The sequence below is a fragment of the Telopea speciosissima genome, chromosome 11, assembly GCF_018873765.1.
Source record: "Telopea speciosissima isolate NSW1024214 ecotype Mountain lineage chromosome 11, Tspe_v1, whole genome shotgun sequence".
Lineage (NCBI taxonomy): Eukaryota > Viridiplantae > Streptophyta > Magnoliopsida > Proteales > Proteaceae > Telopea > Telopea speciosissima.
Window position 1 is genome coordinate 19,279,350 of NC_057926.1, and position 140,828 is coordinate 19,420,177.

At 41.6% G+C, this 140,828-nt stretch overlaps 1 protein-coding gene, 1 non-coding gene and 1 pseudogene across 2 annotated transcripts; 1 reads left to right on the forward strand and 2 right to left on the reverse strand.

Annotated features, from left to right (window-relative positions):
* Window positions 1–23,399: 23,399 nt before the first annotated feature.
* Window positions 23,400–30,025, reverse strand: LOC122644851 (uncharacterized mitochondrial protein AtMg00810-like). The gene is made up of 4 exons (XM_043838225.1): window positions 29,736–30,025; window positions 25,408–25,549; window positions 24,604–25,301; window positions 23,400–23,403 (listed from the first exon to the last, which is right to left on the reverse strand). The coding sequence occupies exons 1-4, from the start codon at window positions 30,023–30,025 to the stop codon at window positions 23,400–23,402; spliced, it is 1,134 nt and encodes a 377-aa protein (XP_043694160.1).
* Window positions 30,026–50,802: 20,777 nt separating this feature from the next.
* Window positions 50,803–94,700, forward strand: LOC122646854 (annotated as a pseudogene).
* A 5,478-nt stretch (window positions 94,701–100,178) lies between these two features.
* LOC122646941 lies at window positions 100,179–100,285 on the reverse strand. The gene has a single exon (XR_006330742.1). It is a non-coding gene; the product is annotated as a small nucleolar RNA R71 (small nucleolar RNA).
* Between the last annotated feature and the right edge of the window lie 40,543 nt (window positions 100,286–140,828).

Sequence of the window (140,828 nt, forward strand, 5' to 3'; positions counted from 1 at the left end):
TGGACCATTTAACATACACGCAGTGGTCTTCTTCAATCATTTCAAAACCTATAGAGGTAATGGCATGATGAAATCTAATATACACTACCTGGATGATTGCTTAAGGCCATAAATGGAACGTTTGAGATGACATACTTTGCACTCTTGTCCCTTTATCTCAAAACCCATGGGTTGAGCCATAAAGATCACCTCGTCCAGTTCTCCATTGAGAAAAGCAGTTTTAACATCCATTTGGTAGAGTTCCAAATCCAACTTTGTGACAATGGCTAGAATGAGGTGTATAGGAGAACGTCTCATTGTAGTCTACACCATCTCTTTGGGTATATCCCTTCGCCACAAGGCATGCTTTATACTTGTTAATTGAACCATCTACCTTACTCTTGACCTTCGGGACCCATTTGTTCCCGATGGCTTTGCGTCCAGGCAGAAGGTCAACTAACTCCCAGACTTGGTTCTTACTCATAGAACTCAATTCATCTTCCATAGTAACTTGCCACATTTCCTTAGCTGGAGAGGAGAGTGCCTCACTTATTGAGGTCGGCTCATCCTCATCCCTTGGAATGCAAATAAGGACATCCCCTTCAATCTCAAAATGACGACAGGGAACATATCCACGTGCACTCCTACGCGTAAAGGGATCTTGACTTTTGGGTTGTACGATTTCACTAAGTGGTGCACTCCCACTGGGCTGATGATCACTCTTACCCTCTCTGGAAATCTAATCATAAGTTATTAATTCCTCACCCTCGCCAAGAGTAGGTGAAACATTTTCATCAGTGTCTATTTCAAAGAGATCAAGATCTCTGCTAGAGTCACTAATACTAGGGAAATTGGTCTCAAGAAAATCAACATGCGAGACTCAGTCTCGGTTATTCCTCCATCTTGATGTCCACCGTATATTATATAGCCTTTTGAGCTATTGGAATATCTTATAGAGATACTCTTTTTAGTTCTAGGGCCAAGTTTCCCAAACTTATGGGAGGTTCTATGAACATATCCCCATGGTCGCATATGCCCCAAAGTGGGTTTTACGCCTTTCCATAATTCATAGAGAGTGGAAGGAACTAACTTTGAGGGCACACGATTAAGGATGTAGGCAGTGGTCAATAGAGCATCCCCCCAGAAGGATATTGGGAGGTTGGCCTGCGCCATCATCGATCTAACCATATCTAGAAGTTTCCTATTCCTTCGCTCTGCTACACCATTTTGTTGTAGAGTGTAAGGAATAGTTAATTGTCTGGTGATTCCTTTTTCCTCACATAGTGCTTTGAACTAATTTGACAGATATTCGCATCCTCGGTCAGTGTGTAGAGTTTTTAAGCTCTTGCCTTGTTGATTCTCAATCTCTGCTATAAAACGTTTGAAGCAATCTAATGCTTCATAGTGGTGAGCGATAAAAAAGACATAACCATATCGCGAATTGTCATCTATGAAGGTAAGGAAATAAGAAGCACCATGATGTGCCTTCACATTCATTGGTCTGCAGATGTCCGAATGGACAAGCTTGAGGGTCTGGGTTGCTAGAATTACCTTTCCAAAAGGCTTTCTGTGGGCCTTACCAGCTAAACAGGGCTCACATGTCGGTAGGTTGATTTTAGTAAGTTGGTCAAGAAGGCCTTCTCTAGCTAACTGTCCCCCTATCTTGACCTATGTGTCCTAGTCTAGCATACCATGTAATTGATTCTGAATAAACATCAGTATTAATTACAAAAGATGAAGAAGCAACCACAGGAGTTATAAAGTCTAATTTAATAAAACCATTCTCAAATTTTGTCCAAAAGAACTATCATCCAAAAGTATCTCAAATGTATCACCATAAAAAATAAATAAATAACCTAAAGTCAAAAGTACAGTAACAAAAAGTAGATTATGTTGGATTTTCGATGCATATAGCACATTATGAAGAAGCAAGATGCGCCTAGTGTGCAAGGTGAGCTGATAGGTACCAACTTCTCAAACTGCTTCATTCATGCCATTTCCCATATAGACATTCTGGGCACCATTTAAAATCTTTCTATAATCTACGAACCCCCCTCAATCACGCGCTATGTGTCTTGTTGCTCCTGTCGACAATCCAGTCAGATTGGTTTTGGACAACCAAAACATGTGTACACACAAAAGTACAGGGAGAGAGGGATAGAGATGGTACCTTCTTTGCTTCAATGCAATTACTAGCAAAGTGCCCCATCTTTTGGTAGTTATAGCACTTAATCTTGGTGATGTCTCTCTTTCCACCTCGCTTGCCCAATTTGCGCTTGGCGGATTTACCTCTACTTGGTGCAGCGTTCTGAGCTTGCCCCTGATTCCCTATGTTCCTTTGTCTCTTGAGCTTAGACCTAGTCTTGCGCTGCCCCGCTTGGGCGACAAGGGCTTGTGTTTAGGTCACCTCTAGTTCCACATGAGCGACAATGTCATTGAAAGTTTAACACTGTCGTTATGTGTGAGAAATATCTTCATATGGGCCCAGGAATTAGGTAACTTCCTAATGACGGCTTGAACTTGCTGCTCATCGGTAAGATGTACCCCAACATTATCTAATTTTCAGATCATGTCTTTCATAACCCTAAGGTGTTCAACCTGTTGTGCTTAGGGTCCTTACGATGCTTCTCAAACTTCAAGGTCATGGCCCGTAGCCTCGTAGTTGATGTACCGCCACATTCTAGCTTAACTAGGTCCCACATGGACTTAGCAGTTTTACATTTCTCATACTAGCTGATGAGATCATCGTGCATCGAGCTTAACATAATAAAGCGAGCACTACGGTCTCTCTTAAACCAAGCCTCATAGGCTTTCTTTTCTTGACGGTGACAGGCGGTAGTACCCTCATCGGGTTTAACCATCTCAGAGGTCAGGTGTTCAAGGTAATCTTGTTCATTAAGTAAGAACTTCATCTTACGATGCCACATGTCATAGTTGGTTCCATCCAATTTGTTGCCTTGGTTAAGGTCAACAACAACATTCTTGGTGGTCATCACTACAATGTGTAAGGGAGGACATTTAGTATACATGCAAACAAAAAAATAATTTTTGTTCAAGAAACCCTAATTAAAATTAATGGTTCCCTCTTCCACACGGTGAGACCAAAAATTTTTCTAGGCTCATAATCAAATCTCACAGTGTGTGGGTTTGGGAGCGTATAATTTAATTGATTTCGAACTAAAATCGGAGGAAAGGGCATCTCCAAACCACAATTTAATGTGCCATACATCGGGTGCACAAGGAACTCACACAAGAGACCCAGATTGGTACTTGAAGTGATATGTCGAGTCGATACAAGGTCATGATACGCAGTGCAATAGCCCCCCTTTACATGACTTCTCAAAAATAAAATATTAAAAATTACAACCAGCTCTTTACATTCAAGAATCCTACTACATCACTACTAGGGAGCGCTGCACTTTGTATCATATCCAGGTACCAACTCTATCGCACGTACGTTCAAAAACATATCCCTTACACAAGCACCAATATTCCATACCATAGAATACAAAATGAACATAGGTTGCATGGGATGGGGTTTGATCTCTTACCCATATGGTGCGAGTCAAATAAAGTTAATACCGCCACGGGAGGGTAAAATTGTCAATTTAAATTTGCAAACATATTAAAACAAAAATAAAATACTAAAGTGAAATTATAAAAAATTTAGGCATACAAACACAATTATAGCCCAATAGGGAAAAAGAAAGGGCATGGGTGAAGGGATTCCCACTTCACCCATCTCCTTCCCAAAAACCCTAAAATCAAATCCTTTAAAAAAAACTCAAATCTGTCCCTTTTTTTTTTATTTATTTAAATCAAAACAACCTGCATATTCAAAGTGTAATAAACAGTAGTGCTTTGGCATGTAGGTCACTAGTCGTGCGAGAGGAAAACAAAAGTGCAGGCCACGAGCGCAGATAATCGTGCGAGTGCAGCAATAGAGCGTAGCCGTGCATAGGAAATAAAGGCCAGTAGGGTTGACAAGCACATGCAAGGGGCCAGCATGCGCGACAGCCAGCTGTGGTGCACACGTGCTGCCATGGCAGTGTGCACCGCCGCTGGTTGCGGATCTCAAGAAACTTCATCAGAAAAAAATTTCTCTTCTTAAATCAAAAGTGAATCATAAATCAATAGCTCTGATGCCATTGTTAGATCACATAAACTAGATCCAATTAAACTCGGGTTTGGATCATACCTGAATGTGTACGAAAACGCAGCGAAGAAGGATAAAAAGCCAATCTTATGGTTACGAGCACACGAACGAATCTTCGCGATCATGATAGACTTCTCCATAGAGAACCCCACACCACAAATCCCTATGAAGAGATGGAAACCCACAGAGAACACAAAACACTGGAGAGAGGGAAAATTTGGTTTCTCAGATGATTTTGGTCTTAGGGTTACAAGCTTTCTATTTAAAGCCAAAGCCCTAAGACTCCTGCCACTATTTAGACTCCCACTAGGAATCAATCAAAGAGGGGGAAGAGACCCAGCCACTTAAGTGGTTGGTTCTCTCCAAGCGCAGCAGGTCGGGTCGGGTTTGGCCTGCCCCTTGTGGGAAGCTTGGACCGGGCCTGGCCCGTGTTTGATTTCCAGTAAATAAATCATCCCCCATTAGGGTGTTACCTGAATGGAGATGGGAACGCAGTGGAAGAGGATCTCGTATAGGTTTGGTTACTAGCTTCACGAACTCGAATGATCTGCTTCACGATCTTCGAATATCTTGTTAGGCTTCTCCATAGAGAACTCCACACCATAAAACCCTGGGAAGAGATGGAATCCCAAAGAGAACACAAAAAACTAAGAGAGAGGGAGAATTTGGTTTCTCATATATTTGGCCTTAGGGTTAGTGGCTTTCTATTTATAGCCAAAAACCCTGAGGCCCTACCCTTTTTAGATTCATACTAGGAGTCGTACAAGAGGGGGAGAGGGAAGAGTCAGCCACTTAAGTGGCCGGCTCTCTCCTATGCTCGCGGGTTGGTTTGGCCTGCCCCTTGTTGGCGGTTTGGACTAGGCCCGAGGTCCATGTCCGATTAACAATTCTAAAGCTTGTTTATCTTTTGTTCTCCTTTTTACTATTCCTCACTGATTTGCTAGGCCTAGAGTAAGCCCCAGTTCCATGCCTTCAACCTTACCAAAAAGATGACTCATCAATTCTCTTTATTGAAAGACATATTGAAGATAAGCACAACAGTAAAAAGGGGAATAAAAGATAAACAAGCTTTAGAATGATTGACAACATCATTGAATGGCCATCACCCAAAGTGAATTTCATAAAAAAACAAATTAGAAAAGCAGAAGTACTCCAGTTCACGTACTATTATAGAAGCCAATGATTTAAACTTAAACATCATTAATAGAAAGATAATGAAATGGATAAAGAACCTCAAAGAATATTCTATCAAACTGGACTACACCAAGTCCGACATACAGATTATGCTGCTTTTAATTGCATAGAACATAGATTTAGGCTAGGTAAGTTCAAAACATCACCAAATCAAATATGAAGTTGTTAGAAACTATCAAATTTCAACATAAGTATTGATTTGAGATAAGTATGTACCAGAAAATTTCCGTACAAGGGTCTAAGCTCAGCCTCAATTCTCCACTTCCATTGATACACACATTATAATAGGTTATGGCTTGACTAGGGGTCACACAAACCCCTCAACCGGTAAGTTCATATGTGCAGGTCCATAAAAGAAGGTAGTCTAATATTTGGTCCAATCTAGAGGAAGGGTTCCAAATCTTCAAAACTCATAGTAAGTTTGAATCATTTGATGATGGGCAATTCGGTATTGAGGGTCATTACTAGTATGGGTACTTTTTGCTTTAGTTAATTCAATTAATAAGTAACACTGGACTATTGAGTTTATGTTTTTTTGGGGAAATACAATGCAACTGTTGCGTCAAAGAAATCGCCAGGTGGTCCTTCAGGTGCCGCAACCTGCAAAAGGATGTCAGGGATAAGGGAGAACCGGTGTGGTTCCAGCCTAGGACTCTCCGATGCCTAAGTTAAATCTCGCTTAGAAACAGATGAATCGCTGGAATTCAAGATGGGTTAATAGGGGAAGAATACCTGAGTATTTATAGCGGAGTATGGCGGTGTGGAGAGTCCAAGTAGCTAATGATACGCCTCCTTGGTAGTAGAGTCCATCACGTAGTAGATCACCTCCTCTTCGGAGGTTGAGTCTGGATAGGGAAGGTGTTCCCTCGTACATATACATGCGTGTTCCTCAAGTGTTGGATAAGATCCATGAGAGTCATGCACGAGCATGGTGCATCTCCTTTGGGATAAGATCCCTTCGCCGGTGGGATGATGTAAATCCGGTTGGTGGTGCCATTGCCAACTTGTGTAGTGACCTTGGTCCTTGAGTGACCTACTGGGTCTCTTCCTCTTAGGTCTAGCGGATGAGGCTTGATGTAGCCAGGTCTGGGTCCTCCCTTCATGCCATGGCACGTGGCGGATCGGGGTTGGACCCCAGTATTTATGGTTTAGCACGTGCCCCCCACTCTCTTGGAACGGAGTGCTCAAGAGAGTAATGTTCTTGTCTTCATGTTTGTGAGGGGCTTGTTGTAAACAATCCTTCTTAGAAGGAGTTCTATGAGAAACTTTTTGTGAATGTGAGAGGTGAGGGGTTCAATTCCTCTCCACTACACTTTTATTACTTTTCTTTTCCTTTTTTGCTTTTTCTTTTTCTTTCTCCCTTCATTCTTCACTTGGCTTTACTTTTTCTCTCTTGCTTGTCCATCTTCTCTCTCTTGCTTTTCACTTTACTATCCCTTACTTTGAGGTTGGTACCCATACCATTTGCTCCCCAAGTGTTTGCTTTTTGTTCTCTTTGAGTAGAGTGGTCTTCCTCTCCTCTTTGGAGCTAAGTCAATCCTTTTGCCCCCCAAGTGTTTGTCTTTTCTCCCCTTGGGAGGCTATGCCTTTTATCTCTTCTTTGTCTTCCCTATTTGGTCTTGTCCATCTCTTATCTCATGCCCACGATCTTGCTTGGTCTTGTCCACTCGTCTATGTGTTCGCTCGCCCGTGTACTTGCATGCCGTTGTCACCCATCGCCCACGCACCCTACGTCGCCCATGGTCGCCCGTCGCTCGCGTCGCCCGTCGTCCACGGTCGCCCGTCGCCCACGATAGTCCATCGCCCTTTGCCCGTCACTTGCATGCCCTGCGTCATCTGTCACCCGCGTCACCCACACCTATTGCCCGCGTGCCCGTCGCCAGCGTGCCTGTTGCCGGCGTGCCTTTTAGGTATGGCCATTGCCAAAATTTTTTTTTTTTTTTTTGGGTATTGACTTGGGCCGATCTTTTGCCATAGACGTATGTTCGTGCGAACCTCAACCTCGACCCGTCGCGGACTTCAACCTCAGACCTCGAACTTCTTGGTACGTTTCCTTTACTCTGTTGCTATCATTTGTTGTGTGTACCTTTGCAATTAGGCCCTTAAAATTCTTTTCTAGTTGAATGTTCTTGTTGTAGTTCACTGTTGGAGCGCTTAGCTTAGAGTTGAGGGGCGTTACCCAAGTAAGTCCTCCTTTTCCATGGTCATGTCGAGTAATTCTGATCTTGATACTGTACACGAGGGCTATGACATTGGTGGGCCAACTTCAGGCTCATCCTTGTCTGCATCAGACGTGGATACTCTCCCTCCATTGCCTTCTCCCAGGCTTATATTTAGTGATGGGGAGGAGGCCACTAATAGCCCTATTTCAGATGGTAGTTCTAAAAGGGATGGTCCTGGGGTGGCACCCCCGGTCATGGACCCTGATAGTAGGATGGGACGGTACTCGAGTATTATGACCACTTCGGACTTGGCGTCCTTTCGTCAGTCGTACCATGTACCCTCCGAGGTTGTCCTCCGTGTCCCCAAGAGGGGTGATCGCGCCTTCCCCCACCGAGCGGATGAGGTGTGCTTTTACGAGGTTTCTTTTTCTTAAGGCCTCCGCTTTCCCATCCTCCGATTTACCGAGTTGGTCTTGGACCATTGACACCTTACCCTTGGACGGGTGTTGCCCAATCTTAGAGGGTCATCTTGGGCTTCTACGTATTCTTTGCTCGGCTGGGTCGTGCCTCCACCGTTCCTCTATTTTCATATTTCTACATGTTGAGGAAGGGAGATGATGAGTGGTATCACTTTTACCGTCGCCCTCTCAAGGGTCCCTTTGCCAAGTTTGACTTCTTCGAGGGGCTCACCAATTCTGTAAAGCATTGGAAGGATCGATTCTTCATTGCCACGGTCCCCAATGTCTACTGCGGACCCATTGGGAGGCTTTAACCTAAAGAGTGTGAACCATTCTCTCGAGATGAATGACTTTGAGAATGAGTCTCTCGCTCGGTGTTTGGGAGGCAACAAGTTCGATGTTCGCCAGTTGGACTCGGAGGCCTTCCTATTTCTTTGGAAGTTGAGTCTTGGTAAGCTCCTCGCCCTTATCCTTATACCTATGCTTGTATTTTGAATTTCCTTTTCGTCGACTTGATCTCTTCTTCTGTCTATTGTTGTTAGGGAACCTGCGACCTGATCTGGAGCATTTTCTTACCTCCGCCGCTAGGAGGAAGGCGGCTCAGCTTGCAGTTGCCCAGGCCAGGCATTCTAGTCAGGATACCTCTTTTGATAGGGTAGGAGATGTCGGCACACCTCCACTTCCCACCCACCATAGTTTAGGCCGTGGGCACCAAGAGGAAGGTGGGTCCTGGTCCCCCTTGCGTCGGGAGGGAGTCTCTAGTGTTTAAGTGTTCAAGCTTCCTTGGTCGACTCCTGCTGCTCCTTCTCCACCTAGTGCTCCTGGTGCTTCTATTCCTCCCTGCCCCAAGGGTAAGGGGGTGGTCTTTTCTTTGGGCGCTGACGCCGATCCGTCGACCCCGTCTCCCTTGGTCCTTCCCTGGGATATCTAGGAGGGTGCTTCTATTATGGTTGGCTGTGACGTCGCCCGAGAGTGGTTGGACAAGGGTCGGCTTCCCTCAGTTCATGAGGCTCTGCAGGCTATGACCGACTCTGACCTTCTGAGGTCCCTTTATGTGGATACGGCTTCTGTAAGTTTACGCTTCTTTATTTTTCCTTTCTTTATGTTAATATGTTGGAATTTTGCTGACTATGATCCAATTTATAGGTCCAGTACCGTGCTACTGAGGTGATACTTTGCTTTGAGAAGTATGCCTTCCAGAGGGTTCAACATGCCCGACAGTTGCAGAGTTTGGAGAGGGACCTCTTGGAGTGGAAGGCCGTCTGCGAGGAGGGCGCTGTTTGGGAGAGGAGGATGTCGGAGGAGATTAGTGCCTTATCTTCTAGAAGGGTGGCGTTGGAGGCCCAAAGCTCGGACTTGGCGGCCAGGGTCCGGGGACTTGAGGAGGAGCTGCTTGTCTTGAGGTGGGAGCATGAGGCTGACCTAGCCTGGGCTCGTGAGCAGGCCATGGCGGAGTTTTGAAAATCTCGAGCTTTGTTGGACATGTTCTACGAGTACAACGATGAGGTTTATGATATGGGCATAAACGACACAGTGGCGTATGTCCTTAGGGAGACTCCTGGCTATGACTTCTCCAGGTTTTCGAGCTATGTGCTGCAAGTCGCTATGGGTGAGGTTGTTGTCGCTCCTCCTGCTGTTGCTCCTTCGGAGGAGGTCGTGTCTCCCCCTCCCCCTAAGGAGGATGTGGCTCTCCCCCTAAGGAGGATGTGGCTCCCCCCGAGGAGGGCGTGGTTCCCCCTTGACTTCTTACGTCGTACTCCTTTCCTTCTTTTTTTTTTTTCTGAACATTGGAATTTAGTCTTGTAATTATTTTTGGCATCTTCTATGTTATCTCATTCTTTTTATGTCTTTGTGGTTGGATCCTCGCTCCTTTGTATGTTGCTTTTCGTTGTTTGGTGGCCAACAAGCCTTGGTGGCATATCGCCTCGTGGTCAACAGGCCTTGGTGGCATTTCGCCTTGTGGCCAACATGCCTTGGTGGCATAGAGCCTCATGGCTGATGGCCTTGGTTGGCATATAGCCTCGTGGCTGATGGCCTTGGTTGGCATAGAGTCTCATGGCCGACAGGCATTGGTGGCATAGAGCCTCATAGCCGATGGCCTTGGTTGGCATATAGCCTAGTGGCCAATGGACTTGGTTGGCATAGAGCCTCATGGCCGATGGCCTTAGTTGGCATAGAGCCTCATGGCTGATGGGCCTTGGTGTTTGAGGAAGCTCGACCGGTGATGGAGAGATACATAGATGTAGCCAAGAACGAACTTCTATTACTTCAAAATCTTCAAAACTTTAAAAAAGGTACTTTAAATCCAAAAAGAAAATTTAAACGACTACTGTAACTGTAATTGCGGCTGAAAACTATATGTCCTACTGGTAGTACTTCTTCAGGTGCTCTGAGTTCCATGCTCGATCTATCTTCTTGCCCCCCATTTTCAAGCAGTGTATCCCTGGCCGTATCTGCTTGGAAACTATGTAGGGTCCTTCCCAGTTTGTGGACAGCTTGCCTTCTTTCCTTGGCTGTGATGGTGAAGCCCTCCTTAGAACTAGGTCTCCTTGGTGGAACAACCTCTCCTTGACCCTTGCATTGTAGTACTTGGCCATTCGCTGCTGGTATGCCACGTTCCTAAGTAGTACCTTCTTGCGAACCTCGTCCAAGAAATCCAAGTTTGCCCTGAGTCCATCATCATATGTGCGCTTGTTGAAGTGCAAGACTCTGTGGGACATGGCTAAGACTTCCACTGGTGCCAGGGCCTCAGTACCATATGCAAGCCTGAATGGGCTTTCCTCTGTGGGGGTCCTTATTGTTGTTCGGTACTCCCACAGGACACTAGGAAGCTCTTCGACCCACTTCCCTTTTGCTCCCTCTAACCTTTTCTTGATTCCCTCGAGCAGTGTTTTGTTTATCACCTCCACCTGACCATTGGCCTGTGGGTAAGCCACGGAGACAGGCCGATAGTTAATGTTGTATGACTGGCAGAAAACCTTGAACTTGGGATTATTGAATTGTTTCCCATTGTCCGTGATGATGATCTTTGGCACCCTGAACCTATAGATGTCTCGAACAAATTTCTCCATCTCCTTCTCCGTTATCTTTGCCAATGGCTCAGCTTCGACCCACTTGGTGAAGTAGTCGATGGCGACCACCAAATATTTTCTGTTCCCGGACGCCGGGGTGAAGTCACCAAGAATGTCCATGCCCCACATGGCGAATGGTATGGGGTTGAGGATGGAGGTCAACTTGGTGGCCGGCTGGTGTGGCATTGGGGCGAACAATTGACATTGCTCGTAGGCTCTGACGTACTCTATGGCCTCCTCCTGCATCCGCGGCCAATAGAACCCTTGGTGGAGGACCTCATAGGCTAGTGCTCGCCTACCCATGTGACTTTCGCATATTCCTTCGTGAACCTCCACCAAGGCGTATTTGGTTCCCTTGGGTCCTAGGCACCGGAGCAATGGTGTTGTGACCTCCCTCTTATATAGTACACCGTCGAAGACAATGTACTTTGCTGTCCACATCCTTACTTTCCTGGCCTCGACCTTGTCTTCTGGCAGTATGTCATTCTGTAGGTAATTGACAATGGGATCCATCCAGCATGGCCCCTCCTCGATCTCGTTGACCTATTTCTCCTGGTATGTTGGTTCATGAAGTATCTCGACGTACACGGCACTAGCCAAGTTCTGAAGCTCATTGTTTGCTAGCCTTGATAAGGTGTCTGCAGCGGCGTTCTCGATCCTTAGGACTCGAACCATGTCGAACTTCATGAACTCCGCGATCAACTCTTGAGCACACGTCAAGTATGCTGCCATACGTTCATCCTTTGCCTTGTACTCCTCGTTCACCTGAGTTATGACAAGTTGGGAGTCACTTCGGATGGCTGGGTGAGTGACCTGGATGCCTCTGGCCACTCGCAGTCCGGTAAGTAGTGCCTTGTATTTTGCCTCGTTGTTAGAGCCCTAGAAGGTGAATCGGAGGGTGTACTGAATCCGAAAGCCTTCAGGGCTGGTGAGTATGAACCCACCCCTGCTCCTTGCCGCGTTACTCAAACCGTCCACGAACATCTCCGATGATCCTCGATCATGCTCCTCATGTTCAGTTTCTTCTGTCTCGACCTTCGATAGGGTGCACTCGGCGACAAAGTCCGCTAGGGCCTAACCTTTGATGGTCATCCAGGGTTAGAACTTGATGTCGTGCTCACTCAACTCTACCGCCCAAGTGATCAATTGTCTTGATACATCTGGTTTATGTAACACCTTCTTTAGTGGTAGGTCTGTGAGCACCATGACTGTATGGGCCTAGAAGTATGGCCTTAGCTTTCTTACTGCAATCACTAGTGCATAGGCTACCTTCTCGATCTGGATGTACCAGGTCTCTGCATCGATCAACATGTGACTGACGTAGTAGATAGGTCTTTGCTGTTTACCTTCCTCCTTTAGTAACACCACACTTACCGCGACTGGGGTGACGGCCAAGTAGAGTTGTAACTCCTCGTTAGGCTCTGGTTGTCCAAGCAGTGGTGGACTTTCCAGATACCTTTTCAGTTCCTCGAAGGCTCTTTGGCACTCCTCCGTCCACGTGAAGTCTTTAGGATTTTGGAGGTTCTTCAACGTCTTGAAGAATGGCAGATACTTGTCCCCAACCCGTGACACGAACCTTGATAAGGCCGCGATCCTTCCATTCAGCCTCTGTACCTCCCTGACCGTTCGGGGTGGCGACATCTCCAGGATGGCCCTAATCTTTGATGGATTGGCCTCTATTCCACGTATTGAGACCATACAGCCTAGGAACTTCCCTAACGTCACTCAAAAGGTTCACTTGGCGGGGTTCAGCCTCATCTGGTTTTTCCTCAATACCCCAAACACTTCCTCTAGGTCACCTAGGTGCTGCTCAGCCTTGACACTTTTCACGAGCATGTCATCCACGTACACCTCTATGTTGCGCCCGATCTATTCCTCGAACATCCTGTTGACCATTCTCTGATAGGACGACCCCGCGTTCTTTAGCCCGAACGATATGACTTGATAATAGTAGTTCTTCTTGTCTGTCTGGAATGTAGTGTAGGACTCATCTTTCTCATTCATGAGGATCTGGTTGTAGCCGGAGTACGCATCCATGAAGCTCAGCATCTCATGGCCTACGGTGGCGTCGATCAATAAGTCGATCCTTGGCAGGGGTATGCATCTTTTGTGCATGCCTTGTTCAGATCGGTGTAGTCGACGTACATCCTCCATTTTTCATCTGATTTTGGTACCATCACCACATTAGCGAGCCAGGTTGGGAACTTCTCCTCTCTGATGAACCCCGAGCAACTCAACTTCTTGACTTCCTCTTTGATTGTAGCCTGTCGATCAAGAGCAAAATTCCTCCACTTTTGTTGTACCAGCTTCTTGGTTGGATCCACATGCAGTCTGTGTTCGACTATATGTTGAGGTATGCCTGGCATGTTCGAGACTGACCATGCAAAGACGTTTGAGTTCTCCTTGAGGAATTGCCTAAGCCTATTTTTCTGCCCTTCGCCTAGCAGCGATCCAACCTACACTACCTTGGTGGGATCGTCCTCGCTAAGAGGATATAGGACGAGGTCCTCCACCGGCCTTCCCCTTTGCTCCATTAGCTTGTCTCTATGGTCGCTGATGTGGTTCTCTACACATAGTGCCATCCCTCGAACGTTGCCATTGTTCTTCTTGACAAACATCACGTAGCACTCCCTGGCTCTCTTCTGGTCTCCTCTGATCTCGCCCACTCCATTCTCTGTTGTGAACTTCACCTTCAGGTGGATGGGTGAGACTATTCCCTTGAGAGCGGTTAGGGATGGTCATCCTAGTATGCCATTGAAGGATACCATTAATTGTGAATTCACCTAGAGGGGGGGTGAATAGGTGAAGGTTTGAAAAATAAAAAGATTATGCGGAAATTAACACAAATTATAAAGACAAGCAATAATTAGAGTAAGAAGAAAGATACAAAGATTTATAGTGGTTCGGCCAACACGTGCCTACGTCCACTCCTCTCAACTTAGAGAGAATTTCACTAAAAACAAATCTTGAGTATGAGCAAGAGAACTCGTACAAATCTTGATTGAGAGCAAGAGGACTCAACACTACTCTTGATTCCGAGCAAGAGGACTCAACCAATCTTGATTCCAAGCAAGAGGACTCAAACTACTCTTGATTCCAAACAAGAGGACTCAAACAATCATATAAAATAAAATGGTACTAAGATTAGGATTACCTCAACCTTAGATGTGTATGCTACCTTTCACTTTGAAGCTTGAAGCTAATTGAGGTAGAGTAGTCTTGAGTGTGTGAGCTTGTGATGCTTTGATGCTTATGACCAATGAATGGCACACTTTGGCTTTTGCAATTAGAGCTTGTGATGAAGTCTCTTAATGATGATTATTAGTAGTCATTAGAGCCTTAAACAAGTGTGTATTTATAGGCTAGGAGGCTTGGATTAAATTGGAATCTAGATAAGGATCGGATTCCACAAGCCATTTATAATCCGGTATGCTGGATGAGAATCAGGTATGCCGGATCACCTAATTTCCTTTTTGAACAAGGGAATAACGGTCAATTTACAACAGTCATAAAGTGATTCGGTATGTTGGATTATGATCCGGTATGCCGGTTCATGATCTGGTATGCTGGATTACAATCCGGCGTACTCCGAAAGGCTACTGTGGCCATTTCCCTGAGACCAACACTGATCCGGAATGCTGGATTTTGATTCGGCATGCTGGTTCATCAAATTTCTGCTGCAATTTTAAGTCCTTTATTGGACTTACTTGGGAGATTCCAAAAGGGTTTGGTTTGGGGGGTTGCAAAACCCAATAGTCACATGTTTAAGGGGTCAAAACACCTCCTAAGGATATTCTAAATGGATGAATGCGTGCGTGTGTGCATTACATCAATTGTGACTTTAAATTATGATACAACTAGATATAAGAATAAATAAGTTCTTGAGGTCTTGTATCTCAAAGAGTTGCTTGAATAGAAGTCTTGAAAGTAGTCCTTCACTTCACAACATTCTTTGTAATCTTTGTCTTGGTGCATCAAGCTTTTACATGCTCCCCCTTACTTGATGCTCATCTCTTATGAAGTCTCTCTATACAATAACATAAGTTAGTACAACTAACTTATTTGTTATCATCAAAACCATAATGGGTGATGTGTGGAATTTACCCCAACACTGATCTCACTACCATGAAGTTAACCATGATCGTGATTTGTCAAGGGTGCTCTCCGATAGTGACGGGCAATTCCATTGTTCCTCTAATGGAGGTTGTAATGCCCGAGAACCCGTGGAGATGAGTTAGCTCATGGTTGAGCTAGTCGTCGCTGAACCCAAACTGCCTGTAGGCTTCTAGTGAGAGGACGTCCACAGATGCTCCGGTGTCCACCAGCATCCTGTGCACAGCTCGATTAGCTATGTCCACCTGCACTACTAGGGCATCTTCATGTGGCAGGCTCAATCCTTCTAGTTCGGCGTCTGAGAAGGAGATGACCGTCTCGATCTTGGCTACTTTGCTCGGCATCTCTGCTACTCCCATGAACCTAGCATGAGCTTTGGCCTTTCTTGTGGACTCCTGCCCTGGTCCTCCCAGTATGATAAGGATTGGGGCTCCTCTAGAGTTACTTTGTCCCGCTCTGTCTTTCCTTTCCTCCGGGTGGTCCCTCTCTCAACCCCGATCTGTTCTCCTTTCTTTGCACCATGGCTCCTCTCTTTCTCGATCACGATCTCTGCCTCCCTGGCCCGAATGGCCTTCACGTCCTCCTTTCACATATCTGTTCAGGCTCCCTACTGTTACAAGTTGTTCTATCTCCCTCTTCAGTTGGATGCAATCTTCCGTGTCATGTCCTGTGTCCTTTTGGAAGAGCCAGTACTTGTTTGGATTTCGCTTCTCGGGTCCTGCAAGCATGTGCCGCGGCCAATTGAGCAAGCCACGATCTTGGATCTGCATAAGGATTTACAACGTTGTGGTGTTCAAGGGAGTGTAGTCGGGGCTCCTTGCTCGGTCATTCCTCTCTGGACGACGCTCAGTCTTTTTCGGCTGGCGATCACCTTTCTCCTATCGATGCTCAATCCTCGATCTTTTGCCCTCTTTACAATCATCCAATGTCGATCTCTTGTTCTCCTGGGGTTTGGCCTTGAATACCTTCTTCCGAGCTTGTAGTACCTCAGCCATGTTGGCAAACTCATTGCATCACTCCAGAAGTTCTTTCATCGTCCTGGTCTCATGTCGTGATAGGTCCTTGATCAAGTCCAGGTCTCTAATGCCCCCAGCCAAGGCTGCATGCTGGGTCTGGTCGTCTAGGTCTCGGACCTCCAAGGACTCCTTCGTGAACTTGGTGACATATTCCTTGAGGGATTCCCCAGGGTTTTGTATCACGTTCAACAAATTGACTGTGATCTTCTTCTGCTTGACGCTGCTTTGGAAGTGGGTGACAAACTGCTTGCAGAGTTTTACGAACGAACTTATCGATCGAGGCCTAAGCCTTGAAAACCATGAGGTGGCCGCACCCTTGAGGGATGCTGGGAATGCCTGGCAGGAGACCACGTTTGATCCCCCGTATAGGGTCATCATCCCATTGAAGTAGTTAATGTGGTCATTGGGATCTGTGGTACCGCTGTAGAGCTCGAAGGTAGGTAACCTGAATCTTGAGGGGAGAGATGCGCTCATGATTTCTACTGAGAATGGATGTTGGCCTAGTATGGAGTGTGTTTCGCCTTTCGTCTACTTCTTCAACCCTTCCAACTTCTCGTCCAATTTTTGGAGTCTTTTATCGAGCACCTCATCACGTGACTGTCCGCCATACCTGGTTGCGCATTCACTGCGAACCTGCTCTCGACCCCTCCTTGATGTTTCCTCCCGCCGTGAGTTTTTACGTGTGGTCACGACGGGATGAGCCTTGACGTGAATGTGAGGGGCTTTCTTCACGATAGGTCCGACTCGGCCTTGGTGTGCGACTTCCTCCTAGTCGCCCTTGGAATACTGATCTTCTGATCGAACCATCCTAATTAGGTTCCACCGACTTTTGTGTCGATGACGCCCCACGTTCCAATCTGATTGGCAGATCCGCTATTCTCATGGGATGATGTGAAGAATCTCCTTGCTGATGAGTCAAACTTGCACATCTCATGAGTCTCTCTGATTTTTCACCCCCAAGGGGTGGCCTCCTAGGGTTTTTCTCCTCTCGAGGTATTGGCTTTGTCCTTGGTGGCCTCAGATAGTCTCGAAAGAGTCTTTGGTCCTGGAGGATCTGTCGCTGCAAGTCATTGATTTGACCTACAGTTGCTGGCGCGTTCAGTTCAGGTACTGCCTCCACGACTACTTCGTTATTGAGACTGACTACGTCAACGTGCTCGTTCTCTGGGTTCTCCATCTCTGGGAGTTCATGATTATTGGCTCTCCACCGAGAGCTCTCTGGTAGAGGTGACCCATTCCTCTCCCTCGCAGCATTGGTAGAGGGAGCGGCCTTCTTACCCCGTGGTGCCATTGAATACTTAAGGAAGCGAGCTAGTAGATACATTGGCTAGCGTTGTTCCCATAGACGGTGCCAATCTATTGCGTCAAGAAATCGTCGGGTGGTCCTTCGGGTGCCGCAACCTGCAAAAGGACGTCAGGGACAAGGGAGAACCGGTGTGGTTCCGGCCTAGGACTCTCCGATGCCTAAGTTGGATCTCTCTCAGCAACAGATGAATCACTGGAATTCAAGATGGGTTAATGGGGGAGAATACCTGAGTATTTATAGCAGAGTATGGCGGTGTAGAGAGTCCAAGTAGGTAATGATAGGCCTCCTTAGTAGTAGAGTCCATCACGTAGTAGATCACCTCCTCTTGGGAGATTGAGTCTGGATAGGGATGGTGTTCCCTCGCAGATATACATGCGTGTTCCTCAAGTGTTGGATAAGATCCATGACAGTCGTGCACGAGCATGGTGCATCTCCTTTGGGATAAGATCCCTTCATCGGTGGGATGATGTAAATCCGGTTGGTGGTGCCATTGCCAACTTGTGTAGTGACCTTGGTCCTTGAGTGACCTACTGGGTCTCTTCCTCTTAGGTCTAGCAAATGAGTCTTGGTGTAGCTGGGTCTGGGTTGTCCTCCCTTCATGCTATGCCACATGGCGGATCGGGGTTGGCCCCAAGTATTTGTGGTTTAGCAACAACCAAGAAAAGATGAAGAAGAATGAAAACCAATGCCTTAATAAATTGATAAGAACTTTGTTTTGAACATATAACTCTCTGTAAATACTAAACACCAACAAACATCTTTTTCTTCCCAATGGAGTGGTATAGTTGCTACAATTGTCTCTTTGCATGGAATTCTTCCATTACAGCTCTCCTGAAAGCTTATCTCGGTGCATTACTATGCATCAAACATGCTAATTTGAACTCTATAAATCCTCAAAACTTCAAATTTAACCAAGAAAGAACATATAAAAAATACAAAAGTCTAGTATATGTAGAAAACTGTAAGTACAAGCCCAGTGGTATACCTTAATGGAGGCATGCCCTTTATCCGAAACATTAACAAGCCAGGTGTTGTAGGAATAAAACCAATTCATACTCAAACTCATTGTAGCACTAGAAGTAGACTAAAATGAATATTTCCAATGAAAAGGATTTTTTTTCATTCTTCTTGACTTCGGGTAAGTTAAGGGGCGTTACAGAGGAAATAGCCTTCTCTATCAGTATATCCTTGGTGAAGTTGAGATCCTTTGTAGAGATAACTGTAGAAATAAAGCCCTCTTTAGGGGATTGCAAGTGGGTACTTGCAGGAACGAAGAAGAAGGGCATTAGAAAAGGAACTCATTTAATCATAGGGTAGACAATTAGGGCATTACAGAGGGCAATTAGGTTTCAGATTAGACAAGAAATAAAGGAAGACACAAGAGCGAGAGAGAGAGAGAGAGAGAGAGAGAGAGAGAGAGAGAGAGAGAGAGAGAGAGAGAGAGAGAGAGAGAGAGAGAGAGAGAAAGAGAGAGAGAGAGAGGTGTTCTTTGGTCGCGTCCTTTACTTCTCTGTCTCTCTTTCAGTCCCAGTCTCTCTGTGCTCAGTATGTTTTCAATGACCCAGACTCAAACTTTGAAGTCTTAAGGAAGGAGATGATTCTCCGGCCAACAACCTAGACGTTCCTCGCATTATTCTCTGGTCGATTGAAGGGGACTTTTAGCTCTGGCGAAAACAAGAGAGGGAGGTACGGTTGGAGACGAGAGACATGATGAATAGATTTTGGGGAAGATGGGCTGTGCTCAATTACATTTTAGCCCTTTGTTGTAAAATATAGTTAAAGTTATAGGTTTTCTTTGATTTTTTTTTTTTAATTTTCAGCAGTAAAGGTGATTTTTCTCAATTATCCTCAGAATTTATTTTCATTCACATCCCCAACTAGCTCTAAAAGATTAATTGGTGCCTTGTTATGTTTGGATAAATAACAGACCCTTGTTATGTTAATAATTTCCTTTTATGGGTTTTATTTGTGATATGTTTCGTACATTACTATAATTATTTAGGTATATAGTTATTTAGAGAAGTTATTGGAATTAATTGTTGTTGTTATTGAGTTGTACGTAAAGAGTGGGAGAATAGGAGTTAGTAACTACTTGTTGGGTTTTGCCTATTTAATAGGCTAATAAAAAATGGAAAATAGAAAATTGAATCCCCTATTTTATCTCTTAGAGATGAGGTAGGCTTCCAGCTTCCTCACCCATGCTAGACTCCCTTGCTTCATCCGTAAAGCATCTCTCTCTCTCTCTCTCTCTCTCTCTCTCTCCCTATTATTTATCTTTATCTCTTTCACTTATCCAAGCACGTAACAAATGGTATCAGAGACAGGTTTGAGAAAAAGGGTTGAGAAATTGGAAAATGTCGTGCCTTCACTTCACGTTGGGAAACAACAAATTTTGGGGAAGCTAACCCAAGCCATGGAAAATCTCACCAAGTTGTTTGCCAGAATTGGATTGAGTACATCAACCAACGACCCTGCAATAGAAGCATCTTCAAGTAAGGTAAGGAGACCAAAGGAAGAAAAAATAGCCATAATGGTGTACCCGGCGCAGCCAATGAAGAAGATGAAGAAAATGAAGATGCCGAAGAAGAAGATATCCTTCCAAAAGATTCCATTCTCTACAACAAGATTTGCTCACCATGAGATTATCATTCTGACTTCAATAATTGGGATATTCCATATTAAGATATGGGATCCTAGTGAAATTATTATTTCTTTAATTTCCTTGTCCTTGAGGACAAGGACACTTTCAAGGGAGAAGGAATGTTATGTATTAATTAATAGAAAATTTACACATACCACTCCTGAGGTTTGACGAAAGGATATTTTCACTCCCCAGTTTTGGAAAATTCTACGTACCCCCCTGAGGTTTGCAAACGGTAACAAATAAACCCATTCCGTCAGTTCATGACTAACACTGTTAAAAATTAGACTTGAACTAACGGAATTGCCCTTTTAAGAAGAAACCAAAAATAAAAAAAAGATGAATGGACAAAATTACCCTTACAAAGGAAAACAAACAAAAAAAAAAACCTGCAACTCATCTTCCCCAATCGAATTGGGGAAGATGAGTTGCAGGTTTCAAAACCATAAGGGTTTTTTTTTTTTGAAGGGTGGAAGAAAGGGAGGTTGGGGATCCGAGTTGAGGCGTTTGGTTTAGTGGCGGCAGCGGTGGTGAAGGAAGCACGTTGCTGCTTGTTCTGGTGTTTGCCGGCCAGCCTTCCTTACATCGATTAGGGTTTTGAAAACAACCACAGAGAGAAAGCAAAGCGAAAGACACGGTTGGTCCTTCTTGAGTTACTTCTGACCGTGTTTTTCCGATCTGAAATTTTTTTTTTTTTTTCTTTCACTACTCTGGATGTTGAATGCTTTGATCTCTCTTCTCTGATCCGGAACTTTCGGATTCTCCTGTCCTCTCTTGTGAAGAAGGAGAAAGTAGTTGTTTTGTGACGCCATCATTGATTTCGACGTCAGGTGCTTTTCCTGCATTCTCGATGGGGAGAAAGGGAAGAATTTTTTTTCCTCTTGGGGTTTCTCGCGTACTACATTTTGAGTTTTTCACTGGGGATTCGGTTCAAGTAAATCATTGAGATTGGAATTATCAGTGGATCAGAAATCTATTTTTGGTTGTTGGACCTGCATTTCAGTGATTTGAGTTTATCAAAAAATTTCATTGATTGTGGAAATATCTTTTTCACTTAAAGGATTTCTTGAATAGCGAAAACCCTAACCCTAAACTCTGAGTTACAGGTATCCCATCGATTGCTCCATTCATGGTTGCAGTAACATGTGGAACCAAGCTGGACGTGTGATATCTTCTCTTTGCCCCCTTCGATTCTGGTTTCCCTTCCTCTCCGTAAGCCCTTAGTTTTCCTTTCTATTTCTTTTGTTTCTTCAACTGTCATTCTTTATCTCTCCTTCCCTTCTGGTTTCTTCTTTCTTTCTAACCCTTCCTTGCTTCGAATGACACCTACGACAAGTCACAACTGGTCTTCAATATCTCTCCTCCCTATTCCTTTCAATCTGGTTTTTGGTCGAAGGAAGCCCTCCTCTGTGTGACCAAACCCCAGGAATCTCAACCCCTAATTCCTTCCCAACTGTGAGAATCAAATAAACTTCTGGCTGGTCCTCTTGCTATCGTTGGACCTGAGAATCAAATAAACTTCAACTAGTGATTCCTATAAAAAAATTCCTTCCATCCACGAACAATGTGTCTTCTTCTTCGTGGACCCATGGATACCTAAGCATTCTGAATACCGTTTTTCTTCTCTCTCTATCTCATGTCTAGTTTTTCCAATATCTCTCTAGTAGATTTGACACCATACAAATCCAAGTCCGAAACCTGCAACTCATCCTCCCCAATTCGATTGGGGAAGATGAGTTGCAGGTTTTTTTTTTTTTTTTTTTTTCCTTTGCAAGGGTAATTTTGTCCATGCATCTTTTTTTTTTTTTGGTTTCTTCTTAAAAGGGCAATTCCGTCAGTTCAAGTCTAATTTTTAATAGTGTTAGTCATGAACTGACAGAATGGGCTTATTTGTTACCGTTTGCAAACCTCAGGGGGGTACGCAGAATTTTTCAAAACTAGGGGGTGAAAATATCCTTTCGTCAAACCTCAGGGGTGGTATGTGTAAATTTCCCTTAATTAATTTATTTTATTTATAATATGTTACGTACATTACTATAGTTATTTAGGTAGTTGTATAGTTATTTAGGGAAATTATTGGAATTATTTGTTGTACTTATGGGGTTGTACGTGAGGAGTGGGAGAAGTTTTAGGAGTTAGTAACTACTTATTGGGCTTTCCCTATTTAATAAGCTAATATGAAATGGAAAATAGAAGATTGAATCCCCTAATTTATCTCTTAGAAATGAGGTAGGCTTCCTCACCCAAGCCAGACGCCATTGCTTCGTTCGTAAAACATATTCTCTCTCTCTCTCTCTCTCTCTCTATACCCCTATTATTTATTTTTTCTTTATTTTCTCTTTCACTTATCTGAGCACGTAACATGTTCATGGCATCTTTTCTTCCTGTGGATTATCCCGAAGGATTCGGGCTGTAGGGCCGCTGGGGATTTGAATTGAAGCCCTCCCTAACCCTGGTTTATCATCTGTTGTTCTCTACTTCCTTAATTCCCCCCCATCTTTCATCCCTATGTAGAAATTGGTTTTTTTGCACTTTTATTATTACTTGTTACTTTATATGAGTTCTCAGGAATCGTTGCTTGAAGGGTAAGGGTTTTCCTGATCCTTTGTGGGTGCTTTCAAATGTTTCTATTTGGATTTCAGACTTAAACTTATCTCCCTCCTCCATTGAACCTATCAATTGCTCCCCCCGACAAATTGTCACTACAACAATTTTATCCGTGCCAAGGAGAAGTTAGATTGGGTATGTTAGAGACGGAAATTTTCGTTTGTGTAATAACAATTTTATCTGAGGTAGACTATTTTCGTCCCTATTATAGCAATTTTATTTGAGACGAAAACATTCTGTCTCTATAAAAACAATTTTATTTGGGACAGAAATAATTTTTTCCCTATAATAAACATTTTCTTTGGGGTGGAAAATTATCCATCTCTATTATAAAAATTTTCTTTGGGACAAAAAATATTCCGTCCCTAAATAATGATTTTCTTGGGGACGGATAGTTTCCATCTCTAAGATAACGTTTTCCTTTCACTTGTGATAGCATACTTGCAAATAGGGGTGTCAAACGATTGGTTCGGTCTGGTTTCAGTAAGGCTGAATCGCTTTCGGTCTCGGAATGAGTGAGACCAAAACCAAACTGTTAAGAAACTTCAATTTTCGGTCTAGTGCGATTTCTGTTTATTTCGGTTTTTCAATATCGGGTTAATCCGGTTTAGATCAGTTTAATTTTGGGTTTGAACCACGATGAAATCTTACATTCATAACTTGTAGTGAGGAAATATTCGATAAATACACTTTAATTCACCTGAAAAGGAAAATGGATTTGATGTGTTCATATTATAATCCAAGCAAAGAGGAATAAATTGTTAAGGTAAGATAACTAATATTGAAATCAATGGATAAATAGAGTTTGTAACAAAACCATTGTTACAAGTCATTTCATTATTTATCATTAATTGTAAATTGAAGATAACAAATATTGAAATCAATGAATAACTAGTAACTGAGAAGATAACTATTATTGAAATCACAAAATGAACCTACTATTATCAAATCATTCATTTACTTCCATTCATTTACGATCAATGGAAGCATTGTCACAAATGGGTTTGAGCTACACTATAAGGAAGGGACTTGATAACCATGGTAGGTGGAGATGTGGCAACTATCATCACTTGTCTGACCTCAAATAAAACACCTTATAGATTTTCCCATTTCATAATTACACATTAAATTCCTTGCTTCCCCAGTGAAACTTTTGTTTCACTGGAAGCCAATGACAGATAATGATTACATGTTGGCCAAGCAACATGTGAGATGGTTCAGTTGGAGTAAACAGTCTTTTCCATTGTCTGATTAGCATTGTTCTGTCTTTTTCTCGTTTTCCTCTTTCTGTCTACTTGTAAAATTGTTGTGGACATTGTGGTTCCCAGTAGTGGTTGTTGTAAGTTGCTGGTTTTGAACCTTTTCTACTTTCTTCCTAATAAAATCTTTGTTACTTGTCAAAAAAATAAAGCTGTGTATTTGGAGCCATCTAATAGGATACTTGTTATGTTGGGTGCATTCTACCTCAGCCTCACACATGCAGGCCGGCTTTGCTGTTGGAAGCCCCTCTTAGGGCTAAGCCTGGGATTCTGAGGTGGCTTACCGTCTATGAGGCAGAAGTTATTGTTATAGGCTGTTAATGTGAAATATTTCCTTGAATTAATGATTCCTCAATAGAGGAATATATATACAGATTACAAGATGGCAGATATACAAGGAAACAAATAAGATGAAGATATATGGAATATTGGGTTACATATGAAAGAGATTTGACGGTGAGACTTCCATTCAAAAGTAGGATCCATATCACATGTGATCATAGCTTCTAAGTTGAGAGAGAGGCCATATCGCATGTGATAGAGATTACCAAAAATACAAGATGTGGTTGTACATGGAATGTGCAACCGATGATAGAGATCATATCTTCAATACACCCCCTCAAGGTGGAGAATCGGGTAACCGAATCTTCAGCTTGTCTCGCAAGAAATCAAAACGAGCAGTAGACAGAGCTTTGGTAAATGTGTCAGCCAGTTGATCGTGAGTAGGGATGAACTGAACTTGGAGTTGTTTCTTGGCCACACGATCACAAACAAAGTGACAGTCAACCTCGACGTGCTTGGTGCGTGCATGAAACATCGGGTTGGCGGAGAGATAAGTGGCGCCAATATTATCGCACCATAGCACAGGAGGGCTAGGAAGAGGAAGCCCGAGTTCTTTGAATAGGGATTCCAACCAAATCAATTCGACAGATGCATCAGCCAAGGCCTTGTACTCGGGCTCAGTGGAGGAACATGCAACAGTGCATTGCTTTCGCAATTTCCAAGAAATTAAGTTCGGCCCGAGAAAGATTGCAAAACCACCAGTGGATTTGCGATCACTGCCATCACCCGCCCAATCCGCATCAGAGACGGTCTGTAATCGACGAGAAGGTGACCGCTCTAAGAGAAGACCATGAGAGGAAGTGCTCTTAAGGTAGAGCAAGATCCGTTTCACAACTTGCCAATGATTCTTGGTAGGTGCATGCATGTATTGGTATGCACGATTGATCGAAAAAGCCACGTCAGATAGAGTGAGGGTGACATATTGGAGCGCCCCAACCATAGACCGATATTCTGTGGGATTATCATGCAAAGCCACCCCTTGAATCTGAATCTTTGACTGTGGACATAGGCATTTTGACTGGTTTACAATCAATCATACCAGTGCACCGTAATAAATCTGATATGTAACATGACTAAGAGAGAAGAAGTCCAAGAGAATGTACTTTAGCCTCAATGCCCAAGAAAAAGTGAAGGGGCCCCAAATCTTTAATGGAGAACTCGGTGGACAACTGACGAAGGAGAACAGGAACTGCAGAGGCATCACTGTTGGTCACCAATATATCATCCACATAAATTAAAACATAACTGACATGATAACCACTATGCCAGATAAATAATGAAGTGTCTATTTTGTTAGATTTATGTGTCCATCAAACCCGGTTCGGTCCCGTTCAATCTGGTTTTGCTTTGTATTGAACCTTTATACATTTTGGATTAATATTATCACATGCGATATAAACTTTTTTAGCATTATGTGTCTGTAAGTTTTACTTAAAATGGTAGTCACGACTAGGGTTTGGGCTAGGCACCCTTATCATATGGTCGTCGCATTGGGTATGCCTAGACATGTGATGTCAGGGTACGAATGCGAGTAATCACATGATCGATGTGTGTATTGACGAAGAATCTACTTTGTCGATTCCCTCATGTATTACTGCCAGATGTAGGAAGGGATAGACATGTGTCACTGAGGCCTTGTACATTAGGGGACCCTGTCACTGCAAAGTATGACCGCATTCTTTGGTTCATCAATGAATGAGGCTCAAGTGAGTCAAAGCCAGTGTTCTGGGAATGCGCAAACACTTTGTGAGTGAAGGAGTTACTCAACATGGTCACCACTGCCCGATTGGGGAACACCGAGATTGAAGTTATCTGTGTATGGTCGGATCGGAATCTGGATCCAGTGCCGTTTTGGAAATGGTTTTTTGCAAAACCTATTTTACATAAAATAATAGATTATATGTAGTTATTTGAATAAAGTGTTTTATCGAGTTTTGCGGGACCCGATCAGATACACAGACACTCTTATATGGACATGTACTATGGATGGGGTTTGGCAGTACAAGGTTACATGCCCTAGATTCCATAATGATGGTGTTGATTAGTGGGGGGGGGTTGTACATGATAATTTATTATCATGTAGGGAGTTATTTAGAATTTGCTAAAATAATTGGTTCTTTATTTAATTAATAGATATGGTGCTAATTGTAAGTATCCATAAATTAAAATAATTAATTAATTATAACATTCCCTATTAGATTCTGCTTCTTCACCGATTAGAAGCACTTTGAGTTTAAACAGGACAACCAAACAAAGAGAGAGAGAGAGTCTGACTCTCACTGGGATTTTATTTTTCCCATCTAAGGTTTTAGAAACCCTAGTGTTATATAAACACAAAAAACGCAGAGGGGGGCACCAATGCTCCACATTTTTGGCTGCCCCCCCCCTCTTTGATGGTTTTTGGCTTCCCCTCTCTCTCTTGTGATCTCTTCTTCTCCTTCTTCTTGCTCTCTACTTTGTTTGAGAGTTAGGGTTATGGAAACCCAGATCTATGCTTGAAGGACTGAAAAGCATCTAGGATTGGCTTGAAGAACCTTGGCTGCACCATTGGAGGTTCAGATTTGTTTGCTTGGAGTGCTCATCGGAGGAAGAACCATTGTCTATTGGAGGAGCAACACTTGAGGCTCATCAGGTTAGCAATTTTATGTTAATTCCTGCTGATTTATTATATTGATTATTCATGAGATGTGAAAGTAACCCGAATCGATTATTTTCCGCTGCGCATTCGGGTATGAGGTGGATCCCCTATCCATGAGATGGAATAGGGATGATTATTCTCTATGACATGGATCCCAATAATTTTATAGGACATCAAAGAGATGGACTGGGCATTGGTTTGTCATACCAAACCCCAGTAGGGTTCCAGTAGGGCACCATGGGCGACCATGGATAACCCTAAAATTGAAAATAGGATGCCCAAGCCATGTTAGGGTACCCCTAGGGCAACCCTAGGGTTCCCTAGGGACAACCCTGGAGTTCCCTAAAATAGGGAACTCGATAATATAATTTCATTAGTTTACCAAGGTGAACCACCATGGTCCCATGGACCGTAGGATCGGCCTACATGTTTTGGATCCAATAAAACCAAGTTGAATAAGAAATGTCAAGAGATGATGAAACCATGCCGAGGGGCTTGCTTAAGACCATAGAGAGAACGATGAAGTCTGTATACATGAGATGGATGATTAGAATCAACAAAACCCTGTGGTTGGGTCATATATACCTCTTCTCGTAATAGGCCATGGAGAAAAGCATTATGGACATCCAGTTGCCGAACCGGCCAGCCCTGGGAAACTGCAATGGATAGTACACAGCGGATGGTAGTGGGTTTGACCACGAGACTAAAAGTCTCACTGTAATCAATCCCAAACTATTGGTGGAAGCCTTTGGCTACAAATCGAGCCTTGTAATGCTCAAGGGACCCGCCAGCATTGTGCTTGATGGGATAGACCCATTTGCAACCGACGAGATTTATATCAGGGGTCCTGGGAATGAGAGACCAGGTGCCATTATGAACCAAAGCATTGAACTCTTCAGCCATTGCAGCTCGCCACTCAAGTACCTTGGATGCTTGCGTAAAGGGCTCTACAGGAATAATGTCAGTAGTATGGGCTTGGGGTTTTGTATGGTGGTGAAGTTGCATAGGGGGAGCAGATGGATTGGCCGATTGTGATGGGGGAGGTGCAGTAGGTGGGTAAAAATCACTAAGGGGTGGGGTAAGCAGGGGAGGAGAAGGAGAGACAATGTTTGTAGGGGTTGGGTAGGTAGGCTGGGTAGCGGATTCGGGAGGGGCCAGTGGTAATGGTGAGAGTTGGTTTGGAGCAGCAGGTGGTGAAGATTGGACTGGTGAGACGGGAGGGAAGGTTGGTAAGGGCGTTGGAGGGGTGGTAGGGGGATGAGGAACTTGTAAAGGGACCGAAGCCCAAGGAGACAAGGGGGGAGGGAAGGAGTGGGGGTCCTACGATGGAAGCAGCAAAAGGAAATTTTCCTCATCGATGCGAACATGCTGAGAAATGACAAAATGATTGGTATGCAAATTGAGACATCGGTATCCCATATGAGAAGCACTATAGCCCAAGAAAACACATGGGGAGGAACGATAATCCATTTTATTTCTATTGTATGGACGGAGGTAGGGAAAACATAAGCAACCAAAGACTTTAAGAAATTTATAATCAGGGCGGCTGTGGAAAACAAGTTGAAACAGGGAGACCCCGAGGGAGACAGAAGAAGGCATTCTATTGATTAAATAAATGGTAGTTTCAAAAGCAAAGTGCCAAAAGTGCCTAGGAATAGACCCATGAGCAAGAAGGGACAGGCCAGTCTCAACAATACGGCGATGATGCCATTCAACCGTCCCTTGTTGTTCATGGGTGTGAGGGGCAGATAAACGATGACTAATGCCAATTTTGTGAAAAAAGTCAGGGAGGGTGCAAAATTCACCACCCCAATCAGTTTGTACACATTTAATTTTCCTACCAAATTGTCGTTCAACAAGAGATAGAAAAATAGAGAAAACAGAAAATACTTCAGATTTGTGCACAAGGGGGTAAAACCAAATAAATTTAGTATTATTGTCCACAAAGATTGCATAATACCGATGACCATCCAAAGACGGGGTAGGAGAAGGGCCCCAAACATCACTAAAAATAAGGTCCAATGGAAAAATACTTTTACTAAAATTCTCATGCAAAGTTAACCGACTGGATTTGCCTAACTGGCAAGCAGAACACACATTACTAATACGGGAAGAAGAAGTAGGTAAATCATTGACATTTATTATATGCCTAAGAAGACGCTCATGGGGGTGCCCCAATCGACGATGCCAAAGATTCAAGGAAGTGCGAACAACAACATTAGCAGAAGGGGAGTGGGGGGCTAGAATTCATAGAGGCCCCCTTTACTCGTTCCAGATAGCAGAGTTGACTTGGTGACCTGATCCTTCACAAGAAAGTGAGATGGGTGAAATTCAAAAAATACATGATTATCACGAGCAAATTGCTGAACAGAAGGAAGTTGTTTGTTAATGGTGGGACCATTAAGAACATTATTTAAATGAAAAATTATAGAAGAATAAGAAGGAAGAGAGGTGGAACCAAGATGTGTAATGGGTAAGCCCTTACCATTGCCACCCTGCAATTGATCTGTACCAGTGTACCCATCATATTGGGATAAAGCTTGAAGGTCTAGGGTAACATGGTGAGAAGCACCAGTGTCAGGATACCAGGGTAGGGGTTAGGCATGGTGAGGGGTGGGAAGCAATGGAGGTTGAGGGTTAAACTAAGAATGGACAGCAGTGGGGTAGGTATAGTGGGCCAAAGGGGGATGGGAGTTGTTGTACTATGGAGGCGACTGTTGGTAACCCTATTTCAGGCGAAGAAAGCATCTTTCAATGGAGTGGTTCGTTCGGCCACAATACGTACAGTAGAACCGGCCAGAAGACTGCCCAGGAGGACCACTAGAGAAGGTACCATGCCCCCGACCACCACGAACCCTACCACAAAAACATCTGCCACCACGGTTCGGTTGAGGAGAACCGGAGGCAGAGGATGTGGTGGAGCGTTGCACAGAGTTGGCATTAGGGGAGGTCTTAGTTGCAGAAGACTCTGAAAGTGATAGTTTCTTGAGTGAGGAGCCATAAAGGAATTCATGGTTTAGTAACATGGCGTGAAGATCGTCATAAGGTATAGCATCAATCCGAGTCAAGAGGGAATCAACCATGGAGCAAAAATCAGGTTTGAGGGCACAAAAAACATGGAGATTGAATGCACTGGGGCGCAAGGGGTGATCGGCAGCATTGAGTTCACTAGAGATGGACTTGGCGCGTTGGAGGAATTGAGAGACAGTTTCCTCTGGTTTCTGAGTCAGGTCTTGCATAGCCGTGATGAGAGCCATCAGACGACTCTCAGAGGGAGAAGAGAACGCAGTGCACAAAGATTGCCAGATGTACAGACTCTTGGACTTCCCAATAACAAGGGGAAAAACTTCTTCAGTAAGGGAGAAGATGAGGAGGCTCTGGATCAGAGAGTCCTAGCGACGCCAGGTAGCAGCAGCAGTAGAGTCGGTTGGACAAAGTAGAGTACCATCAAGATAACTGAAGAGGTCCTGGCCGGTCAAAAAGGGCTCAATCTGTGTCTTCCAAAACAGAAATTTGTGGAGGTGAGCTTGATAGAGATGTAGTGGTGAGCATGGTGGAGTGAAGGAGACATACCAATTGGAGGAGTGTCCTGACCAAGGGAAGAGATGGCCATTGAGCTGGAGTTGTCCGGCATGGTGAAGAATGAAAAGAAAATTTTAGAGGAATGAAACTCATTAGAGTGCTAGGGCTCTGTATACCATGTTAATGTGAAATATTTCCTTGAATTAATGATTCCTCAATAGAGGAATATATATACAGATTACAAGATGGCAGATATACAAGGAAACAAATAAGATGGAAGATACATGGAATATTGGGTTACATATGAAAGAGATTTGACGATGAGACTTCCATTCAAAGGTAGGATCCATATCACATGTGATCATAGCTTCCAAGTTGAGAGAGAGGCCATATTGCATGTGATAGAGATTACCAAAAATACAAGATGTGGTTGTACATGGAATGTGCAACCGATGATAGAGATCATATCTTCAATATAGGCTGTCTTGGGAAGCCCCCAACAGTCAGGGTTGAGTGAAGAGGGTGTATACACTTCTGCTGTCCTTGAATCCCACTTGTTCTGTGGTTAGATCCATGTGAATTCTTTTTAAGTATGGCTGAGATCAATCATTGGTAATAGGTCTTAGTTTTTGGTGAAGTATAGAAGTGGAGGTTTGGTCTTTTTGGGGAAGGGATTGGGAGATGGCTTAGAGGAAAAGGGAGTCAATCCATTTTTAATCAAAATTCATTTTACATTGTAACTTCGACCAAATAAAATTTTCATTCCAGGAACTTTTTTGCATAGTATTCATTTTAGATAATGAATGAAAGTGAAGAATGGGGAATGGAAATCTATAACAAACACTTCCTTAGTCCTTCTTAGGTGGATAGCTAGATAGTGGTTGCTGTCTTTTTCTATTGATTTTTTGGTTGTCATAACAGATAGAAGTGGGAGATGTGATATGCGAGATAGAGGCAGACAAAGCCTATAAACATGGTTCCAGATGTGCCGATAAAATTGCCATTTCCGTCTCTATAATATAATACTCCCTCCATCCTACAATCACTGTCCCTTTGAAAAACCTGAAGTTTTCAGATAATTGCTTATTGTAAGATCAATTATTTAATTCTAGTGGTTTGTGTGTGTGAGCACAAGTCCTTATTTGTATTTCTTTTTGGATTGTCTGTTTTCATTTCTTTGATTATATGAATGTCTTTCAGAATGATTATAAATGTATATTCAGAACTTTGTAATTTATCTCTATCACTCACTCACTTCTTATTACTTAATATGACTTACAAAAACTGATGTCAGACAAACTCAAGGAGAAACCTGAGGAAGCACAAAGGGATAAGTTAGTGCATGAGGAGATCTTCACCAATGAAATGGGAGATGATATACATGGTCGAGTGCGCTTACCTGGAGTTGGAGTACGTCCAGAACGGACATCAAATAGAAACATTGCTGCCTTTATGGAGGAAAATGATGAGTTGCGGAGTGAGGTGAGAGATTTGAGAGAGAGGCTTGCAGAACAAAGTGAAGAAATCTCTTTGATGTGGTCCGAATTTAATATGTTAATGTAACTTGTGAGAGGAAACAATTCAGCAAGCATGCAGTCCACAGAGGTTTGTATTTTCATACTGATTCTCTACATCTTATAAAATCTTTAATACAATCAATTTATAAATAAAAGTTTGATAGAATTTTTCTTTTTTAGGCTTCAAATCATAGAGATCGTCTATCACAGATGTAATCATGTGATCTTGTTGATCCAAAGCTTAAGGTGTGTGTGCATTTTATTTGTTTATTTAATTATTATTACTTAAGTTCCAAATATTTGTGTGTTTATCCCATATAAATTGTTTAGGCTCATGTTGCTACTGAATGTCAAGGAAAGAATCTAGTTTATTTTGTAGAAGGAAACAAACCAGTTTGTTTTGGTTGAATGAAAGAAACAAATTTTTTTGGTAGAATGAAAGAAGCTAGTAGGGGGAGAAGAACATTGTATGATTGGACAAAATGCTACAATTTTTTGATGATGTAAATATAAAAATTGGATAGAATCATCTTTTGTTCACAATAGTTTATGATAATTTTAAATTTATGTACTTTTATTTAATTTTATTTCTATTTATCTTTCTTAAATATGTAGATATTAATGTACAATGCATATAAAAGTGCGTTTTAGCGAGGAATATTATTGTCCCTCCTATAAGGTAAATAGGTCTTGTAATTGTAATAAACATAGGGACGGTAAGTAATTGTCCTAATCATGGAACGACGAAAAATATCTGTCCCTAAGATATATTTTAGAAACGAAAAATACCTGTCCCAAAAATTATTTTGCATAGTATAGTTGTCCCTAAATATAATCTTAGAGGCAATGAGAATTGTCTCAAAACATAATATAATAGAGACAGAAAACTTCCGTCCCTAAAAAATCCAGTAATAGCGACGGTAATAATTGCCGAATTGCCGCTAAAATATATATTTTGAGACAGCAAAACTGTCCTGACCTACTGGTGTAGTGACGGAAATTTTCGTCCCTAAACCTATTAAGCCACAGAAACTAACCGTCCCAATAGAAAAATATTTTAAGAGACAGAGTACTCCCGTCTCTAAAACCAATATATTGGGGACAAAAATAATCCGTCTCAATTGAGTTTTATTTAGAGACGGATTAATTAGTGTCCCTAATAAGTTTATTTAGAGACGGATACTTATGTCCGTCGCTAGCTTATGGGACGCTTATTGTAGCGACAACTTAGGGATGGTAATTTCAACCGTCCCAAGATGGTTTTGGCGACGGAAATTATGTTTTTGACAGTTTTTTCCCGTTGCTAAAAAGCCTGTTTGTTGTAGTTTATCCATCTATCCAGCACATCAATTTGCCCACTTTGAACTATCCTATTTTAATTTGTGCATGAATATCTAGTTACCTCTTGAACGCTTCAGGATGGGCATGTAGTGTTTTGCTTCAAGGAAAATTAGTTTTGACAAGTATGGGATTCACAACAACAAGCCATAAGTTTGATACAAAAATCAAATGCATGATTAATGGAGTTCGTCAAGTATCTAGAATGGGATGGAGAATCAAGGAAATTTGGACTAATCAAAATCTGGCTTACCGGTTTTCAGAATGTAATATTTTGTTCCTTCTTTTGGGAGGGTTTTTCTTTGTTCGTGTGTGAGAGTGTGCTGCTCTTTGGGTTGGGGTAAGGTGGGTTTTTCTTCTACATATTTTTAATTAATTAAATCGTAGGGGCCAGCCCGGTCCCAGAGAATATTCGGGTTAAATAAAAGAGGCCTTTCATAGAGCAGCTTCTTGAATGAAAGAAGGATCCTTAGCCTTGGCTTCAGTTCTTCAATTTTTTTAAACTATCATCAATGTCAAACAATATATCTTTCTGTTTTTCATAGTTTGATGTTATTTTTGTTTATCATAAGGGCTTGGATTTCCATGCCCTGGAAGGGTGTATCAAAAAACTCTTTATATTTTTGTTAATAGATTTTAGTGAAAGAGAATGCGACCTGGTCGTGCGGAGCACGCCGCCCCTGAGCCCTGACACAAGGGCGCACGAAATGATCATCGCACCCCCTGGAATCCTAGAGATGACTAAGGGTGCAGTGGTCATTTCGTGCGCCCCTATGTTAGGGCGCTGTGTCTAGTGCAATCGGGTGGCGTTCTTTCTCCCTAGATTTTATTTGTTTCTTAAAAGAAAATGTCTTTGATGTGTTCAACTCACTTTTTTTTCTGTTTTTTTATTGATAAGATGTCCATGTTCATCCTTCACCCTACACTTATGACCCACCCGTCTAATTAATAAAAAAAGTCATTTAAAGGAGATTGGATCATCTCCTTGGCCCCGGAGACTAGGTACTCTATTGCAATGTTATAAAATTGACATATGGAAGAGGTAAGATAGGCAACCTCCTCCTCGGATTGGGCTCCTCTCCCGCGCAGCACAATGTGCAGCGCACATCATGCAGTTGGGGAGGCCTTGATCCACACACCAACATGTTGGGGGTGTGTGTTGGCGTGTGGATCGGAGCTCCCCAACCACACGATGTGCGCTGCACGCCATGGGGTAGGGGTGCAAGTTTGGCCCTGTGGGCCCAAACCCACCTTCGCTTGCCTTGAGCCCGAACAAGTTCCGGGCTGATATTTGGCCCTGAGGACGGGTCAGGGCTGGAAATTTATGGCCCTGAGTCAGGGTCAGGGTTGAGGCCTTGAGCTAAGCCTGCCCGGCCCGACCCTGTTTTAAGTTATACTATAAGATATATATTAATATAAAATATATATTAGAAACTTTAAACATCACCCACATTTTGTTATATAATATATTACACACGAAGATAATAATTAATATTATACATTTTATTATAGTGTTATTTCACATAAAATTGATAATTTTCTCCTCCGTCCATTCCAGCCCATGCATTAGTTGGATTTTGGGTTAAGAAAGAAAGTGAGGAGGAAGAAGAAGAGGTAGAAGGATGAAGGAGACAAGAGAGAAGAAGGAGAACAATATTTCGGTAGAATGTGTTATGTTGGAGAGAGGCTTCCACACATCTATATTATTTTAATGATATTAAGAAAAAATATTACATCCACCTCCCTAGGGAGGTAGTAGGTAAAAAGGATAAGAAAGAGAAAATACATAATAAGACAACTAGAAATAAGTCTAGTTCCTATACTACCATTAGTACATAACTTTTAGCACTCCCCCTCAAGCTGGAGAATAAATGTCGTGCATTCCCAGCTTGCATAAGAGAGTACTAAACTAAAGGGAGGTAAGCCCTTTGGTGAGGATGTCTTCCAGTTGATCACTAGTCTTCATGAAAGGGGTACAAATGCAGTCGGATTCAATCTTCTCCTTGATAAAGTGTCGATCCACTTAAATATACTTTGTTCTGTCATGTTGCACTGGATTGTGAGCAATACTGATGGCTGCCTTGTTATCACAGTAGAGTCTCATAGGCCCTTCAGTGTCAATCCCCAATTCTTGAACTAGTCTCTTGAGCCAAATGAGTTCACACACTCCATGAGCTATAGCTCTAAATTCAGCCTTTGCACTGGATCTGGCTACAACATGATTTTTTTTGCTTCTCCATGTAACTCCCACAAAGGTACAATAGCTTGAGGTAGATCTCTTGTCTGTAATGGATCCAGCCCAATCGACATCAATGAAACCTTCCACTCTCAAGTGATTGTGTCTTGCATACAATAGTCCTTTCCCTGGAGAACACTTCAAATATCTGAGAATGAGATACATAGCATCCAAGTGGCCACTCTTGGGGGCATGCATGAATTGGCTCACCACTCCCACGGCATAAGAGATATTTGGGCGAGTCATAGAGAGGTAGATAAGCTTCCCCACTAGCCTTTGGTACTTTCCTGCATCAATAAGAGAAGGATCACAATCTTCTCCTAATTTGTGATTCTGTTCAATAGGAGAACTTGCTGGTTTCCAGCCTAACATCCCTGTTTCTGTTGGTATATCAAGAACAAACTTTCGTTGACATATGTTGATTCCTCTCTTGGTCCTTGATACTTCAATTCCTAAGAAGTACTTCGAGGGACCCAGGTCTTTGATTTCAAACTATTGAGCCAAGTAGATTTTCAATTTATCTATCTCAGTAGTATCATCCCCCGTGACCACAATATCATCAACATAGACAATGAGGGCTGTGATGGTACCATTGCCCGACTTGGTAAAGAGAGTGTGATCAGCTTGGCTCAGGGAATATCTATTCTTTAGAATGGCATGCCGGAAGTGGTCAAACCATGCCTTTGGTGACTATTTAAGGCCATATAATGCCTTTTTAAGAAGGCACACTTTCCCTTCAGCTGAAGGTATTTTGAAGCTTGGTGGGGTTTGCATGTACACTTCCTCTTCCAAATCACCATGAAGAAAGGCATTGTTCACACCTAACTGATATAATGCCAAATCTTTATTGGCAGCCAATGATAAAAGAACTCATATATAGTTGTGCTTAGCCACAGAAGTAAATGTCTTCTGATAGTCAATTCCATAGACTTGACTATACCCCTTGGCCACCAACATTACTTTATATCTCTCAACAGTACCATCAGATTTATACTTGATTGTGTAGACCCATTTGAATCCAACTGGGACACGTCCCCTGGAAAAGTCCACCAATTGCCAAGTACCATTCTTCTCAAGTGCCATCATCTCCTCTGTCATAGCTTGTCTCCACTTTGGGTCAGACATAACATCTGTAACATTCTTGGGAATAGAAGTAGTAGAGAGAGCAGCAATAAAGGCAAGACCTGTAGGAGAAAGAGCATAATAGGACACAAACTGGGCTATAGGATTAGTACAAGCTCTTTTCCCTTTTCTAACAACAATGGGAAGGTCTAAATCAGATGGAGTAGAAAGGATGTCACCTGATGGTGGAGAATGAATCTCAGGATGTGGATCCAAAAAGGATTCTTGGTAGGTCTTCTTACTACTCTTCAAGCTTTCACCTCTTTTGTACCCAATGTGGTAATCCTTCTCCTTACCCTTCTCATTACCAGAATCACTTTCAACAACCAATTCTGTTTCACCACCTGATTGATCATCAGGTTCAACCACATCCACAGTCCTGTGTTTTCCAATATCAAGCATAGAAGGAGAGATAGGTAGAGGTGAATGAAAGAAATGAAGAAAATGAAGGAAATCCTCAGCAGCCTGTTCACTTCCACCATAATTCTCCCCCTGAAGAGGATGCTGAGAAGGAACAAAGAAAAGGACAGATTCAAGGAAGGTGACACCTTTGGAGACAATGCACCTTCGAGAAGAGGGATGATAGCACTTGTAACCCTTGGTAGTAGAAAAGTACCCAAGAAAGAGAAACTTGAGAGCTTTGGGATCAAGTTTAGTGCGAGTGGATTTGTTAACATGTACATAAAAAACACAGCTAAAGACTATAGGAGGAAGAGAGAAAGTAGAAGCCTGCGGAGATAAGATGTCTAAGGGAGATTTGAAATCAAAAAATTTGGTAGGCATGTGATTGATGAGAAAGGAAGTAGTGAGAAGAGCTACAGACCAGAAGGTCTTGGGAACATGCATGCCAAACAAGAGACTACGAGTGACCTACAAGAAATGGCAATTTTTCCTCTTAGCAACCCCATTTTGTTGGGGTGTATCAAAACACGCTAGCTGATGGATAATGCCATGATTAGTAAAGAAGGTTTGGAGACCACCAAACATGTATTCCCCCCCCCCCCTTTATCAGACCTAACAACTTTGATTCGAGTATCAAACTAAGTAAGAATCATTTGATAAAAATTCTTAAATGCATCACAAACATCACTTTTATGTTTCATAAGAACAGTCCAAGTAGCTCGAGAAAAATCATCAGTGAAGGAAAAAAGTAACGATATCCAAATAAAGAAGTAGTAGGGGAAGGTCCCCACATCAGTATGCATAATATGGAAAGGAGCAGATGTTCTATTACCATCATATGGATAAGAAGAACGACAGTGTTTAGCAAACATGAATGGCTCACAGTGAAAAACATGAGAAGAAGCAATAGAAGAAAATAAGTGAGGTTATTGTTTCCTCATTATAACAAAAGATGAATGGCTAAGACAACGATGCATAACATAATAGACTCCACAGAACTACTATCATTACGTCCACACACATAAGACTGAGCTGTGGGCAAAAAAGGCTAAAAAAGATAAAGGTCTTGCTCCTTACATCCACTACCAATAATCCTCTTCGTCACCAAATCCTGAAAAAGATAATGAGAAGGAAAAAAAGTGACACAACAGTTTAAGGATTTTTTTCAAATGACTCACAGAGAGAAGATTAAGGGTAAGGCTAAGGACATGAAGAATAGATGTAAGAGAAATAGATGATGTAACAGGGATACTGCCCTTACCAGAGATGGAGGAAAGGGAGCCATCGGCTACCCTAACCTTATACTTACCAAAGCAAATGGTATAGGAATTATAATAATGTGATGTCCCCGTCATGTGGTCAGTGGCACCAGATTCAATGACCCAAGACTGAGCTCCAGTAGAAGCTGAGGTGGAGACCTACAAAGCTGATGATATAGAGGAGCTAGCCACTATGGGTGTAGGAGATGTGCTCAGCTGTGACATGATCCTACGAAACACTACATCGGCCAAAGTAGAGTCATCCTGTGTAGCATCTGCCTCAGTCATAACAGAGTGTGCACCTCGAGCTCCCCCTCTACGGCCACCAAGAACACCACTTCGTATACCAAGAGGACGACCACGAAGAGTCCAACACTTATCCTTGGTGTGCCCAGATCTCCCACAATGATCACATTTAAACCTGTTTCTGCCATCTCCACTAGCACCACCTGTCTCTACTGCTCTGTCTTCCCCATGGTTAGGCCCTTAGCCTCTACCACCACCACGGATGTCCTAGAAAGAGGAAGAATTGAGAGCTGATCTCTCAAGAGATGATGCTGGAGCCGGTGCCATAGTAACCCGCCAAGTCTCCTCACTCTGTAAATAGCTACAAACCTCATCAAGAGATGGAAGAGGGGACTCTGGCCTAAAATCTGGAGCCTGATTGGCTCATAATCAGGGTTCAGGCCACCAAGTAAAGACAGGACACGCTCATTTCCAAGAGTACGATACACCTTTGCTTTATCCTCTAGATTGGTCAACTAGAGGTCCTTGTAGTGATCATACTCCTCCAAGGGACTAATATAGGCACTGTAGCACTCAGAAATGGTCATGTCGCCATGCCTCATTGAATTAATCTTTTGGTGGAGCTGATAGACCTTAGCAGAGTCACCTATCTTGTCAAATGTCTGGGAGACACTGTCCCAAATAGCCTTGGCAGTTTCTTTCCTCATAAACCTTCTCCAAATCTCTGGCTTCATGGAGAAGATTAACCATGTTATTACTGTAGAGTTTTCAGTCTCCCATTTCTCATAGGTAGGAGAGCCAACCTCTGGGGCATTAATAGCACCTATAATATATCCATGCTTCCCTTTACTCCTGAGGGATAGCTTCACAGAATGTGACCAGTCCAAGTAATTAGTGTTATCAAGCTTCACAATGGAAATCTGTGGATGTGAGCTCTCATAAACAAACTAAGGGACTGTTGGAGTGGGTTGTGAAGTAGTCAAATCAAGCCCAGAAGTCTCTGAATCAACCATCTTGTAGGGAAAAAGGCACTTGACCATAAATTAGGATACCAATCAAAGTGGGGAGTACACACACAACCCAAAAAGAACCCAACACAAGGAAAAGCACAGAAACAATTTTGATCACACTTCTCTAATACTCTCCAAAGAGTAACATTCACTTTAAACAAGTTTAATAGCTTCACAAAAACTGTGCATAAGCATTACTCAACAAAGGAGGCAAGATATTGCAATCCAAATGCAAGAAAAGCAGAAGTCAGACATTCTCAGCTTTACCTGGACAGAAAACAAAGTTTCACGAAGAAGATTTGTGCTCATACAGGGCCTTGAAGTAGCAAGGAGGAGCACATGGGCCTTAACCAGCACCCTTGGGCGATTCTAATGCACCATTCCAAACCTCAAACCCATGCCGAGAGAGAGATACCAAGATTGCAAGCTGAAGCTAGTGGTAACTCTAGCAGTGGTTAGAAATGTTTCAAATTATCAAGAGAGCTTCAACCAAGCTCAAACAGTAGATGCAAACATATGAATAAGTTGTATCAAACTATTTCATACTCCTTTCAATAAAGTTTTTTACATATGGAGCTTCTCCTTGAAATCCATTGTGCCCTAGATTTCAAAGAGAATAAAAGAATAGGGACAAGAAGTGAATGCGACTCTCAAGACCTATGCTCTGATACCAAGTTGGATTTTAGGTTAAGAAAGTAAGTAAGAGAGGAGAAAGAAGTTGGAGGAGGAAGAAGGAGACAAGAGAGAAGAAGGAGAACAATATTTCGTTAGAATGTTGGAGAGAGCCCTCCACACATCTATATTACTTCAATAATATTAAGGAAAAATATTACATCCAGTAATAGCTAAAAAGGATAAGAAAGAGAAAATACATAATAAGATACTAGAAATAAGTCTAGTTCCTATACTACCCTTATTACATAACTTCTAACAACATTTCCTTCCCCCTCCCCATGATCAGGGCCAATCAGGGTCAGTCCGGCTCGACCCTGAGTGCGAGTCAGGGTTGGGTCAGGCCTGGGCCCAGCTAAGGGGATTCAGGGTTGGGCTAGGGTTCTATAAAGCCCGTCCCAATCCAACCGGTGCACAAGTGCACTGGAGAGGAGTGGGATCCCCTCTTCCTCTTATGCCTTCTTTTTTTTTTTTTTTTTTTTACCCATAACTAAGTAGGACCCACTACTGTTTGAGAAATGAATATTTTATGGATAATTTACACATACCACCCCTGAGGTATGTCGAAAGTATAATAATACCTCCCAGTTTCGGAAAATTATGCGTACCTCCCTGAGGTTCACAACCGTTAACACACGCACCCATTCCGTCAGTTTATGATTAACAGTGTTAAAATCAAGGGGTAAAGTGACAACAATGCCCCTTGAAAAACATAAAAAAAAAAAAACCTACAACTCATCTTCCCCAAAACGTTTAGGGTTTGAAAAAGGGGAAGATGAATTGGGCTAGAGAACAAGAAAAAAAGGGTAAAATCTAAGGGGCTGCTCAAGCCGAGGAGAGCCCTCCTTTTCTTTCTGTTTCTGATCCCGCACACATTACAGAGTGACTGAAAAACCAATAATCGAAATCAGATTGAGAAACGTAACCCAATATTTGAAAGAACCAAAGAATTGAAAAATAATGGGATTTTGTGATCACCTTAGGCCCAGCTGGACCGCCTCTCCACAAAGGGGTTTTCGCAGTCCCGCAATCAGTACAGCTCTTCTTAGGAACGTTCACCTGGCCCTCTTCCGATGAAACCCCATCTCTACATTTCACATTCATCTCCTCACACTCTGTTCCATATATCTGAACCCAGAGAGATAGAGAGAGAAATCAAAAAAAAAAAAAAAAACAAGATCAGTTTTATAAGGATATAAAGCAATGATAACGTAGGTCAGGTAAAATCCAGATAGAAAAATAAGAAAAACTCATGATTACTAACCTTCTCACTCGGATCCATCTCTTTCCTCATGATTCCCGAGAAGAAAGCCCAATTCATCTTACCCTTTTTCAAAGCCTAAACGATATGGGGAAGATGAGTTGGAGGGGTTTTTTTTCGAAGGGGCATTTTGTCATTTTACCCCTTAATCTTCATACCGGTAGTCATAAACTGACGGAATGGGTGCATGTAGTAACGTTTGTGAACCTCAGGGGGATATGCAAAATTTTCCAAAATTGTGGGGTATTAGTATATTTTCGACATACCTCAGGGGTGGTTTGTATAAATTACCCATATTTTATTTGGAAAAGAGAACGCTACTTGGTCACGTGTAGTGCGCAATCCCTATTCCCAGACACAGAGCTGTACGAAATGACCACGCCCACAGGGATTTCTACCTTTTCAAGGAGGCACAACAGTCATTTTAATCGACCTTGTGTCTGGGCATAGAGGCCACCTGTCCCATGCGACTAGGTAGCATTCTTTCTCCCATTTTATTTTGACATTTTTGTTTTTTTTTTTTTTTTTTAATTTTCATTCTCTTCTTCATCTTTTTCGTTTTCTTCTATCGTGTTTGAAGAAGAACCAGGGTTGCAAGGTTGGAAGCGAGTGGGGTTGCAGGGATGGAGCGACGGATATAGAGAAGATAGGAAAGGGCGTTGGGTAGATTACGTTTGAAAAAATAACAAATTGGTGAAAAGAGCAATATACAATATGCAATAGAACATTGAAGGATGAATTAGGCAGGAAAATTTAGACATTTTAATTTCTTTTATTAAAATCTCATCACTACATCCTAAATTAACATTTAAAATTACATTTCTGTCTTTTCACAACATAATCGCTGCCTTAGAATCTCATGACTACATTCTAAATTAACATTTAAAAATACATTTTTGTCATTTCACAACATAATCGCTGCCTTACGCGCCGGAAGCTCTCCTTGAAGTGGCTCTTTGTTGCTAGAGATGGTAGGGTTTTCATATGCTCACATTGAAGCCTCTTCCTCGATGAAAAATATAATAAAGGAATACATATCCGGATTTTAGTCAGCCATATCCATTAGACCAATTTTCTAATCGTTAGTCGTCTAGTCATATCTTTGCCAACTTTTAAATTTTATTTATTTTTGATAAATATCAATTTTTTCTTTTTTCTTTTTTTTTGTAAACGGAAAATTTATTTAAAAGGGGGCAGTTACAAGCCAAAACTTCATCAAAACAGAATTAATGACGCCAAGGAGTAAAGAGCGGTCAAAATGTCCTAAACCGCAGGGACAGGTCTTTCCAGATTAGAGTGTTGGAAATGCCATTAACACATCTAGAAACATGCACAAACGTACAAGCAACAGGAGGAGCCAACAATTGTACCATGTTCACATGCTAACTTTTAATTCACTCTATGTTTTGTTGTTATTTGGCGTACTTTTTTGTTTTACGTTGTTATGGTTCCAACAATTGTACCATAATGTTCACATGCTGGTTGCTATTTTTCTTGTTTGTTTTCTTTTCGGTAAGAATGCTGGTTGGTCCCTTAGTTAGTAAATACGTGTATTATATGTGTTTCCGAATTTTTAAACGTATAATACTCCCGTTTTCATATTTTCTTGTATTTTTTTATAAAAAAACATGTTTTTTAATCGATCGAGTATTATATTTGTATAATACGAGTATTATACTTGTATAATACATATATTATACATATTATACGCTTTTTTTTAAAAAAAAAAAAAAATACCCAAAAGATTAGAATTTAGGGAAACGATTTCACTTTCCCTTTCGTCCCTTTCGATTTGCGTTGAACATCCAACCATAGCAGGCAATAGTAGCCGCCCTCCATCTCCAATCATCCTCCCCATCTCCGTTCAACAAAGCGACACTTAAGTCTTGTACTCTCCTCTTATTTCTCTGGTCTTTGAACTTTGATGGTGGTAGTGAAGCAAATGAATCTGGTGTGATATTGGCGAGAACGGCTCAATCTCTATTCTATTTTATTCTTGTTTTTCTGTCTCTTGTAGCTAATGTGTACAGTGGAGATCCATATCTGGAACTCTCCCTCTTGTCTTGTGTTGGTTAATTCGTTGGAAGTGGGAACTCATCCCCCTTCACAAGAACACATCTGGTTAAAAATATATGGTTATCTCATTGTAGATAATAAGAAATGTAATGTTGGAAGAATGATTTAATGATAAGGTAATCAACTTACTCATCTCATTTTCAGACAATCTACATTCATTTCTTGTAGATTATTGATATTTTGGTATGTTAAATGATAATCTTAGAGATGTTATATAGCATATTATATTATTGTGTTTATTTTAGTTCATAAAATCATGACATTATTTTGTTTATTAGGTGATGAATGCATGTTATATAATGAATATATATTCGTGTTTTTAAAAGTATTATTGCCGTCTATGCCGTATTATACCTGTATTAAATGCGTACAATATTATTACCGTATACGTTTTATGAAGCCGGATTTTTGAAAAGTATTATTACCGTCTAGTCCGTTTAATTGCCGTACGTATCCGTTCCCATTCAATTGCCATTCCCGAACTTACTAACTAAGGTTGGTCCTAATTTACCTTAGTGATCCATCTCTTTCCCACCCTACCTTTTTTTGATGAGTCCCTTATCAAAGTAAAATATTTATTTCATAAGCAATAGTTGGCCCCACTTAGTTGTGCGTTAAAAATACAAAAGACAACAATGAAAAAAAAGGTTCAAGAAGAAGAGGTTACTGGTCTTACCCCTTTCACGTGTCAAATTTATAACGTTTTAGGAGCGTAACTAGTCTTTTGGGCCATGGAGATGATCTGGATTCGGGATTAGGGATTCGGAAGTTATGAACCCAATTTCGCCAACCCAAACATCAAACTGTGGCGGAAATTTATCTCATACTAATTGAGACGTATAAAACTGAAGTGTGCAATAAAGATAAACACGAAAAAGTAGGAAATACAAAGGCATATGATTTATGTGGTTTGGTACTATGATCTACATCCATGGGACAATAACACGGAGCTTACTTCACAAATACAAGAAATATTACAATATACACTTCTCACTTATAACACTGTATGTGGGATTCGCTCAACAAGAAATCTCACAGTCACAGTATAACCTTCACATTCTCTTACAAAATAACTATTACAGAAGGTAATACACACTGAATTCCTTGAGTGAAAAACCCAAACACAAGAACTCACTATACTCCAATAAGATATCCCGCTCTTTGTAGACATTGAATTTTGTCACTTACCAACGATGATGACAACAGGACACAGACAGACATTGGTATCTCTCTCAAGAAGGACTCTTACACCTACATCTAAGTCAAATCACCCTGAAATCCCTAAAAATTACTTGTAAGACCCTTTTATCAAATGCTGAAGAAGGTACTGTTCACCATCCCCGACCACGGCGATCCCGCTATGAAGAGTCAAAAGGGAGAAAAAAAACCCAGAAAAACCTTTGAAAGCCCATAAAAATCCCAAAATCGGAGTGCTGAGGGAATGCCGTAAGCGTGACTTCGCAGAAGATTTCCACGATGCCGCAGAAGATTTCCACGGCGCCACAGAAAGGCTTCCAGGACACCACGTAAAATAAACACGGCGCCATGAAAAAGTACAAACGTCAGCATGGTGATGTCACCCACTGCGCCATGGAGTTTTTTTCCACAGCACCGCGGAAGGCTTCCACGGTGCCGTGGAGGACCAACACAGCGACCCGCTTTATGGGTGCCCCCTATAAATAGTAGGATCCCCCTCCCCAAAAAGAGGAAGAAATAGAGTGAGGGAGAGGGTCCTAGCCCCATTTTCAACCCTTTTTTCCTCTTTGAAACCATTTTTGAGTGATTTTGAGTGTGGATTCTCCTAAGCCATGAGTAGATCCTTCAATTACCCTCCCCAGCTCATTTTTAGAGCATTCTTAGGCCCTTTTTCCCCAGTTTGTCTTTTTCAAGAGTAAGGAATTACTCTGGCAATGGCGATGGGTAGTTCCTTCGATTATCCCGCCTAAGAATTGATTCTACTAATTATCTCTCCCAACCGTTATTCTGTTTGTATACAAATAATGAGGATCCCTTATACAGCCGTTGTTTTACCTGAAGTCTAAGTAACGAAATCCATCTTATATAGTCCTTACTCTGTCCGACAAGAGAGAGGCAAGCCGATCATCCGTCTCCACCTAAGCCGTGGGACATCGCATATTTTGCATTTGGTACATTTTCATTCATTTCTTTTATTGCTTGACAGGTATTTGTCTCTTTCCTTCTTATTATTTTTGGAATAATGTAGATCATTAAAGTAGTTCACTTTAGTGTACATAGTAATTAACTTTTTCCTTTCTTTGTCATGTTTAGTGCATCATAACTTATTCTTGCAAGTTAGTATAAGACGTATTATTAAGGAAGAATTTTTTAAACCTTGCATCTAGTAGAAAAACCAGTTTAATCGGGCAAGATGGGGTGCTAATACCTTCCCACGCTCGTAACCTAAACACTTACCCATAATCTCTGACCAGACCATATGGAATCATGTAGTCCATTTTCGCTCACCCCGGATAAGGCTACACCCATTGGGTTCTAGGCCCTATTCCTAGGTGGCGGCTCCATTTTTCTGAAGCAAGATCCCAATCCCCCATTCTGATGTATCGAAATGATACGCCATAATCCACCAAAGGCAATTTTTGTCGTCATAAAGCCAAGGAAACCCCCATCCCAGGACCACAGTACTTACACTCTTGGTTTATGTTCTATTTCTCAACTCTTCTCCCTTCCTCCATATTTATAGGCGATTCCATGGATTGTTCACCACGTTTTAACAGTGCGCCGATCTCCCCATTTTCTTCAAAGTCAGGCGTGGTCGATATGGACTGTACCGACCTTCTCGATTTCTTTGAATTGTAATTTGCTGACACAAGAGACTAGGGAGAGAGTGAGTTGCATTTGTTTCCTTGTTCATTAGTTGCATTCAAATTGCATTGAATGCAATCTGTAGCCACCGAACCAAATGTCTAGGTGATGGTGAGGTAAGTCTTCATCCATTTTTTTATTTTACAATTCATGCTGACTCATGCTGCCAACAACATTTCTATCACATTCTCCCACTAGAAGACTAGTTTTTGAAAATAGTCTTCACTGCTCCGAATTGCTCAACCATCACCTCTCAGGTAACTACAAGCCCAAGAGAAGTTCTGCACCATATGAACTTCTCCCTCACAATAGACTTCATCAGAATATCTGCAACATTGTCATTGATGTGAATGTTCTGCAAAGAGATTACCCCATCTTCCACCATGTCACGAATAAAATGTTATTTTACACCAATGTGTTGAGTCTGAGAATTAAACATTAGATTTACAACCAAATGTAATGCATTGTGACTATCACAATGAACAATTATCACCTTCTGCTTGATTCTCAGTTCATTAAGCAATCTTCAACTAGATACCTTCTTTACATGCATTCGTAGTTGAGATGTAATCTGCCTCCGTAGTAGATAATGCCACCACAGACTGTAGCATGGAAATCCAACTAATTGCACCATTGGCTAATGAGAAACATCCAGTGGTAGATCTCCGTCTATCATGGTCTCCTGAAAATCTGCATCCACAAAACCAACCAATTGTAAATTTTGGCCACTATAACAAATAACCATGTCAGAAGCACCCTTCAAGTAATGAAGGATCCACTTCACAGCAGTCCAATGATCTCGACCTGGCTTTGCCATGTATTTACTAACTGCTCCCACTACTTATGCAATATCTGGTCTGGTGTACACCATGGCAAACATAAGGCTTCCTACTGCTGATGTACATGGTACTCGAGACATCTCTATATTCTCTGCTTCAATGCAAGGACTCTGATCTAAAGACAGTTTGCAGCCAATAGGAAGTGAGGTGTTAACTGGTTTAGTGTTCTGCAAATTAAAGCAACGTAGAATCTTTTCAATATAACTCTTCTGAGTTATCCAGATCTTCCTATTTTCACGGTCTCTAAGTTCAATCATCTAAAGAATATGATTTACGATACCCAAGTCTTTCATATCAAATTTCCTTCCTAAATAGCTTTTAGGTCTGCAATACCATCTGTATTGGTATCTGCAACCAGCATGTCATCAATATACAACAATGAAACCACCATTGCCATGATTGCGAGCATAGGAACAATGGTGTGCTTCACATCTCTTAAACCCCAAGCTCACAATAAAAGAATCAAATCACTTGTACCAGCATCTTAGCGCCTGCATCAAGCCATAAAGCGATTTGTTCAGCCGATAAACCAAATCCTTCGGGTTGAGTCATATAAATTTCTTCATTGAGATTCCCACGCAAAAAGATAGATTTAACATCCAACTGCTCAAGCTCTAAATCAAGCACAACTGTCATACTCAACACACTACAAATAGTCGTCAGACGAACAACTGCAAAAAATATTTCATTGAAATCAATACCTAACTTCTGTGTATAACCTTTCACTGCTAATCGGGATTTGTATCTTTCAACATTCCTATTAGTGTCTCTTTTCAACTTATAAACCCATCTCCAACCAATAGCTTTGCATCCCATTGGTAACTTGATAAGATCCCAAGTTTTGTTTTTGTGCAGAGCCTCCATTTCCTCTTCCATAGATGCTCTCCATTGAGGAGCGTCGTTGGACTCACAAGCCTCTTGATATGTACAAGGCTCATGCTCTTCAGTGATACATGCGTAAGCCATGATATAATCATTACGACAACTGGGAGGTTTCGAAGCTCTCTTAAGCTATCCATGGTCATCTTGAGTTTCAGTACCTGGTTCTTTTGTATGCTCTTCATCACGCCAATTACATGCCTGGTCTATATCTTGACTTGTACAATTACTTTTATTTTTATGAGATCAACTGCCTTTTGGGTCTTTGGGGTCCAGTGGGGAATGACCATCTCTGGCTTAGGTTTATTTTTGGGTTTCTTTCTGTATAAGGCGACCCATTATTGAAACCTGTGCTCGATGCCCAACTTGCCTGAACTTCTTGGCGGGTTTTCATGTTCTTTATTCATGGTTTGCAAATCCTTGTCCGTTGACTTGCTTGCCATGCCCATATTTGTACTTTGTCTTGTATGCTTGCACCGGTATGGAGGGATTTCTGTGTTTCTGCCCATTGCATCTCCCTTGACTAGGGTGTTATGGTAGTCCCGAGGTTGGATTTTGGTGAACTTTCACTTTTCTTTTGAATTTGGGTTCCACTTGAGAACAATCACCATTTGGATGTAGGTTCATTTTTTGGATTTCTAAATGCGCATGTAGATAACCCATTTTGGAATTGATACATATTATTTGTATTTTGATGCTTGCATTCTTGCCTAAACCATTGGGTTTTTTTTTTTGGTTTGATTCTGATTTTTGAGAGTTGCTTATGTCTTATTGTGCAAGATCCTGTGACCTACCATAAATATGGGTTACACAAGACTGCTCCTAGCTGGTATGGCAAGCTTTGTGGTGTTGTCCAATGACGAGTGGCGGCTGCAGGTTTCAAGGACTTGGCTCTCCTTCAGACCAGGCCCTTCGACAGGTCACTGGTCCAGGCTTTAGTGGAGAGGTGGTGGCCTACCACTCATACCTTCCATTTTTCATGTATTCAGCCTGTACTTTGGCAGTAATACAGTGATTGGTCGCCCTATAGCAAGTGGGAGTTCGTGGAGGTGGACTTGAAGAAGCAACTCGGCTCTTGCCCTCCAGAGTTGAAGGTAGGTATAGTGGTTCCATCACAAGTGGGATGGGAAGACTGTGACTGACTCCTCTAGCCGAGAGGAGATCAACCAGTAGACCAGGTGTTTCCTCTTGTATCTACTGGGGAACACGTTGTTCAGCAGCAACAGTATGAGGGTACGAATCTCCCTAGTGTGGTACCTTCACGATCTGTCAAGGGAGAAGACCTTTGACTGGGCAGGGGTGAGTTATTCCCATATGCTGAGGACTCTGGATTCATTGGTGATGCGACATACCCAATGCGTCGGGGGCACCTGGTTCATACTAGAGCTAATTCTTGTGCTGTTGCTTTCTTCTATTTGCTTTGATTTGATTTGTACCTATGTCTATACTGACATTCTCTTGCCTTGATTGTAATGTTTGTAATATGACCACCTGGGGGTCCCAGTGTCCGTAGTGAGGGAGATGCTGAATCGGCTCCTCCCTCAAGAGGTAATACATTCTCTTTGTCCTTTGTTTCTTTCCCCTTTTTTTTTTGCCTTGTACTTTATCCCTGGTACTAACCTCGATTGTGTTTGCATGGTAGGTGGTGTGGCAACCCTTTTCCACACTCGAGCTGGGAGTCCAAGACCTGCTGGAGGCTGCTAGGAGACTTGTGCTTCGGTGCATGGTTGTTGCTGGTTCTTTTGGGTACGCCTTGTACCTGGGCGATAGGGCCTATAGGTAATGGCCCGATGCCGATTTGGCGATGCAAGAGACTTGGGAGAGAGTGAGTGGCATTTGTTTCCTTGTTCATTAGATGCATTCACAATGCAATTTGTAGCCACCGAACCAAATGTCTAGGTGATGGTGAGGTAAGCCTTCATCCATTTATTATTTTTATTTAGGGTTGTAAGTTTGGTCCTGTCGGCGCTGGCCCGCCCTGAGCCCGAACAGGGCCTGGGCCAGATTTTTCAACTCTAAGTGCGGGTTAGGGTTTAATTTTTCAAGCCCAAAGTCAGGGTCGGGCGGGGCCAGGGTTGAGACCTTGGGCTGAGCCCGGCCCGGCCCAGCCCGACCTTGATTTTACCGCTTTAGGTTTCCACTTTCCATTTTCCTATTTCCCCTTTCGTTTAGGCTGTAATCTCTCTAACATTAAGCACCCTTAGGATTTATGACTATGTAGTTCAATTCCAAGATCATTACATGAAGACTAAGCATAGCTGAAAATAAATTAGTAGGAAAAACTAACATTTTAGCATGGAAAATAGGGTCAAGGTCAGGGTCAGGTTCAGGGCCAACTTGGCCCTGCCGGGCCCAATCAAGGCCAATCAGGGCCAACCTGGGCTGGGTTGGGCTTGGGTCGAGGTTTTTAGACCCTGAGTCAGGGTCAGGGCGGGCTTCAGCTTAGCTAAGGGGATTCAGGGTTTGGGTTAGGGTTTTAAAAAGCCTCCAACCTGGGCCTGTTGCAGCCCTATTTCTATTATTCATGCTGACTCATGGTGCCGACAACATTTCTACCATACAAAATTCCAGACAACATTTCTACAATACAAAATACCAAAATCTCTATCCTTTCTTTTTATCTCCGCAAAAACTTCTTTTCATCTCCGTTACAGGTGAGTTTCCTCAGCTGAAGCTGATCATTCTGTCCTGGGTTCTCATTGAAGCTCAATAATTGGACGACATTCTATTCTATTATTGTGTTTTGCCAAAGAGGCAGAGAATCTGACAATTTTAAGTTCCACAAGAAAAAAAATTATTAATTGATCTTTCTTGCTCTTGTGGGTGCAGTTAGCAAGATGATAATAGTGGTGAAGAAGTCGACTATGGTGCGCCCTGCGCAGTTTACACCACAGAGGGGGCTATGGAACTCCAGCCTCGATCTGCTGGTATCGAGAATGCATACTCCTAGCGTTTATTTCTACAGGACGAACGGTTCTTCAAACTTCTTCGACGCCAATGTCTTGAAGGAGGCATTGAGCAAGGCTCTTGTGCCGTTCTACCCCTTGGCAGGGAGGTTAAGGAGAGATGAGAATGGCCGTGAAGAGATCAACTGTAACGGTGAGGGTGTGTTGTTTGTCGAGGCTGAAACCAGTTCCGATATCGATAATTTTGGAGATTTGCCGGGGACAATGGAGCTCAAACGGCTTATTCCGGCGGTTGATTATTCAGGCGACCTCTCGTCCTATCCTCTCCTTGTGTTGCAGGTTTGAGTTTTAGTAAATCTTAATTAAACGCATTCTTTATTGAAAAAGTAGTAGAGTAGAGAAATTTTTTTTTTGGTAAAGAATTAACATCTATGGTGCGTTTCGTAAGGCCTCCAAACCCCTAACTGACATTGGCCACCCTGTTGCAGACCCTGCTACCTTCCACACCCCTTTACTGACCTGCATATCTTTGTCTCTATATACTGGGGACCACCATCCTTCCCCAATTGTAGAGTGTAGCGCACGGTGCTCTACAATCAGCCTTACTCTGCCCAAGTGCTTGCCCCTTACTAATAAAGGGCACATGGAGGGTCCCTTGGAAATAGCAAGGGAATCTTACTAATGGAACATATAGGAATAGTAAGACCTATTGTTTCTTTTGGTGCTCTTCATAAGCAAAAGGCATAAAAATATACAATCCAGATAGATAACTATCTATCACATACTTTTATCGCCCATTTGATCTAATCCTTACTGTCTCCCGACTTTCCCGGTACTTCCTTTGTTTATCAAAAAAAAAGTGGTACTTCTTTTTAAGAGTCTGTCACCCTCAAACCAACCATTTTCGTTAACAACCGATATCAACAAACTTCTTCTTTATAAAGACTAAAGATTGGTATCTAGGTAAGGGGTGTCGAAACCTAGCCCGAACTGTTAAGATCGATTGAAGCCGATCGAAAAACTTGGACCAGACCGAACCAAACCGAATAATGGATTGATTTTGGACTGGGTTATTGCAAGACCAGTTGAAAATCGGACCGCACCGGACCGACCGATAACAAACCGAAAATCGAACCAAATGAAACCGATAAAACAATCATTGAGTATAAGCTTATGAATAGGTGGATTGATTATCCATTGATATTAGTGAGCAATTTTCTGGTTGTAAGGGGAATTATTACAAATCAATGAGTATGAGGTTATGAAAAAAAAAAAAATTTGATTTGTAACCATGCTTCGTCCATTGAATTGTTTACTATACAAAATTAGTTGATTATCAAAAAATGATTTGATAGTAGGGTTCTTTTTGTGATTTCAATATTAATTATCTTCTTGTGACTATTCATTGATTTCATTTTTAATTATCTTCCCCTTACAATTAATGATAAATAACTATATGATTTGATGTTCTTCCCTATATAATTTATTCTTCTTTGTTTGGATTACAACATGAACATATCAAATCAATTTTCTTATTTTTGGTTTTATATATATATATTTTTTACTTGGGAAGGTGAATTGAAGTGTTTTTACCGAATCTTTCTTCACTACAAATTATGAATTTAAGATTTCATTGTGGCTCAAACTCGAAAGCAAACCAATCTAAACCAATATTAAAAAATCGAAATAAACCGAAACCGACCAAAACGAAGTTTCTTAACGGTTTGGTTTTGGTCTCACAATTCCGAGACCGTAATCCGATTCAGCCCAACTAAAACCAAGCCAACCCGACCGTTTGACACCCCTATATCTAGGCGATACTTTTGATATGATATGGACTCAAGTCACTCAAGTGTCACATGTGATATCATTAACGTCTTATCATAGAACTTATTGTTTTTGTTTTGTTTTTTTTGTGTGGCTCCAAGGAGCTTCACAATCCTCCCTAGTCGGTGCTCTCCACACTTTTTGGGTCCCCCATGCCCCATGGAGGGGTCAGATCTGTCCCCACCCGTCCCCATGTGGGTAGTTGATCCGGATTCATCTCCAATGGCTACCGAGTCTTCACTCCCCTCCACCACCACACCTACAGCTCCATTATCTCCCTCTATTGCCGTCTCACATCCTCCCAATCAAACTAACCCCAACCAATTTTTTGGTTTGGCAACAACAGGTGGCGCCATTCTTATTGTTAATGTATATGGTAGGACCAACTCAATATTAGTGTATATGGTTGTTAGGCATCGACTTTGACTTTTGTATAGAGTTATTTATTATCTCTTATACTGAACTCTTGTATATATACCCTACACTATAATGAATGAACTTCGCTGAGTTTTACACATTCTAACATGGTATCAGAGCCATGGTTACCCTCTGCATGTGGAGAGCTCCAGCCCCACTCTGCGCCTTCTACCTTAGCTATTGTCTCAACCATCTTCAAGCCCCTCACTGCCACTTCCATCTTCGTTGTCGTCTCAACCATTTTCTCTTTCCATGTATGGTCTCGTCCACCAAGCACTTCCCCCATATCACCTGTCACTACCAGCCTTCAACCCATCGTGTATTACCATCGTCCAGCCCATCGACTATCCATTGAGTCCCAATTTGGGATTTGTCTTGTCTTGATGCCATCCCTGTTTGGCATCCGCCCACTGACTGTTTGTCCTTTGAATCCCTGTATGGGATTTTTCTTGATTGGGATTCCGTGTTTGGGATCCGTCTTTCCATCATCGTGTCATCAAAACTCTGCTTTCATAGAGCAGTCTTGCTGCCATCCCTATTTGGGATCATCTTCGTCGTCTTGAATCCTCATCAAAGCTCTGCTTCCATAGAGCAGTCTTACTGCCATCCCTGTTTGGGATCGCCTGTTCGTCTGTTGCCATTATCGGCCATGCTTCTTTAGAGTTGCACCACCATCCTACAGGGATCCGAGTTTTGCATGGTACTAGTCCCTGCCCCTGCACGGATCTCAGTCTTGCACAACTCTATTGCGTTGTTGTCTCCACTGTTGTCATCAGTAGTCTGCCTGATGCTCTATCCTGTCTAAAGCCTTAAATATGGTGATCCAACATCCACTTCTCAAACAACCTAAAACCTGTGTCAAGCCCATCTTTTCTCAGTCGAACCATTATCTTCATTTCAAAAAAAAAGTCGCCACTGGCCTGTCCTTACTGCTGCCCCTCTATGCTTCAAGCCCACATCACTTCTTTAGATACCTCATTTTGTCTTTTCCTCTAGAGGTTTCTCATGACAATGATGAGCACCCTCCAAGGCGTAGAGCCCTTGTATTTTGTGGATGTAGCGTCAGTGTGCACTTTCCAACTCCATTTATCGATCGACAATCCCCTTACCAGAGCCCAAAATTAGAGTCTCTAAGCCCTCCAAGATCCACTAGAAAGGCTAGCCCTGATCCAGACCCCTTAGAACAAGCCTGGCCCAACACAGAATTTGGCCCAAACATCCCAATTTCTTCCTGTCGACACCGAAGTCTAGGTCGACACTCAGAGACCCCGAGTCGACATCAAACCCACCTTCCATCATTAGTTAGACATCTCCTCTCACTGTTGAGCAGAGCATTCCTACTGTCTAACTTACCTCGACATTCAAAAAATTTACACCGACATCCGAGCCATTCCCTTCGATATCTAGTACTGTTCATCGATAGCCACTCGATGTCAACCTAACCCCTCCTTGATGTTGACTCAACCCCAGTTCAATGTCGAATTTGTATAAATTCGAGAAGCCCAAACTTGCCATGTTTAGCTTTGATCTCGATTCCTTTCACGACCAAGCCCAATTTTGGAAACTTGGATGCGTATTTTGGCTTCCTTAGGTCCCAAGAAACCCATATTTTGGTAACAAATAACATGCCCATACCCAATTGGCCATAACCTGGACCAAACATCTACCGTTGATGCAAAGATAACCCTTTTCAACGATCTGGATCAAACCAGCATCATACACGAATTTGGGAGCCACATCCTTCTACATCTATAAATACAACTCCTCTCACGTTGAAAAGGATCCTTGCTGATTTACTCTAGTTGAGGTCCCTACTCAATTGTTCAATTGTTCTTTGTCTTGACCCCTTGGTCTTTGGTCCTCCACTTGGCCTTAGCCCATTGCCTTCATAGCCATTGCCACTTAAGTTCCTACACTTAAAACTTCAAGATCATAACCTAAGAGTCATCTACCCGGTGATTTTGGTGCTTGACAACGAAGTGTTGCTTACAAGGAGACAAGATAAGCCATCAAAAGAGGTGATACTTGCTCCACGTACAAATCTCCCGAGTCACAAAAGGGAAATCCCCACACCTCTATTTTTTTATCTACATCCAACTAGGTAAGCCCCCTTTGCATTTTAATCAAATTTTAATCAAGTTTTTATCATCTCCTTCAATTTTGAATATCCGGTTGAGTGTGATCCCATCTCTTTAGGAGGTGATTACACATCTCCCTCTCTTGTTGTATTCCACATGCATGCATCAATCTATGATCCCCATCCCGTGTAGTCTTAGACTTCCCTTATTTTGACCATGCTATAAGTCTACATGCTTCCATGCATCCTTGGTTTTATTCTTGTATATTTGTCATTGGGCTATGTATATCTAGTCTCTATGTTCCTTTATCTTAATTTAACCCATAGCATGTATGTAGTTCAAGACTTAATTTCCTTAGAGTATTTTCATCATCTCCTTTATTCCACCATGCATCTCATGCTCTTCATGCTCAGTTCCATCTCACCGTTGTCGCTATCAGTATGCTTTCCATATCATAGGTTTTGTTTTACTTTCTTGCATACCAACCCTTGTCTTGCAGCTGAACCTCTAGTTATGTCATCTCACCTTCACTAGTACCTTTAATCTTCATTTTTCTTTAGTTTTATATTTTACAATACCTCCTTAAAAGCATGCTATAACCCTACCCTACCAAGCAATAGAAAGACCAGCAAGTCTGGGCAGATTGGGGTGTCTAATACCTTTCCCGAACTATAACTTGACTCATACCCAAACCAATGGACCATTTATCCCTAGAAGGGCATATTCATGAGAGTCATATATTTACAACTTTAGGTGCTAGACCCTCCTCTAGGTGGCGACTCCTACATGCATTTTCACCCCTCTCTCTTTACCCCTAAAGAGTGATGAGGTTAAGGACACATGGCGATCCCCCACCATGTCATTGTCCTCACATTGCCATGTTTGAAGAGTTTAATGCATTGGTTCACAATGTTACATGGTCCCTAGTACCGCTTCACCCTAGCATAAACCTAGTGAGTTGCAAGTGGGTGTACTATATTAAGCGTAAGGCCGATGGTATTCTTGAGAGCTACAAAGCCTGTCTAGTGGCCAAGAGTTTTCACCAACAGGACAACATTTACTATACTAAGATTTTCAACCCTGTGGCCAAATCGAACACGATTAGAACAATGCTTTCACTTGTTGTTGGTCATGGTTGGACCATTCACCAGCTCAATATCCACAATGCTTTTCTCCATGGTCATCTGATTGAGGAGGACTATATGAATCAGCCCCTGGCTTTAGTGATCTCAATCATCCTCATCATGTGTTCCGATTTCATCATTATTTATATGGTCTTAAGCAAGCGCCTCGCGCAAGGTTTTAACGGCTCACTAACTTCCTGGTTCAAAATGAGTTTCTTACTTCCAGGATCGACCTATCTCTGTTCATTTACAAGAGCAGTGGTGTCTTGATTTATGCTCTCATACATGTTGGCGATATTCTAATTACTGGCTACAACTTTGCTCAGGTGACAGCCTTACTCTCTTCTCTTGCAAAGGAATTTTCGATAAAGGACTTAGGTCCCCTGCATTTCCTTTTAGGCATTGAGGTAGTTCCTCATCCCTAGGGGTTATTATTCTCCTAGTCACGTTACATTAGTGATCTTCTCACTTGGTCGGGTATGGTTGATTGCAAGGCTTTCTTACGTTGATGGCTACCATGACCAAACCCCCTAATTCATAGGGTGCCCTATTCACTAATGCCACTAAGTATCGCTCTATTGTTGGGGCTCTGTTGTATGTAACCCTCACCTGGCCTGATGTTTCCTTCGCTGTTAATCCAGTTTGTTAGTTTATGCATGCCCCTACTAAGGATCATTGGGTGATGGTTAAATCTTACGCTACCTCAAACAGACTTGTGATCACAGTCTCCTCCTACAACGTACTATGGACTTTTGCCTCCAAGCATTTCCGGATGTTGATTCGGCAAGTGATGGCGAAGATTGAAAATCCACCGATGGTTTTGCAATATTTTTGGGTCCGAATCTTGTCTCTTGGGGCTCCAAGAAACCAAAAATTATGGCTTGATCGTACATGGAGTTCGAATACAAGGCCTTGGCGGATGCGGTGGCCGAATGTATCTGACTAGAATCTCTCTTCAATGAAATTGGGTTTCCAGTTAAGGCTCCTACAATCCTCTAGTGTGACAATATTGGGGCCACATATCTCTTAGCCAATCCGGTATTTCACGCTCATACTAAGCATGTAGAAAACAACTTTCCCTTTGTTCGTAATCGTGTGGCCAAGAAGTGCTTATTAGGTCAATTCATCTCTACCATTGATTGGATTGCTGACATCATGACCAAAGCATTATCAACTAATCGTTTCTAGTTCTTGTGGGACAAGTTGAAGATCTGTTGCCACTGACCTTCCACTTGAGGGGGTGTATCAACAGACATTGAGAATCCTCCGATTCATGGACACTCATGATCGCTATCTTCTTACTTAGGCAACACTTTTGATATGATATGGACTCAATTTCCTCAAGTCTCACATGTGATATGGATTACCTTATTTACCAGATCTCTATTCTTTATAATCTCACATGTGATATGGATTACCATATACATCAAAACTCCATCTATTGTAATACTCAAGTCACCGACCAGGGCTTCCCTTATACCTGTATATAACTCTACATTGTAGACAGAATGAATGGACTAAACAGAATATCATTGATGTCTTAACACTTTGGAAACCTCTCTGACCCAAGCCTTTACTAGTTCCCTAAACCTTCCTATTCTCAGCTCTTTGACTTCAAAACCAAATGAAAATTTTGAGCCTTTCCTTTGACCCAGTTGCTTCTAACAAATCTCACCGAGCTTCAAATTTGAGCCTTGCCTCTTCCAATCTTGGCCCATCTCAACATCAGCCTCTTGGAGGCCCATCCTACCGAGACCTTGTTGATGGTCATTGACATTCTTCATTGGGAGACACTAACCCGAGTACCCACATTCAACCTGGTTTGTCCCACAAATAATCAATCAAAAGGCAAGATAATAAGCAAAAAGAAAGGAAAAAAATCCTAAAGTTAGGCAGAAAAAGACATCATTAGATTTATCTCTAGCAGTGGCTATGCCTCTTAGCGCTCTTGTTAGGATTTAAACACCTATCTGGTTATCCTAATGTGTAGCAAAATCGGATCAGGTATTTTACCTCTGCATTCAAGCTTGAGATCTTTTCCCATAACAAAATTAAACAGGAAATAGGTTATTTGAGAACTGCAAGTGTAGTTCCTCCTCCAGATAATAGTTCTTTCATACTTGAGCAATGATAGAATTTGAAGAAGTTCAACTCTTGAACCTCAAAATCAAAACAACGACAACACAATCACTCACAAATGAACTAGAGTTTCAAAAACCCTAACCACACACCAACACTCAAAGAGAGCAAGAGACAAGAGATAAAGATAGAGAAGAGTTTGGCCAAGGGGGGGAAGCTAGAAAATTCGGCCAAGCATGGCTGGCCGATCAACCCCCTCAGTGGTGTGCTTTTATAACTTCTCAATCCCTTAGGGTTGAGATTTGATTCCCTTATTCCCTTTCCTAATGTGAAAAAGAAACCTATGGGTAAAGATAACTTGACTTTTAATCCAACTTGCTTCTAAAGAGGGAAGATGTAGAATCTTCAAGGGAATTTGGTGGTCCCTTTAATTATAGTCAATATTTTATCAAATAAAATACTATAATTAAAATACCAACAACTTATTTTATTTTCTCAATTAAATGTCATGCATAATTAAACTCTTTAATTAGCATATAAACTCACCACTAAACTATATCTCACGATTGACTATAGGGCATGTAATTAAATACTGTTGCACTCCAATCCATCGTACATGATCAGAGATCCCATGATCACAATTGGACAACCAAAAATGACATTAAACATTGTTTGAAATAATATACTAATATATTTAATAAATTGAAAACAAGTTTTTAAACAATTTACAAAATCACCACTGGATCCAAATTCTAGTTCGATTAATCACATCATTCTCTCTTCCTGATATTCCCCAATCAAGGGTATTGGATTTCAAGTTAAGAATCTCTTTCGTTCACGATGTGCCATCACGAATCAACACACCGATATATAGTCCGATTGAAATCAACCATTGGTGCTCCAAAACCCATAATCTAACACCGTAATGATAAGGATCTCATAGGGCAAAGGGTCACTGGTGATAGGTACGCATCTCTCGTTAACACGACAGGCAGTAACACATGTGAGAATTTGTACTAGAATTTTTCTACACACAAATCATGTGTATGTAGACGCTGAATTTTGTCACCCCCGATAATGACGAAAATTAGATGCGAATGACTAACAATGTACCCAAGAACCCATCCCCGATCACTGCAAAAGCAGAAATGTAGACCCCGTACAAACATTCATGACACGCTTATGACCCCTGCAGAGCATGCACCACGTGCACAACACTAGTCTATAGCATCGTGCATGCAACATTATAGCCTGGCACAACACCGCGCATGTAGCGCCGTGCTAGTCTGCAGTGCTGTAACCCCATGCGGCCCCGCCGAGCAGTGCCCTAGCCCAGTGTGGCCCTACGTGCACAATGCCGCGTAGATTTGCATTACCGCCACACAGCGCCGTAGGCCTAGTGTAGCGTTGCCACACAGCGCTACACAAGGCTTGACGTGCCCTGCAGTGCTGCAAAGACAATTTTTCCCTATAAATTGAGGGTCCCCCCCCTCATTTTACACATTCTAGTTTTAAAGAGAGGGGAGCTCCCAAATCCCATTTTTTTACTTTTTTCCTCTCTCTTGTTTGGGGCCTTCTCCCATCCCAGTTTTGAGCCTTCGAGCCTTGTCCCCTTGTCCAAAATCAGGTGACCCGAACCCAATTTTTTGACCCATTTCTGCCCGATCCTTGGAAACTCCTCTTGGCGTAGCCATTTCGTCCGAGAATTGGGTATTCAACTCCTAAAATCTCATGACACCCATATTTTGTCAAAGTTGTTCTGATTTGATTTTGCATGCCGTTACTCTGTCCGACAGAGGATAAAGTCAGTCGTTTGTATCCATTTGAGCCGGGGGACGTCCTGTATCTTGCATTTTTCGTAATCGCATTAATTTAACATACAAATATATATTTCTATTGTTAACCATTAATTTTGGCACGATGTAGACTCTTAAGTATTTCTGTGTAGCGTACATAGTAGTTAATATAACATAGTTTAATTTATTTAAATAGTTTGTGCATCATTATATAGCCGTGCATGTGGGTATAGGATATTTATAAAGGGAGAATATTCAAAAGCAAGCATCTAGTAGAAAGACTGGTTTACCTGGGCGAGGTGGGTGCCTAATACCTTCCCACTCTCGTAACCTGACCACTTATCCTGAATCTCTGACCAAACCAAACGGAATCGTATAGCCCTCTACAGGGCTACACCAATTGGGTCCTAGGCCCTAACCCTATGTGGCGACTCCACTTCATATGATTGCATGACCCCCATCCCCTGATAATTGACATTGAGAAGACTCTTTACTTCTCTCTCCATCGAGGAGGATAATAATACCTTCCACACATTACGGCATGGCGGGAACGAATCCTCATAGTGGCGACTCCACTGGGGTCTATGATGGTCAAGCTTTTAATACTAGATGCTACCGTTAAACATAAGAATTTTCTCCCTTGTGAATAATTTGAATGATAACATATTTGGATAACCCCTTTTCTTGTACTAACTGCATCATGCATCGTATTCAAAGTGAAATCAAACAATAAGGGTATTTCCTGTTGTGCCTCTACCCCCGGGGATGTGGGGCACATCATACTAAGTAGTCTAAGATTGGATGATAGCCACTTCCTGCACCACTATCATGCACACACACACGACATGGGAACACATTTAGCTCCATGGTTAGTCATTGGTCCCCATGTGTAGTTATGGGTAATTCGCAGTGAAGCCACAACCCTTGATATTTACTTTACGGGTTTAGCATTACCAGCGAGGGTATTCACTAGTATGCCGTGGGGTACTTTTGATACTCAAAAAGGGCACTAGTTTGATTGCTCTAAGATCATGTGACCTATTCCCTAGGTATATCAAAAGAACCATGTACCCACGACTCGCGTAAAGCGATAGGTATATCGGTCTTGTCAAGGGTGACCTTGTTCTGTCCTAGTAGCCTACCTATTGCATGCATCACGTAGGAAATTAGACCGTATATGACTAGGATATGCCATAAACTAACCTTATAACCTTTCGAGACCGAAAGCCAGATTCTCAGTAGTGTACCCCTCCTAATGTAGATTATCGATCAGGGAAAGAGCTCTATTCGTCCTTCGGATGTCCCTTAATAAACGTCATATATTTGTTTGGACCAATGTATCAAAAAATGTGGCCTCGCTTGTCCCTTAAAGAGAGATACACTGTCTAATATGATACGACAATGATGGAGCTCTAATCATCCCCCAATGGAAGATACTCTCTATGGATAGACCGCTGAGAGATCCTCAATTAGGCCTCTCTATGGTAATTTGAATTTAATCTCCAAGAACCGTTGAACGACGAAGAATCTATGGCAAGATTACATCAATTCGCAAGATCATAAGGGTTGCCCTTGAATAATCTTGAATGTTGATGCGAATCCCACCATCGGTTACCTGAGTAAAATGGAATTGAGAGGTTAGAGGTGAATTGTCATGCTAACCAATTATGCTTGTATATATATATGTGTATATTTGATTGTGTAAATAAAAATATATAAAAAATTAAAAAAAAAACTGTCTCCCTCTTTGAGTCCTAAAGTTTTTTTTCCCTTTTGCGTTTGCAAGACACAATTCCGCGACAAAGAAGATCCCCATTACCTGCATGGAACAGTCATGGTGGCAGGTTGACTCGGGCCGACCTTCGTCAGACTCCACCTTCTTTGTCCAATAGAAATTCCAGTCCACCTTCCCTAACTTCTAGCCCCTGAGGTAAAGTCCAATAAGGTCATCCCCCGTTACAAGCACCATGGATCCGTCAAAAGCCAACCCATCGGAAGAGGCATGGAGTCAACAAATGGATAGCATGCGGACAGGGATGAAAGAGATGAAGTAGTTAGTCACATAGATGGTTCAGGCAATAAAAGGCCAATCCCGAGGGGATACACCACCAACTCTTTGAGAGCCTAGGATAACCCCGACAATATCTAGAGCGCAACCCAGGATCATGATAGAAGAAGAGTATTTCCATCAATGCTCCCTAAAACCCACCCGAAACTGAAAGAAAAAACAGATGAGGGAAAAGGTTGAGAAGCTTGAAATGGCAATGAAAGGCAAGTCTATTGAGAAACTAGAAGATGACTTGGTTTTCTTTACGGGAGAAAGAATACCTGAAGATTTCAAATGGAAGCTTGATAAGTTCGACGGGACTGGGAATCCTAAAGCTCACTTAAAGATCTTTATTACTGTGGCCAAAGCATGGGATCTTACAGAGAATCAAATGGGTCATGCATTCCTTTATTCATTGGCAGGGTCCGCTCTGAGATGGCTCACTCAACTGGACCAAACTCAAACTCAAAATTGGTTGATAATTATGAAGGCGTTCACCAAGCAATACTCCTAGACATTACCCGGCGTGAGTTGGAAACCCTAAGGCAAGGACCCAATGAGGCATTTTCTAACTTCATCATGAGATTCCATGAAAAGGCATCCAGGATGTGGAACCGTCCGAATGAATCAGAGCAGCAAGAAATGATACTGGAAAATCTATATGGAGAATACCATAATCGTATCTATTGCCAGCACATCAAGACCTTTGAAGCGCTCATAACTATAGGAAAGTGCATTAAGGACAAGCTATTCAAGGGGAAGCAAGCCCAGACTTTGACTAAAGAGGCTTCCGGATCTTATTCTGGCAAGAATAATAAGTGAGGAAGAGGGAAAGGCCCTGAAGTGAATGCGTCACCATAGTCCAGTACACTGAAAAGCAAGTTTCATGAACAACTACTCCACCTTTAGTGATCCAGACTGAACAGTAAGCCCTTCTCATGTAATTCATTTTTGGTAACATGACGCCCACTCATCACTTCTTTAAGCTAAAGAGAGAGGGGATGTTGGATGTCGTGCTACCATGACACATAGATGTGGCTAACCCACCTCCAGAGTACAAGCCAGAGTTGTATTATTATTATCATAATAAAAAAGGCCATCAGACTGACAGGTGTATACATATCAAGCAATGTATACAAGATCTAATCGATGCAAGGAAAATTGAATTGAAGACGGGTCAACAACCCAACGTGACCACTAACTCTTTGCCACCTATGGGGTGAACAAGTTACAAGAGGATGCTCTTTATAAGGATCCAACTATTCTGGTTCAACCCAATGAGGCAGAAACGAAAGTCGATGAATGCTCGAGTCTATAGGGCTACCCTGGCAGCCCGAATAGAAAAAGAAGAGAAGAAGAAAGAAGAAGGTAACAAACCTCCAATGATAGAGGCACATTCAAAAGGGTTCTCTCAAGAATTGGACAGACCTGACTCACCATTCTACCATCCCAGGACATATGAAGAAAATAGCCCTGTAATCTTCTACAAGCCGTCCGAGGAAGACGAACCTCACTCCCTAAGATCGTCCACTAGGTCTGTGAATGCTTTGGAAGAAGGGACAATGGGTTTAGACCCTACCTCTCTGATCTAACCCATAAAGGCTCCTTTGAGAGAGTTAAGAAGGGTATGGAGGGATAGAGTGCATCTCATGTGGTAGATGGATCTTCCTGCAGAAGCAAGAACAAACATTAGCAACTTCTTGAAAGAAATGTATAAAGAAGAAATGATAAAGAGTCAGCTAAAACCATTTCATGGCAGGAGCCGATACGCTTGAAAGGGAAGAGCAAGAAGGACGATGGTGTGTGCTTATTATGCATGGACAAACTACAATGGAAAGTTCAGAGAAGGAGGAAAATGGTGCGGCCGAGGAGAAGGCCTAGCCTCCGACACTTGGATGATAAAACTCGAGTTCCTAGAAAATAAGTTAGACAAACCTCGGGCCCGATGCACAATTGAGGAAATATGGGTTTATAGATTATGATATGAGTCACATGGCTTATGTCAGAGACTCAGAAGGAGAAGGAGACCTCACTGACCCAATAGTTCACATTCAACCTATTGATGAAGAGCCACCTAAAGGCAGCGTTAGAATCATTGAAGAGGTTACACCGAGTCTGGTCCGAACCTTATTTGCATTAGCCATTGGTCATATCCTATCTGGAGATACTTTCCTAATCCAAATAGATGGAGGTACTGATGACAGTGGAGAAGAAGATGTTGAGCCACATTTTGAAGATAAGTTCTTCGTTGAATCTACAATAAGAACTTTAGAGTGGATAAACAACATTGGAGTGGATGATGATGAAGAAGACCCAACTGGTCTCATCCGGCCTATCACTCAAGAAGACGAAGAGAGAAGCAAAAACGAGGAAGTAGGATCTCTGGTAAATCCAAGAGGAGTATGGTTTGTCAAAAGGATAAGTGGAGCATCTTCTATCAAGTGCAAGACATCCTTGAGCTAATATCTACAACTCATGACATCTTATACAAAGTTACTTCTAATTTCCCAAACATGGTGTACAGTCACTTCGCGACACAATATGAAGAGATAGAATTACCAGCAGAAGATGAATTTCTCCAAAGAACATTGCATGAGCTGAGGAACATGGCCTGGTTTGGGAATCCTACTCAAGACCCCATGTTATACTTAGATAGCTGGCCATATTTTGGTCCCCAGAAGATGGTGGAAGAATGGGAGACCTGGATCGGCAATATTAACATTGGAGATCCATACTTCGACCCGACAGAGGGAATCCACCCTGTTGACAGCAGCGGAGAAGGAGATGATTTGAGTGATGAGGCCCTCGGTGAACATTCAGATGAGGAAGCATCCAGCGAAAGTCTAAACAATGAAGCAATAAGTAAAGACACTGGTGGTGAAGTATCTAATGAAGTATTTGAAATAGAGCCTCTTATCAACAAGTATGAAGAAATCTGTGGATCGGGAGCTTGGTCCCTTCCATTCAAAGCAAGACGAATCCTCTGAGTGTGGACAAGATTCATCAAATGCTTTTTGAAGTAACCCCTACGAATGCAAGATATCAGAAGGCGTTGCAATGACAACACCCACCAGTTGATGAGTGGCCATTGCCTTGAGTCATGGCAAAATTAGAAGACTCAGTCACATTGGTGTTCGCCTTAGAAAAAGATTTGTATGAGAGTCCTCCGGCATCCCCGGACTGAGGAAGTGGGGAATATCACGAGTGGATTCAAGCACACGACTAGTTCCACCTCAACAATATCAATATGGATGAACAAGTGAGAGACCCCATGGAGAAAATTCATCCGGTAATCTCCAGTGATGAAGAGACGTTAGAAGATGCTCAAGAGGAAGGACATTTTGGATCTCTATCTGAAGTAATAAGTTTGCAAAAATTAGCCAACGAGACCTTTGAGGTGATCCAACAGATGATGCTAACCGGTCGACAGAAGCCGGAATAGTCTCAGTTTATCAGGTAACTCAATGAGAAACAAGAAGCCTTATCCAAGATCCTGCAAAATACCAGAAAAATGATAGTTGTTTTGAAAGCAAAAGGCGAGGCTGCTAATCTAAGAAGGAGGAGTCCTATGGTAGGTGCCCTCGTGATAACTGAAAGTGATCTAGAAGATGAAGAGTTGTGTTGTGTGGAGCTCATCATAAAAGGAAAGGAGTCTGAGGTGTCAAAGACCTGGAGTGGGAAAAATTTCAAGGATAAGGGATTGGTTGTCAAAAAGCCCTATGCACCCGCTCTACTCAAGAACCAGATCAAGTGTGAACCAGAAAATCAGGTATTGAATCAATTGAAGAAAGTACCTCCCCGCTACATCAGGTAGCAGTTTTGAAGGCACCCAACAAGGTCCAGGTGCCGATAGAAATGGATTCGGAGGAACTCTCACACATTGTGGGGGCTACCTACATAATACAATCTCTCTCTTTCTTCGAGGATGATCTACCACCTGGAGGAAAGGATCATAATCAGGCTTTACACATCACAATAGAGTGCAATGGGAATCAAGTCCCTCAAGTTTTAATTGACAATGGGTTGACCCTCAATGTCATATCTCTCAAAGCTGCAAATTGCATAGGACTGGATCTTACCCAAATGAAGCCTTCTACTCAGACGATCCAAGTATATCATAATACAAGAAGGAAAATTTTGAGAACTTTGACTACTAACATCCGAATTGGGCCCGCTCAATTCACTGTAGATTGTCAAGTGATCGACATTCAAGCATTGTTCAATATGCTATTGGGATGACTGTGGTTGCATTCTGTATGGGTAATAGACTAAAGCCTGCATCAAAAGCTGAAATTCATCTATGAAGGAAAGATGATTACTATCTTTGGCGACCCAGAGATGGTCCACATCTTGGCAAACATTAAAGTAGATGGGGAAGCCCTGGCAGATGTCCAGCTAGGAGGATTTGAGATTGGGCAATTAGTGTTGTGACCTCCGGAACAAAGGAGATAATTCCATCTGGATATCAGTCAGTATGGAACAAAACAATCCTAAAGATGATGAACAATATATATGGGATATTTCACTAGGCTCGGATTAGGAAAAAATCAACAAGAAATTCTAGAATTCCCTGACTTTTCGGCCTATGGCAACCATCGTGGGTTGGGGTATAAAGCGCCAGAGAAAGGAAGCAAGCCTGAGGGGATAAGCCAAGAGTGTCAGAAGGCGAACACTTCCAAGATAAAGAGGCCGTCTCCATATTTCAAGACCTTAAACAGATACTTCATCAAGGAAGGGGGAAGTTTCCCTTACTTTGGAAACATTAAACCTTGGTTCGATCATGAAGTTGGAAGTTTCCAGCAAGGATTGAAGTCTTCTTTCAGGATGACATCGACTGGGTCGCCCTCAAAATAGAATAGATGAAGTTGAAAGCTACTAGAGAGGAACTGGAGAGGAACTGGACATCGGGGAATGTTCAAGATAGCCATGATTTTTGCGGGGGATGAAAAAGGGCCAAAACCTCATCTGTTGATTCACCCCCCCAAGAACCAATTGTAAACTGGATCAGTGTCTTTGAAAGATTTAGGGAGATAGAGTCTCAGGGAGTGGTCAGCTCCAAATTAGTCACGTATGTTAATGAGTCTGTTGTAATCAAGGAAGGAAATATAAGTCTGCTTGTTCTCCTACTTTTATCATAAATGAAATTAATGATTCCAAGTATGTCTCTTCTTCTGATGATGATGATATCCTTGAACATCATCATTTAATAAAACAATTGAGGCAAAGGAAAGCTCAATCTGTCCGGGAAGACGTATGCCCCATAACTTTAGGAACAGAACAATGCCCCCGAATGGTTAAAATTGGTTCCTCGCTCAATGAAGAGGAAGTTGGTCAAATGATAGCCCTGTTAAAAGAGTTCCAAGAAGTGTTCGCTTGGTCTTATGAGGATATGCCCAGTATAGATCCAGAGACAGTGTAACATCAACTGCCTACTTATCCAGATGCATGACCCGTCAAGCGAAAATCCAAAAGGATGTGACCTGAATGGAACGAGAAGATCGGGGAAGAAGTCATAAAGCAATGGAATGCGGGATTCTTACAAGTGACACAATAACCTCAATGGTTGTCCAATATTGTCCCTGCACCCAAAAAAAGATGAGAAAGTAAGAACATGTGTTGATTTTCGGGACCTCAATAAAGTCAGCCCCAAGGACGATTTTCTCTTGCCACACATTGACATATTGGTCGACAACACAGTAAGAATGCCCTATGATCATTCGTGGACAGATTCTCTAGTTACAATCAGATCAGCATATGTCTGAAGGACAGAGAGAAGACAACATTTACCACAATATGGGGAACTTATTGTTACAAGGTAATGCCCTTTGGCTTAAAAAATGCCAGGGCAACATATCAAAGATCAGCAACGGCTATTCTCCATGACATGATACATAAAGAGGTAGAGGTGTACATGGATGACATGATTGTCAAGTCGGTTACTCAATAGGAGCACTTTGTGGCATTAAGAAAGTTCTTCGAAAGAATCAAAGAGTATAGGTTGAAGTTGAATCCTCAGAAGTGTGTGTTTGGAGCAACAATAAGGAAACTCCTAGAATTTCTTGTTAGCGAAAGACGGATAGAAGCAAACCCAAACAAAATAACAACCATCAGGGAGATGAAAACACCAAGAACAAAGAAAGAGGTTTGAGGCTTCTTGGGCCGGATCCAGTACATAAGATGGTTCATAGCCTGCCTAATCGCAGTATGTGAAGCCATCTTTAAGCTCCTGAAGAAAGAAGAACCAAAAGAATGGAATGACAAATGCAAAGAGGCATTTGTGAAAATAAAAGAGTACCTGATGAATCCACCTATCCTTGTTCTACCGGTATCGGCCAAACCCTTGTTATTATATCTATTTGTTGGGGAAACATCAATAAGATCAATGATGGCGCAACAAGATCAGAAAAGTGGGGATGAACACGCAGTTTACTACTTAAGCAAAAATCTGCTGGAGTATGAAACTCGCTATACCCCATTGGAAAAGACATGTATGGCATTGGTTTGGACAACCAAGAGGCTGAGAAAATACATGATTTTACAACCAATCCGACTCATTTCAAAGATGGATCCAATCAAGTACCTCTTTGAGAAGCCAACACTAACAGGAAGAATGGCCAAGTGGTTGCTGCTTTTGTCAGTATTTGACATAACCTATGTCAACCAAAAATCTATAAAAGGGTGAGCAGTCTCAGACTATATAGTTGCACACCCAACCGAGGTAGATTCCCGACCATTAGAGGATTCATTCCCAGATGAAGATTTTGCATGTGTAGAAGAAGAAGGTTGTAAAGACTGGTGGCAATTGTACTTTGATGGCACAACCAACCAGAGAGGATACGGGGCAGGAATATTATTGATAACCCCAGATGATCTCTATCTATCATTTGCATTTCGGCTAGAATTCCTATACACTAACAACATTGTAAAATATGAAGCATGTGTGATCAGCCTTAAAACTGCCATGACATTAGAAATCAAGAAGTTAAAGGTTTAAGGGGATTCGTTGATTGTGATTTTTCAAACCCAAGGGAGGTGGAAGACGAAGGATGAGAAGCTAAAACCCTAATAGGAACACTTGGGAGGGTTGATCAAGAGTTTTGAAGAAATCACCTTCATATACTTGCCAAGACTCAACAATAGATTTGATGACACCTTAGCCACTTAGGCTTCAATGGTCGAATGTAGACCAGATACCCAGATCCGTCCATTCCTGTAGACAGGAGATGAGGACTAGCATATGAAAAGTCAGTGAATGCTCTGATTGCCGATGGCAGGATATGGTTTGCACCCATCATCAATTTTATGAGAGAAAGAAAATATCCTTTGGACTCCACAATGGATGAAAAGAAGCAGTTGTGGAAGAATGCCACACAATTTATGCTCCAAGGGGATGTACTATATAAAAGGTCTTATGATGGCATACAATTGTTGTATATAGATGAAGAACAAGCCCAAGTGACTATGGAGGAGATACACTAGGGGATCTACGGACCACACATGAATGCTAGGATGCTCGCCCAGAAAATTCTAAGGATGGGATATTATTGGACAACAATGGAAGCAGATTGTACATCATTTGTCAGGAGGTGTCACAAATGTCAGATATTTGCCAATATCATCCATATTCCTCCGATGGAGCTCCATTCATTAAATGCTCCCTGACCATTTTCAATGTGGGATATTGACATAATAGGGAAAGTGATGCCAACGTTATCCAATGGACATGAATTCATCCTTATTGCCATAGACTATTTCACCAAATGGGTGGAGGCACAGTCTTATGCTGTCCTGACAGCTATAAAGGTAGTAAAGTTCGTCAAGGAAAATATTTTATGTAGATATGGAGTACCACTATCCTCATATCTGATCAAGAAGCATATTTCTTGGGAAAGGCGGATAAATTCTGCACCAAGTTTGGTATCCAAAGGCACCAGTCTCCGACTTACAGACCACAAACCAACAGAGCAGTAGAAGCGGTCAACAAGAATATCAAAGTTCTATTGCAAAAAATGGCCGATACTCACAAGGATTGGGTGGATAAGCTTCCATATGCATTATGGGCCTATCAAACGTCGATTCGAACTTCTACTAGGGAAACCCCCTTTTCCTTGGTCTACAGAATGGAGGTAGTATTACTAGTAGAAATTCAAGTACCATCTCTCAGAGCACTCATGGATAGCAAATTACCTGAAGGAGAATGGATGCAGACAAGGCACGATGAACTCAACCTGTTAGATGAAAAGAGGATGAAAGCCATGGACCATCTCAAGAAATAACAACTCAGGATGGCGAGGGCATTCAACAAAGGAGTTCGTCTTTGCAATATTGAAGTGGGAGATTTGGTTCTTCGAGAGCAAAGAGCACCTATCCATGACCCAAGGGGAAAGTTCAGGCCCAATTGGAGCGAACCTTACTGGGTGAAGGAAATTCTGACTAGAAAGCAGTTCGTCTCACAAATTTGGATGGAGAGGATCTAAAGGGCCTTGTCAATATGGACCAACTCAAAAAATATTATGTATAGACATCTGGCCTACATGAACTATGTTTGTCCTGATTCCTTTTTAAAGGATATGTAGGCAACTTGGCATGCTCAAGTGCGGTCTCAATAACTGATCTCCATAAAGGGTATGTTTTCAATTTTGCCACCCGGCACCTCCATCATATAAAAAAAGAATCCACCATTTGGCACTTTCCTGTGTGTATCACTAATAGGAGTTTACTACTCCCTAAAAAATTGAAAAAAAGAGAGAGAGAGGAAGGAGACCTTTTTCAGTTTATTAAAAAGTTTTTTGATTGAGTAAAAGCAACATGCATCCCCTGAAGAAGTCAACCCTCAATGAGATTCTATGCAAATGGACCATTAGCATGAATTCCGATGATCTGACTATTTTGGAAGATGTCCCTCTACCGGTAATAGGAAGGATTATGTGTGTGGAGATTCATCATGATCTGCTTCGATAAGCGCAACAATGTTGGGATCTGGAGCTATATGTTTTCAGATGCGGAGAAGTGAAGACAACACCCACAATTGAAGAATTCTGAGATTACATGCTCTCACCATCCCTAGGAAGACTCTTCTGTCTGCCCTTGCGTGGCGACTACGAAGAAGCGTTACAAGAATCCTTCGGATGGACCAAGAAGGAGGTCAAAGGAATCATGTACTATGGCAAAGAGGATATCTTGAAAGTAGCAAGGGTTTTCTCAAAACAAAAAGGCATTTAAGGAACCCAACAGAAGAACAGGAGGAAGGCATACCTCTTTTGCATGATCGGGAGATATTTATTGCGAACTCTAAAGAAGGGTGTTCCCCTTGTATTAGCAGAAACTTTCAAAGGCCTAGATGGAATGAACTTCCCAAAAATACGGACAAATTATTGCATAGGGTCACTCGCAATTTTGCAGATGTGGTTGATGAAGAGATTACAGTTGGTCAAACTCATATCTAGTGCCAAGCTTCAACTAAACCACTTCCAAATCCGAAGAGACAAAGAAGAGTTGCGTATGATTAAAGACTGGAGGAAGTATTTGGTAGAAAGGACAGATGAGAAGATTCAATGGGAATGCCATTGGTGGAATACAGATACCCCAATCCTCAAGATTCAAGGTTACAATTACATAAGGTTAATGGGTCTGACCCATACTTCCTTCTATTTACCCAATCAAGTGCTTGCACAATACCAGTCGCTTCCAAGAGCATTAGAGGCAGAGGTTCGATCGCCAAAAGAGTTAATGCCAAAAGTCGTAAGATTGTTGGATGAACTATGGATGAAATATGCAATTGCAGAGTGACAATATTGGACTATATGCCAGTTCCATCCCTTTTCTCTTGTTTTTTCCATGTATGTGATGATCAGGAATTAAATGAAAGTGTCTAGAATTGTGCATTGCAAAGGAAAGAGTAAGTGTCATAAGTGTTTAACATTTTTTTTGTTCCAAAGCATAATAATAAAACCATCATCTGGCAATTCTTTCTTTAAAAACCATAAAACAAAAACAAACAAACAAAAACAATAAACAAAGAAAAGAGCCAAAGGAAAAGAAGAAAAGTGTCTAATTTTCATCCACAGAGGATAAAGCATCATCATCATCATCATCGTCATCAACATGCCCATCATCAACATGCAACATAAACGGACCAAGGTCAAGTCCTGCAGACACCAGTTGTGTCCAACGTCGTCCTATCTCCTCTGCGTAAGTCCCACTGCGATCCTCTAGAAGATCTCAAGCTTCTCTCATGTCACCAAACTTGACACCCAAGCAAAGACGGGTGTAAGTTTGTTTCAGGGAAATGAGTTCTCAAAAGAATAAGAAGAAGGAAGTACTCACCAATTACCAGATAAGACTCGTCCGCTCAGAAAGTATCACGCCCACACTCGCCTGCATCCGATGCATATCAACATAACACTCAGCATCGATCTGTTGTGACAAAGGTCAAAATTAATATCATAGCCAAGGGATCCAATAAAGGTGAGGAGAAAGTGACATACCCCGTCAAAAAGAAGCAGAAGCCCTAGGTTGTGATCAGGGACATTGCAAATAGGAAGAGCAGTTTGGAGATTGGCATCTATCAAAAAGGGCATGGTCCATCCTTGGTACCCTGGAACGTGGTTACTCATGCCAATAATGCTCAAACTGGGACCCCTACCCTAAGGAGGATGAGAACTAGCACTACTATCAGACGGAAGGGCCAGTCCATACACACCTAGGGCCAGGCGGCAGCCTAGATACTACAAAAAAGAGAGAGGATTTCAAAAAAGAAAGAGAAAAAGAGAAACAGGAATGGATAAGAGAAATATCAAAGGAAGAAAAGTATGAAAGAATACCATGGGACCCTCCCATGTCAAAGGGACGCAGACTGTCTTTTGATAAAGGGATTCCTAGTAGTTTTGATCAGGCGAAGTCAACCCCATGGCAGGAATCCCAGCCTTCGCCTCATCAAGATCAAGCGACAAAATAGTAGTATGCATGAAAGGAGGAGGAGGATGGTGCACCAGCTGAATAGTGGACCACTGAAGGGTAACCCTCTCTCCTAAATAGAGCACAACACCGTTTGGACTATGACACGCTATCCGCCTCTGAGTGAGTGCAAGAGTGTATGTGCACTCATCCCCGTCACCATCCTTGGTCACCTCATCCTCATTATAAGGCTGCCACTTGATCTGATAGCAGTTCCAAGAAAGATCACTCATCATAATACATGAGAAATAAACGCAAGAAAGGTTTGGAATTACCTGATGGGCGTTCATGTCATTAAGGTGAAGGCGCACTTGATTGTCATCAATAAGTGTAAATTTCCCCATCCCCTAGCGTGTTGCTCTCAGGACTAGGGAACCGCCTCAGCTGGCAGAGAGGGGACATGAATCCCCAGCACCTCATAACACCACACCTGTCGGGGGGGGTATCATAAGGAAGTGACATCAAAATAAAAGTAAGAAAGACAAGGGACTAGAGATGTACCCAAAGCACATAAGTGTAGCCAGTAAGTCCAGGTGACCCAAGAGGTAATCGATCCAGCATCTCTACAAAATGGGTGTAAGCCGATCCGCCCCAATCAAAAGTTCTTGCATCATCAAAATTTATAAAGAAACGGACAAAGGAAGTGTTCGTGCATCCTCGAGTTTCACAGAAGAGGACGAGAGAGATCAAGTAAAGGAGGAAACTACTGGCAGCTTGATCCAACAACTCCTCAGAAGAGTCGTCATCTATCTCCCGACCATCCCATTGCTTCTTCAAGGCAGACAGAAGCATGACACACTCCTTCACCTCGAAGCCAAGGAGCCCACTGATTTCCCCCAATAACCTCATTCGGTCAATCGGAGCCAGGGAAATAGGCTTCCGAGAGAAAGGCTGCCCAGTAAACATTTAAAAATCTAGGGGAGTAATTGTTACCTCCTCTACAGATAAATGGAAAGTGTGTGTCTCCAGCAACCAGTAGTCCACGAGAGCTCATACCACCTCTCCTTCACCGCTGGATGAAGCTGTAAGTACCATGATCGTACACCATTTGTGCGACAATAGTTCTTGTAATATGTACAAAAGAGGTCCTGCAAGATGGAAAACAAAGATCAACACTGAGCAAAATTACACTATGCGAAAAGATCAGAAGCCACTTACATTCTTGAGCCCTTGATCCCACACGATGCAGCTCTTTTGGTGAGCGGTGTACTTCAGGGTGGTAGCCGTGTACAACTCCACCCGCATGTCATCTCCTATCCCCATGGTGGATTCCCCAGACCGAGCCCGTTTCTACAAAGACATAGCGAAAAGAGAAAACGGGAAAACTGTAACAGGAAAACAAGAGAGAGAACAAAGCAAGGAAAAGGCAAAACAGAAATCTTGAAAGGAGGAAGTGAGAAATGAGGGGGAGAACCCCCCTTTTATAGAATTCCATCAGACTACAGCACCGTAGGGGGAAGATTGCGCGCCCAACAGCTCCACTCCAGGCCACAACCATGTGTAGTATCTTCATGCAGAATCATGGTGGCACGTAAAACCGTAAAACCATGCTATAGCACTGTACAGAGCCGTAACCCTACATGGCAACCCTGCACCACTCTGCAGTGCTGCAACAAAAAAAAGGATCGAGCGGTGCCGTCTCACCCTCATGTTTCAAAAACAAATTCAGGCAATTGGTGTCGTCTCACCCTCATGTTTCAAAATTTTGGTCAAGCGGTGCCTTCTCATCCTCATGTTTCAAAAATTTGGTCGACGGTGCCATCTCACCCTCATGTTTTAAAAAATTTGGTCAAGCGTTGCCATCTCACCCTCATGTTTAGTCGAGCGATGCCGTCTCACCCTCATGTTTCTGAAAATTTGGTTGAACGGTGCCGTCGCACCCTCATATTTCAAATCCGTTGTCATTCTAATCTCTTCTATACTCATGTATAGCCCAATTGTCCATTGTAATTCTAATATTTGCGTATAGTATGAAAACCCATTGTCATCTGATCTTCGCTTTTAGCAAGATCACCCGTTGTCATCTGATCTTTGTCATCAACTTGATCGCCCATTGTCATCTGATCTTTGCTTTTAGTAAGATCACCCATTGTCATCCGATCTTTGCCCTAAGCTTGATCGCCCTTTGTCATCTGATCTTCTCTTTTAGTAAGATCACCCATTGTCATCTGATCTTTGCCATAAGCTTGATCGCCCTTTGTCATATGATCTTCGCTTTCAATAAGATCACCCATTGTCATCCAATCTTAGCCATCAACTTGATTTCCATGTGTCTTCTTACCTTCACTTTTAGTGAGATCACCCGTTGTCATCCGATCTTTGCCATTAGCTTGAGCGCCCTATGTTGTCTGATCTTTGCTTTTAGTAAGATCACCCGTTGTCGACCGATCTTTACCCTCCGCTTGATCGCCCTTTGTCATCTAATCTTCACTTTCAGTAAGACCACCCGTTGTCATTCGATCTTTGCCATCAGCTTGATCGCCCTTTGTCGTCTGATCTTCACTTTCAGCTTGATTAAATGTTGTCATCCAATCTTTGCCATCAGCTGGATCGCCCTTTGTCGTCTGATCTTCGCTTTCAGTAAGATCACTCATTGTCATCCGATCTTTGCCCTCAGCTTGATTCCCCTTTGTTGCCTGATCTTTTCTTTCAGTAAGATCACTTGTTGTCATCCGATCTTTGCCGCCATCTTGATCTGCCTTTGTCCTCTGATCTTCGCTTTCAGTAAGATCACCCGTTGTCATCTAATCTTTGCCATCATCTTGATTGCTCAATGTCGTCTGATCTTCGCTTCTAGTAAGATCACTTGTTGCCGTCCGATCTTTGCCATCGGCTTGATTGCCCTTTGTCGTCTGATCTTTGTAAGATCGCCCATTGTCATCCGATCATTACTATCATCCCGATCAGCCACTGACCTGTTGACTAATTGATCGTAAGGTGCCTAAATTGATAGGTTTTTACCAAATCTTGGTTTTTATCGGTGTTCAAACGATTTATCGAGACACGGATTTATCATTCAACTCCGCCACCTATGAGCAAAATGGTGGTTGTACATGGTCCTGGTGAAAAAATCAGACAATCTTTTATCTTCGCCCTTCGGCTGATGGCATAGGCCTCGGCCAAAGAGGGGTAAACTGTAGACATTGAATTTTGTCACCCCAGGCAATGACGACAATCAGACGTGAATGACTGACGATGTCCCCAAGAACCCATCCCTGATCACCCCAAAATTGGAAATGCAGACTTAGCACAAACATTCGTGACACACTCATGACCTCCGCGAAGCATGCATCCCGTGCGCAGTGTTAGCCTACAACATTGCGCACGCAACACTACAGCTTGGCAGAGCACCACACTTGCAGCATTGTAGCCCCATCGAGGAACGAGATCCAGCACCCACAGGCCTAGCGCAACGTTGTCGCGTAGCCCACCGTGCAGCGCCACGGGCCTAACGCAAATCTGTAGTGCAACACTATGCAGATCTATAGTGCTGCATGCAGTGCCTCAGGCCTAGTGCAGCGTTGCAGCGCAGCTCTGTATAAGGCCTAACGTGCCTAACAACGCCACAGAGACATTTTTTCCCTATAAGTAGAGGGTGCCCCCCTTCATTTTACACATTCCAATTTTTTGGAGAGGGGAGCTCCCAAATCCTATTTTCCGACTTTTTTCCTCTCCCTTGCTTTGGGGCCTTCCCCTATCCCAGCTCCGACCCTTCGAGCCTTGTCCCCTTGTCCAAAATCTGGTGACTTGAACCTGATTTTCTGACCCATTTCTGATCGATCCTTGGAAATTTCTCATGGCATAGCCATTTTATCCGAGAATCGGGTATTCAACTTCCAAAATCTTATAACTCCTATAGTCTGTCATTTTGATTTGATTTCTACAAGCCTTTACTCTGTTCGATAGTGGACAAAGTCAGTCATCTGCCTCCATCTGAGCCGGGGGATATTCTGCATCTTGCATTTTTTATAATCGCATTGATTTAGCATACATGTATACATTTCTATCGTTAACATTTAATTTTGGCACGATTTAGACTATTAAGTATTCTTCTGTAGTGTACATAGTAGTTAGCATAACATAGTTTAATTTATTTAAACAGTTTATGGATCATTATTTAGCCATGCATGTGGGTATAGGACATTCATAAAGGGAGAATATTTGAAAACAAGCATCTAGTAGAAAGACTGGTTTACCCGGGCGATGTGGGTGTCTAACACCTTCCCACTCTCATAACTTGACCATTTACCCCGAATCTCTGAGTAGACCAAATGGAATCGTGGAGGGCTACACCAATTGGGTCCTATGCCCTAACCCTAGGTGGCGAGTCCACTTCATATGATTACATGACCCCCATCCCCTGATATTTGACATCGAGAAGACTCCTTCCTTCTCTCTCCATCGAGGAGGATAATAATGGCCTCCATGCATTGCGGCACTACGAGAACGGATCCTCATAGTGTACTTACATTTATGCCCTGAAAAATAACTTTTCTAGTAACATACAATGTAACGACCATATGAAGAGGATGTCCGATCCTATACCTAATCGAGAATTTTTTTGGGTGATCATGGAACAAACTTATAAGCCCGTAAATAAATTTATGGTATAATAAAAATTAATTTTATTTATTCTAAAATAATCTGGGTTTGATGGACACACTCCAAGAATCTCCCACTTGTACTTCTAAGCTAATTTCCCATATGCTTTAAACCCATACTCTCTACATGTTTCTTATACACTATAGGTGATAAGCCCTTAGTCATGGGATCTGACATATTGGCTTCTTATGCTACCTTCATAACTACAACATCACCAATTGAATGATCTTTCTAATTCGATGGTACTTCAGCTGCACGTGTTTTTTTCTTTGAAGGGCCATAGGCTCTTTTGCTTGCACAATAGCCCCCTTGTTACCATAGTATAACAGTATAGGCCCTTTCACAAGATTAGGAACGACACCTAGGTCAGTCATAAACTTTCTCAACCAAACACTTTTTTTGGCTGCTTCACTAGTTGCTATGTACTCAACTTCAGTGGAAAAATCGGCCGTAGATTTTTGCTTTACGCTCCTCCAGATGATTAATCCTCCTCCCAACACAAATATCATGCCATAAGTAGACTCCCGGTCATCCTTATCGGTCTAAAAGTCTGAGTCGGTATACCCCATCACTGAAATTTGATCAGTGCCATAAACCAAGAAATGATCCTTAGTATTTTGTAAATACTTGAGGATATTCTTTACAGTGGTCCAATGCTCATGTCTTGGATTGGAATAATACCGGCTCACAATCCAAACCGAATAGCAGAGGTTTGATCTAGTACATAACATGGCATACATTAAATTTCCCACTGCTGAGGCATAGGGAGTTTTCTTCATCTTCTCAATGTCCTCTTGATATTGAGGGCACTGGGAATTGGATAACCTAGCTCCATGTTTGAAAGAAACAACTCCTTTCTTGGAATTTTCCATGTTAAATCCAGCTAGGATCTTATCTCTGAAGGTGGATTGTGATAAGCCTAATATCCTTCTCTTGTGATCTCTCACAAATCCTAGGATGTAGCTGGATTCACCTAGATCTTTCATTAAAAATGTTGTGGACAGCCATATCTTCATAGAATATAATATTCCTGCATCGTTACTCACAAGCAATATGTCATCTATGTACAATACTAGAAAACATAATGCACTCTCACTGACCTTCTTGTAAACGCATGGTTCATCCATGTTTTGATCAAAACCAAATGATTTGACTGCCTAATCAAACCGGATGTTCCAAATCCTGGATGCTTGCTTTAGTCCATATAAGGACCTAAGAAATTTTTTCACTTTTTTCTCTTAACCAATAGAAGAGAACCCCTTTGGCTGATGCATGCAAATTTCTTCTTCAAAAAAACCATTTTGAGGAATGCAGTTTGCACATTCATCTGTCAGATCTCATAATCAAAGTGTGCGACAATAGTTACAAAAATCCTGATGGATTTCATTATTGCCATTGGTGAAAAGGTCTCATCATAGTCCACCCCTTCCTCCTAGGTGTAACCTTTTGCAACCAGTCTTGCTTTAAATCTATCAACTTTTTCATCAATGCCTCTTTTCCTCTTGAAAATCCATTTGCATCCAATAGGCTTAACACCTTGTGATGGATCAACTAGAGTTTACACGTTATTAGAATACATTGAGTCTAATTCAGAGTGCATAGCTACTATCCATGTATCGATATCTACGTCCTTCAGAGCTTCTTTATAAGTTTTCGGATCTGTATTCGAATAAATAGAAACCATGTGGAACTCTTTGACTTTGTCTTCTTCTATGAGAAGAGTAAACCTAGTAGCGGGTTTGTGAACCGTCCTACTACGTTTAGGCTCTGAATGTGTGGGGTCAATAGTAAGTGTGGGATCAACACTATTAGTGGGAATCGATGGTACTTGGTCATTAGAAAGTTCTTTTATGACCACTGGATCTGTTCTTTTTGAGAAAATATCCTCCTCAAGGAAAGTCACATGTTTGCTTATTATGATTTTTTGTTCACTGGGGTCAAAGAAATAGAATCTAATGGTACCCTTGGGATATCCCAAGAAATGGTATTTATTAGCCCGTGATTCCAACTTCTTCATCTGTTGCTTGCATATATACACAATATGATCCCAAACCCTAAGATATTAAAGATTAGACTTTCTCCCGTACCACAACTCATAAGGGGTTTTGGGTACGGATTTAGTGGGAACCCTATTGAGTATATAGATGTTTCAAGGGGGAATCCCCAAAAAGATAAAAGCAACTCATTGAAACTGATCATAGTCTTGACAATATCTAATAAAGACCTGTTATGTCTCTCTGATACCATTTTGTTGTGGTGTCCCTGGGTTTGTTAACTGGGTAACAATCCCTTCGGTTGTGAGATATTCTTTGAAGTCATCCGACAAATACTCTCCTCCTCAATCTGATTGAAGGTATCTTGCTTGAATATTTATGGGTCCACATACAACGGTATGTATTAAGTCCAACACACTACTAGCTCTCTTGTCTTATTTGCTAAAGGGTTTTTTGGTCATCTTACCCTATAGGCACGATTCACAAGTTGGAGAAGGTTTGACCTTTAGTCTTTCTAATTGCCCATCCTAACCAACCTGTTAATCTTATCCAAATTAATATGACCTAGTCTGAGATGCCATAAGTATATTGAGTTCACTAGAGTATGCTTGCATTTCAAATCGATATTTGAAACTTCATTCGTTTTAATAATAGAGTCTAGAAATACAAACCATTTTATAAATGTCTAGAAGCAACTAAATTATTATTTAAACGAATTGAAAGTTTTGATGAAAAAAAAAAAAAAAATAGCCATCCAAAACCAATTTCGAAACAGAAATTATGTTCCTCTTAAATGAGGGAACATAGAAACAGTCTTTCAAAACTAAAACAATGCAATCTAATTCTAATATAATAGTTCCTACAACCATCACTATGGCCTCATCTCCAGTGCCCATCCTGAGATGCACTTCATTCCTGTTCAACCTTCTTGTTAGCTTGAACCCCTAACATATTGCAATTGTGTGCAATGAACCTAGAGCCCAGGAGCCACAAGTTAGTGGGTTCAATAGCCAACTTAAACTCGTAAAGAACAAGAGTATCAAAAGTACCTTCCGATTTCTTTCCTTAATCCTGCCATCTCTTGTTGTCCAGTGTCTCTAGTTTGGAGAAGAGATTCTTCATCTTTAAGATAAGCTCTTCAACATGAGTCACTTCTTCCAATTTGGTATTATGTATGAGAGTTGTAAGTTGATATGAGTGCCAACTCTGCTTACCATATTCTTCTGCAAGCTCATCCAACATGCTACCAGTCGTTGGTAGATTTTTTATGGAGTGAATAGTTGACTCCTCAACTTAGTTGAGGATGAGCAATCTGGCCTTGGAGTCATCCCTCCAATACTTATGATAAGCCTGCTCTTCCTCAACCTTGCCCTAGTAGGGAATAGGAGGATATTCCTCCTGGGTGATAGACGAGTCTTTCAGTCATTAGAAGCAAAGTAATGCTCCTTTTCTAGTCAACGTAATTGTTGTCATTTAATTTATGATCTTTCATGAAGTTATTATAATTGATGTTGGAAGAGGATGCCACTGTTAAAGGATCTACATACATGTACAAGATAGAATAAATAGCACATGAATAAAACCATTGCATACAAATGAGAAATTCTAAAATAAAGGTTTTTCATATAATAAGCTTCCCTCATAGCTTAAGATATGTATTGGAATAAACCATACCATGTACTCACAACTTACCTTATTGAGAGTCATTGATCATACTATATATGTGTGGACTTTTCTGTCTGCCTCCTAGGTTTTCAATATTTTTGTTCATCTAAGTATCATATCCAGGACTTATCAATTGATACATACTAAAGTCAAGTAAATACTCATAATCTTAGTGTGAATCATAACATTACAAGGGTAAGACCACTCTCCATACCCCCTCATTATATTTGTTCACTTTCTTATCCAATGGGAAATAGATATAGACCATTCTGTTGACAGACTCTGGTATTATCCTATCAGCTCTTACGGAAGTCATTCTATGTAATCTTTATACCTATCGTTATGGGAGACTAAGGAATTCCTTCCCGTCAAGGAGTATCTATATCACACTTGTATTAATAAATGAGGGAATAAAAATTAGAGCGCATCATACACACATCATATGTGAAATAAAACAATAATTTCTAAGTGGTTATGAAATGGAAAGATTAATAAGAATAATAATAAATTATTACTCCCACTGAATTAGTTATTTAATTTTAATTAAAGCAAATATGAAGAGCATGCATCTTACGCATCATGTGATGCCACCATCATGGGAAATCTCCATCTTCATTATCTTTATGCTAATATCCATCTCGTGTCATCATCATATGAAGCTCTCCTCCAAACTTTAGCGCTATTTAGTGCTCCATCAGTATTGCATTACATTAATGAAAATAAAACTACAATCTAGATCTATACATTTTCTTTTGATGAAGAACCCCCTTGGATAAACCAAGGAGTGGAATACATGAATTTATAAAAATAAATGGGAGGGGGAGGGGAGAGAGATCACATCCCATGCCATATCAATTAACAGTAAGCCATCCACTTAGATTTCAATTAAATTCATTCTCATAACCACAATCAAATGTAAAACTATGATTCTCCATAACACATTTAACAATTTAAATGAATCTCATGAATTGTAATGTGTTTAACAATTAACTACTATCTCATTAGGGTATCACACAATTTTTGTCTGATCCCATCACATTTCATGTGAATATATTTAACTATTTAAATATTACCAAGTTAGGGAATCACACAACTCTTATGTGATCTCCTCACATTCTATGTGGGGAGAAAAGGTATTTGGGATTTTCAACAATTACATATTACCAACTCCCAATCAAACTATTTGATATGGGAATTTCTATTGGACTGGGTAATGGAAGAAACTCTTTTTCCCATTACGTTTTTTCCTCTTTCTTCTCTTTCTATCTAAACAAATATTCAGAAGCTTTAAAAAAAATAAGAAAGAGAGAGAAGAGGACAAAACCACCACCCATCAAGATCTATTGTCAAAACTTGGTCGGCGTAGCCGATTTGGCAGCAGGGGTTCTTGTCGATGTAGCCAGGCTAGCAAAACCAGCCTAATGGTCATGCTAGTTTTGTCACTTGGCCAAGGTGGATTGCAAATTGAATTATTTTTATTAGATAGGGATTGAAAAAATTGAAAGAAAACACCAACCTAGAAGAAAAATTCCCTTACTGATACCATCTCATAACTTCTATGGGGAATCAGAAGAACATGAAGAATCATATGGTTCCACACCATCTCAAATTTGAATAGAAAGATGTGGCTCTGATACCAATTGTTGTGATTTAAACACCAATCTGATTATCCAAATGTGCAGCGGAATCGGATCGGGTACTTTACCTTTGCATTCAAGTTTGATATCTCTTCCCATAATAAAAATTAAACGAGAAACATAGGTTACTTAAGAACCGCAAGTATAGTTCCTCCTCTAGATAATAGTTTTTCCACACTTTAGCAATGATGGACTTTGAAGAAGTTCAATTCTTAAATCTCCAAATCAAAACAAAGCCAATAGGGTCATTTACCAACGAATTAGGGTTTCAAAAAACCCTAACCACACACCAGTACTCAAGGAGAACAAGAGAGGAGAGAGAGAGAGAGTTCGGCCAAGCTTGTCTGACCAATCTCCCCTAATGGTGTGTTTTTATACTTCTCAAACCCTTAGGGTTGAGATTTGATTCCCTTATCCACTTTCCTTGTGTGAATAGGAAACCTGTTGGTGGAGATAACTTGACTTGTAATCCAATTTACTTCTAAAGTGAGAAGAGATAGAATCTTAAAGGGATTTTATGGTCCCTTTAATTATAGTCAATATCTTATCAAATAAAATACTATAATTAAAAGACCAAAACCTATTTCATTTTCTCAATTAAATGTCATGCATAAATAAACTCTGTAATTTGCATATAGGACCTCCCACTAAACAATTTCTCACACGATGGACTATAGGGCATGCAATTAAATACTGTCACACCTCAATCCATCATACATGTCTATAATCGGAGATCCCATGATCACAATCGAACAACCAAAAATGCAATTATACATTATTTTAAATAATATACTAAGATATTGAATAATGAAAATAAATTTTATAAATAATTTATAAAAATGCCATTGGATCCAAATTCTAGTCCAACTGATCACAATCATTCTGTCTTCTTGATATTCCCCAATCAAGGGTAAGGGATTCCATGTTGAGCATCTCTTTCATTCATAATGCGCCATCAATCATTAGTGTACCAAAAACTCATAATGCACAGTAACAATAAGGATCTCTCAGGTCAAAGGGTCACTGGTGATAGGTACACATCTCTCCTTAATGCGATAGGCAATAACATATGTGAGAATTTGTACCAGATTCTTTTCTATACACACAAATAATGTGTACTTACATTACACCCTGAAAATAACTTTTCAAGTGACATACAATTTAACAACCATACGAACAGGATGTCCAGTCCTATCCCTGATCGAGAACTATTTTGATTGAAGACCCATGGAACAAACTACCCATGGAACAAACTTATAAGCTCGTAAATAATTTCAGGCAATAATAAAAATTATTTTAGCTATTCCAAAATAATCCGAGGTTGATGGACACACTCCAACAGCTCCATCACCAAATGCAATCCATGCATTAGTTGAAACTGGACCTCCACGGTTCACCCACTTCAATCACCAACCTCGCAAGGCCGCTGGCCTTGCCAGCATGGGAGGTGACCTATCAATTCAAACTGGGTGGATGCCTTCAACAATTGCATTGATGATTTGAGAATGGTTGACCTTTAAGTAGTATGGGAGTCATTATACTTGGAATAATAGGAGGATAGGAAATTCTCGCATTGCATGCAAATTGGATCGAGTGTTGGTCAATGACAAGTGGCTTGATGTTTATAGCTCTTTTGAAACTCTCTTTAGAAATCAAAGCCTGTCCGACCACAGCCCCAACACTCTCCAAATCCAGACTTACCTATCCTTTGTCCTCAAACCCTTCAAATTCTTCAACAGGTTCACCTCCCACTCTAATTTCCTTCGAGTTGTACGAGAGGCTTGGAGCCAACCGGTTATCTCTAGTTCCCCTCCCCTTCTCATCCTTGCTCAGAGATTTAGGAATTTAAAGAATTTTTCACGAAGTTGGAACCATGAAACCATTGGAAATGTTGACAATTGTATCCTCCAATGCTCCAATGATCTTAATTCAATCCAACTATCTCATCTACATGATAATTCCTACATCTCTCTGGCCCTTGAAGAAAAGAATCTTTTCTCCAAGTCACATCCTTTCTTGCCAACAATGAAATCTAGAATCACTTGGCTTAAGCTTGGAGACTCTAATATTAGCTTCTTCCATAGGTCCCTCAAGCATTATATTAGTTCCAACACTATCCCCTCCATTGTCTTTCGTCGTCGTAAGCTTTGTGTCAGTTGTTGAACTAATTGCAAGCATTGATACCAAATAAAAGGATTCCAATATTCCAACCTCATAATAATTAATAGGATTTGTTTTTGGTAAACATAATAATGGTTTTATAATGGAGTATTTGCAATGCAGCAATCTTGAATTTAATCGCATAATTAAAAAAAAAAACCTTGAACTTAGCATGTGAATATTCTTCATGTCCTTGTCAAGAAGACAATGTCTACTCCATTTCCCCATTGGGCATTAATAGTTTCACACTTAGATTGTTGCGTCAAGAAACCTCTGGTGGGTCCTCCAAGGATGGGACCTGCACAGAGTGACAAACAGAAAAGGGAGATGAGTGTTAGAGGGGTACCGGCGAGGGACTCTCCGATGCCTAAGTTAGGTCTCTTTAGCAAACAAATGAAACAGTAAGAGTTTCAAGAAATGACATCCCCTTGCATGGGGTGTTACCTTCCATTTTATAGGGTTGATTCCCTTTGGTTGATGTGATAACATAAAGGTCCCGATTTGACCAATGGTGGAACCCTTCTATCTTCAAGTGGTGGAGTGTTCTTGTTTATCAGTTTATGGAGAGTCCCTATCTGATAAGGTCTCCTACATGCTTGGGATCCTTGTTTGGTGAGTATCATTAAATGCTCATTAATGCCATTGCAGTGTAGAGAGTGGTTTCCTTCACTGGATAACCATACTTAGTGGACGATGAAGTGCCAAGGCCTTTATTGAGTAACTGCGCTCAATGGGTGGTAATGTGCCAAGGCCTTTGTTGAATAGCCACACTTAGTGGGTAGTGATTTGCCAAGGCCTTTGTTGAATGGCTATGCTTAGTGGGCAAGGATGCGCCAAGGTGTGTAGAGTTGCCCTAGGTAGGCTAGTTGACCCAGTAGGCGCGCCAGCTTCTTCCCACTTATTTAAGTGGGTATCTAGACCTTTTGGATGGGTCTTATGCAAGTATGATCTACCCAGTTGGCCTAGATGAACATTATTGTTGATGCCACGTATTGTGCCATCATTGAGTGGCCAATACATGGTATAACATAAAGCCCCCCACTCCAATAGATTCCGTTTGGGGGGTGTTGGAGTAGGATAGTCGTTGGTACAATTCCTACTTTTTTGTGTCTCATTTCCTTGGAGAACGTCTAAGCCTCATGTTCTATTGGGCTAATCCAGGCTCTGGCTTATACTCGTTGTGCTTGCTTGAGAGACGTACCTTTCTGTTGGTTCTGGGTTGCCCCTAATCTTGGGAGGAATGGGGTGGTGTTGTTGTCACTGCTTAGTGATGCGAGTTGTAACCGTCACATCATTAAGACTAGAGTGATGATTCTTATTCTCCACCTTTACCTTCGCGAGTATCCATGTGTTGAATTTGTGGGAATCTGGCACTTCACGTGGAATAGCCATTTTCTTCAATGAATCTTCATCAATGTATCTATTGGAAAGTGTTACCATTTGTGGTGTTTTAGGCATCGTACCTATAACTCTCCAATAGGAAATCGACACGTCCCATGGTGCAGTTATTCCCCCTGGAGTCAGTCGTATCCTTATAGTAATTGAAGAAGTCTTTTGATCTGGGCCATCTCTCCTCTTATATATAGGTGGCTTCTTCTCTACTATTCTTCGGCTTCCACTCTTGATTCTTCATTCTTCTATCTCTGCAAATGGCTTTTGCCTGTGCTATTTTCATCTTGGGTCATGGTTCCCATTGATGTGATCTGGAGTCCCTTCTCTTAATATGGCATCGCTTGAGATACCTTCTCAAGTGGGGGTTGGACTTGTGTTACCATTCTGCATGTGTTGGTTTTCCTTCCGGTGGCTACATCCTTGTGAATTTTCTTTTGGACTTTATCTTTTGATGGCCTTACAGTCTCAGACTTTATCTTTAGATGGTGCTTAGCATCATAATTTGTTGGTAGGTCAGAGTTTGGTCTCTCCTCCAGTTGTTTCGTGGTAGCTTTGGTGGATCACCTCTTTGGAGGAGGGTGGGCCGTGTGTCTAGGTCCTCTATCCTCGGTACCCTCCATGGTGGTCATAGCTACTCTAGGGGGGTTATAGGCTCTGATGATGACTCTTCAAGGGCTGGATGGTGATTCTCTTAGGGAGTTAGACCTAGGCGCATGGCAAGATCGTCTGAACGGGGATTTTACTATGGTTTCCATGGGTGTAGGGTCAGTCGGTCAACAGTCGCTTCTTCTCTCAGGAGGCCTAAATCTGGCCACTCTAAGTATCAAGCTCCCTAGATGTCTAGAGCAGAAGTAGGTGCATGGTGAGGTGTGTTTCCTGTGAAGATGACTATAAATCTTCTTGGGCATATGACGGTCGATCTATGTGTCGAGCTCAGCTCTCTCTACAAAACTAATGCCAAAGGGTTTTTGGAGTTCACAAATCTACTTGTTTTGGTGTAGACACCTCATTTTGTGTTTTCCCCTGAAGGTTTCCCATGATGATGATGCGCACCCTCCAAGGTGTAGAGTCGTTATATCTATTGATGTAGCGTCAGTGTGCACTGCCTAAATCCGTTTATCGATCGTCAATACCCCTTGTAGAAGCCCAAACCAGAGCCTCCAAGCCCTCCAAGATCCCCTGGAAAAGCTAGCCCTGACCTAGACTCCTTAGAACAAGCTTGACCTAGCACAGATCCTAGCCCAAATAGCCCAATCCTTCCCTGTCGACACCGAAACCTAGGTCGCACTCAAAGGCCTCGAGTCGACATCGACCTCACCTTCCATCAACATCAACATATTCCAGTTGACTGTTGGGTAGAACATCCCTACTGTCTAACTTACCTCGACATTCAAATTTTAAACATCGACAAACAAGCTACCCTCCTTGATGTAAAGTTCTATTCATCGATAGCCACTCGATGTCAACCTCACCCCTTCTTGATGTCAACTCGACCCCAGTTCACTGTAGAACCTATGCAAATCCGAGAAGCCCAAACTAACCATTTTTAGCTCCGATTTCGATTCCTTTTGCAACCAAGATTATTTTTGGCATCTTGGATGCGTATATTGGCTTCCTTAGGCCCCATGAAACAACCACAAACTATCTTTGACTCATCATAATCACCATGTTCTTCTTTTACCTCTCCCCCATCTGTGACACTATCTGATGGAGAAGAAACTGGTATGGGGTTCGGAGCTCCATGAGCCTTGATCCTAGGCTCTATAGTATTTTTAAAATTTACCAAAATCTCATTCTCATGAAAGACAACATCTCTGCTTCTAATAATTTTCTTTTTTTCTAGATCTCATAACTTGTAACCAAACTCTGCATCTACATATCCAACAAACACACATGGAACTACTTTGTCATCAAGCTTTGTCTTATGCTCTTTAGGCACATATGCAAAAGTTTTGCAATCAAATACCTTTAAGTGAGAGTATGAAACCTCTTGACCTATCCACACTTTCTCTACAATATCAAAACCCAAAGGCACTAATGGAGATCTGTTGATTAGGTAGCAGGTAGTACGAATAATTTTCACTCCAGAATGGCTTAGGCAACTTAGTCATTTTTAGCATGCATCTGACTCTTTCCATAATAGTTTGATTCATTCTCTCAGGTACACCATTATGTTGTAGGGTACCATGAACTGTCTTCTCATGTCGGATTCCATACTCTGAACACTAACTTTCAAATTGAATAGATGTGTATTTACCTCCGTTATCAGTTCGGAGACACTCAATTGCTTTCCTGTTTCTCTCTCCACCATGACATGAAATCTCTAAAAGTACTGAAATATCTAGTTTTTTTATCTCAAAAAATATACCTACACTTTTAGTGAAGCATCATCAATGAAAGTAACAAAATATCTAGTGCCACCTAGTAACTCAACCTCAATGGGATCACAAACATCAGAGTAAACCAAATTTAACAAATTAGATTTTCTAACAGATGACTTATTAAATTATACTCTATGATGTTTCCCAAATAAACAGTGATCACAAGGATTTAATAACATACCTATGTCAAAGGGAATGAGAGACTTCTTTGCCAAAATTTGCAACCCCTTTTCACTCATGTGAGCTAGTCGCTTGTGCCATAAATTTGATGAAGAATCATGTTCAAATGCATTCATCCCATTCATACACTCCTTCATGTATGTCTTATATAGTGTATGTCAGGCTTTTACTCTAGCAAATACTAGTGATCCTTTGGCAAGTTTCCATCTTCCATTACCAAAATGGTTTTCATATCCGTGCCAATCCAAAGCATTGACGAATATCAAATTTAGGACATATGTCCGGAAGATGTCGCACATCCTTCAGAGTTAATGTCCACATAATGCTAGTCTAAAGGCACACATCACCAATCCCAATATTTTTTTAGTAACTGCTATTTCCCATCTTCACAGTCCCAAAGTTGGATGCTTTTATAAGAAATGAAGAATTCTTTTGTGGAAGTGCCAAGAAAGGATGTTGGTGAGCTAACAACCCACTCAACACCATGGTCTGCAACATAATTATATTCTTCTTCTTCAAAAGAAAGCACTACCAAGTCTTTAGAATCAGACGCAGTGGTTGTAGCATTATTATCATTTGAATTCTTTTGATTTTTCTCTTGCATCTGTTCTTTCTTCAATTCACAATAGTTTTTCTTCAACTAACTTTCTTTACCACAGTGAATAATTTCTATGCTCTTTGAATTTTGACCTGCCTTTGGATTTACTGTGATTTCTTGGCCTCTTACTTTTACTTCTACCCTTATTTTCTGTGACAAGAGTCTGTGAATTATCCAAACCCATATATTTTCTTCTGGTTTCTTCATTGAACATGCTATCTTTTACCACACTTAGTGATAACACATCATCTGGAGCATAATTGTTCAGTGAAACTACCAAAGTCTCCCAAGTGTTAGGTAAAGAATTCAATAGCAGTAATGCTTGCAGTTCATCTTCCAAAGTCATCTTCATTGTAGCCAAATAATTCACTAAGTTCTAAAAATCACTTAAATGCTCGGTAATAGAACATTCCTTTTTGAACTTCAAATTGAAAGTTTTCTAATCAAGAAAACTTATGTTTTTGTTCTTACGCTCGTAGAGACTCTTTAGGTTTTTCCAAAGTGCTTGGGCATTAGTCTCTCCAATTACTTTGATTGGGATGACATCTGTAACCCTAAAAGTGAGGTAGGGTTAGAAGTGAGGCGCATCAATGATATGAAATATAACAGGTATTATAAAACAGACTTGGTGGGTTGCATCCAAAAAAGACTCACTCTGGGTGAAGTAGGTTTGACATAGATACTTGCAAATGGATTCTATATGGACTTTCCAACCTACTCAGAACTGCTCTTGGGTTTGGCGGAAGAAGATGAAGTATCAGGCTCGGGTGGAACCTTTTATTCACCACATTATAGGGAATGGCTCAAGGACATTTCTTTGGTTGGATCCTTGGCACCCTACTGGGGTTCCTTTTAATAGATTTGGAGATCGTATCAAATCCAATGCAGGATCTCATAGATTGGATTTAGTGCAATCTATTTTGGTGGATGGAATGTGGTCCTATAGCCACCCCACTTCCTTGTCTCTCAGGTTGGTTTGGAGGCAGTTGGTCAAAATTAGAAGACTTAATCCCCTTCAAGAAGATTCTATCTTGTAGACTACCTCCCCTATAGGGTCCTTCTTTACAAAATCTTCTTGGAGGTTTGTGAGATCATCTTCTCCAAAGCTTGATTGGGCGGGTTCAACAATTGTATTCCTAGGCATTCGGTAACAACATGGGGATGCTTGAAGGATGGGCTCCCAACCAAAGATCAACTCAGGAAAGGGCAGATGATGGTTACTCCGTATTGTGTTTTTTGTTGGGTAGGATTGGAGAATAGAGACCATTTATTTTTTGAGTCCTCCTTTGCTAGAAAATTATGGGGAGATATTTGAGTCTTTGCTCTCCAGCTAGAAGGCCAGGGGCTGGTATTCTTATGGAAGCAAAGTGGATCACTAAGACTTTCAAGGGAGATTCGATTGGGTGCATCGCTAAATTGGCTTTTTGAGTGATAGTTTCGCACATCTAGAAGGAGAGAAATTGCCGAAATTTCTGTCTTTTCATAAACAAAATGAAAACTGTGCCTTGTTTTATTAGAGAGTGGATATCCCCAAGGGGGAGAAATCTCCCAGGAATATGATTTTAGTTCAGAAATGTGAAGTGCATCCTATGTGGGTTAGGGGGAGTAACGTCCCGATGGGATGATTGGGGTTCTGCTGCTTTTTTGTTTCGTTGTGCTCTTGGGGTTTTCCGAGTTTTGCTTGGCTTCGGGCCTAGGAGATAATCTTTAGTCTTGGATCCTTCTGAGGCTTGGGAAATTCATTCCAAGTCTTGTTAGGCTGCCTTAGTTTGTGTATATTTTTCTCTGTTTTTTTCAATAAATTGATTTATCTATAAAAATAGCAAACATAATAAAACACACAATCATCGACCCAACTTCTAATAATACCAATGGTTTTCTTATTCATCCTATCACATTCTTTTTCAGTTTTATTTTCTGGTCTGACTTTGACTCCCTCAATTAGATCATACAAATCACTACAATAAAGAATGTCATCCATCTTGGGTTTCCATATTGAATAATTTGGACTAGTAAGTTTAATCATTGTACCGGACAAATTTTCTATCTCAATTCATACCAAACACTTAAAAAAACTAAATCAACTGAGAACCTGACTCTGATACCACTTGTGGGGATTATCAAACCCACTTGTCTAGTGTAAATTGAAATAGACCAATAATCCAATGTCAAATTGTCGAGCAAATTTAACCCAAAGAAATAAGAGAAATGAAATTGCAAAAGATCATCACACAATGAACACTAAGAATTTTTACGTGGGAAACCCACTAACATAAAGGAAAAAAATCACGGGACAAATCTTGTGCCAATTCACTATGAGAAAAATAGAAGTACAATTTTTCTCTCAAGTTTTTGTTAAAACTTAAGATTTACAAACAATTTGAGTCGATACAAAAAGGATTATCTCATAAGAAGCCAAACCAAGTTCTCACCACAAACACCACTAATCTCACAAAATCTCCTTACTTTGTCAGATCTCAAAGGTGTAGTAGAAACACCAAAAACTTCAAGACCGATCCCAGGTTTGTCTCCTTCATTCTATCTTTTCTCTCTCTCTTTCTTTCACTCTTTCTTCTTCCGTGTTTTCTTGATTTTTTTTTCTACTGTACGTTCTTCTCTTGTGGACGTCTCACAACCAAAACCCTAAGAAACGATTGCCCCAAAAGCAAATGACCCTCTCCCTTCCAACAACCTAACCCATTTGAGTTTGACTTATCACATTCTTTTGACTATTGGGCTTGATTTTAATGGGGCTGGCCCCACAACAATGCCAGGGAATAAACTAAACTTTGAATATAGATACTATACAAAATAAAAATTTATACCCAATTTTCCTTAAAAGCTATATTGAACCAGAGTTGGAAAAACAGGTTTTCTGGTGACTCGACCTGGTCAAACCTAGTCAGGCTAGTCATGTTTTTTTAATATTTAAAAATACAATAAATATGTATAAATTAATAACTATGAGAGAGAGAGAGAGATGGTCTCCATTTTCCAATTTAGCTTAGACTACTTGAAAATTAATTCATTAAAATATTTGTTATTATTATATAGATGATCCAAGTATTTAACTGTCTGATCATAATATCCATTATAACATTTTGAGCTTCCAAAACCTAACTACCCTTATGAAACTTATCAACCCCAATAGCAGTTGTACATATGTAGGAGGGAGATGAGCCCATTGACATGATTCTCTTTGCTGCATAACACTGTGAATGTATCAACAACACTAGCTAATTAATAAATATTAGATAATAATTCAAAAGATTAATTATAATAATTTTCCCATATCTCATTTAATAATTAACTTTTCTTGAGAAAGCAAGATGATTATTCATCAACTCTCCAACCTAATTGCATTGGAGAGAGAGAGAGAGAATTAGTTTTGATGCTTTGAAAGCAGAATAGTCAAATTAGAATTTATATTTTTGTGAATTATTAGAAAGAACTTTTTTGCCAACTATACTTTTATTAATTATTGCATTTATTGACTTATTTAATCATCAATCAAGTAATCAACTATGTATTTTAAAAAATAACTAAACTCACCGAGTTTATGGTGACTCAGATGAAAAAACCGAGTTTTATTTTACTCAAACGATTTGTAACCTAGTCTTGTTATTTTTCACTACTCTTGACCAGATTTTCTATTAATTTTGATTCTACTCGTGTGACTCGTCCTAGTCAAAACCATGCATTTTTTTTTTTTTTTTTTTTTTTTTGATAAAAAGGTCAAAACCATGCATTGAACCAGAAATTTCTTGGCAATATTTCAGGTGACACGTTTCAAGAGCGGTGGAGTCTCTCTTGGTGTAGGGATGCAGTACTACGTGGCGGACGGAATATCAGGAATACACTTCATCAACACATGGGCTGATATGACACGTGGACTCGACCTCACCATCCCACCACTTATCGATCGAACCCTCCTACGAGCCAGGGACTCTCCAATCCCCGCATTCCATCACGTCGAGTACCAGCCCCCACCTACCATGAAAACCCCTCTACAAACTACAAATTCCCAATCGGGTCCCAACACTATCTCCCAAGCCGTGTTGAAGATCACTCGTGAGCAGCTCAACATCCTGAAAGCCAAGTCCAAGGAGGGCGGAAACACCTTCAACTACAGCTCCTATGAGATGCTGGCTGGACACGTATGGCGCTGTGCATGCAAGGCACGTGGCCTCCCTGATGATCAGGAGACCAAGATGTACATAGCCACCGATGGACGATCGAGATTGCATCCCCCACTTCCACTTGGTTACTTCGGCAATGTCAGTTTCACTGCCACTCCAATTGCCTTGTCCGGTGACCTCACGAAAAATCTGCTTACCTATGCTGCGGGTAGGATCCATGAGGCCTTGATGCAGATGGATGATGAGTACTTGAGATCGGCCCTTGATTACCTGGAGCTGCAATCTCACCTGACGGATCTAGTTCGTGGGCCCCACACTTTTCGATGTCCGAATATCGGGGTTACAAGCTGGGCGAAACTGCCAATATATTCTGCGGATTTTGGGTGGGCCGGCCGGTATATATGGGCCCCGGTGGAATCGCTTACGAGGGTTTGGCGTACGTGCTTCCAAGCCCAACCAATTACGGAACACTATCGCTGTATATTTCTTTGCAATCTGAGCACATGAAGGTCTTTCAGAAGCTTATGTATGAGTTTTAAAGAGACGATCCGACTCGGACGATACGTGCAAGTGTTTCGTTTTGGATTTGTGTAGCCTAATAACACCAACTTGCAAAAAAGACTCTCTACAATACGTGCAAGTGTTTCGTTTTGGATTTGTGTGGGCTAATAACACCGACTTGCAAAAACAGGCTCTCTTTCACTCAAATTAATTTGCATTGAACCCTCTTTAGGGCTGATTGGGTATGATTTCTATTTCTATTTCATGGGAGTTATAAATAGAAATTGGGATGTTTAGTATTCTTTTTTTATCTTATTTATGAGAAATTGAAATCAAGTTAATATTAAATTGAACGGAGAATGTTCTCTATGTCGCAGCGCAGCCTGCGCCCAGGCACATGGGCAGCCTGTGCAAGGGGGCAAGGTGGTCATTGCACCCACCCCCATATGCCTAGGCACAGGCTGCGCTGTGGCACAGAGAACAACGCCCCTAAACTGAAATCAAGTTAATGTGAAATTGTAAAATAGGTGAAGAGTTGTTTCAATTTTGAAAATGAAATTGTTTCTAACCTTTTTCGTGTGATACTTTAAAAAGCATGTTTCTTACAACGGCTCCAAACATGGTTACCCGTGTAATTTCACTTAAAAGCATGTTCTAGGGATTATTGAAAGTTTCAATCCCAATACGAAGAAGAGTTGCTGCAATGGCAAGAAAGCGTAGAAGTTCGACAGTTACCCCAACTAGGTTTGTAAATGATAAGTCATAACTTAGAAAACCAATGGGAAATCAACACCTAGCATAGCCGGGCCAACCATGGGAGGCAAGACTGACCATTGGAGGCAAAATCGGCTTGAAGGTGACCAATCATTGTAAAGCAAGGTAGTCCTGGGCAGGTGTTCGCGCCATGAAAGCGAACCAATCATAAGAACGAGTGTTAAAGGACTCGCCCGACTCCTAACACTGAGGGTGGTGCGGTTCAGAAGGGGATAAGCACGAGCTGACAATTCAATTGACCATTTAGTCGACCATTCCCAACACATCCCAGAAAAGGCACGTAATGGCCCCGCTATTGGTGCTCCACATCTCCCCCAACAAAGACATAACGCATAAGGGGTTTTACCCACGTTATCAATAAGGATGCCACGTCACCCTAAATCGTGCCTGAAATTCCTCTCCAGTGAGGATTCCTCTCTGTGAGAACAATGATCATATGGCGGGGGATCGCCACGTGTCCTCCACCTCATTCTTCCATGGGGAAAAAGAGAGAGAAAAAGAGGTGAAAATGTGTGTGGGAGTCGCCTCCTAGAAGAGGGTCTAGGACCCAAAATTGTAATGTAATGACTCTCATAAAACGTCATTTTAGGGACAAATGGTCCGTTGGTCTGGGTACGGGTCAAGTTACGGTCAGGGGAAGGTATTAGGCACCTCAATCCGCCTGGACTTGCTGGTCTTCTATTGCTAGGCATCATGGAATGAATAACATGTTTTGGTAGAATGTGGAATGTAAGTTAAAGTGCAAGACAGTAAAATACAAGGGGAATGAAGGGAACACATATTGGAGGTTCGGCTGCAAAGTAAAGATTAGTATACCGAAATGTAAAATAAAGGACTCAAGGTCTTAAATAACCTAAACATGATTGACTTTAGGCTAAGCGTAATGATGTGATGAATGCACGAGAATGAAAGAGGATAATTTAATACATATGCATGATGAAAGATAGGATTGAAATAGAAAAAATATACCAATGATGAGTGTGCATGACGGAGTCTTAAACTACGGAGATTGGGGTCATGGAGATGCATACATAAAGATAAGATACAATATATATAAAAGAAGCATAAAGGAGGGAAGAAACAATAGGGTGTGATCACCGTCTAGGAAGTCAGGATCATGATGAACACATTTATGTATGAAATCTTAGGGCATAAAGCATACATTTTACCACATTGGATAGAGTTACTCGGTGCTTTCTTGTGCTTTTCAGGTTTTTGGGCTATTTATTATTCTGGACTATCAGGAGCTACATCTCCAAATTTACACGTAAAGCTACCCAATGTTTTTGCATGGCTATGTTCAGAGCTAAATTTTGAGCAAGATGGACGTGACGGTATTCAATTTCGCATCCTTTTAGGCCTCCATGCAAGCAATTATCGTTTTCAGACCGTAAAAGAATAATGTGCCAGAAATGAACCGAAACGCAAGCCCGAGCCAGTCTGAATTTTTGGAGAGTTATATGTGGCATCAAGGAAGACAATTATGATCAAGGGTTGAGATCCCCTCAAGCATTTACCATCTTTTTGCATTTTTTCACTATTGGAGGAGAGAGAAAAGCCACATGGGACCTACACCTGTTCACATGTGACCAAGGGTAGGATGGGAATAATTCTCACTGAAACAACTAAGGACAAAGGAGGAATTTCATATCCAAATTAGAAGTTTGACTAGAAAGTGGGCTGTAGCCAAAGATCGGCCAAGATGAGAATTGCGCAAGAAAAAAAGGAGAAATAGTAGGAGAGATAAGAGAGGAGAAAAAAAAAATTAAAAAAAAGAAAAAAGAAAAGATACTCTCTCATCATTCCATCTCTCACGGATTCTCTCTCTCTCTCTCATCCCTCTTTCCTATTTTCTCTCTCCCTATCCACGATTTTTCTCTTATATATATATATATATATTTTTTTTTCTCTTATGCCACCTCACCTCCTTCCTAAAGCCCTTCCTTTCCCTCTAATAAGCCCACGGTTCCCATCTCCTAACCCCTCCATGATTTTCTCTTTTACATTTTTTTTTATTATTTATTTATTTCTTTTTTTTTTTCTATGCCACCTCACTTTTCCACCTCCCTTATCCTCTTTTACTTCTCTATTCTCTTTTCTCTTTCACGTGGTTTCCTATTATCTCTCTCTCCCATATCTTTATTCTATCTTATTTTATTTCATTTTTTTTTCCTATTTATCTCTTTCTCTTTTTCTTCCATCTCTCCTAAAATCTCTCCTCTCATACAAAGCTCCACGATTTTTAGAGGACATGATAGGTATTGTATTATTTGTTGAGTGAAAGCCTAGTCATCACTTTCTCTCTCCTCCAACTTTTCAAGGGCATTTTTAGAATTTTACTATGGATAGATTGCTTTTTGAGAAGATTCCCTCATCCTTGGAAGGTTGAAAAGTCAAAGATGCCTTGATCTCATTGGTTAGAGAAGACTCCTACAAAGAAAAGGAAGCACAAGTTTAGAATTAGAAAGTTACATTTTGAAAAATAGAAAATTTATGTAGCTAGGATTCTTATCTCTCTTAGTTTCTATTTTTTGCTATTTTTTCTTGGGGATCAAGTCTTATTGTAAAGGAAGGAGAAGGGAATATTCCCTTATTTCTGGATACTCTCTCCTTCTCTCTCTCCCCTCCACGTTTTTTAGAAGGACAGAGGCCCCAAAACCGTGGAGCCCCTCTCCCTCTTCCCTCTTCTCTCTTCTTCTCTCCCCTTTTCCCTATAAATACCCATAGCCTTGGGCTTGTAAACTTGTTCAATTCATTAGTGAAATTTCTTTTTCTCTTCTTCTAGTTTTTGGCTTTCTAAGTTCTAGTTTGATTTTATGATTTCAATTTCATGGTTGTAATGCTTTTGATTTATGCTTTAATTTTATGTCTTCAATTGGGTTATAATAATTTAATTCTAGTGAGAAGAGTTAGAGACTTGGAAGAGGAAGCCATGCAAGGATTGTTCAAGTGTTCAAGCTTCTTCAACTATATTCGTGTAGGGCTTAATTAATTCATGCACTTTCAACTTTGGTAGAAGGGAGTATCAAGTTCTTATTTTTATTTTTATGTTCTTCTTCTCAACCTCTTAATTCTTCTAGTTTCTAATTTCTTCTTCATATTCTCTACCTCTTTCTTCTTCTATTAGTTTTATTTTATTAGTATTCTCATCTCCATTATTCCCTCAATTCTATTAGGAATTTTCATTCTCCATGATTTTTATTTTCATTCTCATTCTCTATCTCTCTAATTCAATCATGCTTTTGGGAATTTTATTTTTTATTCACGGTTATTATCATGCATTATGTTAGGATCTTAATTTAATTATTTTTATTTTAATTTCAGATTTGGTAGCGTCATTTCAAGTGTGAGAAACAAGCAATTTCAATCGAGTTCAAGCCCCTTCGGGTTTTACATCTCTAATCTCTTAGTCTCATTCTCCCTCTCTCATCTCTTTCTTTTGTTTTTTTATGTGGTTGTGATGTGTGGCTGCAATTTATTTCTTCAAATCCACGTTAGTTTTGATAGGTTAGATGCTTATGTGTTAGGACGCCAATTCAATTCGCTAGATGCTTGTGAGTTAGGATGCGTTAATTTTCGTTAGTTTAATTAGTTTAATTTAACACTTTAATTTGATTCATTTTGCATTGTTTTAAAGTGAGTAAAATAGGGTGGCTTACATCTCCTTGAGTTCAATCCATAGCTATGATTGATCCGTACGCTTGCAGTAATTATTTTTTGCAAACAAGTTTTTGGCGCCGTTGCTGGGGAGATTATTAATCACTTTATTTTTTTGATTTTTAAGTAATTCAAAATGCTTTAATTTCTTCTCTTTCTCCTCTTCTTTTTCTATAAAAAAAAAAAGAGTTTTTGAAAACCTCATCTTGTTTCCCTTCTTTTTCAAAGACTGTGCCACCCAATCTAAAGTCCTTCATATGCCCAAGTCCAGCCTCTTCTGGTGTCCCTCATAGGATTAAGTTGCCTATGACGCTATATCTTGACTTGATTGGGTGGATTGGCATGTGACTTATTTTTGGAGGTGACCAACTTTGACAATAGGAAAGCGACATAGTGAGTGCTATTGGAAATAGAAACGTATAGTAGTCCTCCACTCTACATCAGAATCTACTTGGAGTCGTCCGTAGGTGGCTCATGAAGACTATACGGGTTCCCTTGCTGTCAACCTATATGGCAACCTTACAGCTTTGGAACCACTGTTTCGATTCTTGAGGGACAGATGCACTATCTACTTTGGACTTGGTGATTTTCTCTTCTAGTCTTTTATTTTCTTTAATTTTTCTAAAGGAGACCTCATATCTGTTCAGGTGGCTACGGTGTGGACTCGTGATTCAAGTAACCGTCTTATTAGAATACCACTTTCTCCACCACCTTTAACCCCACCTTTGACCATGGGTGACCAACAACCCAAGACTCTTAAGGATAGGTTCTACCCTGCTAGGGCTGCACAGCCCTCATGCATCAATCTGCCAGTTGGTACAGGGAACAACTATAAACTCAAGACCCACTTCATTAGTATGCTACCCCACTTCCATGGGATGGCTAATGAGGATGCCTATCTTTTCTTTAGAGAATTTGAGGAGGTCTGTGTTCTAATTAAGGTTCAAAATTTAACTGATGATGCAGTTAGGCTGAGGTTTATAAACTTTGCCTTGAAGGACCAAGCCAAGAAGTGGCTCTATGGACTGCCAGCAAATTCCATTAATACATGGGTTGAGTTCACCATTGTCTTGTTGAGAAAATTTTTTCCTCTTCACAAGACCAATAAGCTCAAGAGTGACATCCTCCAGTTTAGGCAGAAACCACATGAGTCATTCTCTAAATTCATGGAGAGATTCAAGGACCTCCTTTTAGAATGCCCTCACCATGGTATTGACTTGTGGCAGCTTTGCCAAATTATTTATGAGGGCATAGACTTTCAGACCAAGCAGCTTTTAGAATCTATGTGTCCTGTAGGCTTTACCTCTATTTCTAATGAGAATTAGGCCTGGACATTCTTAACCAACTTAGCTGAAAAGACTAGGGAGTGGGAATCTTCCCAAGAGGCTAAAAGGACCACTAAGGGGTATCTCATTGAGGGTGTTCCAACCAAAGAGGCCAAACTTGATAGCCTCATCAAGCCAACACCTTTGTGGGTAATTCCAACACTGAGAATGTGAGTGCTCTCTACCAAAATAATCCATACAGCAACACTTACAATCCAGGATGGAGAAATCACCCAAATTTCTCTTAGAATCAAGGAAACCAAGCAGGCCCATCCAACTTTCACAATCAAGGCCAGGTTGTTCTCCAAAGGCCCAACTTTGCACCACAAAATCAAGGTATGTCTCCTCACCCCTTCCCCCCTCGTCCTCACTTAGGACCCTCTATGAATTTTGCTAGGCCACCTCTCTTTGCACCTTATCAGCAACCCCCAGGGTTTACCAATACAGGAGAAGCAACAAGAATGAGTGAGATGGAAAACAAGATAGCCCTTCTCATGATAAGCCAAAATAATATGGAGAAATAACTCACCCAGCTTGTCACAATCCTGCATGAGAGGGAAACAGGGAAGTTACCTAGGCAACCTGAGCCAAATCATAGGCATCAGGTTCGTATTCAGTAAGGTACCCAAGCTCCTCCACTCAATGTTGCACAAGGCCAACAGCATCAAGGGCCCTCCAGCCAAGTAAATGTTGTATATGCTTTAAGGAGTGGCCGTGAGTATCAACAGGTTAGTACACCTCAATCTTTACCATCTCATACTCCTATTGACTCTCCCCCCTTCTGAAGAGGCCATTGTAGTGCCTTCTATTCCTGGTTCGTTTGATGAACCTGAAGATATTCTAGATGATTTGGTTGAGGAAACCAAAGATGATTCTGTTGAGGAAGTGAAAAGGATCACCCCTGAGAGAGTTTATACCCCACCTGCCCCATTCCCAAATAGGTTGATTAGTAATAAGTCTCCTTCTGTCGAGAAAATATTGGATGTTTTTAAGCAGGTTCAGGTGAATATTCCTTTATTGGATGCCATAGCCCAGGTCCCCTCTTATGCTAAAGTCCTCAAAGACTTAAGCACCCAAAAGCGGATCACCAATGTGCCCAAAAAGGCATTCTTGGCTGCTAACATTAGTTCTCTTATCTCACAGCCGGTAGTAGCCAAGCATAAGGACCCTGGAAGCCCCACCATCTCTTGTGCTATAGGCAATATCACTATTGATCATACCTTACTGGACCTTGGTGCAAGCGTGAACCTATTACCCTTTCATGTCTAACAACAGTTGGGAATGGGAGAGCTAAAACTGACTAGAATTACTCTTCAACTTGCAGACAGGTCAGTTAAAGTTTCTAAGGGGATGATTGAGGATGTCCTGTTAATGGTTGGAGAATTTATCTTTCCTGTGGATTTTATTATCTTAGACACCCAACCTACTGTCAATTTTAAGGACCAAATCCCAATCATATTGGGTAGACCCTTCCTTGCTACCAGTAATGCTTTGATCAATTGCAGGAATGGTCTCATGAAGCTATCTTTTGGCAATACTTCTATGGACTTTAATGTGTTTAGGTTGGGCAAGCAACCTGATATAGATGAAGAGGTACATATGCTTCAGGGATTTCCCAATGATGTTGACACTTTCTCTGAGATAGATTTTGATTCAAGATTTCAAGAATGTATGCATGAATTGGAAAGTGTTGATGATACCACCTTGTCTGAGGTCTAGAGCATCCAATCACCATTGGAGCCCCTTGGACCCCTATCCACCTCCATTCTTAAACCCTCTATTATTGAGCCCCCTATATTAGAGTTGAAAGCATTGCCCTCCAACCTCAAGTATGCCTTCTTAGGACATGATAACACTCTCCTTATAATTATTGCTTATGATTTGACTTCTATATAAGAAGAAGAGTTGATTAAGCTTCTAAAAGAACGTAAGAAAGCCATAGGTTGGACCATGTCAGACCTTAAAAGTATTAGCCCCTCCATTGTTCAACATCATATTCATCTAATGGAGAATGCCAAACCTTCTAGAGAACCCCAAAGGAGGACTAATCCTGTGATGAAAGAGACAATCAAGAAAGAGATCCTACAGTGCTTGAATCATGACATAATTTATTCTATTTTTGATAGCCAATGGGTGAGTCCTGTACAGGTTGTGCCAAAGAAAGGAGGAGTCATTGTAGTTGAGAATGCAAATAATGAATTGATTCCAATCCGTATCCAAACGGGATGGAGAGTGTGCATTGACTACATGAAATTGAATGCGGCAACTTGGAAGGACCACTTCCCCTTGCTTTTCCTTGCCTTTTATTGATCATATGTTAGAGAGACTAGCTGACCATGAATATTATTATTTTCTTGATGGATATACAGGCTATAATCAGATCCCTATTGCTTTGGAGGACCAACATAAGACCACATTCACGTGCCCTTATGGAAGCTTTGCTTACCGGCATGTGCCTTTTGGGCTTTGCAATGCCTCTACTACATTCTAAAGGTGCATGATGAGTATCTTTTCTGATATGGTAGAGCACTTCCTAGAGGTGTTTATGGATAATTTTTCTATTCACGGCTCTACCTTTTCTAATTGCTTGCATCACCTTTTTTTTTGTTCTTACAAGATGCATAAAAAAGAATTTGGTCTTGAATTGGGAGAAGTGCCACTTCATAGTGAAGTAAGGCATAGTTCTTGGTCACATTGTGTCCAAATATGGGATTTAGGTTGATAGATCTAAGGTGGACCTTATTGTCAATTTACCACCACCTAAGAGTGTGAAGGACATTAGATCTTTTCTTGGTCATATAGGTTTTTATAGAAGGTTTAACAAGGACTTTAGCAAGATAGCTTGACCTCTCCCTTCCCTTTTGACAAAGGACTGCCCATTTGATTTCTCCCCTGAGTGTCATAAGAGTTTTGAGCAATTGAAAAGAGCATTGACCTCAGCCCCCATTATTCAAGCTCCAAATTGGACAGTGCCATTTGAGCTTATGTGTGATGCCTCTGATTTTGCTATAGGGGCTGTTCTTAGGCAAAGAATCAACAAATTGCCCCATGTGATTTATTATGTAAGTAGGAATCTTGATGATGCATAGCTCAATTATACCAACACTGAAAAAGAATTTTTAGCTGTTGTATTTGTTTTAGAGAAGTTTAGGCCCTACTTGATTGGATCACATGTGATTGTTTATACTGACCATGCAGCTATCAAATATCTTGTGCAGAAGAAAGATGCTAAGGCTCGCCTCATTAGGTGGGTCCTCTTATTGCAAGAATTTGATCTTAAAATTAGGGATAAGAAAGGATGTGAAAATTTGGTTGCAGGCCATCTATCCCAGCTACCTAATTCCTTGACTGTTGATTGTCCAGTCAATGAGAACTTTCCTAATGAGTTTCCGATGGCAGTGTCTAGTGAACCTTGGTTTGCTGACATTGTTAATTATCTGGTTACAGGCGTGACACCTGGTCTACCCAAGATAAGAATTGTTTCTTTTCACTGTGAAGTATTTCTTTCGGGATGATCCTTATCTTTTTAAGACTTGTCCGGATCAAGTAATCTGGAGATGTGTTCCTAATCATGAGCAGCAATCTGTCTTATCTTTTTGCCATGATCAAGCTTGTGGAGGCCACTTTGGGCCCAATAAGACAGCGGCCAAGGTTTTGTAGTGTGGAATTTATTGGCCTACTCTTTTTAGAGACGCTTTTACTTATTTCAAGGCGTGTTCTTCATACCAATTTTTAGGATGTCTCACCAGGAGGAACATGATGCCCCTCAACCCAATTCTGATGGTTGAGGTGTTTGAAGTATGGGACATAGATTTCATGGGGCCTTTCCCTAATTCTTTTGGTAACTTGTACATATTACTTATTGTGGACTATATGTCCAAATGGATTGAGGCAGTTGCTTGTAAGATAATGACCATAAGGTGATTGTGAAATTTCTGAAGGAGAACATCTTCTCCCATTTTGGTACTCCCCGTGCTATCATTAGCGATTGGGGCAAACACTTTTGTAACCGTCCCTTTGAGACCCTCATGAGAAAATATGGTGTCATTCACAAGTTGGCCACACCCTACCATCCCCAGATTAGTGGTCAGGTTGAGGTTTTAAATAGGCAGATAAAGCAAATTCTTAAAAAAATCATCAAACCGAACCGCAAGGATTGGTCTAATAGGTTGGTAGATGCGTTGTGGGCCCATAGGACCACCTTCAAGATCGATCTTGATCAATCTCCGTACCGTCTGGTGCATGAAAAGGTGTGTCACTTATCTGTTGAGCTTGAGAACAAGGCCTTTTGGGCTATCAAAAAGCTTAACTTTGATCTACCCACTACAGGTGCCCATAGAAAACTCCAACTATCTGAGTTGGAAGAGCTTAGAAATGAGGCATATGAGAATGCCCGGATTTACAAGGCAAAAACCAAGGCTTTCCATGATAGGCATATTTTGAGAAAATCTTTTGAGGTAGGTCAGAAAGTTTTATTGTACAATTCTCGTTTGCACATCTTTCTAGGTAAGTTGCGCTCAAGATGGGATGACCCCTATATTGTTCAAACTGTTTATCCTCATGAGGCTGTTGAAATTGTCAATCCAAGTACAGGTACTACATTTAAGGTAAATGGCCAACGTTTGAAGCCATACATTGAGATGCCTACTCCAGTTGAGGAAGAGGTCATGGATCTCCATGAGCCTCTTTACCTTGAAGACTAATCTCCTGGTATGTATCTCCTCCCTTGTCCTTATTCATTCTTTTCTGCATGCATTGAGGACATTGCATGAATTAAGTGTGGGGGGTGTGTTGGACTTAATTGATGAAGTTTGTGAATTTTGATTGTGGCGGTAGTTTATTTTATGCATACGCTCTTTGATTGCGAAGCGAGAGAGAGAGGGAATTAGGTGTCCTAGCATGCGAAATAATAAAAAAATCCCTTTTCAAGGACGATAATTGGTATGTATCTGGTGAGAGGGACTAAATTCAAAAATATGAGCACTATTTCATGGCTAGATTCCTCTATGTATTTTATGGACCCTTTGATCTCTTGGCTAATAGTTGAGACTGTAGACACTGATTTTTGTCACCCCATAATTGGCGATGATGATAACGGGACATGGATGATGGGCGACGTATTTTCCCTCTTTCTGGACCCAAGATACCTGACCCATAAGCCCAAGAACCATTCTGAACATAAAATAGCCCATTTTAGGCCCAAAAATAAGGGAAGAAAGGTATTGCGCTCCCATGGCACCGTGGAGACATGTACCGGATTTCCACGGCGCCATAAGGGGGTGTGACATCAACTTGCTGACATCACCCACGACACCGTGGAAAAGTCTCCCACGATGCCATGGACATCTCCAAGGCGCCGTGGAGGACTTATCTGGCCCAAGGGAGAGGGGTCCCCTCCCCTATAAATAGGAGGGTCCCCCTACCCCAAAAAATAAGGAATTTCGGGTAGAGAGACCCTCCCCAAGGGATTCCCACCTTCTTTTCCTCATTTTTCATCTTCCTTCCTCCCCTTTCTCTTATGAGAGTGTGAGTGAGTGAAATTTTCCTGGTCGTGGATAGATCCTTCGATTATCCCTTCGAGCATAGAGCACTTCTGCTCCTAAGCATTGTTATCCCGTCAGTGTACGGATAGCAGTCAAAACCCCTTTATTCCAAATGTCATTTTGTCTATTTGCTCATCTTCAAACCACCTGAAAGAGTCGTTACTCTGCCCAGAAAGAATTGGCGTCAGTCCATTTGTTTATCTCCCCTGAGCCAAGGGAATACAACCGTACAGGTATAATTACTGCACTCTTGTTGATTCAATGTAGTCCTTTCATATTTCATCATTTTGGTCTGCATTTTTCGTATATGTAATGTAGTTTATTATGTCCTGGTTCAATTTATAACATCTGAATGTAGTTCATAATATCTCCCATCCCCGTAATAAAAGAGAGAGAACATTCGTCCTTCTATAGCATTTAAGACAGAGAGATCGGCTTCAGCCAGGCGAGGTGGGTGCCTAACACCTTCCCACACTCATAACCTGACCCCTTACCCGAACCTCTGGTCAGACCATAAGGAGTCACGTAGCCCAATTCTGTTCACAATGGATAGGGCTACACTTAATGGGTCCTAGGCCCTAACCCTAGGTGGCGACTTCACATTATGTTAGCATATTTTAATGCATGATCCCAATCCCCACTTATCAACATTATACATTGACATTATTATCCATATCAATAAGATACGGTCGTCAAGAAGAGGCTGAGGAAACCCTCGTCGGGAGCCCGGAGGACCACGGTACTTACAGTGGCGACTTCACTGGGGACAAAGTGAACAAATATCCACTCGAGGTCAAACTTTCTAAATAGACCCTACCAATAAATGACAAAATGTTCTCTCCAAACTCTTGTGTGAAAATAAAAAAAAATAACAATAAAATGTTTGTCTGGCTAACCCTTATGTGTTCTAACCGCATCATGCATAGTGCTCGAAGTGAAATCAAATGGTGAGGGTACTCCCTGTCGTGCCTTTGCCCCTGGGGAGGTGAGGCACGTCATACTAAGTACTCTGAGATCGGTTGATAGCCGCTTCCTGTACCACTCTCTTGCACACACACACTGCATGGGAACCCCTCTTACCCCTGTAGTTAGTCGTTGGACCTCATGAGTAGTCATGGGTAATTCACGGCGAAGCTACAGCCCTTGATATTTATTGTACGAGTATAGAATCACCAGCGAGGGTATTCACTAGTGTGCTGTGGAGTGCTTTCGCCACTCAAAAAAGGCACTAGCTCGATTACTCTGAGTTTGTGTGACCTATTCTCCAGGTATATCAAAAGAACCACGTGCCTACAATTCGCAACCACGAGCGATAGGTATATCGATTCTGTCAAGGGTGACCTTGTTCTGTCCTATGGAAGCCTACCCATTACATACATCATGTAGGAAAATAGACCATATACGATTTGGGTACGACACAAACTAACCTGGTTAGCTGTAAGAAACACCAAGTTTAGGGTCACTTGACGATTAACCTAGATTCAATACGGGATGCCACCAAAGGTAAGGAATTCCATAGTCATGCGATGGTCCCTCAAAGAAATATGGAAGTCCACTTCCATATGATGGAACCTTACATGTCCCTCAAAATAAGGGCATCTCATGTTGATCCCAGGCACAATCGTCAGTAACCTGATAACTAGGATTTTTCTTTTGTTTGTTTTTTATGTTGTGTTAAAAAATGCTTGGACAATGACGGCATTCGAAGCCCGCATTCAGAGAGGTCCAACTGAAACTCTAATGACAGCTTCGATTACTTGAGCCAAACAAAAATAAAATAAATGTTATAGAAATAAAAAAAATAAAAAAATTAATAATAATATAAAAAAAATGTATATATATATATATATATGATAAAACAAAAAAAAAGAAATAAAATAAAAAATATTTTGCTGAATAAGATTTTTTCCCTTCTTAGGACCTGAACTAGATCTTCTTCTCTTTTTCGTAGAAGCACAATTCCGCCCTTGCCCATCTGGATCCGACGCGGTGGAAGGCTGACTCAGGCCAGCCCACCATTCTTCTCAAGATCCTTGACGTCTTCTCATTCCTCTAGTTCATCAATTGAGATATCACTTGTGAGTAACATGGATCCTATGGAGGACCACTTGTCTGAAAGTCATGTCGAAAATCGAGTGGATAGGCTGCAAGCAGACATGGTCGAAATGTGGCAACTCATGGCACAACTAGTGCAGTCAATCAACGAACTGTCTAAGGGTGGATCTGTATCTGGGCCAATAGAGCAGGAAGTCCGAAAAACCAACTCCACGACCCCCAAAACTCCAATCACCATACTAGTAGAAGAAGGGGAGGACAGTCGCCCTCCGGACCCTCCTGAGACTGAAAGGGAGAAGAAGATGAGAGAAAAAGTAGTTGAACTGGAAGTGGTTGTCAAAGGCAAAGCCACAGAAAAAGATGAGGAAGACCTGGTGTTCTTTCCCGAAGGAAAAATCTCGAAAGATTTCAAGTGGAAATTGGACAAGTTCGATGGATCGGGAGATCCTAAGGCACACCTCAAGATTTTCACTACCATTGCCAGTTCATGGGGACTTTCTGAAAACCAAATGGGATAGGCGTTCTTGTATTCTTTGGCCGGATCTGCTTTGAGGTGGTTAACACAGCTCGATCACACTCAAACCCAGTCATGGGCCTCCGTGATTAAGGCATTCACTAAGCAATATTCATACAATACTGAGATGGATATTACCCAGAGAGAATTGAAGACCTTGAGGCAAGAACCAAGTGAAGAGTTCTCAAACTACATCATGTGGTTCAGGGAGAAGGCTGCAAAAATGTGGAACCGCCCTACTGAGGAGGAGCAGGTCGAGATATTGTTAGAAAATCTGTACGGGGAGTACCGTGAAAAGATATACTACCAACATATCAAGACATTTGATGCTCTTATGACGATTGGGAAGAAGATTGAAGACAAGATCTTCAAAGAAAGGCAGAATCAGGGTATGACCCATGAAGCCTCAGGAAGCTATTCGGCAAGGAAGAGTGCAAGAGCCAAAGGAGGAAATGCAGCAGGAACAAGCAACCAAGCGGCAGAAGTCCAGGTGGTAACCGCAGGATCCGCCCCTGTTGTGATCCAAACTGAACCCGAAGCACCTAAGAGGACTTTTAACTTTGGAGGGATGACACCATCGTTGTTATTCACCAAGCTCAAGAAGCAGGGAATGATCAATTCAGTTCCCCCTAGGCCTGTGGATTTGAGCAACCCACCTGCCTGGTATAAGCCCAATCAGTACTATCATTATCATGACCAACAAGGCCATCACACTGATAGATGCCTATTTCTTAAGCATCCGATTCAGGACTTGATTGACGAGGGAAAAATTGAACTTCAGAAGAAGCAGCCGCCAAATGTCACCACGAATCCTCTGCCCAATCATGGGGTAAATATGCTTCAAGAAGATGCTAAACATATAGATCATACTACTTTGATTCACCCAGTCGGGAAGACGAAACTAATGAAGGCACATGTCTATATAGCAATGTTGACCAAGAGACTTAAAGAGGAAAAAGAACCACAGACTCAATGGGAGATGTCTCAGGAAGTGGATCGACCCGATTCCCCTTTCTATCATCCAAAGTCAGAAGGTGCCACCTAGGTAGATTACTCGATGCCTCCAGGGAAAGTCGCACAACCACTGGTGAAAGGGACATATTCTCTGGAATCATATACAGGATCAGTAAATATGTTGCAGGAAGAAGCACCATTCCAAGATCCTACTACCCTGATCTAGCCCATTCCATGATATTTAGCGCAGGTTTGCATATATTGCGCCAGAACTAACTGTGATGGGAATGTCCGAACAGGCGAACAACCATATGATCCCTGCAGAGGTATAGCATCCATTAAGTGGCTCCGAAAATTGGATTTCTTGGAGTTTGGACTAGAAGGTCTCAAGTCAATGACGCCATTGTGCAAATATGGCCTCTCACCATTCAAAGTATGCCACTTGGTCCCTAAAGAAGAAGAGGGAAATGAAATCACCAGAGTCACACCCCAACTCCTCAAAGCATTCTCAGCACTAGCTATTGGTCAAGCTCTGTCAGAAGAAGTCTCTCTTATCTATATAGGGAGATATACTGACGACAACTTAGATGAGGTGGACGACCAAGAAATCCACAAGGAATGGATAGAGTATGCCGAGCAGAGTCCGACGATGGATAATGAAGGAGTGGTCGCAATGGATTGGGTGAATAACATCAGGAGCGACGATAACAGCGACCCAACCAATCTCATCCAGCCCGTATCATCAGATGAGGACGAAAGCAGGGATGACGAGGAGATATCCTCACCAGAAGTCCCCAAAAGTGATTGGACCGTGTCTAGAGAAGATTTTGAGCGTTGGAGCATGAGCATATTCTACCAGGTGGCAGATATATTGGATGTTTCCACCAATACTCAAGAGATCCTTTACAAGGCCACTCCTCTATTCCCAGACCTCGTGTGCAGCAATTTCGCAGCACGATGTGAGAAGTTGGTGATGCCAAATGAGAGTGATGTACTCGCTCGGACCCTCCACGAGCTGTAAAACATAACTTGGTTAGCCAATGCTTTAGCTCGGGACCTGTTTGGAACCCCTCCTGAAGATCTGGCCCTATATTTGGATTCATTCTCCTATCCAGACCCACCTCAAAGAAGTGAGACATGGGATGCATGGATCAATGATATCAGTCTCGGGGAATTTTATAGTAACCCCACCAGAGGCATCTTTCCTATGGACATTGATGATGAAAGGGAAGAGCAATTAGAAGAAGAACAATCATCTGAAGAAGATGAAAGTGAGCAAGAATGTGTACCAGAAGAATCTGATGATGAAGAGTCCGAAGGGGAAGAAGAAACAGAGGATGAGGAACCTTGGCAACCAAGGACGCGTCTGGAAAAGTATAAAAAATCTGCGGACCCGCACCATGGGCTTTGTCATTCCAGGTGAACAAGATCCATCGGGATGTAGACAAGATCCAGGAAATGCTTATGAGACTGGTGGTCTTGGATGATAAGTACCAAGAAGAGCTTCAACAGCTAGAACCCGTCAAAGAGCAGTGGTCACTCCCTCAAGTAATCCATCACTTGGAGAATTCTGTAAAGCTAACTTTAGCTCTGGCATAAGACCTATGTGGGACTCCTCCTTCGTCCCCAAATCAGGGCAACAAAGAATACCGTGCGTGGGCAAGAGCGCATGACGATTTCCATATGTGTCACATTAATGAGGAAGGAACGGTTAATGACCCAATAGGGAACATCCACCTAGTTATTTCAAGCCCTGAAGAGAGTTCTGAAAGTTCAGGTTCTCAAGGGGAAAGGAAGGATTGCAACTTCTACAAGTCATTGGCAGAAGCAAGAAAGATGTACCAAGCGGCTTTGGAAGCTTTTCACGCTGTTAGCCAATTGATACCGAAAGATTCTCACACAATCTAACAAGTGGCTAAGAAGTAAGAAACCCTATCAGGAATCCTAGATCAGGCCTAGAAGTCTATTGTGGCCTTGTCCAATGAGGGAGCTAAAATCCAAACTTGTCCCAAAGGTCCCTTTATCATTACTGATAGTGACGAGGAGGATGGTGACTTTTGTCCAGTCAAGTTGGTCATCAAAGGAAAAGAGTCAAAAGTTGCAGAAATTAGGAGTGGCCGAAACTTCAAGAAAAAGGATTTGACAGTGGAAAAATATTGGTCTAGCCAATCAACGGTGGTTGTTGAGCCAGAAAACCTAGTACTAGACCAATTGAAGAAGGCCCAAGCCAACATCTCAATCTGGGGATTACTAATGGCATCACCAACCCACTGAGAAGCTGTTTTGAAAGCTCTCACCAAGGTTCAAGTGCCTATAGAAATGGGACCTAAAGAATTATCTCACATAGTGGGGGCCACTTATGCCATTTAGTCGCTCTTTTTCTCAGAAGAGGACTTACCCCGGGGAGGAAAGAATCACAATCGGACACTCTACATTACCATGGAATGTAATAAGAATCAGGTTCCCCAGGTTCTGATAGATAATGGGTTTGCCCTCAATGTAATGCCTCTCAAAGTAGCAAGATGCATGGGTTTATCTCTAGACAAGATGAAGTCATCCAGTCAAACCATCTGGGCATACGACAATTCCAGGAGGGAGGTAATTGGGATTCTTACCACCAATGTCAAGATCGGGCCAGCCCACTTTATCATAGACTTCTAAGTCATCGACATTCAAGCATCCTTCAATATGTTGCTTGGAAGACCATGGCTGCATTCAACAAGAGCCTTAGCATAAAGTCTTCACCAGAAGTTGAAGTTCATACATGACCAGAAAGTGATCACCATCTTTGAAGACCCAGAAATGGTGCACACTTTGGCCAACATCGAAGTAGGTGGTTCACCCTCACAGGAAGTACAATTGAGTGGGTTTGAAATTGGCCACATTTGCACTACCTCTGCAAGTGAAGAAGATTGGAGTCTAGGAAAATTCCCGATGATATGGAGCAAGGCCTCTATAAAGATCATGAAAAAGATGAAGTACTTCCCAGGACTGAGGTTAGGAAAAAACCAACAAGGGATACCAGCATTCCCAGAAATACAGGCCAATGCTAATCATTGTGGATTATGGTTTAACCTGAAGGACCCAAAGAAGAAAGCCGCATGATGGAAGAACAATGCAGCGAATGGTACGCCGTACTTCAAGACTCTGAACGGGTACTTCGTGAAAGAGGGAGAAGACTTCCCTTACTGTGGAAATCAAGAACCATGGTTCAATCGAGAGCAGGGGAACGTCTACCAGGACTTGAAATATTCTTTGAAAATGAAGTGGATTGGGTGGCCATGGAATTGGATCAAGCTAGCAAGAAAGAAGCTCAAGGAGATCATGGGATCGGCGAGCTGTTCGAAGTGGCGGTGATCATTAAAGAAGAGGAAGAAGGACCAACACCACATCTTCTCATACAACCTCTCCAAGGATCCATAGCAAATTGGGAAAGAATGATGGAAGATTTCTGTATTAATGAATCTGAAGTTATAACCAGCTCTAGCATAGTTCTGTCTAAGTCTATCCCTGAGTCTGTATCTGAGTCCCGTGGAAAAGTCCAGTCTATTGGGTCTGTCTGTACTCTTCCCTTTATCATGAATGAAATTGTTGATTCTGAGTATGCTTCTTCTTCTTCTTCTTCTTCCTATTCTTCAGATAATGATAATGTCCTGGAACATCGTCACCTGTTAGAACAATTGGAGCAAAGAATAGCTCAACCCGTCCGAGAGGACACCCATCCCATAAATATAGGGACCGACCAATGCCCTCGAATGATAAAAATTTGTTCTTCTCTCAATGATGATGAAACATCCCAAATGATCTCTCTCCTCAAGGAATTTGAGGAAGTCTTCACCTGGTCCTACAAGGATATGCCCGGCATTGATCCAAAGATTGTGCAACATGAATTACCAACATATCCGGATGCTCGCCCAGTCAAGCAAAAGTTAAGGAGAATGCGGCCAGAATAGAGTGAGAAGATCAGGGAAGAAGTCATCAAGCAGTGGAATGCAGGATTTCTCCAAGTAACCCAGTACCCTCAGTGGTTATCCAATACTGTCCCAGTCCCTAAGAAAGATGAGAAGGTCAGGATGTGTGTGGATTTTCGTGACCTAAACAGGGTCAGCCCTAAGGATGATTTTCCGTTACCCCACATTGACATTTTGGTGGACAATACTGCAGGCCATGCTCTGCTATCCTTCATGGATGGTTTCTCAGGATATAACCAAATCAGTATGTGCCCAAAGGACAGGGAGAAGACTGCCTTCACCACACCGTGGGGAACATTTTGTTACAAAGTGATGCCTTTTGGATTGAAAAATGCTGGGGCAACATATCAAAGAGCGGACACGGCTATCCTACAGGACATGATACACAAAGAGGTAGAGGTGTATGTCGATGATATGATAGTCAAATCTATTGACTGACAGGGCCATCTTGCAGCCCTCAGAAAATTCTTCGAAAGACTCAAAGAATACAAGCTAAGGCTGAACCCTCAGAAATGTATGTTTGGGGCTAAAGCAGGAAAACTGTTGGGATTTCTTGTCAGCGAAAGAGGAATAGAAGTAGACCCTGACAAGATGAAGGCCATCACAGAAATGCCACCACCCCGGACAGAAAAAGAGGTACGAGGGTTCTTCGGCCACATCCAGTACATCAGCAGGTTCTTGTCTCGATTGACGTCCACTTGTGAACCTATCTTCAAACTCCTAAGGAAGAAAGAGCCAAAAGAGTGGAATGAGAAATGCCAAGATGCCTTTATGAAAATCAAAGAGTATCTACTCTCTCCTCCTATACTTGTCCCCCCAGTGCTCGGTGAACCTTTGCTCCTATATTTGTCAGTAGGAGAAACAGCGGTCGGATCAATGATGGCCCAAGTTGGTAAGGCGGATGGAGAAGAACACGCGATTTACTATGTGAGTAGGAAAATGTTGGAGTATAAAACTCGATATGCTCCTGTGGAGAAAACCTGCACGTCCCTAGTTTGGGTAACTAAGCGTCTAAGGCTTTACATGGTATTACATCCCGTCAAGTTGATCTCGCGAATGGATCCAATTAAGTACCTTTTTGAGAAACCAACATTGACAGGGAGGATGGCTAGGTGGCTGTTGCTATTATCAGAATTTGACATAACTTATGTCAATCAAAAATCTGTGAAAGGGCAAGCAATCTCTGACCATCTGGCAGCATTTCCCTCAGAAGTTGATTCCCGAGCAACAGATGACCTTTTCCCAGATGAAGATTTGCACTCTATAGAAGTGGAACCAAATGAAATGTGGCAATTGTACTTTGATGGAGCAGTCAACCAAAAAGGATTTGGCTTAGGGGTATTACTGATAACCCCAGATGATTTTTACTTGCCGATGGCCTTCCGATTAGAATTCAGTTGCACCAATAACATAGCAGAGTATGAAGCTTGTGCTATTGGGTTAGAAATGGCTTTGTCTGTAGGGGTGGACAAAATTAAAGTTTACGGAGATTCCTCCATTGTGATCTGTCAAACACAAGGAAAGTGGAAGACTAAGGATGAGAAGTTAAAGCCCTACCAAGTTTATTTGGAGCAACTGATCCAATGCTTCAAGGAAGTCTCTTTTGAGTATCTACCCAGGGATTGCAATCGGTTCGCTGACGCTTTGGCCACTTTGGCATCCATGGTAGAATGTGATACTCAGGATAAGATCCAGACATTCCTAATAGAATGGAGGAGCCGCCCAACATATGGAGAACCAGTCAATGCACTCACCGAGGATGGAAGGCCTTGGCATGCTCCCGTGATTGATTACATCAAGGAAATGACGTATCCTGAAGAGTTTTCAAAAAGAGAGAAGAGGCATTTACGAAAATATGCTACTCAATTCATCCTCCAAGGAAACTTGTTGTACAAAAGGTCTTATGATGGTATCCAACTATTATGTGTAGATGAGGATCAGGCTCAAACCATTATGGAAAAAATCCATCAAGGAATATGTGGACCACACATGAATGCAAGGATGTTGGCCAAGAAAATTCTCAGGATGGGATATTATTGGGCTACTATAGAAGCTGAGTGTGCCGCCTTCGTCAGGCAATGCTATAAATGCCAGATATTTATGAATATTATCCACATTCCTCCAACAGAGCTACACTCGTTGAATGGCCCTTGGCCATTTTCTACTTGGGGAATCGATGTAGTAGGCAAAATAACCCCAAAAGCTTCTAATGGACACCAATTCGTGTTAGTCGCCATCGACTATTTCACAAAGTGGGTAGAAGCTCAGTCTTATACAATCTTGACCTCAGCTAAAGTGGCAAAATTCATAAGGGAGAATATCATCTGTAGATACGGTGTCCCCCAGCAATTGATTTTCGATCAAGGCTTGCATTTTTTAGGAAAAGTAGAAGAACTCTGTAACCGATTTGGCATTAAGAGGCATAAGTCTACTACTTATCGGCCACAGACTAATGGAGCGGTAGAAGTAGCCAACAAAAATATGAAGGTCATATTGCAAAAGATGGCAGATACACATAATGACTGGGCAGAGAAACTTCCACTAGCCTTATGGGCATATCGAACATCTATCCGAACCTCTACTGAAGCTACCCCTTATTCTTTGGAATATGGGACAGAAGCTGTATTGCCAGTAGAAATTCAAGTCCCTGCTCTTCGAGTCTTACTCGATAGTCAATTGCCAGAAGAGGAATGGGTAAGGGCTAGATACGAAGAGCTCAATCTCCTAGATGAGAAAAGGATGAAGGTCATGGACAATCTCAAGAAATATCAGCAAAGAATGGCTAGGGCATTCAATAAGAGTTCCGCACTCGAAGCATTGAACAAGGAGATTTGGTCCTTAGAGAGCAACGAGCTCCAGTTCACGACCCAAGAGGAAAATTCTGACCCAATTGGAGTGTACCTTACAAGGTCAAGACCATATTGCCAGGACAGGCGGTCCAACTCTCTGATCTTGACGGAGAAGATCTTCGGGGATTGGTCAACATGGACCAGCTAAAAAAGTATTTCGTCTAAAATATGTTAACCATTTGAACTACATTCGACCTGATTCCTCTAAAGGGATACGTAGGCAACTCGATGTATTCGGGTACGGTCTCATAAAAAAAACCAAAGAAAAAAAAAGAAAAAGAGAGGGCATTGTGTTGGTTTCCTCCCATAAAGTTCTGCTAGCCGGCGTCCCTTGCACATATGGATAAATCTTGCCATTTGGCCTTCTGTTCCTTGACCTAGCTTAGGCGTAGAGTCATCTAGAGCTGGTTATTAACAAAGGATTTATTCATTCTATGTCGTAAAATGCTAACCCGATCCTTGATGCAGGTAACATGAGAGGACAAAAGAAAGAAGGGCTCGATGAATAGTTGAACCAGTGGACTCTCCGGATGAATGTAGACGAGCCTACACTTCTAGAAGATCACCATCTAACAGTACTCGGAAGAATCGGTTGCTTCAAACTCCATCATAACTTGTTAAGGGAAGTGTCAAAGTGCTGGAATCCCCACTTACATGCATTCTACTTCGAAAAAGTCTGGCTGGCTCCGAGCATTGAAGAATTCTGGGCTTGCATGATGGCACCCCCCCCGAGGAAAATTGTTCCTCCCAATCATGAAGAAAGAACAGTTTTTCAAAGATTTGGAAGATTTTTTCATGAATAAGAAGGAGGTGAAGCAAGTTCTCAATTATGGCAAGGTGGATGCATTGAAAGTTATGAAGATCTTCAACAACAATAGGTTTGAAGAGGAAGGACAGATCAGATGCAGAAAGCGGGCATACTTATTCGGTATGATTGGAAGGTACTTGTTAGCATCTCCAGGAAGAGGCATGTCTCCAATAATTACGGAAGTAGTTAAGCAGATTGAAGGAGGATGCGACATCGCTCCCACCATTTTAACAGAAACATACAAAGGGTTCGATACCATAAGTCAATCTCAGAAATATGGAACAGACTTCTTTCATGAATCCCCGGCACTGTTCCAAATGTGGTTGATGGAAAAATTGAAGTTGGTAGCACCAATTCCGTGTCCTCACCTCTGACCCATGCATTATCAACTAAAAAGGGAAAAGTCAGAATTCCACAAGATCCAAGACTGGAAGAAGTATTTGGAAGAAAGAGATGTTCAAGAAATCCAATGGAACTACCCCTGGATGAAGACCGAGGTAGAAAAACCAAAAACACCTGGGTGCAATTATGTGAGATTCATGGGTCTGACTCACACCAGTTTTTATATCCCTTCCTTAGTATCTCCAAGGCAGGAACAACCCAAGTTGAAGAATTTCAAAACTCCAGAGATGTTGACACAAGAAGTGGTGATTCTGTGATCCGAAAGATGTTGTAAATGAGTGATATCAATTCAATGTTCCTATCTCTATTTGTTTTTCTGTCCTTTATCAGTTTCTCTGTCCTTTCTCATGTAATGGAACCATTTGTCAATGGAATTTGTGCTTCTAAAAAAAAAGGGGGGGATTGAGTCATGTGTGCATTCCAAAGAAGGAAGTATCCAATGAATTCATAAACAACTTGTTTATATATACAACAAAAAAAAAAGAATAAAGCATACATAAAAATCACAGTAGTATCTATACAAAGAATAAACAAATAAACCAAAAAAGGAAAAGAGAAGGAAGAGTAAATATACATAGTTGTGACAATATTTCCAAAAAAAAAAGAGAGAGAAAGAATACAAAAAAAGAGAGAGGGGTCACGACTTAGGAGAGTAATCGTCGACATCCAAGCCTCCCCCCTCACCACTTTGAGACATCCTCAGAGCATCTCTCTCAACCTTGGTTTGGGCCAAGTTACCCTGTAGCTTCCTAATCGTGAGCCGCATCCTCTCAGTCTCTCTCCGATAATGGTTCAGATCAGTCCTCTAAAAAAAAAGAGGAGCAAAAAATTGAACAATCGAGAGATAAGTGTCATGAAGAAAGATGAACAAGAGAAGAAAAAGGAAGAATATTACCAGCTGGTGGGTCGCATCCACACGAGAGATGATCATCTCATCCATGCTCACCATCATACGCCTCATATCAGCGTATCGGCTCGCGTCCACCTAGGCATAATATTCATTCAAGATGTCAAGGACTTGAAAAATAATAAGTAAATATCAAGAAAGCCAGATATGCTTACCCCATCATAAGGGAGGAAGGCCCAGGTCAGCATCTACAGTGCGAGGGGGCGGTAAGATGACCTCGACCATCTCAGGCTCGTGGTGACGAATGAACCACGAGTGATACCCCAGGATGTGGTCATCTGGACCAGCAATTTGCATGGCTGGGACCCCTCCAGAAGGCCCAACGCCTGACTCTGCCTCCACTGCTTGAGAGGCGCGGGATGAACTCCCACCACCATAAACCCCCAGAACTACAGGGCGGTCTGGGAACTGTCAAGAAAAAAAAGCAGAGCAAAACGGGAGTTAGCTTTCTACTGAGTAAATAAAAGAGTGAAAGATAGGGTAAATCTCACCTGAGGCCCCTCTCGGGTCAAGGGGACGCAAATGGTCTCCCGATGTAGGAAGGTGGTATAGTCCATATCGACTAACACCAGCCCAGTCCCGGGCTCACCTACCCTCCAGTGCTCGATCTCCTCCCGATCCATCAAGGCCGGCTCATGGACCCTAGTAGGAGGAGGACACGGCACTAAATGAGCCTCGAACCACTGCAGGGACACTCGTTCTCCCAAATAGAAAGAGAACCCCCAAGGACCCTCGAAGAGAACCCGAAGGGAGGAAAGAGCCGAGGCCCTAGCAAATAGGTCCGGCTTTGTAATAAACTCCTCCAGATATGGGCAGAGGGCACGCTGCCAAGGAGAGGAATGTTGTCAGCCCAAAAAAAAAAAAAGGGGGAGGGAATATAATGTAAAAAATAAATAAAAAAAGAAGAAGAGGCCAAGTATGGAAGTACCTCATCAAGCTGTATCTCGTTCAAGAGGCCGCGTATGGACTCAAGGTCCTTATGGCGGCCACTCCTGAGTAAATGGGACTTACTCCATCGTGTAGTCCCAGGAAAGGTGGTTCCGGGGTCACGCCCAACTCTGAAAGTGGGGACCCGAAACCGTAGGATCTTGTAGCTCCATGTCTGTAATAGGTAATTGAGTTAACAAAGCAAAAGATAATGAAATAATAGAATCAAATAAAAAAAAGAGAGAGAAAAGGAAAAGCCAAGAGAGGCAACCTACCCAAAGGACATAGCAGCATCCGATGAGGTTCGGTGACCCCACAACCAAGTAATCCATCATATCAAGGAAGTAGGCGTACGCCGAACCACCCCAATCATAGCCCACGGCTAGATCAAAGTCCTCAAGGAAACGGACGAAGGTGGCATCGGTTGTCACCGTCCCCGTCATGTTGCTAAATACGACCTCTGCCAGCAAATATAGGAGGAAGCATTTAGCCTGCTGGTCGAGCAGCTCGGAGGGTGACTGGTATGTCACGACCCTATCATCCCAGTAACTCCTCAAGACTGTTGTGGGGATGTCTCTACTGGTGGCTGAGATCCCCAAGTAACGCTTGTAGTACTCCAGGCGCTCTGTCCGCTCCGTCGAGGCTATAATCCTCTCCTCCGGAGTAAAACTCACGGGTACCCCTCCAAAGGGTAACCCAGTGATCATGTAGAAATCAAGAGGGGTGACCGTCGCCTCACCAAAAGGAAGGTGAAACGTGTGGGTGCTCTGCCACCACCTCTCCACCAAAGCCCTGACCATTGGTTGTCCAGCTCTCGAGCCAAAGATGCGACAATATGACCAGGCCTGGTCCGACTCACTCTAGTCCATACCTCTGGGCAGAGAAATCTGTACCACCCTGCGATGTTCTCCAGCCCACAATACTTCTTAGGCGAAGGGAGGGCTTTGCCCTATAAACAAAAAAAGAAATTGTTAGTCAGCGCAATAATCAAATGAGCAAAAAAAAGAGAAGAAAGAAGAAGTAGAGACTAAGAGGTGAAAACTCATTTGCGTGTCACTTGGTGCCTAAGATGGTATCTGGAGGCATTACCTCAATTTGCGTGGCAAAAGACACTTAGGGTAGTGTCTGATGGCCTCGCCTTAATTTGCATGTCACTGGGTGCCTAAGATGGTATCTGAAGGCATTAGCTCAATTTACATGCCAAAAGACACTTAGGGTAGTGTCTGATGGCCTTGCCTTAATTTGCATGTCACTGGGTGCCTAAGATGGTATCTGGAGGCGTTACCTCGATTTGCATGCCAAAAGACACTTAGGGTAGTGTCTGATGGTTTCGCTTTGATTTGCATGTCACTGGGTGCCTAAGATGGTATCTAGAGGCATTACCTCAATTTACGTACCAAAAGACACTTAGGGTAGTGTATGATGGCCTCGCCTTAATTTGCATGTCACTAGATGCTTAAGATGGTATCTGGAGATGTTACCTTAATTTACGTACCAAAAGACACTTAGGGTAGTGTCTGATGTCTCGCCTTAATTTGTATAACACTAGGTGCCTAAGATGGTATCTGGATGTATTACCTCGATTTACGTGCTAAAAGACACTTAGGGTAGTGTTTGATAGCCTCGCCTTAATTTGCATATCACTGGGTACCTAAGATGGTATCTGGAGGCATTACCTCAATTTATGTGATAAAGGACACTTAGGGTAGTGTCTGATGGCCTCGCCTTAATTTGCATGTCACTGGGTGCCTAAGATGGTATCTGGGGGCATTACCTCGATTTGTATGCCAAAAGACACTTAAGGTAGTGTCTGATGGCCTCGCCTTAATTTGCATGTCACTGGGTGCCTAAGATGGTATCTGGAGGCGTTACCTCAATTTACGTGGCAAAAGACACTTAGGGTAGTCTTTGATGGCCTTGCCTTAATTTGCCTGTCACTGGGTGCCTAAGATGGTATCTAGAGATGTTACCTCGATTTATGTGCCAAAAGACACTTAGGGTAGTATCCGATGGTCTCACCTTGATTTACATGTCACTAGGTGCCTAAGATGGTATCTGGGGGCATTACCTCAATTTATGTGCCAAAAGACACTTAGGGTAGTGTCTGATGGCCTCGCCTTAATTTACATGTCCCTGGGTGCCTTAGATGGTATCTAGGGGCATTACCTCGATTTGCATGCAAAAAGACACTTAGGGTAGTGTCTGATGGCCTCACCTTAATTTGCATGTCACTAGGTGCCTAAGATGATATCTGGAGGCGTTACCTCAATTTACGTGCTAAAAGATACTTAGGGTAGTGTCTGATGGCCTCGTCTTAATTTGCATGTCACTAGGTGCCTAAGATGGTATCTGAAGACATTACCTCGATTTGTGTGCCAAAAGACACTTAGCGTAGTATCTGATGGTCTTGCCTTGATTTGCATGTCTCTAGGTGCCTAAGATGGTATCTTGGGGCATTACCTCAATTTGGGTGCCAAAAGACACTTAGGGTAGTGTTTGATGGCCTCGCCTTAATTTGCATGTCACTGGGTGCCCAAGATGGTATCTAGGGGCATTACCTTAATTTATGAGCCAAAAGACACTTAGGGTAACGTTGCATGTCACTAGGTGCCTAAGATGGTATCTGGAGGCGTTACCTCGATTTGCGTATCAAAAGACACATAGGGTAGTGTCTGATGGCCTCGCTTTAATTTGCATGTCACTAGGTGCCTAAGATGGTATCTGGAGGCGTTACCTAGATTTACGTGCCAAAAAACAGTTAGGGTAGTGTCTGATGGCCTCGCCTTAATTTGCATGCTACTAGGTACCTAAGATTGTATTTAGGGGCATTACCTCGATTTGCATACCAAAAGACATTTAGGGTAGTGTCTGATGGCCTCACTTTGATTTGCATGTCACTGGGTACCTAAGGTGGTATCTAAAGGCATTACCTCGATTTGTGTGCCAAAAGACACTTAAGGTAGTGTCTGACGGCCTCGCCTTGAGTTGCATGTCGCAGGGTGCATTAGGTAGTATCTTGGGGCATTACCTTGATTTGCGGGCCACTAGACACTTAGGGTAGTGTCTAAAGGCCTCGCCTTGTTTCAGGTATCACTAGGTACCTAGGGCGGTATCTAGGGACGTTACCTCGAATCCATGCGGTAAGGGTTGAAGCTAATAATATGCATAAATTGAAAGGGAAAGAGTAAGACTACTAACCTGGCCCCATATGGAGCAGCAACCGTGGCGAGCGGTGTCGACCAAGGTGACCCCAGAAGGGTACCAAGCAGCTCGGGCATCTCGACCAGTAGTACCAAGCAGCGGCTCCCTCTAGGACTAGCATGCGCGTCGACGGAAAGACATGGTCTAGGTCAGGAAACGAAGAGAGAAGGTCAAGAAATAAAAAGGGCAGAGCTTCGCAGCAAAAATGGCAATGAAGAAATGAGGGGGAGGGTCCTCTATTTATAGGAAAACCCATCACGTCCACGACACCATGGGATTAGGGTCCTCTATTTATAGGAAAACCCATCACGTCCACGACACCATGGGATTTTCTCCACGGGACCGTGGAATCTGGCACGGTGCTGTGCAAATGGAGCCGTGCCAGCATGTGCCACCCATACACGGTGCCGTGCGAACTCCCACACGGCGCCGTGGACCCAAAAAAAAAAAAAAAGATTGCTCCGATCATATGCTATTCGAATTCAATAATGGCAAATCAGGTTTAGTTTTTGATCATTCAGTTTCATGGGCCGCATGCAATCTGAATTTTGAGTCCTGAGTCACGTTCAATCCCATATCCCCAGGGCAGTGCATGGCACCATTTTTACTCATGTTCCCAAGGATGTGCGTCCGATACGATCCCCAATGGAGAGGTTAAAACCTAACCTTTGGTTGAGCGGTGCCTTATCACCCTCATATCTTTGGTCGAGTGGTGCCTTTTCACCCTCATATCTTTGGTGGAGTGGTGCCTTATCACCCTCATATCTTTGGTCGAGCGGTGCCTTGTCACCCTCATATCCCCACTTATCAACATTATACATTGACATTATTATCTATGTCAATAAGATACGGTCGTCAAGAAGAGACTGAGGAAACCCTCGCCGGGAGCCTGGAGGACCACGGTACTTACAGAGACCAATTTGTTTGAGGCAAGGCCAGGCATGAAAGTGAAAGAAAAAAAAAAAAAAAAAGAGAAAGAAAAAAGAAAGGAAAGTGAAATTCCTTGGGGCTAGATAGGGCACTATTGCCTCAGGAAGCAGGGTGACTTGTTCGAAATTCCTTGGAAGGAAACTCAAAAAAAAACTCTTGCATCAATGTCTCAATGTCTTATGGATATATGTAAAAACCGAAGCTACCAAGTATTTGGCAGGTGTCTGGTGTATGCTCCACCATGTCATTCAGATAGTAGTATTGGAGTAGAAATAGAGTTTACTGTTGTGAAAGAAAAGCTTTTGCCTTAATGCCTGAAAAGAAAGTATGGTAAAAAAATACTCAAAGCCTAAGTTTTTGGTTCCATCGATGCTATCGGGGGCTACAAGAAAACTTATTTTTGGTGACAGTTTTTTCCCGTTGCCAAAAATTCAAATCCGTTGCTAAATATGCTGACGACGGTTTTCTAAGCCGTTGCAATCACCGTTGGCATAAATGGCGCAGTCAAAATTAGGCAACGGAATAAGGGGTTCCATTGGGAAAAATATATTTGGCGACAGTTAAAACAATACCGTTGGGAAAAAATATATTTTTAGCAACGGTGAATAATAAACCATGGCCAAAGATAATAGTATGGCAATAGAATAAAATATACCATTGTAGAAAACCATATTTTTAACAATGGTATTAACCATTGTAAAAAATAAAAAAATCCGTCGCTAAGGGTAATATAGTTAGGCTTTTTGGCAACGGTATAAAAAAAACCATTGCCAAAACTGAGATAACAAAAAAAAATAATATTATAATCAGTATATTTCCTGTAATTACATTTAGTATATTGGTCCATTTGAAAAAAAATAAAATTAACCATACATCCAAATAAGAATACATTTCTTACAATTCACTTCAAAAAAGTACTACAATCATAATTAAAAGAACTCATGACTCTAATTACACTGTATATATTACCTTCATAGACTTTGCACTCCTCATCAGACATCAACTGGGTTTATCTTGCAAAACTCATTCAATGGATCAGAATGGTGCCACAGGAGTTTCAAGATAGCATCACCAGCTTGGGAATCAACTCTCAAGAGATCTCCTAGACCATCCAAGATAGGTTTGGTCATAGCAATCTCTGGTGTGGGAACCCATCAATATGAGAAATCCATCCTCAGTTCCAAGCCAATCTGATTGTATCATTGTACCAGTTAAGAGTCAGTGTACCATTAAAACTAAATTTCAAAATAAAATGAGAAAGCCTCATCTATCTATCTGCACTGAAAATTGAAAGCTTTGTGTGACCAGTTTTAATCTCTTATAGCTTAGACTAGTCTTGATACTACAAATTCATTACAACTCAGCAAGCGGTCTCCTTGTTAACGACTTGTGTGCAAAAGATCTAATAAGTAATGCGATTCAAAAGAATGAATCAAAAGATGAAAACAGTAAAAGATCCAATGATAGCTTATCCAATGTAACTACCATAGGATAGCAAGGATGAATCAAAAGATGAAAAACAATAAAAGATCCAATGATAGCTTATCCAATGTAACTACCATAGGACAGCTATGATGAATCAAAAGATGAAAACAGTAAAATCCAATGATAGCTTATCCAATGTAACTTGAAAGATGACAAAATTTTGAATCTAGGCTCTTAGTCTTGATGCATGCTTGTTACTTGAATTGATGTGGGGTGATAAAATTCAAGTGTGGGGGAACCTTTGGCTCCTTGATCTTTAGTTGAGCATTCTTAGAGCTTGTATGCACTATCCTACTCATGTCATGATTAAAATTTGCATCATCTTTTGACTTATCGAATTTTGGGTGTACATTCACTACAAACACCCACGAGACTAAACTCGTCCACTAGGGGTAACCTAGGGGTTCAAAGGCTTGTTGCACATGCTAAATGCAACCGTGATTCCTACGAAAGTGAGTTAGGATTTTTGCATTCTAGATTAGTTTTTCTTTTTGTTTACTTGAGAACAAGTAACGTTCAAGTGTGGGGGAATCTGATGAGCACATTTATGTATGAAATCTTAGGACATAAAGCATACATTTTACCACATTGGACAGGGTTACTCGGTGCTTTCTTGTGCTTTTCAGGTTTTTGGGCTATTTATTGCTATTTTGGACTATCGGGGGCTACATCTCCAAATTTACACGTAAAGCTGCCCAATGTTTTTGCATGGCTATGTTCAGAGCTAAATTTTGAGCAAGATGGATGTGACGGAATTCAATTTTGCATCCTTTTAGGCCTCCAATGCAAGCAATTATTATTTTCGGGCCCTAAAAGAATAATGGACCAGAAATGAGCCGAAACGCAAGCCTGGGCCAGTCTGAATTTTTGGAGAGTTATATTTGGCATCAAGGAAGACAATTATGATCAAGGGGTGAGATCCTCTCAAGCATTTACCCTCTTTTGGTATTTTTTTCACTATTGGAAGAGAGAGAAAAGCCACATAGGACCTACACCTGTTCACATGTGACCAAGGGTAGGATGGGAATAATTCTCACTGAAGCAACCAAGGACAAAGGAGGAATTTCATATCCAAATTAGAACCTTGACTAGAAAGTGGGCTGCAAACAAGGATCGGCCAAGATGGGAATTGAGCAAGAAAGAAAGGAGAAATAGTAGGAGAGATAAGAGAGGAGAAAAGAAAAATTAAAAAATAAAAAAGAAAAGATACTCTCTCACCATTCCATCTCTCACGGATTCTCTCTCTCTCTCTCATCCCTCTTTCCTATTTTCTCTCTCCCTATCCACAATTTTTCTCTATATATATATATATATATATATATATACATATTTTCTCTTATGCCACCTCACCTCCTTCCTAAAACCCTTCCTTTCCCTCTAATAACCCCACGGCTCCCATCTCCTAACCCCTCCATGATTTTCTCTTTTGCTTTTTTTATTTTTTTTTTATTTCTTTCTTTTTTTTTTTCTATGCCACCTCACTTTTACACCTCCCTTACCCCCTTTTACTTCTCTATTCTCTTTTCTCTTTCACGTGGTCTCCTACTATCTCTCTCTCCCATATCTTTATTCTATCTTATTTTATTTTTTTTTTTTTTCCTATTTATCTCTTTCTCTTTTTCTTCCCTCTCCTAAAATCTCTCCTCTCACACAAGGTTCCACGATTTTTAGAGGACATGATGGGTATTGTATTATTTGTTGAGTAGAAGCCTAGTCATCACTTTCTCTCTCCTCCAATTTTTCGAGGATACTTTTGGAATTTTACTATGAATAGATCGCTTTTGGAGAAGATTTCCTCATCCTTGGAAGGTTGAAAAGTCAAAGATGGCTTGATCTCATTGCTTGGAGAAGATTCCTACAAAGAAAAGGAAGCAAAAGTTTAGAATTAGAAAGTTACTTTTTGAAAAATAGAAGGTTTATGTAGCTAAGATTCTTATCTTTCTTAGTTTCTATTTTTTCTTGGGGATCAAGTCTTATTGTAAAGGAAGGAGAAGGGAATATTCTCTTATTTTTGGATACTCTCTCCTTCTCTCTCTCCCCTCCACTTTTTTAGAAGGAGAGAGGTCCCAAAATCGTAGAGCCCCTCTCCCTCTTCCCTTTTCTCTCTTTTTCTCTCCCCTTTTCCCTATAAATACCCATAGCCTTGGGCTTGTAAACTTGTTCAATTCATTAGTGAAATTTCTACTTCTCTTCTTCTAGTTTTTGGCTTTCTAAGTTCTAGTTTGAGTTTATGATTTCAATTCCATGGTTGTAATGCTTTTGATTCATGCTTTAATTTTATGTCTTCAATTGGGTTGTAATAATTTAATTCGAGTTTAGTTTTAAAGCTTTCTAGTCTAGGCTTCTAATTCTAGTGAGAAGAGTTAGAGACTTGGAAGAGGAAACCATACAAGGATTGTTCAAGTGTCCAAGCTTCTTCAACTATATTCATGCAAGGCTTAATTAATTCATACACTTTCAACTATGGTAGAAGGGAGTATCAAGTTCTTATTTTTATTTTTATGTTCTTCTTTTTCTTAACCTCTTAATTCTTATAGTTTCTAATTTCTTCTTCTTATTCTCTACCTCTTTCTTCTTCTATTAGTTTTATTTTATTAGTATTCTCATCTCCATTAATCCCTCCATTCTATTAGGAATTTTCATTCTCCATTATTTTTATTTTCATTCTCATTCTCTATCTCTTTAATTCAATCATGCTTTTAGGATTTTTATTTTTTATTCACTATTATTATCATGCATTATGTTAGGATCTTAATTTAATTATTTTTGTTTTAATTTCAGATTTGGTAGCACCATTTCAAGTGTGAGAAGCAAGCAATTTCAATTAGGTTCAAGCCCCTTCAGGTTTTACATCTCTAATCTCTTAGTCTCATTCTCCCTCTCTCATCTCTTTCTTTTGTTTTTTCTATGTGGTTGTTTCTAACATTTTTTGTGCGATACTTTAAAGAGCATGTTTCTTACAATGGCACCAAACATGGTTACCCATGTAATTTCACTTAAAAGCACGTTCCAGGGATTATTGAAAGTTTCAATCCCAATACGAAGAAGAGTTGCTGCAACGGCAAGAAAGCGTAGAAGTTCGACAGTTACCCCCAACTAGGTTTGTAAATGATAAGTCATAAATTAGAAAACCAATGGGAAATCAACACCTGGCATAGCCGGGCCGACCATGGGAGGCAAGACTGACCATTGGAGGTAAAACCGGCTTGAAGGTGACCAATCATTGTAAAGCAAGGTAGTCCTGGGCAGGTGTTCGCGCCATGAAAGCAAGCCAATCATAAGAACGGGTGTTAAAGGACTTGCCCAACTCCGAACACTGAGGGCGGTACGGTTCAGAAGGGGATAAGCACAAGCTAACCATTCAATCGACCATTTAGTCGACCATTCCCATCACATCCCGGAAAAGGCACGTAATGGCCCCGCTGTTGGCACTCCACATCTCCCCCAACAAAGACGTAACGCATAAGGGGTTTTACCCACGTTATCGATAAGGATGCCATGTCACCCTAAATCGTGCCTGAAATTCCTCTCTAGCAAGGATTCCTCTCTGTGAGAACAATGACCGCATGGCGGGAGATCGCCACGTGTCCTCCACCTCATCCCTCCTTGAGGGGAAAAGAGAGAGAAAGAGAGGTGAAAATGTATGTGGGAGTTGCCTCCTAGAAGAGGGTCTAGGACCCAAAATTATAATGTAATGACTCTCATAAAACGTCCTTTTGGGAACAAATGGTCCGTTGGTCTGGGTACGAGTCAAGTTGCGGTCAGGGGAAGGTATTAGGCACCCCAGTCTGCCTGGACTTGCCGGTCTTCTATTGCTAGGCATCATGGAATGAATAACATGTTTTGGTAGAATGTGAAATGTAAGTCAAAGTGCAAGACAATAAAATATAAGGGGAATGAAGGGAACACATATTGGAGGTTCGGCTGCAAAGTAAAGATTAGTATACCGAAATGTAAAATAGAGGACTCAAGGTCTTAAATAACCTAAACATGATTGACTTTAGGCTAAGCGTAATGATGTAATGAATGCACGAGAATGAAAGGGGATAATTTAATACATATGCATGATGAAACATAGGATTGAAATAGGAAAAATATACCAATGATGAGTGTGCATGAGGGAGTCTTAAACTATGGGGATTAGGGTCATGGAGATGCATACATAGAGATAAGATACAATATATATAAAAGAAACATAAAGGAGGGAAGAAACAATAGGGTGTGATCACCGTCTAGGAAGACAGGATCACACTCCTCTTGGAGATGCAAAATTTGATAAAAATGAGAAAACAATGAAAATTGAATAAGATCGGAGACCGAAGGGCCTACCTAGTGAAAGAAGATTAAAGTAAGAGTGTGGAGGTCTCCCTTGTGTAACTCAAGAGATCTGTACATTGAGCAAGTATCACCGCTTGTTGTGGCTTCTCTTGTCTCTTGTACTTGAATGCTTTGTTGTCAAGTCGAGATTTCTGATTTGGTGTTCCTAGGCTTTGATGTGTGGGGTTTCAATGGAGAAGTAAAGAGAGTGATGGGTTAAGGCCTTAAACTCTTGAATGGAGGCTAAGTATGGATGGAGGGGTGTTTCAATGCAATATGGGCAAGGAGTCACCAAGGGAATGCTATGACATGGCTCAGCCAGGCTCATGTAAAGTGTATGTAACCCTCCTCAATGTGAGAGGGGATGTAATATTTATAGATGTAGAGGGGTGTATTCACTCCCAAGTTCATGTAGGTATGGTGAAGTTGATACGGATCGTTCGTGGGGGCTATCTTTGCATCGACGGTGGGTGTAAAGTTAAGGTAAGGACCAATGGATGGGTGGCAAGTGTTTTAATGTCTTTGGGGGTGTTTTTTTGGGCCTAAGGGAGCCAAGATTGAGATCCAAAGTGTCAAAAATAGGCTAGGATGCGAAAGGAATTGCAATCGGAGCAAAATATGGTAAGTTTGGGCTTCTCAGATCAGTAGTTATTCGACAGTGAAAGTACCCAATTCGACATCAAAATGGGGTACACTCGACATCGAGTGGCTGTCGATGAACAGGATTCGACATCAAGGGTTGGTATTTGAGTGTCAAGTATCTTTAACTGAATGTCAAAGTGAGATAGATAGTAAAAATGGACTATTAGAAAGTGAAGTGAAATATTTCAATGTTGATGGCAGGTTGGCTTGATGTCAACTCGGGGCCTTTGAGTGTCAAGATGGGTTCCAGTGCCGATGGGCATGGTTTGGACTGTTTGGGCCAGGTTGGTTCCAAGGGGTCTAGGCTAGTGTTAACCTTTCCTAGGGTACTTGGAAGACTTGGAGGCTCTGGTTTGGGATCTTGCAAAGGGAATGGGCGATCGGTAAATGGATTCGGGCAGTGCACACTGACACTACTTAGTCACATGGCATAGCAAAAAGAAAGACTCAATTTCTCTTTCTACAGCTGAGGCTGAGTACATGGCAGCTACTTCTTGTTGCACTCAGATACTCTAGATGATCCAAATGTTGAAGGTCCTCCATGTTGAGCAAAAACTACCAGTGACTATCTATTGTGATAATACAAGCTCAATCAATATCTCTAAGAATCCAGTTATGCATTCCAGGACCAAACACATAGCCATCAGGTATCATTTTCTACGGGAAAAGGTAAGTAGTGGAGATATTAAACTTGACTATGTTCCTATTGCTGAACAGGTGGCAGACATTTTCACTAAACCCCTTCCAACATCTACATTTGCATATCTTAGGCAGAGACTGGGAGTAGTTGCATCTACCACACTTTAGTTTATCATTAGCACTGACATAGGGAGAGTGTGTCTAGTTACTACATATTTTCCTTCTTCTTTATCAGGTTGGGTACCCCTTTGGTCTTGTTGTCAAAGGGGGAGAGAGTCTTTGAGGTAGGAAATGTGTTTGTGTACTGTTGTATTGCCAACAATGCCAAAGGGGGAGATTGTTGATCTAATGGCATTGTTGTCATTATCGGCAACTTGGTGGACAGCAGTGGTGTACGGAATGTGCTTAGCTTGTCTGTAAGTTGGGACTAAAGAACACTGTGTGAGCCTCAAAGCTAATAAATAAAGTAAGTCCCCATGGCATGTGAGCTTCCGATGAGAAGACAGAAAGCATGACCTAAAAAATGAAAGGGGTAGCAAAATCCCATGGCATGTGAGCTTCCAATGAGAAGACAGAAAGCATGACCTAGAAAATGAAATGGGCAGCAAAATCCCATGGCATGCGTGAGCATTCAATATTTTATCATATAAGCATTGCCAATAAAATTTAAAAAAAATAAATAAAGCTGTAGAAAGGCAAAAACATTGGGTGCCTGACTCTTCTTGCAAGCTAGGTGATGCACATGGACAATGCCTATAGCTTTCCAAGAGGTTTTCAACTCTTGACAATCCTGCTTAGGATGATATGACTCCTTGAGGTATGTCTTGGTAGCACACAGTAGCATTGTAGTTTCATTCATGATTATTTTTTATGTTTGCATAATATATTTCCCCATTGCATGAGTGTGTGAGTGTAGGCCACCTTGTTTAGTTATTTGAACATACTCATAATCTCATAAATATTATATTTGAGGACTAACAACTTTGTTCTCAGAGATCTGGAGGTTGTATATAATTAATGAAAAGCATGTACAGGGTTGAAGAGGTAATGGCTTAGTTTGAGAGATGAATTCTTAATATAGAGAGGTTTCTGGTGGTTTGAGTTCTTGGTAGCTCTTATTTCAGTGTATTGGATATGTTCCAAAAGTTCAAGGTCAAACTCGAGCTATATTGCCTCCTCAAGGTTCAAATTCAAGATTTCTTAAAATTCAAGTCAAAACAATGTTTTTCTTGGTTTGGAGGTTGGTTTGATGATTAGTGGGACCCACTAGTCTTCCGAGTGGCTATGCATGTTCAAATTCTTGTTGGTGAGGTATTCTAAGTGTTACTTGAGTCAAACAATGGTTATTTGTGAAAATGACATGTTCAGTTGCAAGTTTTCAAGTAAATCTGAAATTTAGCAACTGTGACTGTGAAGCCTTTTTGAGACTCTTGAAAAGTATGCATATGAGAGAGAAAAGACAAGTGATTTATGCCAACATGTTTACAAAGTTTTTCTCTGCAAGGGTGAACAAACCACACAGTCATTCGAGTTACAGGTTGATGTGTGTGAAGGCCAGAAGAGTGCTTCAGGATCATTGTCAGTGAAGTTGGACAGGAAGCTTGAGTTAATTTTGAAGAGAGAGGAAGAGGAGAGAGAGTGTGGACCCTACCTGGGGGTGCCACATGTCAGGGGGTAGTAAGGTGGCATGTCCACCTTGGCATTTGACTGAGTCAACATGGCTATATGGCCATCACAGCCTTAACAGCATGGATGCACAAGCACCAGCTCAGCAGCCTAACACCATGGGCACAACAGCCCAGGCACCAGCCTAGCAGCTCAGCCCCATGGGCACAGCAGCCCAGCCCCATGTGCACAGTAGCCCGACCCTCTTGGGCATTTTGTCAAACAGATTGTGGGTGCTCATATACTTAGAAAATATGTTGAGGTTTTTGAAAATCAAGCTACTAGAAGTCATTCTCTATAACAATTTAGTAAATTTTTTAGAGGATCACATGGGAATTCCAACCGTACGGATGTGAAGCCCACGTGGAAAATAGTAGGAGATAAAAATTCTAGCTTTTTCTGACATGTTTATAGAGCATGGATGAGTCATCGTTGTCCCTAAAGCGCAAGCAATTATGTGGCTGAGATTGATCTTTAAATCTGAATTAGAATCTCTTGTTCTGATTGGTTAATCTAAATCATAATCAATGGCTAAAATAAAAGATTCTAAATGGACACCTCACAATTAAGCACATGCGAAATTGGTACACTTAAGTGATGACTTCTCATTAGTGGATCAGGGATCTAATCTGATGGTTCTGTTTTAATCTCATATCAAAGATGAGGATCCAACGGCTTATGTGTGCTCCGCTCCCGTGTAAAGCAAAAGACGGAAGATCGAATCTTATTTTAATCTAGGCCGTCTATACGATCTGATCTAAGGACCCAAATTGACTCAATCTTTGCCTTGAACTTTGGGCTATTTAAAAGTTGAATTTTGGGATTTGTGCGGAGACACTACCCCCCATATGTTGACGTCCTCTACACAGTGGTGAAGTCAAATTTAGGGTTTGATGTTGTGATTTAATGTTTGAATTTTCTCAAAGAAGAAGGCATTTTGAGTAGATCGATGCATTGGGATCCATGTCAGAGGCTTCTAGGACATGCCGCACGCTGGTACAGATGTCTAGAAGGTCTGCATCGACAGTGGTTGTAGTTCTACTTTATTCTTGAGGTAGTTTTTCATTCAAGTTCCCGTTCTTATCATTTAGTCTTGTTGGGGAGTGGGATTCTTGTAATTTTGAGTGTTGGAAATTTAGGTTGATCATATAAACTCATTTTTAGTGTTTAAAGCCTACTGTGCTGATACAGTTAGGTGTGTGGGAGTATTTCCTATGGTTCCTGTGTCATATGGAACTGTGTTGAACCTATGTAATAAGGTTTTTAACAGAAGTGTGCTGAACAAAGCATGAAACGCGTGAGGGGTATTCCTCCGTGGATGCAGGCCATTATGCCGAACCACGTATATGCTTGTCTTGTGATGTGTATTCTGGTATATTGAAGTGCTTTGATTGCAGAGTGGGTGTGGATCACTGGTAGACCTCAACTACACTTGTAGTGTGAGGTGGGTGACCATATGCTTTTGTGTGCTTGCTGAATTTGGTTGTTGGAAAAGGATTTTTAAATATGCACAGATTCGCCCCCCCTCTCTGTGTTCGGTGCCATTCATCAATGGACTCGATCTCCAGGCTACACTCGCACACCCGAAATTATATATATATTGCATTCAATAGTTGTTTGCTGGCTAGGGTGTAGTTTACTCAGTGCTACAACCCTTCTGACAAGGGTGTAGGTGTTGGGCGAACCCATGAGTCCCGACCGTATTTTGGGGTAGCCCACCTTGAAGTCACCGCCGTATTTTGGTAGACACCAGGATGGGGTTTGTATTGGGGGCTCGCGGACAACTCAGTGAGTGAGTCCGGTCTCTCGGGTTTCCTTGGTAACATGGGGTCAACATGATCGGAATACCATCAGTTTCTATGGCACCATTATTTGTCATCTATTTATGGTACCGTTTACCGACGATACTGTCTGTGTTATTGTAGTACTTGACCCGACTTAGAATCTTATCGCTTGGGGGAAAATTGAACGAAAGCATTCATGCATCATATGTGATGTGCATACTTTAGGTTGCATTGATGGTGTATCTATTATTGTATGGTTGTGATTGGTTTGATCGCTTGCTGGGCTTGTGTAAGCTCATCCCTCGGGAACCTTTACTTTTATATATGGATGCAGGGACGATGGATCCAATGGAGATTGACCCAGCCTATCTTGGTGGTGAGGATTATGAGGCTTGGGGTGGTCAGCCAGAGATGGAGCATGCATCTGACTACATGTGTGATGAGTGTGCTCATCAAGTACCGTAGTTCGGGCTAGGGGCCCTTTGATTGGAACTTTACTTCTTTCTTATTGGTTAACATTTTGGGATTACTGCAACCGATAACCTTGGGATTTTATTGGATATTATTAACTACTATATGTGGTATTTAATTGTTGGGTTGGAAAATGAAATCGTTATCCATATAAGAAAATTATCATTTAGAATTCCTATTATATTCGGATTGACTATTACATATTTATTCCGCTGCAACTCTGATTTTGGTTCTTATATTCTAAATAAGCCGGGGTAGTGTACATGACAAAACAAAGCGTCGATCCTGTAGATCGGTGTGAAATACAGGGGTATTCCCGTCACATTTTCCCAGGTTGAGGGATGGTGGTGTGACACATTGCCCATATCGCCTCTCATCGATCCTCATCCCCTGCCGCCTATTCCTTCGCCCCCACATCTACCCCTGCATCCCTTGTTCGCACCATCTCTGGCCATGCGTCTTTACCTTCCTTGTCTAATCCCATCTCTATCCCTCACCCCTCATCCACCATCACCACAACAACCTCATCCTAGCATCATTCTTATCATTATCTCTTAGTTAAACTTACACCTAAAAATTATCTATCTGGCAAACCCAACTAAAGCCCTTCCTTTTTGGCCAAAACTTATTTGGTTTCTTGATGGTTCTCATCCATGTCTTGCCGATGCTACCGCAACGCATCCCTAGTGTCTCCAGGATGCCTCTCTTATGAGTTTACTTATTTCCTCGTTATCTAAAGAAGTTTTATCATTAATCATAAGGAAATCTACAAGTAAGGCGATCTGGGATACCTTACATGATGCCTTTGCTTCTACATCCACCACCAGGGTGTTTTCTCTTCATCTCGCCCTACAAGACCTTACTCACAATCCCAACGAATCTATTAGTGCCATTTTACAGCATGTGAAGTCTGTCAGTGATGAGTTATCTATGGCTGGTAAGCCGCTTTCTTATGAAGATTTTAATATCCAAGTTTTTCACACTCTTCGCTCTGAGTTTCGCAAAATTATTCCAACCCTGATGGCTCACCCTGAAACAATTCATATACGGATCTTCACTCATTGCTTTTGAGCCACGAGTTTCTCCATGGCTTGTCCCTTGCCAAGTTCGCTCTCACTGCCACATATCCTAGCCCTACAATACAACCGACTGACATTGTTCCCACGCTTGCTCCTACTAACCCTACTTCAAACCCCTATCGCCTCCCTTCTCAAGGTCATGGCTCCTATCATGGGCGTGACTGGCGTGGTTCTAACCGTTGTCGCAATGATCATGGTGGCCATGGTCAAGGCTGTCTCTTTTGCACCATTTTCCATAGAATCAATTATGCCTCTACAAAGTGCTACTACCGCCCACGTGGACAACCCTCTTTATCCCCCTAGCCATGCCTCTCCCCCTGCCCATACTCCCCTAAAGTTGTTGTCCCTCTGTCAAACTTGTACAGTGTACTTCCTATGATGATTGGCATCATCGCCTAGGTTGTCCTAATGAATGTGTTCTTCATCAAATTATGTGATCATAATTTACCGTGTCTTTCTCTAAGCTTAGTTCCCTTTATTCTGTCTGCCTGTTGGGAAATGCTTGTCATTTATCTTTACATGAATCTCAGTCTAGGAGTACTTTTCCTTTGGATTTAATTTTTAATGATGTATGGGGTCCCAACCCTCTTCCTTCAGTTAATGGACATTATTTTTTTTTTCTTTGTAACCCGAATATTCTCTGGGACCTGGGCTGAGCCCTAGAATTTTATTAAAAAACAAGAGCAGACAATAAGAAAGAATACAAGGAGGGGACATTCCCACCTTACCCCAACCCGAAAAGAGAAAAAATCACTCTCAAACACTCAAATGAGGACCTCACCCCCACACAAAACCCCAACTATCAACTTCTATTTTCTCAAAACTGGAATACCAGCTACATCCTCATGAGAAATCCACCTAAGGTCCCAAGGAAGATCTATTTCAAAACAAAATAAAGTGTTAGCTGTCGAGATACATGCATAATTTGCCAACTAATCCTCCGCCATGTTGCCATCTCTAAAAGTAATAGAAACCATCGGACGAAGCACATCAATCAAGACCAAAATTACTTGGAACCAATACCAACCTTTCCATATAGTGCATCCTTTCTTGGAAGTACAGTGCACAACCGTAGCAGAGTCCAAATTCAAATGGAAAGCCGAGACCCCATCTCAGCGCAAATTTTGAGACCATCCCTCATTGCTCTAAACTCCGCTATAGAGTTAGTACACTCACCATAGAAGTTAGCGAAAGTAGCCAAGATTCGCCCCTCATTATCTCTAATAATACCCCTCCTCCCTCACCCCAGGATTTCCCTTACAAGCTCCATCCATATTGAGCTTAACCCCATTAAAGGGAGGACGCCAATACACTGGAATAGGCAGTTTGTGAATAGTTGGTGGATGGGAAAGGTTACAAATTTGAAGAATAAGAGATTCCTTCAACGATGGGGAGTTTGAAAAAGAGGAAAAGTAGGGAATCTCCTTAACCCAATGTTTCATAGACTCCACAATGAAGCTAGCTGAACGGGCCCTCTCCCCATGTGTCCTGTTGTTTCTCTCCTTCCAAAGTTCTCATATAATAAAAGAAGGAATAAATCCTTTTATCAGCCCACATAAACTCCTCCCATTAGCATGATTTTGCCAGAACCAAAAGCTACTTTTCACTTCCTGCGAAGGGATCACTTCCTCCTCAAAAAGCCTTGGGAAGAAACCCCACACCTTAGAAGACTTATTACCCTCCACCAAACAATGGGAAGTTGATTCACATCTAGGACTGGCACAGCAAAAGCACTTGGATGCTAAAGGCACACCCAACACCCCCAAGGTATCATCAGTGGGAATGCCGCCATACATTACGTGCCACAAGAAGAAGACAATTTTTTAGAGAATCGTCTGGTTCCAAAACCATTTTGTAAAATGTTTTTTCACTGTTGTAGGCCTAATTTCATTCCATAACAACTTGGTAGAGAATCTTCCATCACTCGCTGGTGTCCACACTAATCTGTCTTCTTTGTTGGTTAAACAAAAATTGTTACCGAGAATATTATCTCGCACTACCTGAGAATCAGTTTGAAGCAACAAATCCTGATTCCAAACACCATCTGTATTAAGAACACCTCTAATTTGCACATTAAGGTATAGATGGAGCGCCCCATCAACATGATCCATAAGGGGACCCCATCCCAACCAATTATCAAGCCAAAAATTGATCTTCCTTACTCCAATTAGCCACCTAAACTTTAAAAGTAGGAAATCTTTATGCATTCCATGAAACTGAGCCTACAACCCTCAATTCCTCCAATTTAATGTGTTCATTTTTAAGACATTTGACTTTAAAAAAAGAGCACCATAGAGATTTCACTGTCATGATTCGCCACACTCCCTTAAATTACAGAGCATAACTAATGTCTTCTAAACAGTGGATACCAAGGTCCCCTTCAGCCTCTGGTCGCATAATCTTATGCCACCCCACCCAATAATGGCGCTTCCCCTATTTCGATTGACCCCACAAAAAGTCCGAACAAATGCTACTAAATTTTCTAATCACCATTTTGGGGAGATCCAAAGTAAAAATAATATGAATGGGCATAGATGCAAGGACATGCTTAAGTAAAATAACTCTTCGGCCAGTAGATAATAATTTCCCCTTCCACCTAGCTACCTTTTTGCTCATTCTAGCCAAAAAATCATCAAAGAAGCTGATCCGGAGACACCATGCATAAATAGGAGCACCAAGATATGTAATCGGCAGATTTTTCCTTGTAAACCTGTAATCATCTCAACAATACAGTTTTTTTGTCATCAACTTTATTCCCCAATACAAAGCAGCTTTTTTGCTTATTAACTAGCTGCCCGAAGAAGCCTTCATACCTACTAATAAGACAAAAAATTATTTTGAGGTAATTTTTTAAGCATTTTGAGAAAAAATAGTGTCATCCACGAAGAGGCTGTGAGATATTCTTGGACATCCCCGTGGCAGCTGATAATATTTTGCCCTTCCCTCAACAAATAGAGTTCTTAACCCTCTACTACAAACTTCCTCCGCTATAATAAAAAGAGATGACGGAAGGGGATCTCCTTGGCGTAACCCCCTTGATGATTTGAAAAAACCAGTAGGACCCTTGTCCAGAACAATCAAAAACCAACAGTTTTCCACAATTTTTTTTTATCAATCTAATCCACCCCTCAACAAAACCAAACCTGGCCAAAACTTGATATAGAAAATCCCATTTTAGATAGTTATATGCCTTAGCCATGTCCAATTTAAGGACCACATTACCAGCACGAGATTTCCTGTTTATGTCTTGCACAACCTCTTGTACCAAGGCTATATTATCATGCATGCAACGCCCTTGGACAAAACCACCTTGCTCCTCCGAGATTATGGAAGAAAGGATAGAAGCTAGTCTAGATGATATATAACTATAGCAATAATTTTATAAGAAAAAGTATAAAGACTAATAGGGCAAAAATCAGACATTACCTCAAGTAATTACCCACAGAAAAAATCCTTTACCGCCTTGACATGTAACTCCTTGGCAAGAAAACACCCATAGAAAAAATCCTTTACCACCTCGGCATGTAACTCCTTGGCAAGAAAACACCCACAGAAAAAATCCTTTACCGCCTCCCACACATCACTACCAACAATCTCCCAACATGTCGTGAAAAAAATAGCCTAAGAAACCATCAGGGCTAGGAGCACTATCCATGGACAAGTCAAAAACCGATTTCCTCACCTCCTCCTGTGATGGAGAAGTCAAGAGAAACATATTATCTTCATCTGTTACAAATCAAGGTATAAGTTGTAACAAATGATCATCTCACTGAAGGCCTTGGGTACTAAACATATCTGAGAAATATCTAATCGCCTTTGCCGACACACCTGCCTCACCCGAAACCCAATCACCATTGCCATATTTTATTTTTTCATTCCTTTTTTCCATCTTCGAACATTAACCAAAGCATGAAAAACATTTATGCTTCTTTCACCCTCTTTAAGCTACCACACTCTAGATTTTTATTTTCAGAAAATTTCTTCCAGCAAGAGCACATCATGTAGAGCCTTCCTAGCCTCCGCAAGTGCCTCTCGGGTAACATCACAAGGGTTTTGATAAAACCTAATCTCTGCACTACTCACTCTATCTTCTGTGTTCCTGGCATTCTGGTGAATATTACCAAATACCGATTTATTCCAAGACCGAAGTTGAGTTCGAAGCAACTTCAACTTCAATGATAGAGTATATAGGGGAGAACCAAACACAAGCGTAGACCATCACTGCCTAATACAATCCATGAACCCTGGGTGTGAGATCCATAGTTGCTGAAATTTAAACAAAGAATATCTTGTCAGCGCTCGCAAAGTGCACTCCAACTGAATGGGTGCATGATCCGAACAAGATCTATTTAGGTGAAGCACCCAACTCAAAGAAAAAGTATTAGCCCAAAGATCATTAAATAAAAAGCAATCAAGACAAGCTAGTAGCTTCCCAACTCCTTCCTAATTGTTGGACCATGTTAAAGAATTCCCTTCGAAACCTCCATCAATCAGAGCAGCATCATTCACAAACTTACTAAAATCCTTCAAAGAAGTCGAACAAGCCAGTCTTCCCCCTACCTTCTCTGTAGGGTCCAAAATGGCATTAAAGTCCCCCTATTGCCCAAGGCAGCGTGGTTGAGATGGCATCCTCAAGCAGACTTGCCCAAAGAGCCCTATGATCACCTGTTGAGCATAATGCATGAACAAATGTAATAAGCATTTTGGTAGAGGAATGATTGAGACATTCCAAAGAGATAAATTGCACGTGCTCTTTGACCATTGTAACCTATATTTCGCTTTTCCAGAAACCCAGATTCTTTCTCTCCCAAGGCAGCGTGGTTGAGATGGCATCCTCTAGCAGACTTGCCCAAAGAGCTCTATGATCACCTGTTGAGCATAATGCATGAACAAATGTAATAAGCATTTTGGTAGAGGAATGATTGATACATTCCAAAGAGATAAATTGCACATGCTCTTTGACCACTGTAACCTGTAGTTTGCTTTTCCAGAAACCCAGATTCTCTCTCCATTTTCCACACCATAGGAAAAAACTGCATCCATCCCATTTTTTCTCATAATGCTTATAGCATTCAAGAATTGAATTTTTGGTTCTGCTCTCACCACCATATCCACATGAGAAGTTTTAACAATTGATTTCACACGCCTAACAGATGGCTTTCCCCAATCCTCGAATGTTCCAAAAAAGAATAATCATTAAAACTATAAAGATAGAGAAATAATGGGTCCCATGGACTTAGTAAACCTACATTGCGCCATTACCACTTGAGCACCAACATACTTAGATT

Bases quoted from the DNA above. Each gene is read 5' to 3' on its own strand.
- LOC122644851 (XM_043838225.1), bottom strand. From the start codon at position 30,025: ATGGTTGATTCCCTCTTGACTCGGATTGATGCTATACCTTATGACGAT. The intron at 25,550-29,735 runs GTTCTACTGTAC...TTATCATGTCAG, and splicing joins CCTGGGCAGTCTTCTGGCCG to TTATGTTTTAATTTATGTGG. The intron at 25,302-25,407 runs GTACATTCTCTT...CTATGTCCACAG, and splicing joins TCTTGGGCATTGAGGCTAAA to TCAAAGATTCAGATTCAAGG.